The sequence below is a fragment of the Lepidochelys olivacea genome (genome assembly GCF_965140295.1).
Source record: "Lepidochelys olivacea isolate rLepOli2 genome assembly, chromosome: 16".
Classification (NCBI taxonomy): domain Eukaryota; kingdom Metazoa; phylum Chordata; order Testudines; family Cheloniidae; genus Lepidochelys; species Lepidochelys olivacea.
The window spans coordinates 23909201-24015434 of record NC_140426.1 but is presented as its reverse complement, the minus strand read 5'-3'; the positions used below and the strand labels follow the sequence as shown (position 1 = coordinate 24015434).

Genomic DNA, 106234 nt, shown 5'->3' with positions numbered 1-106234 from the left:
GAGCTTCCCTGGCCCATCATTTGAAAAGGTCACGAGGACAGAGGAGTGGCTAGGCTAGCCATGCTTTGTATACCTTGGGGAGTGAGCTGTGCCTCCTTAACTATTCTTCTTTGAAAAGATAGTAGAAAAAGTATTAGGACAAAATGGAGCATCAACTTTTGGCCAACTGTGTTGTTGACCAATTTGGAGCAGAATTTCAAGACGGCCATATTTTAAAACCAGCAGTTAGCGAGTTTGAACAACTCCATGTCCATGGTTCATCTCTTAAATGAAAAGACTAAAACTTGTCCATCTCCATCCTCCAATATTGTTGGTATTCAGAAACAGTTGTGCAAGAATTGTTCAGGATAAAAATAATGAGGTCAGATGAGGGTATAGTCAAAGGAAATATCATTACAAGATGTGTTCCTTTTTAATTTAATTGTTTAATGCAAATGATTCATGCATGCCATTTTTGTATGGTTTGCTTAATGAATTCAGCTCTTTTACCGTGCAAAGGTTTTGAGCTGAAAGGAAAAATATAATAAATGGAAGTTGATTTGGTATTATGAGCTGGAACTACAACATGACTTCTGCTACATTTGATTTGAATAATTTTAAAAAAACACTTTTGAATGTTTAAAATTTATTCAGATTATCACTAAAAATTCTTAATTTACACAACATCTTGGGGTAGAAGAGTGACTTACTTCCAGTGGAATATTTAAGATGCTTCATTTCCTTTCTGTTCTTAAAGTTTCTTTATAAATTCATATCCCATATTTTTCAGAATTGTTTTGGTTGTCTCTTGTATGCAGCTTGCTCGCTACCATAAAAGACAAAGCTCAACAAAGGGAGACACCTGTGTATGCTGTAGTTTATGATAAGCTACCAAGTACTGCATGACCTTACTTCACTGCCAATTTGCAGGAGTCTGCAGAATCTGAGGGGGAATTTTAGTAAGGCAGCCTTTCCTAACAGAATTCCCTCAATAAAACTAAGAATTGCAGATGAGCACAATTTGTTTTCCATAATTAGGACACTAGGTCTCTTGAAACCTGGCTTGTTTTATCATTCTGTTTGTAATTCGCTGGGGTAGTTGGGCCTGACCTTTGAGAGTTCCACTCTGGGCGTGGGAGAGTAGTGTAGTCTCCATGCCGATTTAACCCTGAGCTTCCAGACTGCTTGTGCAAAGAGGGATGTTAATTGTTGTGGAGATGCACCATGTGGATTCCTTGACACAAGGAGCTGGACTGAGACGATTAACTCATTTCAAATAGGCTGATGAGTGGTAGCTACCTTCGGTCACTATGTATATGGGTTGGATGTACAGCAGGAGCTAGAAATGAAAGGCTCTGGGTCTTTTCCTTGAAACCCTCTTCCCCCTCCCCCACCTTGCAGGATTAATGTTCTGTTTGTAGCAGTATCTGGTCAATAATATTACATTGCTCTAGTCAAGCATCAGTACCATTATGTAGCTGTAATGTTTTCTTGGAAAATGTAGAACAGGTGAATAGCAAGATTGAGTTAAGACCATAATACCATCTTCCAGGGATGTGCCCTGACATTTCTTTGGCAGATAGCAGACTGGTGCAGATTCAGCACAGAGTTCTGCTGCTGGCAATGTGAGTGAGAAGCCTTGTTTGTTATGGGCTGTGAGCTTTGCCAGGGCTCATAATCACATGCATGAAAAATTAACCATTAGTGTTGGAAAATTGCAAGCCGGTGTCATGGTTGCTTGCCACACTAGATGCTGGATTAAGCAGAAACTGCTGCACTCTTTCAGACCTTGGCGTAGGAGAAGTAAAATTGTAGGGCAATTTCTAGTCTGGGTGCTCTAGGAGAAGAGCTCATTTCGGGTGCAGCTACGCTAGCGTGTGCTTTAAGACAACAGTTAGAAATAGCATCCTCCCCAGGGCCTTCTGATTTTATGCCTTCAAAATGTCTGCAACTTGATTAACAGTATTGCTTCAGACTGATGAAACTGTGTCTCCTGCGACACTGGAAGAGGGGCTAGAAAGCATTCATTATAGACCAAGAAGGTGAGCATCTGGACATCATTCATTCCACTTATAACAGGCCGTGGTTACGAAGGAGGCACACTGTCTGAGCAAGTGCTGGAAATATTGTCATCTCCCTCAGCTGTGTAGATGTCCGTTAGCCAAGGCAGGAATTATCTGGAGTGGGATGAAATTAGCCTTCCTAAACGAGAGAGAGAGAGAGAGAGAGAGAGATCTGTGGGCTAGGTAGAGTAAGTCTGTAAAATGTTGGAAAACCATGATTTGCCAAGACCATCTCCTTTCATATATCTTCTTCTTCAGCCATCTGCAGTGTGGGTTGAGACATGGCCACTGGCCGAGCTGCAGCCGCGCAGGGGCATAGGTGCGAGAGAGTAACTCTTCCCTAACCTGAAGCACAGTATCACTGTTGCTCCTTCTCCATGAGTGGAATGTAACTTCCTTATTGTGGTGGTTACTGTTACCACTCCTCCTCCCTCCCCCAGTATAACATGTTCTGTAGGAGCTGGTAGAATAAGGTGAGGTGCATTTTTAGGACTCTCTACAGGTGAAAGGCACTGACTCTGTAGCTTGATTTAAAGCAGTGGTTCTCAACTCTGGTCCACCGCTTGTTCAGGGAAAGCCTCTGGTGCACCGGACTGGTTTGTTTACCTCCTGCATCCACCGGTTCAGCCCATCATGGCTCCCACTGGCTGCGGTTCGCCGCTCCAGGCCAGTGGGGGCTGCGGGAAGAGTGGCCAGCACATTCCTCAGCCTGCGCTGCTTCCCGCAGCTCCCATTGGCCTGGAGCAGTGAACCGCGGTCAGTGGGAGCTGGGATGGGCCGAACCTGCGGATGCGGCAGGTAAACAAACTGGCCCGGCCCGCCAGGGTCTTTCCCTGAACAAGCGGTGGACCAGAGTTGAGAACCACCGGTTTAAAGGATTATTTAATAATTATCAACATTTGCAGGCTTTTAACCTTCAGAGTGCTTGTGCAACATTAACTACATCCTCCCAGCATCCCTGGGAGGGGGGAGAAAGGGGAAAGGAAGCAAAGCACAGGAGGTAACTGATTTGCACAAGGCCACAGAGGGAATTGGGAATCCAAAATAATTAGTCACAGGTTTTTTTTATCCTTTTCAAAACACTGTAAGCTCCTACAGTCTAGAAGCTGTTAAGGTTTTTGAAATCTGAATGCAGTAGCAGATGAAGACTCCCTCTTGTGGCTGCTTTAAGCGCTGCTAGGACACCTGAATGAAGTTTTTCCCGGGTGTCAATCCCAATTCTAAATCAGTGTTACTAGCAGAGGAAAACCAGACTCAGCACTTGTCTTCATGACAGAGTTAATGCGAATTATTAACTCAAGTGTTGCCCCTACCACGAGTCCTGTCCACACACATCATTCATTCCACTTATAACTGGCTGTGATTAGGAAGGAGGCACACTGTCTGAGCAAGTGCTGGAAATACGGTCTCCCTCAGCTGTGTAGATGTCCTTTAGCCAAGGCAGGAATTATCTGGAGTGGGACGTGGAGTCTTTCATCTCAAGTTGGTTGGCTTATCAGGGATGTAGGCTAGAGCTTGAGTTAGCACAGTTTGGTGGCTGCTAACATGACCACGCTGCAGTGTGGTGCCCCTCAGTGCCTTTCCACAATACCCCTGTTTGCCCAGAAAAAACAGACAAGTTCCCCCAATTCCCTGGCAAAGAATTCATAGGTCAGCTTAGTGCAGTGCAAAGAACCATAGGCTGTGTCCCCAGAAGTCAGTCCCACACGAGTGAGCGTGGCTCCAGTAGGCTGCTCTCTCAAGCTGGGCTAACTGGAGTGTAGATGACTCAAGTTCAGTGCCCTTGGGCTCTCCCCACATGATTTATGGCTGCTCTGGCCTGCATTAGGGCTGCGGCAAAGAATCAGGTAGTTGCAACCAGCTCTGCTGCACCCAACTGGACCCTGTGGAGAGTCTGGCCTAAGAGGAAACCAGAGAGCATTTAATGAAATAAAAGTGAGTGAGAGAGAGCCTCTGTCCCTTCTCCTTTTCCACTGCTCCCCTCCCCTAAGTATCTTCTAAGTGTTGCTTGCAGCCCGACCTTTGAAAGAGCACAGTTGTTTGTGGCACATCCCCGAACGAAGGGATTCCAAAGCTGCGTGTTTGTGTGCTCTTGCCTCGTTAGCAAACTGAGATTTAAGTTAATTTTTCATTTATATAGCGGCAACAATCCTCAACTTCCACTTGCTGCGGCGGGGTTCAAGTTAATTCTCCCCACGGATGCCTTGAGAGGCGGGAAATGAGAACTGTGAGAAGAAAGACCATGCCTCGTGCTCTGCTAAGCCCAGCTGTGGCCCATTTCTGGCACTGTGAATGGCAATACAATACCAGAGAAAGGGAGCTTTATAAAAGAGCTAAGGTTCCAACTCTCATTGTTGCGAGAATTTTGCTCCAGTGTGGATCTATCGGGGATTTTAAAGCATTGCCACCCTTAATTTTTAAAAGCAGCATTTATGGCTGCTCTGATGGCCATGAGGCTGATTCATCTATTTATCAGCAATGTAGCTTTTTTGCCTCCATGCAAACAGGAGCTGCCATTTAACAGCCCTGTTGAGTGCTCCTTACTCACTCAGACAAAGTGCTGTCTGACCTCTGTTCTGCTCTCAGTAATTTCAGATTTATGGCTGTGCAGGGGACAGCAGGGTTTGGCCCAAGTTTTGCGTGTTTAAGGAGGATTGAATAGAGCCTTACATTGGTATCAAATCAGTTCTAAACACACACACACACTTTAGCCTCTTAAAGTGTGAGCACTCCAGCCAGTGCTCCCAGGGGACACAGCCAGGTGTGGCCCTACTTGGCTTTCGTTTTCAGGAAGCCACTGACAGGCAGGCTTGACCCTGGCAATGTGCACGCAGCAGGGGACGATGTCTGCCCCAAGGTGCAATCTCAGGGCTCGTGGCAAGCCTGCTCTCCAGGCTAAACAGAGGAAGGTGAGGGTCAGCGGCGGTGAGCTCTGCCCAAGTCTCAGGAAGCACATTTTGGCGAAGGAAAGGAATACAATGCAAGCAGGGAGGGAGGCTCAGCTCCGATCCAGGTCCCTCTAAGTAGCACTTGGCTCCCGACAGCCAAGGAGCCGATTGTGATTGTTTGCTGGGTTATTCATTGTCTCACGCATTCATGGGTTTGCTTTCTACCTTCACCCCAGCATGTTGCAGAGCAGCAAACAGAGAAGAGCGCAGGGGCAGTGTAGCGCAGTGGCCAGAGTTAGGAGACCTGACGTTGACTCGCTTTGTGGCCTTGGGAGAGTCATTGCCCTTCTGTGCCTCTGTTTTCTCCCCCCACCCCATACAGCACTTACAGCATCCTACTACAGACAGAGGTGAGCCTTGATAATATTGATCTGTTTTGGTCTTAGAAACGACTGCACCCTGGAGTGTGAGCCCTGGACGTGCACTTACCCACAATCCTAGAACGGTTACAGTCTAACCTGTCCCAAGCAGAAGCACTTCTTGTTCCCCACGCCTGGCCACCTTGAATGGTAGGAGCTGTGTCCAGAGACAGTGCGATTAGAGCAGGCCAACGTGAAATGACACATGATGATTGTGACCATGTGACGCAGCAGGGAGGGGGGAGTGTTGACTTGGGAATGTGCCCTGGGGATGGGAGACCTGAGAGCCTGTAACCTGAGCCAGGAGGGGGAGGAGGAGGTGACACCTCTGCCCAAGAATGTGAAGACAGGCTGCAGAAGGGAACCTGCTGGGGGGGTTTAGTTTCAGTTTGGTGCTGGGTGGAGGAACGCAGGGAACCCCAGGGCTGGGGTCTAAGCTCCCTGCTCCCCCAGAAGGACTTGACTGAGGGGTCCTGGTTGTGCCCACAAGCTCTATTTTGGACTGTGTTCCTGTTGTCCAAAAAACCTTCTGTTTTACTGGCTGGCTGAGAGTCTCAGTGAATCTCAGGAAGAGGGGTGCAGGGCCTGGACTCCCCCACACTCCGTGACAACTGGTGGCAGCGGTGGGATGTACTGCACCCAGTGAACGGTGCTTCCTGCAGTAAGTGACTGGGGAACAGTAAAATGAAGGGGGATTGACAGGGACCAGGCGTGCCGAAGATTCAGAGAGAGACGGTTTAAGGGGGCGGTTAACCCCTGGGAGTGTGTGACCAGAGAGGACTTTTGCAGTAACAGGGTCCCCCGGGGGATTGCAGCGAGTGGTCCCAGGGACGGAGGTTCTGCAGCTCGACCCTAGCAAAGAGGTGGTGACCTCAAGAAGGACTGGCACACTAGGGGTTTTTCCTGGAAACCGTAGAAAGCTGCCCGGCCTGCGAGTGGCCAGCAGGGAGATGTACGCTAAACGCCTGAAGAGCGACCTAGTGGAGCTGTGCAGGCAGAGGGGGCTGCGCATTGGGATTGCCCAGTTGGAGGAGAGGGATCGCTTGGATGACCAGATCCCTGTCCCTGAGGGAAGCCGCCCAGTGGATGCAGCGTGGGCCCTGGGGCCTGACCGGGCTAGGAGTGGTCAGACTGCTGCCGAGGACATCCCGAGACCCTTCCTACCCATGCCTGGGGAAGGGGTTGGGGGAAGCCCAGTGAATATCGAGGGCACCCTGACCCCAGCAGCCAGCAGGGGATCCTCCTGGCGGAGCTCCCCATCCCTGGAGCGGATGCAGCTGTAATGGGGGAGGGAGATGAAAATGAGGGAGCTGGAGGATCATGAAAAACAACGTAAGCATGAGCAGGAGGAGAAGGAGAGGGAACGTCAGGAGAAGGAGAAACAAAGATAGTATGAACTGGAGCTGACCAGGCTGAGGAGCAGTGGGGCCCCGGCTTGGTGAGTGAGGGGGGACCCAAGACTGCAAGGAGCTTTGATAAGTGCTTCCTGGCCCAGCAGGAGTGGGAGGACATAGATAGCTTCCTGACGGCCTTTGAGAATGCCTGTGAGATGCACAGGGTTGACCCTGCAGAGAGGCTCCAGTTTCTCACCCCCTTACTGGACCCCAAAGCCGTGGAGGTGTACAGCCGAATGACAGAGGCGGAGACAGGGGACTACAAACTGTTCAAACAGGCCCTGCTCCATGAGTTTGGGCTGACCCCCGAGATGTACCGGAGAAGGTTCCGGAATCAGCGTAAAACGCCTGAGGTCACATACCTACAACTGGTCAATCGGATGCAGGGGTATGCCCGCAAGTGGGTAGCTGGGGCCCAAGCTAAAGAGGACCTGCTTGACCTAATCGTACTGGAGCAACTGTATGAACAGTGCCCTTCCGACCTGAGGCTGTGGTTGGTGGACAAAAAGCTAGAGAACCCACAGCACACAGGGCAGCTGGCCACCAAGTTTGTGAACAGTCGGTCAGGGGGTAGCCGGGAGGAGTCCCAAAAGAACAGGCCCCCCCCGATGCAGAGAGAGAGTCACCATGGGACCTCCCAGCGGGGAAATAGGGAGAACCCCCTCCAAAGGGGAACGCCTGGCGTCGGGCCCCTCCGACCCACTAGAGGGGACCAACATGACCTGAGCTGCTATCACTGTGGCCAGAGAGGCCACGTACGGACCCAGTGCCCCAGGCTCAGGGGCAGACTGAGCAGACCCAACCTACCCAGGGTTAACTGAAAACGGCCCAGGCAAGGGGGGCTGCCAGTTTACCACCTGCTCAGGAGGGAAGAGTACCCCAGGCCAGCTCTGCCAGAGGGCTGGGTGCTCGGTTTACAGGGTGGGCGTGGGGTTGTCCCTCCGGAGAGAGTGCCTTGTTCCCCTGGAGGTGGATGGGAGGAAGGTCAATGGATACTGGGATACGGGCATGGAGGTGATGCTGGCCCGGCCCGAGGTGGTGGCCCCAGATCGGGTGGTGCCCAACACCTACCTGACCTGAACGGGGGTGGGCGGGACCCCATTTAAGGTGCCCGTGGCAAGGGTACACCTGAAATGGGGGGCCAAGGAGGGCCCCAAGGATGTGGGGGTACACCACCATTTGCCAACTGAGGTTTTGATGGGGGGAGACCTAGAGGACTGGCCAAGCAACCCCCAGACCGCCCTGGTTGTGACCTGTAGCCAGAGCCGGCGAGGGGCACTGCACCCTGACCTTGGGGAGGGTACCACACCGGAGGCGCAGGACCCTACCCAAGGCAGTGGCCTCAGACCAGACCAATGAGAGGGAACCAGTCCCCATCCCGTCCCCAGCCGCTGAGTTCCAGGCCGAGTTGAGGAAAGACCCCTCCTTGCAGAATCTCAGGGACCTGGCCGACCTCAGTGTGGGACCATGAGAAGAGGTTGCCAGGAGAGGTTCCTGTGGGAGAAGGGGTTCCTGTACCGAGAATGGGCTCCCACAAGGGAAGTAGAGTCCTGTGGGATCAGGAGGCAGCTGGTGGTCCCCCAGAAGTATCACCGCAAGCTACTGTACCTGGCCCATGACACCCCCCTCGCAGGGCACCAGGGAATCCGGCGCACCCGGCAGAGGTTGCTACAGAGCTTTTACTGGCCCGGGGTCTTTACCACTGTCCGGCAGTATTGCCGATCCTGTGACCCCTGTCAGAGGGTGGGGAAGGCCTGGGACAAGGGGAAAGTGCCTTTGAGACCTTTGCCCATCATAGAGGAGCCTTTCCAGAAGGTGGCCATGGACATCATGGGGCCTCTCAGCAAGACGACCCGGTTGGGGAAGAAATACATTCTGGTGGTGGTAGATTTTGCCACCCGCTACCCCGAGGCAGTGCCCTGAGCTTCCATGGAAGCAGACACCGTGGCAGATGCGCTCCTGACCATTTTCAGCCGAGTGGGGTTCCCCAAGGAAGTCTTGACAGACCAAGGGTCCAACTTCACGTCGGCCCTGCTCCGGTGCTTGTGGGAGAAATGTGGGGTCTGGCACAACTGGGCCTCCGCTTATCACCCCCAGTCCAACGGGCTGGTGGAGAGGTTCAACAGGACGCTAAAGATGATGCTGAAAACCTTTATGCACCAGCACCTGCAGGATTGGGACAAGTACTTACCTCACCTGCTGTTCGTGTACAGGGAGGTACCCCAGGAGTCTACCGGATTTTTGCCTTTCAAACTGTTATATGGAAGGAGGGTAAGGGGCCCCCTGGACCTGATGAGAGACAAGTGGGAAGGGAAGGCCACTCCCGATGGAGAGTCAGTGGTGGAGTATGTCCTGATCTTTCAAGAGAGACTTGCTGAACTCATGGGCCTGGCCAGGGAGAATCTGGCCAGAGCCCAGAGGAAGCAGAAGGTCTGGTATGAAGGCACGGGCCCTTGCCTATGCCACCGGAGATCCGGTGATGGTTCTCATCCCCGTGAGAAAGAACAAACTACAGGCCACCTGGGAGGGCCCTTTCAAGGTTGTCAAGCAGCTCAATGAGGTAAACTATGTGGTGGAGCTGTCGAACCGGGCGCACCACCGCCGGGTGTACCATGTGAATATGATGAAGCCATATTATGCCAGGGGGAATGTGGTGTTGGCCGTATGTGGACATTGGGAGGAGCAGGGAGATGACCCTTTAGCAGATCTGTTCCCTGGGACCAGAGCTGGTTCCCCCCTGGAAACAATTCCCCTCTCGGATCAGCTAACCCCTGCCCAGCAAGCTGAGGTCAGGGGGGTGCTGCATCCGTACTGACAGCTGTTTTCCAACCAGCCTGGATGCACTAATCTGACTGTCCACCGGGTGCAGACAGGGTCGCACCCGCCGATAAGACGCTCCCCTTTCTGAGTCACAGGGAAAACTGCTCAGGACCTGGAAAGAGAGGTCCGGGACATGCAGGCTTTGGGGGTGATCCAGCCATCTGCCAGCCCTTGGGCCTCGCCGGTGGTGCTGGTCCCCAAAAAGGACGGGTCGGTCCGGTTCTGTGTGGACTATCGGAAGCTCAGTGCCATCAGTGTATCTGATGCCTACCCCATGCCCAGGCCTGACGAGCTCCTAGACAAGCTGGGAGGAGCTCAGTACCTTACCACCATGGACCTTACAAAAGGCTACTGGCAAGTGCCGCTGAATGCAGATGCCTGGCTGAAATCGGCCTTTATCACCCCTCTGGGGCTCTATGAGTTCCTGATCCTGCCTTTTGGCCTCAAGGGAGCGCCGGCCACCTTCCAGTGCCTGGTGGACCAGCTACTGAGGGGGATGGAGAGTTTCGCCGTGGCGTATATTGATGACATCTGTGTCTTTAGCCAGACCTGGGAGGACCATGTGTCCCAGGTTAGACAAGTGCTGGACCGACTCCAGGGGGCTGGGCTGACTGTAAAAGCGGAGAAGTGCAAGGTGGGGATGGCTGAAGTATCTTACCTGGCCATCGGGTGGGGAGCGGCCACCTAAAGCCGGAACCAGCCAAGGTGGAAGTGATCAGAGACTGGCCCGCTCCCCACACCAAAAAGCAGGTCCAAGCCTTTATTGGGATGGCAGGATACTACCAAAGATTTGTGCCCCACTTTAGCGCCATCGCCACCCCCATCACTGAGCTGTGCAAGAAGGGGAAGCCAGACAAGGTGGTCTGGACTGAGCAGTGCCAGGAGGCTTTCCAGGTGCTGAAGGAGGCTCTGGTCAGTGGCCCAGTTCTGGCAAACCCAGACTTTGACAAGCCCTTTGTGGTGTTCACCGACGCCTCAGACACGGGACTGGGGGCGGTGTTAATGCAGGAGGATGAAAAGGGGAGAGACACCCCATCATGTACCTGAGCAAGAAGTTGCTACCCTGGGAGCAACACTACGCGGCCATCGAGAAGGAGTGCCTGGCCATGGTGTGGGCCCTCAAGAAACTAGAGCCCTATCTCTTCGGGCGACACTTCACCGTGTACACCAACCACTCTCCCCTGACCTGGATGCACCAGATGAAAGGAGCCAACGCCAAACTCCTGAGGTGGAGCCTGCTCCTGCAGGATTACGACATGGACGTGGTCCACATGAAGGGAAGTGCCAACCTGATAGCGGATGCGCTGTCCCGGAGAGGGGGCCCCGAACTTCCCCCGGTCACTGGTCAGCGTGACCCCGCTCAGTTCAGTCTCGAAGGGGGGAGAGATGAGACGATGTGACGCAGCAGGGAGGGGGGAGTGTTGACCTGGGACTGTGCCCTGGGGATGGGAGACCTGAGAGCCTGTAACCTGAGCCAGGAAGGGGAGGAGGAGGTGACACCTCTGCCCAGGCATGTGAAGACAGGCTGCAGAAGGGAACCTGCTGGGGGGGTTTAGTTTCAGTTTGGTGCTGGGTGGAGGAACGCAGGGAACCCCAGGGCTGGGGTCTAAGCTCCCTGCTCCCCCAGAAGGACTTGACTGAGGGGTCCTGGTTGTACCCACAAGCTCTATTTTGGCCTGTGTTCCTGTTGTCCAATAAACCTTCTGTTTTACTGACTGGCTGAGAGTCTCAGTGAATCCCAGGAAGAGGGGTGCAGGGCCTGGACTCCCCCACACTCCGTGACAATGATCCCCTCCGTCTATGACCAGGTCCCTTCAGCCATGGGCAACTTTCCTAGACCAACTTTCCCAGCTGCCTCCTGCCTCCTTACAACTCCCTCCACACAGCTCTGGTGAGCCCCAGGAAGGCAGCTAGAGACCTTACTGTCTGAGGGAATGCGCATGGGAATAGAGGATGATGCTCTGGCCAGGAAGGGTTGTGGTTTGGGTCTCCAGAGTGTGCCACACTGAACCCATAAACCTAAAATCACTGCTGTCTGTGTATAGCCGGCAAGGGCAAAATCCTGCTTTCGGAGCCACTTGATGGTTCTCAGCTCATACTGGAGACACTGTTTAGTATGAAGAAAAGGAGTACTTGTGGCACCTTAGAGACTAACCAATTTATTAGAGCATAAGCTTTCGTGAGCTACAGCTCACTTCATCAGATGCATATCGTGGAAACTGCAGCAGACTTTATATATACACAGAGAATATGAAACAATACCTCCTCCCACCCCACTGTCCTGCTGGTAATAGCTTATCTAAAGTGATCATCAGGTGGGTCATTTCCAGCACAAATCCAGGTTTTCTCACCCTCCACCCCCCCACACAAATTCACTCTCCTGCTGGTGATAGCCCATCCAAAGTGACAACTCTTTACACAATGTGCATGACAATCAAGTTGGGCTATTTCCTCCCTGGAACCCCGACCTGGGATATTCTATCTACTACCCAAGATCCATAAACCTGGAAATCCTGGGCGCCCCATCATCTCAGGCATTGGCACCCTGACAGCAGGATTGTCTGGCTATGTAGACTCCCTCCTCAGGCCCTACGCTACCAGCACTCCCAGCTACCTTCGAGACACCACTGACTTCCTGAGGAAACTTCAATCCATCGGTGATCTTCCTGATAACACCATCCTGGCCACTATGGATGTAGAAGCCCTCTACACCAACATTCCACACAAAGATGGACTACAAGCCGTCAAGAACACTATCCCCGATAATGTCACGGCTAACCTGGTGGCTGAACTTTGTGACTTTGTCCTTACCCATAACTACTTCACATTTGGGGACAATGTATACCTTCAGATCAGCGGCACTGCTATGGGTACCCCCATGGTCCCACAGTATGCCAACATTTTTATGGCTGATTTAGAACAACGCTTCCTCAGCTCTCGTCCCCTAAAGCCCCTACTCTACTTGCGCTATATTGATGACATCTTCATCATCTGGACCCATGGAAAAGAAGCCCTTGAGGAATTCCACCGTGATTTCAACAATTTCCATCCCACCACCAACCTCAGCCTGGTCCAGTCCACACAAGAGATCCACTTCCTGGACACTACAGTGATCATAAACAATGGTCACATAAACACCACCCTATACCGGAAACCTACTGACCGCTATTCCTACCTGCATGCCTCCAGCTTTCACCCTGACCACACCACACGATCCATCGTCTACAGCCAAGCTCTGCGATACAACCGCATTTGCTCCAACCCCTCAGACAGAGACAAACACCTACAAGATCTCTGTCAAGCTTTCTTACAACTACAATACCCACCTGCAGAAGTAAAGAAACAGATTGACAGAGCCAGAAGAGTTCCCAGAAGTTACCTACTACAGGACAGGCCTAACAAAGAAAATAACAGAACGCCACTAGCCGTCACCTTCAGCCCCCAACTAAAACCCCTCCAACGCATTATTAAGGATCTACAACCTATCCTAAAGGATGACCCAACACTCTCACAAATCTTGGGAGACAGGCCAGTCCTTGCCTACAGACAGCCCCGCAACCTGAAGCAAATACTCACCAACAACCACATACCACACAACAGAACCACTAACCCAGGAACTTATCCTTGCAACAAAGCCCGTTGCCAATTGTGCCCACATATCTATTCAGGGGACACCATCACAGGGCCTAATAACATCAGCCACACTATCAGAGGCTCGTTCACCTGCACATCCACCAATGTGATATATGCCATCATGTGCCAGCAATGCCCCTCTGCCATGTACATTGGTCAAACTGGACAGTCTCTACGTAAAAGAATAAATGGACACAAATCAGATGTCAAGAATTATAACATTCATAAACCAGTCGGAGAACACTTCAATCTCTCTGGTCACGCAATCACAGACATGAAGGTCGCTATCTTAAAACAAAAAAACTTCAAATCCAGACTCCAGCGAGAAACTGCTGAATTGGAATTCATTTGCAAATTGGATACTATTAATTTAGGCTTAAATAGAGACTTGGAGTGGCTAAGTCATTATGCAAGGTAGCCTGTTTCCTCTTGTTTTTTCCTACCCCCCCCCCCCAGATGTTCTGGTTTAACTTGGATTTAAACTTGAAGAGTGGTCAGTTTGGATGAGCTATTACCAGCAGGAGAGTGAGTTTGTGTGTGTATGGGGGTGGGGGGATGTGAGAAAACCTGGATTTGTGCAGGAAATAGCCCAACTTGATTGTCATGCACATTGTGTAAAGAGTTGTCACTTTGGATGGGCTATCACCAGCAGGAGAGTGAATTTGTGTGGGGGGATGGAGGGTGAGAAAACCTGGATTTGTGCTGGAAATGGCCCACCTGATGATCACTTTAGATAAGCTATTACCAGCAGGACAGTGGGGTGGGAGGAGGTATTGTTTCATATTCTCTGTGTATATATAAAGTCTGCTGCAGTTTCCACGATATGCATCTGATGAAGTGAGCTGTAGCTCACGAAAGCTTATGCTCTAATAAATTGGTTAGTCTCTAAGGTGCCACAAGTACTCCTTTTCTTTTTGCGAATACAGACTAACACGGCTGTTACTCTGAAACCTGTTTAGTATGAGGCGCAGGGCACCAGAGAGCTATGGAGTCAGTTACAGAAGTGAAAGTCCCCAAAGGCCAATATACAGCCTGTGCGAAGTGCTTGGCTTGCAGACTGCTCCACTCTTCTATTATCACTTGGATGGAGTCTTTGGTGCTGCTAGGAATGAGTGAAACCAGTTGTGGGATTTTTGTGATCAATCTATGACATAATCTGAGCTTGGAACAATGCAGCATTGGCTTCTAAATTCCATCTGAGAAGCTTTGGAAGATTTTATACTCCAGATAATTAATCAAAATAAAATTATGAGAAGGTGGTGCAGTCTACATGATTAACAGTTATTAAGTGGAAGTTCATGATTCCCACGTACTTTCTGCTATGAAAGAAACCAGACCAATTCTAGCAAAGCCAGCAGAGTTTTCATTTAGAAAGAGGGTTTGGTAAAGGGATACTGACAGACTAAAAATAATATTTTTAACAAAACAGTTATCTCTCCTGGTGGTGGTAATAATATATTATACAGTTAAAATGACAGGATTTAAAAATATTCACTTTTAATCTTTTATGCTGTGTGGTTACTTTTATGTACTTCTGAAAGCTTGGGCAGTAAAAGTAGAATTTCGCTTTTGTTTATAGTCAATTTCACTTAGTGGTGCAGGTGTTATTTAGTACAGTGCTGTAATGTTCGGGTTGCATCTGTTGCAGAAGGATTTAAGTATAAAAAAATCATGAAAGTGATTTTGTGGACACTATTTCTACAAATACTACATTTGAGTCTAAACTTCTTTGTTGCTTCTTTACCTGTTGTTTGCTTTATTTATGTAATGTCTTTATTTGCTATCCACTTTAGCATCTTTTTAGTATTTTCTCCTTTTATTGGTGGTGGTATTGTTGTTTTGTTTGTTTGTTGAAAGATTGATGTTGCATGGAAAATGAATCCATATTTTCTCACTCAGTGTTTGTATGAATGCCTACCATGTCAGGTCTCTTCTGCAACTGTGTACCAGTCTACCTATCCATCACTCTATTATTAGCTTATTTCCTCAGATTGATTTGCAAAAGTTATAAAATGACCAACAATAGAGAGTGTACATATCCTTTGTCATGCAAGCTAATCATTAATGCCTTACTGAATGGATACTGTAGTTGCAGGACTGGGAGGGTGGTTGTGAGATTAAGGTGTGAGTGTGAATCAGGAGACCTGGAGCTATCTGCAGTCATTGTCTGACTTTAAGTGGGTCGCTTAGGACATGCCTAACTTTTAAAAATTCTTCAACAGCTCTCCATTTTTGAGAGTGCAGTTTTGCATCTACAACAAAATTAAATCCCTGTGTGCAGGTGCAGTCATGGAATTTGCTGTCTACTTGGTAGTTTTGGAATCCACAATTTGCAGGTTAAAAATTGTACCTACCGAAACGGAGACTACTTTTCAAAATCAGCCACTTAATCTCTCGAGGCCTCAATTTCTTAATCTGTAAAACGGGGATAATGATGCCGAGGGGTGTGATGAGACTAAATCATTTGTTTCCAAAGCACATTGATTTCCTCGGGCAGGAGGCTTTGTGGACCTGATCCAGTGCACCTGGAGTCAACGTGCACTGGGTCACGCACTATAAAAGTGCCAAGTGTTATTGTTACAGAAGTGTCAAATACGATCAGTTATGTAGAATGTATGAGACTGTAACAGGTGGAGAGGGAAATTAATAGGCATAGGAAAGGGAGGAAAGAGAGGATTTGGGGCCAGATTTCAAATGAGCTGGCAAGCTGATGGAGGTCCGTCTGAGTCAGACTCTCTCTCTCTCTCTCTCTCTCTCTCTCTCTCTCATGAGAGTCAGAAGCAGCAGAGTGCCTTGCTATCTGCTCCAGAGCTCGGCCTTGGAGCATCATTCAGCCTTGGCAGGGCAACTTTCCACCAGGATCCATAGAGAGGAAATACCAAGACACCTTGTGTGCTGGTGAAGCCCTGGTGAACTACTAGCTAATGGGCTTTTTGAGCCCATCCCGTTTGCAAGCAGACTTTGATGGAGGAAGATGTGGGTGGCTGGGTCATTATGTGGCAGGCAAACTATTCTAGGAACAAAAATGAATCAAAGTGATTCCCTCTCTTCCCCTCCCTCCCCCCCACTTTGCCTGCAAGGAAACCTTTTTCCATTTACTGTAAGACGTGTTCCTTAATAGTGCTGAAGTGTTCTATGTATTTTAAATAAACAAGAGAGGATTTGAGTCCAGGAGGACATGAAAGAATGCAGCATTTGCTGGGGTACTGGCCCAGCACACATGTCAGCAATTTGGCTGCCTTGTATATTTTGGCTTTTAAAAAAGCATTTAAAAGTAAACGAATGAAGGAAAATCTGGCAGCTGGATTTCAAAGTAAATTGCTTTCAGCTGATATACCCCATTTTCAGCCTGCTTGGGTAATATCAAGCCATATACATCCAAGGAGGAGAGCAAACAACTGAAGACCAGAGAAGGGGCAGGAGGGGGAACAAAGGCTGGGAAGTTCTATGGATGTAATTCTTCCATTTCCTTCCTTTGCACCAAACACTCCCTGCCTGTCACAAAGCTGTTTGTGCTTGGAGGGGCAAGTTGTTGACGCTTCCAACATAAAATTATGTTCCGCCCTTTCTTTAGCCTCTGTTGTACATGATGCTCTCTGCCTTCTTTAGTATTAGCTCCTTTCTCAGCCATCACTACTGGAGAGGCAGGACCTGGGGGTAATTGTGGCTCTTGACCCAGTGTTGCAAAGTTCCAGCCATTCCTCTGATTTATCTTTACAGGGGCACATGTCCCTACAAACTGTCCTCCTGCCTCTCAGGGTGCCACTTTGGTGACAGGCTCCACCATTTAGCATCTTCTGTTTCCCAAGACAGCAGGGAGACTGACTTTTTGACTCTGAAACAGTAAGCAGCAGAGAGGGCTTGACATAGGACACTGCATAAGGACATTGGTATAGCATATTGCCTAAACTGCCTTTGTTGTTACTCTTCCGTTACCTACGAAGGGCCTGATCCTGTGTTTGAAGTCAGTGGCAGTTTGGCCTGATTAAGAACTACAGGAGTTGGCCCAAAGAGAAGGTCTCCAGGAGATTAGCTAACGGGGTAGTTTAGTTAATGTTCCCATGGCTGGTTTTGCTGGGGTAAAATTCTAGCTTTACCCGTTTAATCTGTGACTAAACTGGCTGCACAGCTGCCAAAAGTTAGTTAAAACTAAAAATTATCTAAGCAAACAAGGCCTTCGTTCTGCTCCTTTCCCCATCATGTGGCTTATTCATTCCAAGCCCGGCATTCAGTGTGTGTGTGGCGGGGCGGGGGCAGGTTTCCCCTCAACAGACTGCACCTTTGGGTGGGTGGGACTCAGCAACCTGTAACAGCCCTGGCTGGAGGAATTCTGGAAAGTGCCCCACACAGTGACTGGCTGTGTTCTTCGCCTGCTCATGAAAGGGGGCAGAAGCATGGAGGCAACAGGGAAGGAGTAACAGAATCGACGGCCTTGCCACACAGTCATGCAGTGGCAGCACCAAGGGAGTAACGCCAGGCCAGGATTAGACCCTCACAGCCCATGCTTAGGGGGTTGCAAACAGAGGCAGAGCCTGTTCTTGGCCAATGGCAGAATGTGGGGAGTGAGTGCAGAAGCCTCCCATGAGGCCAGCCCTTGTCAACCCTTTGTTAAATTTCCCCACAAGCCCCTTGGTGCTTTCTCCCACCATGGCTGCTGCTTGGTACAAGCTCCCCGTAAACTTCGGTAAAGCACCTCGTTGTTCTTCAGATCCCTTTTCAAAGCTCTCCTTGGCCTTGATGTCAACAAAACATCCATCCGTGGTTAGCCAGTGGGTGTGCTGTGACCTCTGTCTGTCATACTCATCAGTACTGTCATTGTTTCCTTACGCTCCCCTGTCTGTCTGGACCCACCTGGTGCCCTTGCCTTAAGCTTGGCTTGTAAGCTCTTTGTAACTGAGGTGCTGTTGAAAAACCGCACCCCCTTCTCTTTATACCATTCCATTCCAGGAAAGCCTCATCCAGCTACCGCCTGCCCTGCAGTCAGGGCCTGATCCATGGGCCATTGAAGTCAAGGGCAAGAATCCATTCTGTGAAGCAGGTTTTGATGTAGGAGTGGGCTGGGGTCTCAGCTCCCCTCGAGATTGCAGGATACAATAGGGCACTAACCCTGCGGCTGAAGGGAAGTAGAGATGGAAATGACAGAGATAACACATTAATTAAATCCGCTTCAAGCTGCGGCAAGGCCCTGCTCCCCAGGAAGGGCCTGGCTGTCTCTCCTGAAGGAGGAGACTCAGCAAATGATGACAGATAATAATGAGGTCCCAGCCGAGACAAAGAGAAGAGGTTGCTGAGGTCACAATTTGGCTCAGCTTTGGGCTCCTTTTGCTTTGACTCGTGTTTCCTTGAGTTTATAAAACGTTCTGATGCTTGGCTCAGTGGAGAGGGCAGAGGAAGCTGGTGGATCTTAAATCTTTAAGGTGGGGGGAGCAGCAGGAGTTGGGTGGCTGCTCGGAGCCTGTTTGCAGATATTGTGCAGAAGGTGCTCAGAGAAACCTCAGACTCACCACCCTCCTGTGCCCTGGAAAGGACCCCATGCCCTGCTTAATGCCCCAAACTGGCCTGCTGCCCTAATCAAAGTGATGGGCACCACCCACTTTGTCCAACAGCTGCAGGAGACAGCGTGGGATGGCGGTTCATGACCAGCTGCCTATCACAGATTTTCAGCAATGGGGCCAAATTCCAGTCATGTGTTTAAATGCCCCTGAACAGGTGTAGGCTGTGCTGCAGAAGTGGGATTAACATGCAGCCCTATTCTGGCTAACAGCAGCCCTGTGTACAGGCCCCCTTTCCCCCCACAGTGCATAGCCGACCTGCTGGAGCACAGAGAATCTGCGGGGTTTACAGTAATTAGGGTGCACATACAAATACATGCCTTATGACACCTAGACTCCCACCTTCTTCACCTCCCATCATGGAGAGCCTGCAGAATGTGCTGAGATTTGGGTGGAAAGACCATGCCTTGCACACTCCTTGGTTATGCAGAGAGATTCTGGTGAAAGCCAGTGCACATCTGGTAACCAGGATGGTGCAAACTGGAAGAGAATTGAGCATTGGCCTGCAGTAGAAATCCAGGCAAGTCACATGTTAATTTAGGGCCCTGGATGTGCTGTGTGCCTCCTCCCACTCTCCCAGCATGGCTCTGCTTAAAATGGGATAATGCTGCTGCTGATCCCTCTGAGCCGTGTGGGGCTTTCGTCTCTGCCAGCTGTGAGCAATGAAGGCGCTGCAATAAACAACAATAAAATTGATCATTTAATTTCATTTAAACGAAACAAAGCAAAAACATGAAAAAGCAAACCAACCACGTGCCCACCCGGCCCCCACTCTTCCCTGACAGGTTAAAAAACGGCTGGAGAGGTTAGGTCCCAGCCCGTTGGGCTGCAGCTAAATTTTTGTAAACTCTGGATCTCATCACTTTTTAATTGTTTTCCCTGGGTTATTTTTTAAAGCAAAGCAGTTGGAGCAGCGTCACCCCAGAACCGTTTCACACACATCACAGCATACAACTCCTGCTCCTTCCAGGCTGGGAACTGGAAACCTGCATGGTCAGCAGAGCTGTGGGAAACTCAGCACTTTCACTTGCGACCATCTCTGGGGAGCCCTTTGCTTTGCTTCAGTTCATCTGGGGTTGGTAGTCTCCTGCCCCAAGTTTCACTTGGAGTTTCAGGTTCGACGGAAGCACCAAGCACTAAGTAAAACTCATTTAAAACCACCAGCTTTTAGTCACTTGGGCACAAGACTGATGGGGGGGCCACTTAAGTACTTAGAGAGAGAGCGATACATAGTATCCACCCAGACTATAAATGAGCCCCCAGCCTCACACATACATGTTCCCAGGTTCTCCAGGAACCCCCAGACCAAGAAACCCAAGTTGAGGGTTCATAACAAAAACCAGAACCCTGGTTTTGTTATCCAAATTCTGCAGCCCTCCCCAAGGAGAGGGGAATGGGTAATCTTGTGGTTAGAGCAGGGGAGACTGGCAAGCAGGACTCCTGGGTCTATTCCCAGCTCTGGAAAAGACTGTCGTTTAATAGCTAGATCAGGGGACTAGAGGTCAGGTCTCCAGGGTTCTAACGCTGGCTATGCCACTGGCGGCTGTAAAATTCCAACCGTACAATAGTTTTCATGTCTATTGCTTCTTTGTCAGCGTAAGCCCATGAAGGCTCCTAGAGAGATTAATGCGCTGTCCCAGTGTTTTAGCCTGAAGTACCCAAACCTAGCTGAAGACATGACAAAGCCATATTAGATCAGTGCGCTTCTACTGCACGCATAGAGCCCTGCGTGAGGTGGATGTACACATTTTATTAAAGCTAATATTAAAAAATTAATATAATATGCAGGTTAAGAAAAGAGTGTGCACACATCTGGGTATAGTGCTTAGATTATCCAGAACTATAAAGTTTGTTTTTAAAGTCATAAGATACATATAGTGCATAATCAGCAATAACCCAATTTAGGGGACTAAATTTAAGAATACAGTTTAGATATTAGCATCCAAGTATTCGGGTACATCACTCATGAAAAGTTATACAGAGAGTTGGTTGTGGAAAGCAAATATAGCAACAAGTGAGATTGGCCTTCAGTAACTGAGAATTTAGGGTAGGTCGTCCATTTGGAAAATACAATCCATGAGGAAAGTATTTCAGTTACTTTCCCCTCTGCCCTTCTCATCAGCATTCCAGCTCATCCCGCCTGGTATTGCCAATGTCCCTTGATGTGTTCTGTGTAGATGTCCCTTGACCACCTGATAACGTCCAACACCCTGAGTTGCCGCAGCAGCTGAGCGTAGTACTGACCGATTCTGCATTCTCTCAATACTCGCTCGTTACTGGGGTCCCATGCACCCAGGGGTCCAATAATCAGTGCGTGTGTCTGATACAATACTGATCAGTCTGAAGGCTTAGCTTTGGGGGTGGGGCCTGGAAAGTTTTGCCCATGTTAGGCTCCTCACATGGATCTCTTGGTTAGAGATGAATCTAAGGTATTTTAACAGAGAAGAATTTGATTTAAACTGGTGAGTGACTCTAGATAATGCAGATAATGTAACTGGGAAGGGTCCTGGATTATGGCGCTTGTTTAGCAAAATGAAAACAATAAATTATGTTAAAAAAACCCAGCAAAGATAGTTGCCTTGGATGTCCCTGTAATTAACTGGAAGAATATGTAAATGTATATGTCAGTTGCCATAGTTACTTCCTGGATTACAGCTAGTGTTCCAGCATATTGGAAAAGGCAAAAAATTCCAGCAGGGTCAGGATTTGCATTTGTGACAATTGCTTTGCTCCCAGATGAAGCTGCCAGGCGGAGTTACAATCAGTAATCACAGAAATCCCCCCCCCCCTTTTTTTTTTTTGGTCAAGTGCCACTAAACTGCTTGCATGAAGCTGCAGACAGCAGCTCTGGCTTTCATGTCCCCCAAATTTGCAATCACATCCATAGGACTTTGCAGCAGGGAGAAGCTCCCCCCCCAATACACCTTCATTCATCTGAAGCGCCTTTTACCTGACAGCACTAATTCTTTATTGTCAGATTAATTAAGGGACACTAGGCCCAGTAGCAGCACAGGGCGACACAGAATAATAACACATAATAAGACCTTGCCCCAGACAGCACCTTCTGGCTGATGGGTCAGGGAAGAGCATCCGAATAGGTCAGCGTCATGCCAAGCTGTCAGAGCAACAGTTCCCAGCATAAATGCATCAACCCTCGTACGCAGCAGTTCTGAGGCACAAAGAGGTGATGTTACTCGTCCAAAGTCACAGAGGGAACCCGGGGCAGAACTGGGCTCAGGACCCAGAAATCCTGACTTGCTACAAGAGCACGTTCTGCTCCTGGGAAGAGTGAGCCAAGGCTCTGTCTTCCCTGTGCAAAGCAGGGCCTTTACATTGCACTGTAAAATCCTAGTGGAGGCAAGGCCCTGTAGCCTTTACCACACTGTAGCTAGTTGAGGTCAACCCCTGGTGGGGGGCATAGGGCTGATCTTATCTTCTCTGAGGTTAAAAACTCCCCGTCCCTTAGGGGGAAAAGTGTTCCTTGAACTCTGCAAAAATGTGAGCATCCCTGTTCATCTGCATCTGTTTGAACACCCCCTTCATCTCCCCCCAGCCTCACTTCTGTGAACGCTTACACACCGTCGGAACTCCAGTCAAGTCAAGGAGACTACTTGCATGCTTCAAGCTAAGCACACGTGGAAGTGTTTGCGGGGCTCAGACAACAGCCACAATGCAGCCGTTAGTACTGCTAGGAAGGGTCTGAGTCAGAGACGATGAGACAGGAGTTGTAGCTGAAGGGGTGAATTCCTTGGCTGGAGCCCTGGAGATGGAAAAGCCCGACTAAGATCATAAGCCCGTCTCCCTACCAGCGCAGGATACAGTGTCTGCACTAAAGGAAGGGTTCCCGTGTGCTGGAGAGGGGCGGGATTAGCGTTGATCAATCGGTGGTGAAGGCCTCGGTGTAACGGAAGAAGCGTCATTCTCAGCAGCGCTCTTGTTCAGACTGTGAGGCTCTGGAACCATCCCAACAGGCCCTGAGAACAATCAAACACTTTGACTGGACGTTATTTTAAAACGCATTCTGGCGGGATGAAGTCAGCGTGAGACCTGGGAGCCTGTGGGCCAGGCTCTGGCAAGGATCAGAGCAGAATAAACAGCCGTGAATAAACAGCGACGGTCAAACACGCTAGCAAAGCCAAGTGAATTGAGGGTTTGTGCTCACTGCTGCCAATGGGAGTTTGCAGAATGACTGCGGAGCTATTGGCAGGAGCTGCTTGCTGCCTGCGCTCAATATTCATTAGTTCCTGGGGTGCCTTAGTAATGTGCTCTGAGTAACAGATCTGGCTCATCACCACTATCTAGCCAATGTCTCCACCACTGAACCAAGCAAATGATGTGCCCTAGAGAGAGTTATTGGTAGAGCGTTAATGGCCCAACCGTTTGACCCACCAAAGGAAGAGACGTTCAAACCCAACAAGCAGCTTCAAACACCCTCAAATAACAAAACCCAGAGGCAGGGCTGGGGTGGCTGGGTTCTGACTATGGGCCTGGGGCATTTTTTAACCTCTTTCCAGATTGGTTCTAGTCATGGCAAAGACCCAATTTTTAGAGGGCTTAAGGCACCTGGCCCATTTGTCTGACTGGGTCCGGCTGCCTTCATCTGGGTCTACACTATGGCTCTGACTGACTTACCCACAACAGTTCTAAAGCCAGCCAGTTCATTGGAGCCGTGTAGACAGAGGGGCCATGTGAGTCTGGGCTGCAGATCAGCAGGCCCTTCACACAGCTACACAGCTGTCGAGTGAGCGTCAGCTTTGAAAGGGTAGAGTGGGTAGAAATCTGTACCCCCCCCAGGGGCAGAGACCAATGACATGGTTTAACAGTGACCTGCAGAGGGCAAAACAAATGAATCTGTGTCCCTTTCTTGATTCTTTTATAAAAGCTTGAATTCCAGCTCTTTCCTGCCCTGCATGACCAAGTGGACAACCAGAGAACGAACAGGCATAGGTGCTGGAACTAGGGGTGCGGGGGGTGCTGCAGCACCCCTTGCCTTGAAGTGGTTTCCATTATATACAGGATTTACAGTTTGGTTCAATGGCTCTCAGCACCCCTGCTATACAAATTGTTCCAGCACCCCTGCGAATAGGCCTAACCCCCAGGAGGGGAGGGTTTTGTATTCAGACTGATTAGCATGCTTGGTTGCTCAGTTATTTTTGTTAACACTTATTTAACTCACATACAGAGGAGAAAAGCTGTTTCCCCCCCGCGAGAACACCCACCCCATTTCTTCCATGAACGGCTGTGAAAGCTCCCAAGTCACATATCTGTAGTATTGCCAAGTGGTCAAAAATCATGAGTCAGGCCCTAAATCAAGAGCTTTTAAAAACAATAAGGGGTTTGGGGGGTTTTGAGTTTGGGGGTTTTTTTTGGACGGGGTGGGTATTATTTGCCTTTTGAGCCTTTCAGCGTCACATTATCAAGATTTTCTCCATCAGCGTGAGTGCTGGAAACTTATATTTTTGAAAAAATGAAAACAGATTCTCACATAATCACATGACTCCAGGAGCTGGGGCTTTAAGAAAAACACCACTGATCACAAGAGATGGCTGCCCCACTTCTAACTGCTCCAGAGGAGGGACACGCACTTGACACACCTGATCTTTGAAAGGTGAAAAATAGGCAGGAAAAAACCCTTACCCATCTTGTTTGGAGAGAGAACCCCTTCCTGGTATTCTAGATAAGACATACAGAAGCCCCCAAGCGGGGCAAGAACACACCTCCTTCTTCATGCACTTTCTCTTTAAATACAAAAGGAAATACTAGTCCTTGTGATGCAGTGGTGAGGCCCTTCCAGCCAAGAAGCAGCTCACAGTCAGGTGCCTCTGGGCTGTATTATGGAAACATGCTATTAAAGGAAAATGAAAGGCCAGAACTATCTCCAGCCCTGAAACTTTTCCCCTCCCCGTGCTGTTAATTCCACCCCTACCCTGGGAATGTTTCTCAGCAACAGTCTAGTTCTCACTTTACTCTGGGCCCCCCCTCTTTTAGAAGGAGCCTTTCCCAGCATGCTCATCTGCTAGGTGCCCCTGTAACTCAGGGTGAGACAAGGTCTTCTACTTGGAAGGTGGATGCTCAAAGTTATCATCTGGCTGCAACAGACTGTATCTCCTTCCCTTCTAGCTGGTGAGTGCTTTTGGCTCCTATTGTGGATAGTTTATTGCTGAGGAAGTGCGGGCCTTTGCGTGAGCTTTATAATTCACAGAGACTGATCAGAGGGATTGTTTTTAAGACCTTAACAGCAAAGGTGCCTGCTACATCTAAGCGCCCCTCATCCTCCTTGAACCAAATGGCTTCTCTCAGCTGTGTTTGTTTTTTTGGGAGCCTGTCTCAGGTTGGCAGGCAATTGTGCCCTCGCAGAGAGGGCCCCAGGGATGTGACTCTTGGTGCCCCAGAATTCACTCTCAACTCACTCTTTCCCTGCTTCTGAAAATCCCTCCAGGCTCTTCAGTCCAAGGCTGTTGCTTTCCTGGAGAATGCCCAATGTTGCCTCTACATTTATTACCTCCCCCATGTGCATTTCACGTTGTATTGAGCCTGCTGGCTTGCCTTTACTGTTCTGAATATTAAGAGGGTGGGTTTTTTATTATGCTTTGATTGTATTTGAATTGAAGATGGACCAGAGCCAGGAAGTTCTGGCTCCAGAGTCTCACTGTGTGTTTACTTCTGGACTAGCTCTGCTTCAGTCATGTGACTGTGATGTGCCCAATCCTGAGCGCCCTAGTGGGGTGCAAGGGCTTCCTAAGTAACACTCCAATTTGTTCGTTAACAAAGCTCGCACCTCTTAAAAAGGTATTAAGGGGGGTTGACTCTACAGCCTTCAACACGAAAAGCCTGGGCCTCTAAGCACGGGAGATACAGGAGTAACTCCATTAGTTCGTAGCAGTAATAAGCTCTTATCCTCTGTGGTGTAGAACACTTAGCTAGTGTGTGGTGGTGGTAACACAGAAACCATGGTTCGTAACAGCTCTTCTTCCTCCTCCCAAAATGGAGTCTTCTGCATATTGTAGGAAACAAAAGGCAAGAGAGCAACCAAACAGAGAGGAGATGACCACTACAGAGTAATTGAAACAGACTGTTGCACTATAGACAGGTTTTTAAAAAAAATTCTCTAAGCTAACACCATATTTTTGTAAGCATCCTAAAATAAAAATGTCATGATTTATATATAATTATGCTGCTTCAGTCTCAATATTATCTACACAATGCATTTTTGAAGCAATGCAAAGGAAGATATTAATAAATGAACCTATAAATATCACAGGGCATTTAGAATGAGAACCCAGTCTAAGTGCAATTATTATTGATGGATTGATTGATTGCAGTGTTGTTGTAGCCTTGTTGGTCCCAGGATATTAGAGAGAGAGAGAGAAGGTGGGTGAGGTACTATCTTTCGTTGGCCCAACTTCTGTTGGTGAAAGAGACAATGAAATACATTACTTCATCCACCTTGTCTCATTAATTTTTGTACAGTGTTCAGCAAAGAATAAGCCTGAAACTGGTGGTCTTTCTGTTAAATGCTATTGATAAACATATATTGCTAAAGAACTTTTCATTCTACAAATTGTTATTGTTTAACACTTTTTATTTTCAGTGCATCTTGTAAATTTATGTAAAGCTAGAGCAAGGATATGATTGACCCACCCCTAAAATGCAGCTACCTCTGGGGTGGAATGTGGCAGCTATTTAACAGTTGCACAGTAACGCAGCATGATGATTTGGGACACTAAGTGATAACAAAATCCTGAGTGCGACATATACGAAGCTGTGCAATAGTTTTCTAAGGAAAGTGTTGGAAACCCCATTACCTGGGACATGTAAAACTAGGCTGCACAAAGCACTAGTAAACATACCCCCGGGGAGCTACCCTGCATTGCTATGGAGCTAGACTAGAAGGCCATTTCCTTCTCTGTTTCCTGTGCCATGTTGGATAAAGAAGGTAAATGTGACGCTCAAACAGGTGGCTGGTGTCTCTCTTCTCAAGTGAGGTGAGAGCCCAGGGAAGATGCCAGATTGATAATGCTGGAGTCTGAGCCATCACCCCTTCCTGGGCTGGTCATGAATACTCAGGAAATGCCTGTACTCCTGAGGTGTGTCTTGCTCACAGGAGGCGCCGCTAAGCACCCTCAACTCCTGTTGAAGGCAGTAAGCGTAGTGTCATGTTTTGTTGTAGTAACATCATGCAGCCACTGGATGTCACTGTGCACTCTATTGGCGATTCAGACAGGTGTGGTCCTGGTAAACCAAGGCAGATCCAGGTGGCACTGTGTGTAGAAGCCTGTTTGTCTGGCGTATAGCTTATGTGTCTCCTGGTTAATAGGAACTGAGAGGCTGGTCCACACTACAAAGTTAGGGCGGCTCAACTACATCACTCAGGGCTATGAAAACTAAGCCCTCTAACTAAGCCAATGTAAGCTCCAGTGTAAACACCACTAGGATCAACAGATTTCAGAGTAGCAGCCGTGTTAGTCTGTATCCGCAAAAAGAAAAGGAGGACTTGTGGCACCTTAGAGACTAAACAATTTATCTGAGCATAAGCTTTCGTGAGCTACAGCTCACCTGGCAATCTACCCACGCCTCTCAGAGAGGTGGATTTACTGCGGGGAAGGAAGTACCCCTTCCGTTCTACACTTCAGCGCTGCAGCATTTCTCACATAACCTTACCCTGAGAGTCCATGATTCCCTGTATCATGACATTAAGGGCATTCATCACCTTCCAGCTGGTGCCCAGCATCTCCTAGGATTGGAAGCTTTGTATGGTCATCTCGCCAACATGGGCGAACCACCCAGAGAGTGCCATGTGGAGATGAGGGTGGGGCAACATCAGTCAGCTGGAGTCTGTAGCTGATTTGTCCTTTGCTTGGCCAAGCGTTGCGTTGCTATTACAAATGGCAGGCTCCCATGTCTGGGGTTGTGTGTGGCTATTTCCTTGTAACTTCAAGCGCCTCCCTCACATTAATCTTTTTATTTTCATTTTGACAAATGTATGTTTCCAGGAAGTTGCTAAGGTCAAAGCAGCATCTGTTGCTAGTTATTTTGGGTGATGCAGAGGGTCTTTGTGATGGTTTCCAAAGCAACAAGGAATGAAGTAGTTTGTAAACCAGAAATGAAGAACAGGGGGATGACTGTGGTTTCCTGAAAGGCAGCTGATGATGCTGATGAAAATCAGATCATTTTGCTTGTATTTATTTTAAAATTTGATCTATTTTTCTCGTACAACTATCAACCTGACTCCTGCATTTTATATACCTGGCAATAGCAACCTATGTCTATGTCAGCTCTGAGAGTAACAGAAAAGATGGATTAGCATGGTCTCCTCTTTGGATTCAGTGCGTGATGGTTGCGGTTTGCTTATGTCTGGTGATGACTGATCCTCACCTGTAATCAGATAATGTGAAGAATCTACGTTAAATGCAGTTCTTTGTATTGTAAGCCTAGTTTAATTCCAAAGGGCACAGGGCTGCATATTTGGGTTCATGTCAGAACTTTTTCTTTGTTCTATGGCTTCCCAGTATCTACTACTCCCACTGAGCCTCTGATGCAATCCCAGTTTTGGACTGCTAGTTTACAGTAAGACCCATGTTGTAACATTAGAGTATCCCCTAGGCTAAACCAGGCAGATGTTCCGCTGTAATGTGTTGTGTGCCAGGAATAAATATTTAAAAGGAAGAATTGCAGAAAAACTGGGATATTGAATAATTTAGCCCATTCTAGCATACCAAGGGCTCAGTTCTGTACCCGCTCTGCCTGTGGAACGCCGTAGGAATCGAAGGGAGATCAGACCATGGAGAGGCTGCAAAGCTGGGGCCTAACAGAGTGTTTCCTGTGCATGCCTGGGTAATATGCTCTTAATTCCTGATTATTGGAAAGGTTCGGTGTCTGAATTCTTACAATGTGAATTTCACAGTGCTTCTCTCCCCAGGGGAGTGTGGAACCGTTCCGGTTTGATTGCTTTGGTCTCGGAGATGATTATCTCAATTACCAAAATATCAGCTGTCAAATTAAGTGATTATTTCCTCCACCACTGCCACCCACCAGTAAGGGGAAGCCTGATGCATTGAGAGACGCTCTCCGTGGCCTCGCGGGAGGTCACCTAATACCTGTATTTAGCCAAGCACATTGGTACTGAGCTGGAAGCTCCTGCTTTTGAACCCACTGGACCATGTTCCTTTCCTCCTGATGATGTAGAGCAGCTCAGTGGCCAGAATTTTCAAAGTTCCACCCACATACGGCCAGATTTTAGGGAGACCTCAGCTCCCTTTTAGGTCCCCAAATAAGTGACCACACTGAGTGCTGACCACACTGAGTGCTGAGCCCTTTGGAAACTCTGTGTCCGCATGAAGAAAACAGGCCAGGGATAGTTTTCTTAAGACCCTAAGATGCTTAGGCTCTTTAGTCCCGTTGATTGACACATGGCCGTCTAAGTCACTTCGGTGCTTTAGCAAGCCTTACCCTGGAGCTTTATAAATGACACCAGGTCAAGGGAATTGCCAAGCCCTAAGCTTTCATCAGAGGCCAGATGGGACCATTCTGATCATCCAGACTGCGCTGTAGCACGCAGGCCAGAGAGCTTCTCCCAGATCATTCCCAGGGAAGATCTAGAAAAATAGCCATTGTTGATTTAAACATTGTCAGTGATAGAGAATTCACCAGCACCCATGGTGAAATATTCTGGTGGGTAATTGTCCGGTGTTACAAATTCAGGCCTTATTTTCTGTGGGAATTTGTCTAGTTTCAACTTCCAGCCATTGGATTGTGTCAGTCCTTTCTCTGCTAGACTGAGGAGCCCACTCTCATATATGTTTTTCCCCATGTCAGTACTTCTAGACAATCATCAAGTCACCCCTTAACTTTAAGCTAAATACACTAGGCTCAAAGAGTTCAGTCTATCACTATAAGGCAGGTTTTCTTCTCATTTGTGTGCCTCTTTTCCGAACTCTAATTCATCAACATCCTTTCTGAATCGAGGACCCCACACCTGGGCCCAGCATTCCAGTAGCATTCCAGTACCAGATACGGAGGTAAAATAACCTTTCTGCTACTTCTCGAGATTCCCTGCTGCATGCAGCCCAGGATCGCATTAGTTCCTTTGGCCCCAGCCTCACACTGGGCACTGGCAAAGGGACACGTTCTGTTAAAGGGACACAAGTGTTCTAAAGAACAGGCTTTACAAGCAGCCAAGTGGATAGATGTGTTTAATGGGTGGCTTTAAAATGTCCGTGAGAAACTACAGGTTTCAGAGTAACAGCCGTGTTAGTCAGAATGCATCCAATGAGGTGAGCTGTAGCTCACGAAAGCTTATGCTCAAATAAATTGGTTAGTCTCTAAGGTGCCACAAGTACTCCTTTTCTTTTTTTATGAGAAACTAGTTTAACTTAAGTGTTTCCTCTGAAACTTTGCAAAACCAGCTCAGTAGCATAGAGCTAATGAGGATCATAGAATCTCAGAGTTGGAAGGGATCTCTGGAGGTCATCTAGTCCAACCCCCTGCCCAGAGCAGGACCAATCCCAACTAAATCATCCCAGCCAGGGCTATGTCAAGCCTGACCTTAAAAACTTTTAAGGAAGGGGATTCCACCACCTCCCTAGGTAACGCATTCCAGTGTTTCACCACCCTCCTAGTGAAAAAGTTTTTCCTAATATCCAACCTAAATCTTCCCCCACTGCAACTTGAGACCATTACTCCTTGTCCTGTCATCTGCTATCACTGAGAATAGTCTAGATCCATCCTCTTTGGATCCACCTTTCAGGTAGTTAAAAGCAGCTATCAAATCCCCCCTCATTCTTCTCTTCCGTAGACTAAACAATCCCAGTTCCCTCAGCCTCTCCTCATAAGTCATGTGTTCCAGACCCCTAATCATTTTTGTTGCCCTTCGCTGGACTCTCTCCAATTTCTCCACATCCTTCTTGTAGTGTGGGGCCCAAAACTGGACACAGTACTCCAGATGAGGCCTCACCAATGTCTAATAGAGGGGAACGATCACGTCCCTCGATCTGCTGGCAATGCCCCTACTTATACACCCCAAAATGCCATTGGCCTTCTTGGCAACAAGGGCACACTGTTGACTCATATCCAGCTTCTTGTCCACTGTAACCCCTAGGTCCTTCTCTGCAGAACTGCTGCCGAGCCATTTGGTCCCTAGTCTGTAGCGGTGCATTGGATTCTTCCGTCCTAAGTGCAGGACTCTGCGCTTGTCCTTGTTGAACCTCATCAGATTTCTTTTGGCCCAGTCCTCTAATTTGTCTAGGTCTCTCTGTATCCTATCCCTACCCTCCAGCGTATCTACCTCTCCTCCCAGTTTAGTGTCATCTGCAAACTTGCTGAGAGTGCAATCCACACCATCCTCCAGATCATTAATGAAGATATTGAACAAAACTGGCCCCAGGACCGACCCTTGGGGCACTCCGCTTGATACCGGCTGCCAATTAGACATGGAGCCATTGATCACTACCCGTTGAACCCGACAATCTAGCCAACTTTCTACACACCTTGTAGTGCATCCATCCAGCCCATACTTCTTTAACTTGCTGACAAGAATACTGTGGGAGACCGTGTCAAAAGCTTTGCTAAAGTCGAGGAGTAACACGTCCACTGCTTTCCCTTCATCCACAGAACCAGTTATCTCATCATAGAAGGCAATTAGATTAGTCAGGCATGACTTTCCCTTGGTGAATCCATGCTGACTGTTCCTGATCACTTTCCTCTCGTCTAGTGCTTCAGAATTGATTCCTTGAAGACATGCTCCATGATTTTTCTGGGGACTGAGGTGAGGCTGACCAGCCTGTAGTTCCCAGGATCCTCCTTCTTCCCTTTTTTAAAGATTGGCACTACATTAGCCTTTTTCCAGTCTTCCGGGACTTCCCCCGATCGCCATGAGTTTTCAGAGATAATGGCCAATGGCTCTGCAATCACATCCACCAGTTCCTTTAGCACTCTTGGATGCAACGCATCTGGCCCCATGGACTTGTGCACGTCCAGTTTTTCTAAATAGTCCCGAACCACTTCTTCCTTCACAGAGGGCTGGTCACCTCCTCCCCATGCTGTGCTGCCCAGTGCAGCAGTTTGGGAGCTGACCTTGTTTGTGAAGACAGAGGCAAAAAAAGCATTAAGTACATTAGCTTTTTCCAAATCCTCTGTCACTAGGTTGCCTCCCTCATTCAGTAAGTGGCCCACACTTTCCTTGGCTTTCTTCTTGTTGCCAACATACCTGAAGAAACCCTTCTTGTTACTCTTAACATCTCTCACTAGCTGCAACTCCAGATGTGATTTAGCCTTCCTAATTTCACTCCACCATGCCCGAGCAATATTTATATACTCATCCCTGGTCATTTGTCCAATCTTCCACTTCTTGTAAGCCTCTTTTTTGTGTTTAAGATCAGCAAGGATTTCACTGTTAAGCCAAGCTGGTCGCCTGCCATGTTTACTATTCTTTCTACACATCGGGATGGTTTGTTCCTGTAACCACAATAAGGATTCTTTAAAATACAGCCAGCTCTCCTGGACTCCTTTCCCCCTCATGTTATTCTCCCAGGGGATCCTGCCCATCAGTTCCCGGAGGGAGTCAAAGTCTGCTTTTCTGAAGTCCAGGGTCCATATTCTGCTGCTTTCCTTTCTTCCCAAAGCACTTACAAACACCCGTTAATGAAAGCAGGTGAGTATTACTAATCCCTATTTTACAGATGGGAGGAACCTGAGGCAAAGCAACTTGTCCATCAAATACAAGTCTGTGGCACCGCCTGGGACAGAACCCAGAACACTTGATGACACTGCACTTGAATCATGCTGCCACACCCCTCCTCTGTACGGCCATTATCTCCCCCACTACTGACTCAGCCTCCTGAGCTGTCCGTCTGGGCGCAGTAACACTGCGCTGTGGTCTGGGATGAGACATGAAGAATGCTGTCGCTAATTGGAATTGCCTGGTGAATTTAAGAAAGCAGAACAGCATGGTCAGCAGCAGCCCTGGTCTTGCAAAGTGCCATGTGTTCTCAGTGACCCCAAAATCAGAGCTCTCCTTCTAATGGCTCTCATCTAGAAGTGATGGGCTCCATGCAGGAATCCCTGGGTGTAGTTCTCTGGCCTGTTCTATGCAGGGGCTCGGACTAGGTGGTAATAATCATCCCTCTGGGTCTAACATCGACATGCTCTGGTTTTTTGCTGTTGTGCAAGACGCAGGTCTAGCAGTATGGTGGCTCCTAGCACCACAGTGGGGCACTGGTTAAGGAGCTGACTTATGGAATTGCCAACTCCACCTCCTGCTATGTTAGGTGCCCCTTTGGGGTCCTTGGCCTGGCCTGGCCCTGCGAGTTCTGATGGACACAGCACGGCATAACTACAGGCCGACTCAAGTCTGGCCCCGAAGACCTAAGCACCCCCATCCCAAAAGCGCTCAGGGGCTCTCAAAGTGCTTGGCATCCGTCCTGCAGAGGTGTTGCCCCAGCACAGGGCCAGGGGTGGAAGGTGAAAGTGTTAATCAAATAAAGTCTGTATCTCACAAAGACAGCCTTATGGCGAAGGCTGCTTTTCTTTCAAAACAACCCAAGAAGGAGCTCGTGCCAAGGCAAAGGCTGCAGAGGAGCCCAGGAGATTTATCGCTTAGGAAATACTTTCTCCAGTGATGGCTGACGATTTCAGCAGGAACAATAGAGGATTCGCAGCATGAACAAAGCTGATTTCATTCTCCTTTTTATCAATGCATTTTCCTTGCGGTGCCTCCCTTCCTGGAAATGGGAGATACAACTTCCCCCGAGCGCACTGATGTGTAATCAGCAGGAATAGGAATATCCTGGCTGGGAATCGAGTTGTGAAAAGGATGTCACGGCGGGTGATTTATGAGCTTGGACAGTGCAAGTCATGGCAGTGGCCGACCGCAGGGCTGGCCTACTGTCAGATGCCAGGGCTCATGCAATATCCATGTATTCTTTCTCATTCTTGCTGAGTCTCCAGGGGGCCTCAAAGGGAAGCCAATGGATCAGACACACACGTTCCATTTTATTTTATTTCTTATTACTGCGTCCTTCCAAACGCCTTTAGCAGACGCACAATCACAATAGACCTGGCCATGAAGCCTCATTGCTTTGTAGGTAAGAGGTCAACTCTCTGCTTGCAAAGGGTCAACGTAAAGGAAGGTGCACGTGCTTTGGGAGCAGCCGAGCAGCCCCACCCCTGCTGCATGGCCAGCGTATGATCCAGCTGCAAACCAATGGGAGGAAGTGAACAGAAAAGATTCTGCTCTCTCTGCTGCTGCAGTAACCCTACTGACTTCAGTGGTATTACTCCAGATTTACACCCGTGTGACAGAACTGGATTAGGCCCCAAAGCTTCCCAGTTATGCCAAGGGAGCATCTACTGCAAGGCTCAGGGTGGCAGGTACGTGAGCGGCTGAGCTTACCATTAGCACTGATGCTTGCACGGAAAGCTAGCAAGGGCGACGTGTGCATGAAAAGGAAATGCAAGAAAACCTGGCCAAAGTGAATTCACTTATAAATGGGAACCAATATTTGTGAAACGCTCCTGGGTAGTTATTTTTCCGCAGTGCTTTCCTGGTTCCAGTCCTAAACCTTTATTTCCAGTGGCTTCTAATCACTCCACCAACGGAGCTTCGCGGTGCTCATGGCTAGTGCTACTGCTCAGCACACCAAGGAATCCTTTCCAGTTTTGCCGTTTCAGAGGTTGTTTTGTTTTTTTTAATCCATTGACCTCTCCCCTGTTGCCTTTCCATGGTCCTGTAACTCAGACGTAGCTTGGAGTGAAAGCAGCCTGGTGTCCAGTTCCCTCCAAAATGGAGTGATGTGGCTCCGCTACATTGTTACAAAAGAAGCCAAAATGGGTTGATCAGTAACGGCCATTCTTCTCCGCTCCCCCGTGAGATTGGAGAATACAGAGGATTGCAAATTGCTCTCTGCTTGGACCTGGACCTGTTCCTGTCCCATCAGGTGGCTAATGTCAGAAGCTGCCTCTGTGTAGAAGGGCCCTGTGAAGAAAGAGCCTGTTGTGCTGCATATACATAAAGGGGCAGAGTTAAGGTTGCTGCAGGTCCCCTGTTGTACTGCATCAAATGCTGCTGGTAGGGCTTTGCAGCATCTCTGCTTAAACCTGAGATGACCTCAAACTGGTTGCTAAAACTAGGGTCATAAACCCTCCTGTCTGCTAATGACTCCCCTGCTCCTCCCCTGCCGTCATTTCACACTGCACCATGTTTTAAACGTGCATTTTTGGAAAGCCAGTGTGTGACTGAATACCGTTAGTACTGGAGTGTTTCACTGCTAGGCTGCGTTCTTCTCTTCCTCCGCATTATGCAATCCTTACCCAATACTTAGAATAGGAAATAATTCTTCCGAGTGATCAGATTTTAATTATGGAACGCAGAGGATGATTATTGTATTCCAAATTGGTGCCAAGTACTTAGTTATGTATATGCTGAATTTAGTCTATACTATTCTACCCAGTGGGTGGCCTGAGACAATCAGGAAGTAATTAGTTTTTGCTGGAGGTGGTTTGCCTGCCTAGTTCCCTGTGCGGTCTCAGCAGTGTCTTGCTGCGTTCTGTGAATACTATGGCTTAGGGTTCAGTACCGGTTTTTGTGTGATGAGCGAATAAGCTGCCTGCATGATAGTCTGTAATTAGACCTGTCGGTATTCACTTAGAAATGGAGACTACGCTAAGCATGTCCGCTGACGGCGCTGCCTTTTGTGGCTGTTCTCAGCAATGCCTGGGCCATGCAAGCCCTAGATTGTTGTAAGTGTCGGTCATGTCTGCAGAGCTTGAATGGGGAGCACCAGGGTGTGTTGCCAGGAGTTCATATTCATCAGTCCAGCCGATGGCGAGGTTTGGCCCCCGATTGCATGGGATTTGTCCGTTTCCCATACGGTCAATAGCGCGCGTGCTTAGCTGATGGATTGAAGTAGATAAAACACCCTCAATGTTTAAACAAAAACTTCACCTAACTGGGTGGATTAACAGCCCTGGAGCCAGAAATGCTCTACCTCCTGGAGTGCAGGACTTGTCTGTGCTACACCCCTCAGTGTGTTCCAGCCAGGCCTGGCCAGATAGAACGAACGACTGGCTACCAGTTATACGGCCCCATGGCTACCGTATCTGAGTGCGTCACCATATTCACTGTATTTATCTTCCCAAAGCCCCGCAAGGCAGGGCTGTTAGCCCCATTGTACAGAGGGGAACTGAGGCACATAGATGCCTAGTGACTTGCCCACGCTCACACAGGAAGTCAGTGGCATTGTAAGGAATCGAACCCAGGTCTCCCGATTCCTAGGTTAATGCCCTAACCACTGGGCCATCCTGCCTTCTCGCTAGTCCATTCAACCCTTCGTCTCTGTGTTGTGCTGCTGATTGTGCTTCTGCTATTGGCACCTGCCTGCTAGGAGCTGGCCTGAGTGCCCCCAAGCCCGCTTCCCGTAGCCTAGCCAACAGCCGTCTCATGGGAAGGATGCCCGGGCAGCAGGTGTTCTAGGCTGGAGGAGGCTGTGCCTCCCCAAACAGCCAGGCGTGGCCCTGCTTCCCACTCTGCGGCTCCCCTTGTGCCGTGGCCCCAGCTTGGACTGGGGCCCCGGCGCTTGCCCTCCCAGGGCTGGGGGCACTAACCTGGGGCAGGCGCCGGTGGCCACAGTGTGGGAGGCTCTGGACTCCAGCATGGGGGGTAGAATGGGCGGGGCCTCAGGCAGAAGGGGCAGGGCTGAGGGCTAGCCTTCCCCAGCCAGCAGTTCACGTGCCAGCCATGGGAGGATGTTTGGCCAGTACTGGTCCAGGGCTGGATTTGAATTGGTACCGTAGAGATGAAGGACCTAATGCCCAGGGCCGTCTAGCCCCCAGAAGCTAACACTTTTTCCTAAATTAAATGATTCCTCCTTTCTAAAACGTCATGCACTCAGACTTTATCTTATTGGCAAGCCCAAAGCAAGGGGGTGGAAACCTCCGGGATCGCTGATGTGAGATTTTAGAGAGATGATATTTAAAGTACCCTACAGCCCTGGGTGCTAGCCCAATTCCCTTTGGGCACCCGGAGACCCTCGAGGAGGGGAAGCAAAGCAGGGCAGCCTGGGAGCTGGCCCTGCTGACCAAGGGGTTGGAGAGGCAGAGAAATGCTTCACCAAGTTGCTTTCCCCTTCTGCCCCATGCATGGAGTGGGGTAAGGGGGTGGCAGGCGAGTGGGTAGGGTTGGAGGAATGCAAGGGGATGTGAGGGGGTAGAGAGGGCAGTGCGGAAATGACAGGAGGGAGAAGCCTGAGGGGAATGTGGAAAGGGAGAGCGCTGGTATTAACCATGACAGAGAAAGTGGGCTGCGGGGGGAGAGACACAATTCTAGCCTCAGAGCGGGGGAGGACATTATGAGCCCCTCTCAGAGGGGACAAGAGTCTTCTCTTCCAGACACAAATGTCCCAAAGAGGTGCTGTGCATGTGGGTAGCAAAGAGGGCTCCTAAGGGTGGGGGGGCTGCTGAATGAAGGCTTCACAAGGATGCTTAGTCTGGGCAGCTCTGCATTGCATTGCTCTGTCTCTGCATTGGGACCAAATGTTGTGACCGTCACACTGCAGGAAGGATCTACCTAGATTCTGAGCACCTCTGATGAGTTTCCAGGATAAACTCGGTATGGTGCACTATAGCCAGTGTCCTACTACAGTCACCATCTGACACTGGCATGGGAATCCCGTCCGAGAGAGCCTACCAGGCTTAGCAAGCAGAAATCCATACTTAGGCCACAGAATGCCGTGGACCACCTAGACAGAAGGATCACTTCCACCACTGACACGCAGCCACCTCTGGGGTGAAATGTGACCGCTGTTTTAATAAAGAGCAGCAATGCTACGTGATGATTTAGGACAGGAAGTGAAGGAGAAAAACCTCTGATCGAAATGCCAGGAGGAAGGAAGATCCGCAGGATGACATGATCCAAGGGAAAATTGTTCTCGGGGTTCCGGACCCCATTTGCAAAAGCTATCAGAGGATCTTTAATGGTCACATGTGGTCAGTACCTTGGTTTTGTGTCTAGTCATGAAAGGGCTCGTTACTGGCCAGATTTGGGGGGCTCTCACTTAGGGGGAAAATGCCACTCAGTCCTTCAGAACCAGTTTGCCAGACACAGGAAAACAAAGGGATTCTTTAAAAACAGTCAGAATCTCTCTCTTGTGTGAAGTGGGCTAAAGTTACCCAGCAACTTTTACCTCTATTACACAAAGGAAACTTTCCTCCCTTTTTGTCAGAGATGCTCACTCCACTGAAATGATTGGCATACTGGAGAGCTGAGAAACTAAATTGTTTATACACTAATGAATAGAAGCTTGATTGCAAGATCCTGTTTGGAAAATTATAGAGCTGAATTGAAGCTGCACAATTACATCCAAAATGCTGCATATTCATTTCATCTGCTTTGCATAGAGATTAACAAGCGAGCCCTGAAGCAGACTGAAATTAAAGCTAACACCAGATTTAGTCACAGGTTACAAACTAAATGGCATTGTTTGATGGGTCTGAATCTTTACCACCTGTCTGCCTGATGATTGCTAGCAGCTTACCAGACAGCAAAGAGAGGGGGAAAGTTTCTTCCTCTGAAGGAAGCGTAATAAAAATGTTAAATAGTAATAGTGTCTCTTCCTCCCCTCCCTCCCCCCAAAGAGTTCATTTCTGCAACGTATCCCCTACAGCCAAGTGTCTTCTGGAACTTATATTCTGTAGGTCTTCTCCATAAGGACAATAGAAAACAATGCACTTTTTCCATAGGATGCTTGAATAACAGAGAACCGTGTCTCTACTATGGAGCTATACAGCATGTTATGGAAATCCTATCGAAAAAGTATCGAGATAGGGTGACCAGATGTCCTGACTTTATAGGGACAGTCCCGATATTTGGGGCTTTGTATTATGTAGCCACCTATTCCCCCCAACCCCATCCCAACTTTTCACGCTTGCTATGTGGTCACCCTATATCGAGATAACCAATTAACATAAATACACTTTCCGCGTGACCACCATAGAACCTCATCGGTTTAATCCCTATTAAATTCCATAGGGTTTTCCTTTAGGTGCAGTGTGATTAAAGAATAACTCAAGAATTCCCAGAATATGAATGAGCGAGATGTTGACCGGACTAGACCAACAGCCCGTCTAGTCCAGCCTCTCGCCTGCCACTCTGTTGGGTCAGACAAATAGTCCATCTCATCCGAGAGCTTCCATCCTGATACACTGTAATTATAATAATAGTCGGATGTTGTTAATCACTGAAAAGGCCCCCCGAAGGCTCTGCATGAGAACGGAGTCGTGTTGGCATGACTTAGTCTGTAAAGTATGGACCATGGAATAGATTTTAAAGCATTTGCAAATGTTTCTCTGTGACTGTACTGGTGGGGAAAGCGCTGACCTGCTATTCCAGGGGTCTGGGGTCCCTGGTCTCTGCGTAGGTGGTAGGAGGGCCAGTTTCACCCACTGCACTGCCAGTGTGCCCGGCCCACCACTGGAGAGGACAAGCTCTAGAGTTCAGTTTCCCAGCCTCATGTAGCCGGGTAGCTGCATTAGAGGAGGATATTATTAGAACAGATATCACAGAAACTTGGTGGAGTGAGGATAATCTATGAGACACAGTAATACCAGGTACAAAATACATAGGAATGACAGGGGTGGGGGGGCTGCTATATGTGAAAAAAAGCATCGTGTCAAATACAGTAAAATCTTAAATGAATTAAACTGCCCCCTAGATAGATAGATAGAAATGTCTCTCTGGATAGAAATTCCATGGTTGAACAATGAGTGTAGCAGTAGGAATATACTACCAACGACCTGACCAGAATGGTGATTGTGAAATGTGTAGGGAGAGTAGAGAGGCTACAAAGGCAGAAAACACTACAAAAATAGGGAATTTCAGCTATCTTCATGTTGACTGTGCGTATATCACCTCAGGCTGTGATGCAGAGAGAAAATTTCTAGACACCATAAATGACTGCTTCTTGGAGCAGCTTGTCCTGGAATCCACATAGGGAAAAACAGTAAGAGAACCAAAAAAAAAAAAAAAAAAAAAAAAAGGCCACCATAGCAGAATAAGAGAGGCAGTTAGAGGCAAAAAGGCATCCTTTGGAAATTCCAAGTCAAATCCTGGTGAAGAAAGGAGCATAAACTCTGGTAAGTCAAGTCTAAGAGGCAGGCCAAGAAAGAATTTGAAGAGGACCTAGCTAAAGACACAAAAACAAACAGCAAAAAAAAAAAAAAAAAGTCCATAAGAAACAGTCAGTGGGAGCACTCAAGGAAGACAAAGTCGTTGCAGAGAAGCTAAATGTATTCTTTGCATTAGTCTTCACTGCAGAGGATGTGGGGGAGATCCCCATACCTGAGCCAATCTGAGGAACTGCCCTAGATTGAGGTGTCAATAGAAGAGATTTTGGTGCAAATTGATAAATTAAACCCTAGTTAGCAGGACCAGATGATATTTACCCAAGAGTTGTGAAGGAATTCAGATATGAAACTGCAGAACTATTAACTGTGGTAAATGTACCCTACAGCTTACATCAGCCTCTGGACCAGGTGACTGGAGGATAGCTAATGTAATGCCAATTTTTAAAAAAGACTTCAGAGGTGATCTGGCAATTAGAGGCTGGTAAGTCTAACTTCAGTACCAGGCAAATTAGTTGAAACTACAGTAAAGGACAATGATCAGACACATAGATAATAAACATGATGTGCTGGGGAAGAGTCAACACTGCTTTTGTAAAGGGAAATCATGCCTCACCAATCTATTAGAATTCTTTGAGGGAGCCAACAAGCCTGTGGACAAGGGTGATTCAGTGGATTTAGTGTACTTGGACTTTCAGAAAGCCTTTGATAAGGTCCCTCACCAAAGGCTCTTAAGCAAAGTAACCTGTCATGGGATAAGAGGGAAGGTCCTCTCACGGATCAGTAACTAGTTAAGACAGGAAACAAAGGGTAGGAATAAATGGTGAGTTTTAACAGTGGAGAAAGGTAAATAGTGTGGGTCTCCCAGAGGTCTGTACTGGAACCAGTGTTGTTCAACATACTCCTACATGATCTGGAAAAGTTGAACAGCGAGGTGGCAAAGTTTGCAGAATATACTAAGTCCAAAGATGACTGTGAAGAGTTACAAAGGGTGACTGGGCAACAAAATGGCAGATGAAATTCAATGGTGTTGATAAATGCGAAGTAATGCATACTGGAAACGTAATCCTAACTGTACATATAAAATGACGGGGTCTAAATTAGCTGTTATCAGTCAAGAAAGATCTTGGAGTCATTGTGGAGAGTTCCCTGGAAATATCCACTCCACTCCTTTTTTTTTTTTTTTTTTGGCCACTGAACACTAACAGAATATAGGGAACCATAAGAAAAGGGATAGATGAGAAAATAGAAAATATCATAATGCCACTATGTAAATCCATGGTATGCCCACACCTTGAGTACTGCAGTTCTGGCCTCTCCATCTCAACCCCCATCTCTTCCCCGCACCCCCCCAAAAAAAAAACAATAACAACATTAGAATTGGAAAAGGTGCAGAAAAGGGCAATGAAAATGATCAGGGGTAGGGAACAGCTTCCTTATGAGGACAAGTTTAAAAGCCGGGGACTGTTTGGTGTGGGGGAGATGAGAGGTCTATAAAGCTCTGGACGGTGTGGGGAAAGTGAACAGAGAAGTGTTATTTACCCCTGCACATGTCACAAAAACTAGGGGTCACCTAATGAAATTAACAGACAGCAGGTCTAAAACAAACAAAAGGCAGTACTTCCCACAACGCACAGTCCACCTGTGGAACTCGCTGCCAGGGACTGTTGTGAAGACCAAAAGTATAACAGGGTTCAAAAGAGAACTAGATAAGTTCCTGGAGGACAGGTCCATCAATGGCTATTAGCCTAGATGGTCAGAGATGCAACCCCATGCTCCGAGGGTCCTTAAAACTCCACCTGCCAGAACCTAGGAGTGGATGACAGGGATGGATCGCTTGAAATTGCCCTGTTCTGTTCATTCCCTCTGAAACCGGCCATTGTCAGAGACAGGATGCTTGGTGAGATGGACCATTGGTCTGACCTTATGGCAGTTCTTATGAACTGGGCAGGGACCATTTTCCATTGGCCACTGAGCAGCCAAATGGTGCAAAGTGCTTTAACTAATGCCTGACCTAGGCTGATGCTATAACTGGGAAAACAGGTGACCAATTAAAGGCAGGGCAGTTGCATTTTTTTATGCTTTAGGGCTGCGATTCTCAAACTTTAGGAAACCAAAGACCCCCATCTTGATTTAAAAATTTTTGTGGACCCCCCCCCCCAAGCACCCTGCTCAGCCCCAAACCATGCCTCCACTCCACCTCTCAGGTGGGGATTCTGCGGACAGACCCTCCCCTGCGGTGAGTAAACCCCCATGCCCAAAGCCACCGTACTCGTTTCTGGGACCATTGGTCCAGGTAGGCTTGTTTGATGTGGTGCCAGTTGTGGACTAACTCCCACCCCCAGCCCCGGCTCCTCAGTGCTCCAGCCCCCTAACGTGCATCCCCCCATTCTGCCAAGGATCTCATGAGCCAGAGCAGCCCAAACTTTCCCAGCTGCAATTTGAATGAGTGAGCACCAGGGGGCAAAGCCACGACCTAAAATCGACAGGCTGGTTGCAAGAGCTGTAACTGTACCAGTGGGCTGCGTGGGGGTGACAGGTGGTAGCAGAGATGCCTTGAGGTTTGGGCATCATCTGGACCTGTCGGACCCCAGGCCAGTGTGCGATTAGGGGCACGTTGAACTCCTGCAATCTGGGACTAGCGCAGCAGCTGGTAGAGATGGTGGGGACAGAGATGCTGTCCAGACACCCATCAGACAAAGGGGGCACCCTCCCACACACACCCTGCGCTGACTGGCCAGAGCGTCTGGGTTGTCCATGGAGGTGCAGGGCTTGTAGGGACCATGTGTGGTTAAAGAAACTCTTGGACATAATCCATCACTTAGCTAGCACGATGACACCCTGGAGAGCAGTTGTGATGTGTGCACCCAGCCCCCTGCCGGGTCCCTCGAGCATCCCGGCCGAGCGTGCTTGGCCTCTATGGGCAGCACTGGGATGCTGTGGGCCTCTTTGCTGTGCTGCCAGCTCTGTGGCCTCCATCTGTCTCCCTGGCTGGCTGCCCCCCCCGGCCCAGGGGGCTGATGGCCGTCCCTGCTGCTGGCTCTGTCCCGCCCTGTAACCTGTCGTCTTTTGTGTCTGGTTTCTAGCCTGGGGCGGGGCTTTGGAACTGGCTGTGGGGAATGTGGCTCCCCTTGGAAGCACCAGCTGGGGCAGGAGAGATTGAGGCACCCAGAGCCCACGGTGATGGGCACAGTGTGAAGATCTAGAAGGAGGCGGCCTGCACTTGCCAAACCTACAAGGCAGGGCCCTGCTCCGTGGAACTCAGGGTCCGGCTGGGAGAGTGGCTGCTGCTATTCAGGCTGAGCAAACTCCCAACCCCCTGTTGCTCCTGCCCTGTCCCTTTGGGCAGCAGGCAAAGCGCCGGTGCTGGGCGGCAGGCCTGGGCAACTCGTCCAGACAGTGATATCCAAGGAGGGGTGAGGTGGTGATGCTGTCCTGGGCCAGCCCGGCGCTGGGTGCAGTACGAGAACGTCCTTTTTAACACAGGGTCGTTGCTATTCTCTGTTCTCCAGCCTGCCCTCCTTGCTTGCCCAGAGGCAGCTCTTCCAGCAGCGCTGGTACAGCCCAGCCAGCTCCCCCCTGCACCGCCGCGGGCCAGCCCTAGTCTGAGACCTCCGGGAAGGGGGCACGGCCTCGTCCCTTCACTGAGCGGGCCACTTGGTCAAGGGTTCCAGCAGGCCTCCCTGTGCTGTGTGCAGCCCGACTGTTCTCCGGACAGGCTCATGCTCCAGGGCCCAGGCCTTGCAGGCAGCATCTCTGATGGGGAGACGTGCTGGAGAACCAGCTCGTACTCCGTACTGCAGTGGCCTAGAGAGCAGTAACCTCAAGGGCTCCCCAAAGCAGCAGCCCTCGCGGGGTTAGGGTTGCGGGGGCCGGAAGAGCCTAAGTGCATTCGTTCCTAGGCCTGGTCTGCCCTGGTTGGTTGGTGGCCCCCACTGTTTATTGCTAGGCTGGTGCCTTAGCGCTGGGGAGGAGGCCCCGTGGGACATGCAGCACGTCTCTGCAGGGAGCTGGCCCCGATGCACACCCCGGCAGGCACGCACCCCGGTGGCTCTGCTTGTGTGACTACAACCCATGGCCACACAGAGCCTGTCAGCGTCTCTAGGGAGAGGGAGTGGAGGAAAATGAAGTTTGGCTGACCCCTAGTGGTGGTGTGTAGGAAAACCCACTCTCTGTCTAAGAGACAGACTGGGTGGGATTGCGGTGGAGTTGGGACCATTTAAGGCAGTTAGCAAACTGCCTCCCCCCGCTGCAGGGACTCGCTCTGAATCATGCTGGTGTTTGGAAGTGGGGGCATAAGAATGTGGGGAACAGACAGTGGCATGAAGTCCCTCCCCCTCAGGCTAATCGCAGGAGGAAATTACCCCAGCAAGGTAGCCCGGGAACGCTTGTCCTGATTATGCGCCATTGCTAAGGAGGGAAAGTACCAGGGCGACAAGCTTTTTGTGCCCAGATCTCACGGGATGTTCTGCATTAGGGAGCAGATCAGCAGGCAGCCTGGGAGAACCGGTGCTGGCTGTTCCAGTTGCAAAAACCGTTTGTCAATGACTGCGTATGAGAAAGGAGCCAAAGTGAATCTGACAAAGTTCCACGTCATTTTTATTGCCAATAAACCGAAAACGGCTCTTGGAAGGGTTGGAGCCAGGGGCCGCCGGCCCTTTATGGAAGGAGGCTGGAGTCACATTCAGCAGGGGAGGCAGGTTGTCAACAGCACATAAGCCTTCGGTGCACTTATGCCCCTTAGGACTTCAGAACCTCCTACTCTGGCTCACCACAAACTATGGACATGTCAAAATGAGGCCTGCAATTGGCATGTGATTCCCTCGCCTGGGACTACCAATGGGCCACAGCAGTTCTCCAGGCGTTGTCTAATGCACCAGACCCAGGCGTTGCCCATTGAGTGGACTTCGCATGAATTCAGAGCCGAGGTGGAGTCTGCTGAAATAGACCAGGTATTTCACTCCAGCTGACGCTGGCCTGGGATCAGTCCATGCTCCAGGACAGAGCTGTGCTCACTCGGAGGGACTGGCAGACTGCTGTAGACCCCTCTCTGCTGGGGGGAGAGCAAGGGTGTAGTGCTGAGAGTGGGACAGTTGTGGAACTGGCTGGCTCGTCGTTTTTGGCCTTGCACTTCCCTGGGCGTAGGCAGGTCACCTCGCTGCACATCCTGCCCCGTATTGACCTCTTAGCCTGCGCCGTGGGCTGTGCGCTCATGCTCGGGTACCCAGCCATCTCTGCTGGGCCTGCAGCCCTCACCAAAGGTAGGTCGCCGAGGTAACAATAACAAAAATGTAGGCCTGTCACTCGAGAGAGCCTGTACGACCCCTGCTCGAAGCAGGGCACGGGCCTAGCCAGGAGCAGCAGCTTTGTGGCAAGCTCAAGCCATGAGCAGGAACCAGGGTGGAGTTGGGGGAGATTGATAGGGTAGAAAATGGGCTGGCTTTAACCTGCAGGATTTGTTTCCAAAATCATCCGCCTACACCCCTCCCCCCCCCCGGGGCTCTTTGTGGGTGCCTTGGTGTCAGAGAGAGGGAGAGCAGCTTGCTCCCCAGCCGTTCAGCCCACTGCACGCTGCCACCAGCCCCGTCTAAGCTACCCCCGTCCCTGCTGAGCCATGCTCTGAGGACCCATGATGTAGCTTGCAGCCTCCGGCCACCCTGAGCCGGGGAGGGCCCGGGGTCTTTTGTGTGCGTGCTTTTGCCGAGTGTGATACCAATTGTCACCACAAGGTGACGCACCAGGCCTGCCCTTTGCCGGCATAGCACCATGAGGCTGTAAGGCGCTAGGGGCCATGGACCACGCTCCCTGCAGCGTCTGCACTGGACGTGGCCCAAGCGCGACTCCGGCCTACCCCATTCAAGGCCAGGTTTATGCTGCAGCCTTCGGCTGCCACAGCTCTGCTGGGCTGGGGCGAGGGGCGGGACGAGAGGTGACCCAACCCCACGGCTGCTCCGGCCGCGCCGTTCCTACGGTAGACCCCACAAGCTGGCACAGCTGACTTTGTACCGGGCTGACGTGTGTCACCTGGGGCGTGGCGTGGGAGGCGGGGGTTGGTACACGGCGATAAAGTGCCGCTCTGCTGGGGTAGACACGACCCCAGTGACGCTGCCGGTTTACATGGGGACGGGGGGCTCCGTCCTTGCTTCTCGGGGCCGGAGTCCCAGCGGGCAGATCCCCTGTGCCCAGCACGGAGCCCCCAGCGTGGAACAAGGGGCTTTCGGGGCCCTGGTATTTAAAATAAACAAACACACCAGGCACACGCACCAGTGGAAAACTAATCTGTAATTACAGCACCGGCTCCCGTCCGCTTGTCCGGCAACAGGGCGCTGCATGGAAATCCCACGGCGCCGGGAGAGCAGAACACAGCATTTATCGTCTTCCAAGTCCAGTAACAAACCGCCTACCTCTCTGTTGTCCCACCACAAGGTCCGTGTGTTTCCTAGCGGACTGAAATACATCCCAGCTGGAGCTGGCCTGGTCCTTGGTGACAGGCAGCAGAGTCCACGCATCACCAAAGCTGTGCGGGCCGATCCATCCCCTGGATCTAACTCAACAGCCGCCCCTCTTAGTCCTCCCCTCTGCTGATCTCCCGCAAGCCACCCTCCAGCCCAAGGTTCAACACATTCGCCATCCACCCCGCACGTCCTCAGCCAGGGCAGCATCACCCTGGGCACAGACAGCCCAAGGCTGGCACCATGCGAGTCTCCCTCCAGCCTAAAGGAGGGCCCCTGTGGTGCCTAGCCCTTGGGAGCGCGAAGTGGTAGCGAAGCCTTGCTCTGACTCCTCTGCCCAGAGCTGCATTTTGCCCCACGCTGCACGGCCCGTCCACCTGCAGCCTGCCCCCTTCCCTTACTCCAACCTACAGAAGCTTTCACCATGCAGTCGGGGGTGGGGGTATATCTGCTTAACCCCACCTTGTCTAAACTGCACCTAACACGGCCCTGGGCCTAGGTTACCCCTTTGCAGCAAAGCTCCCCCAGAGTTCACAGCATGAACATTATGGGCAGCCCCCAACCCCCGCCCCCCACATTTCATTACTCCTCAAAACTGATCCATAACCTGGCAAACCGCCCAAACCTCAGACCAATCCCTCCCCCCATGGTCAGAATGTGCAACAAAGCAGCTGTTTGCACATCAGAGCACAGCTCCTACATGCCTGTGGCTGGGGGGTGGAACGACCCACTACTGACCTGCCTGGGCGAGCGGCCCCCCCTTCCGAGCTACCCTGGCATGGGCACTCAGAGGAGAGCACTGAGTTCCTCCCATGCAGCAGTCAGCGGGAACACGGCCGAGCTCGATGAGTAGGAGTCGCTTCCACAGTGTGCAGCAGGGACGCTGGAAGCCAATGCTGCAGGGTGAGGTGCTCAGAGCAGACTCCCCAGGGCGCAGGAAGAAGCCCCTCGCTGTCCCCAGTAGGATGCACAGCCCCCGTCACATGCATACAAGCTGGGCTGCAAGGCTGGGAGGGTCTGGTGGCCATACTACACATGAAACCAGGTGGCTCCTGCCCCTCCATTCCCAGGAGGGCCTCGGGGTGGGGGAAGTGGCTAGCAATGGATTTTTAGCATCAGCAGCCCTCCCAATCAAACCCTTAGATGGCTTGGGTCTGGAAGCCAGTGCAGTGGCCTCTATAAGGGATGGTCCCAATCCCTACTAGGGGGGATACAGTGAACTCTCAGGCCTTGGTAACAGTGGCTGGATTAGTCTGTACCCAGCTATTTATGCCCCTACCAAACAGCAGCTGTTCTTCGTGTCCCGTTAGCCAATGGGGATCAGTATGAGAAGGGAACAGACCCCTGGAACCAGCGTAACAGGTCCACATCCTGGACCTGTCTGTCCCCGTCAGATGCAGATTGCTTTGGGGAGACCGGTGGACTTGGATTGTCAATCAACCCAGGGTCATAGTGCTGCACGGACCGCTTCCAAGGGTATTCTCCAGCCTAGTCTCCCACTTCGCAGCTGGGGCTGCCTTGGGCATTTCAAAGAGCCTGCCAGCACCCCATCCTGCTCCCAGCCCTATCGCTGCAGAGTTTCCTGTTCAAGCAGCTAATACATATTAAAGCTGATTCAATTCCCAAGTGGTCAGGAGTGGAGCATCGGAGGATTTGCACTTGTGCCCCTCTCCTCTGGGCCCCTGTTCTGTTTGGGGCTCGCTAGGCAGTATCTAATACCCCCCAGCCGAGAGACTCCTATCGCACAGTTTGGGGGAACGCTGCTTGTCACAAGTCAGACACCAGTGCTGGTGAAGCGGGGGAGGCTAGATCTGGGCCCCAGCTGGGCTTAGCAGCAAGGGAGCAAACACAGACTGGCCTCCTCTGGCCAGGGTAAACAAGCGTCACCTGCCCTGGCCCCACAGCCAGTTCAGTGGGGCAGCAGCCCTGGCGCATCCCAGCCGGAGAGCAGTGGGAATGGCAGGTTGGGGCGTGGCGCTCCATGGGCAGAGGATGGCGCTGTCCGGCAGACACAGCAGCCGACCATGACTGGGGCAGGGAGAGTCATGGCAGCAAAGGAGCAGCGCCCTTCTAGAGCAGCGGGGCAGCGTTTCAGAGGGGTACCCTGCTGTGTGTGCGTCACTGGACTGTGCCCGTGGCAGGCCGGCTGGACGAGGAGAGGCCCTCGGCCACCAGAGGGCTTGGAGGATGGTTGTAGCATTGCTCTCCAAGCCAATGTCTGCAGCCCACGGCCTGTGACCACTTGGGGGGCTCCAGGGGTTTGGACTAACCCGGCCTCATCCTGTAGCACCCAGCAGCCTTTTGGAGAGGGTGCTACAAAGCCAGCCTAGCTGCTACGTGTTGCAGAAAAGCCAGGGGAAGCAACCTGCTTCCTGGGCTAAGTACTAAGAACTCTAGTTACCCTGAGGTCTGTGCCAATCTAAATTCTAACATCGGGTAGTGATGGCACCTGCCAGTTAACTGGGAGGCTAAGCAGGGACCCTGCTGAGCCCCATGACCTCATCCACCTCATTCTCCAGCAGCTCATCCTCCGAGAAGCTGATGTGTAAGCATGTTTTGGTGCCTGCGGAGGAGAACAGCAAGGTGCTGTCCATGGGGCAGGCCATGTCTGCCGGGTCTCTCACTGGGTTCTTGCTAGCCATGTCTCCAGGTGCAGGGGCCTCTTCTGAAAGATGGCAGGTGCCAGACATGGGGGAAGCATGGCTGTTCTTGCCAGTCCTGTCCTTGCCCCATGCTGGCCGGGCCCCCTGGTTGGGGAAGAGCTCTGTGCCGGGGGCAGGAGTCCTGACGTCCGACTCGAACTCCGAGCTGGCGAGCGAGCAGGTGGTGACGTTGGTGAGACTGGATGCATTGGGGCTGGGCAGCGTCGTGGGAGCAGCGTTCTCAGGCTTGGGTTCCACCTCCAGGCTCGGGGAGGTCTTGCTCGACCTCTTCCGCAGGATGGCTGGGGGCGGGTTGAGCTTAGGGATGGGCTGCTGCAACCTTGAGAGCACAGAGCAAAGAGATGTTCGTGTCTAAGCACGTCTCTGCTGAGGCTCTGGGCTCAGCTGCAAGAGATCTCAGAGGCCAGCTGCCTTCTCGCAACCCTACGGTAGCTACATCGGGGGACAGGGGGGACCTGCAGCACCTCCTGCCCAGCCCCCTGGTCGCTCCTGGGGCCATGGGGGCAGTGTGAGGGGGAAGCAGGCTCGGGACTGAGCCCCACCCCCGCTGTCCCCAGCTCTGTGCAGAGACAGGGAAGCTCCAGCTGTGCCCGCAGGGGCCGGTGTGAAGGAGCCAGGAATGCTCACCCTGTCCTCTTCCTGTTCCTTTTTGGGTTAAGTTGTGCTCCACAGCCCCCAGCGCTCGTGGGTGGTCACAGCTGCCTGGCCCCTGGGCAAGACTCGCCTGCCTTTCTCCATTGCAGGCTACCGGGGAGTGTGGCCTGGCCCAGCCCCCGGGCTTGCCAAGGCCACTGGCCCAGACTCCGCGAGCAGCCAGCAAGTGGGGGAGGGTCCCTGCTCCTCCCACTGCCTCGGACTAAGTGTGGGTGGCTGTTAACCAGCTGGGGGGAACTGGGAGACCGACCTACCTCTCGTCCTCTGCTCTGCTGCTCGGGTCGCCTGCCTTCTGCCTGCCGCCACCATTGAGCAGAGCCTGGTCGCTGACCTCGGAGCCCTCCACCTGCCGGTGGAGACCATCCTGCCCCTCCAGCACCACCAGGTGCTCGTCCCCGTCCGTGGCAGTAGGGCCCCTGCTGCCTTTCTCCAGGCTCAGGAGGTTGAGGTAGGAGGCACTAGTGGCCAGCGAGCCAGGGGCCAGCGGGCTGCCCAGGACACTGGCTGGGGTGGAGGTGGAGGGCAGGTTGAGTTCCAGGCTGTAATGGTTCTTCAGGTTCAGAGACAGGGACTGAGCCAGGGACAGGTTCTGCAAGGATCTGTCAACTGCCAAGGCAAAGAGAAGCAGCCTGGGTAAAGTGTTACCAGCCCCTAGCCGTGACGCTTCCCCGAGGCCCAGCCGCTCCCCTCAGGGCCCGGTCAGGCCCAGCAAAGGTGGGGCGGGGAGAGAGGGGGCTTGGCGGCCTTGGCCCCTATCACTGAAGGCATGGGCCTCTGCTGGCACAGGGAGATGAGAGCAGCCCCGGTCCAAAGCCAGCACAGGCTCCAGCCCCAGCTAGCCAGGCCCGCTCCCCTCCTCCTGCATGGGGAGAGGGAGAGAGGATGGCTGCCTGGGGCCAGAGTTGGCTTTGCACGTGTCCCCCACCACGCTCTCTGCCATTAGCCCTTCTGGGGATGGTCAGAGGCTCTGTGAGCTGCGTTGGGTCTCAGTTTGCAGCAGCCACCTGTCTGCAGCATAAAATAACAAACCCACAACCAACTGCCAGCCGCAGGGACTGCATGGCCCTGGCTGGAGGATGTGCAGGCTGAGCTGCCCTGCCCTCGGGGTCGGGATGGTGTACACGGGCAGGGCAGATGGGAGCTCGCTCTGCTCTGTGGACAGAGGCCAGCAGTCTCCGGAACTGCCAACCCAGTGCCGCTCACAAGCACTGAAGGCCCGTGGTCGTCTCAGGCCTGAGGAGCTGCCGTGTGAAGCAGTGGAATTGGCCTTGGAACGACCGTGGGGCTAGGCCCAGGGTGGAGAGGCTGAAGTCTGGCATTTGGTTCCCATCCTGACGTCTGACCAGACTCCCTCCATTCCCCATCTATGAAACGGGGTCAGAACTTCTCCTCTCCAGCGGGCTCCTCGGGGATTGGCGTACCCATATTGTAGTGCACAGGGGCACCTTTCATCTCCCATGTTAACACCCCCCTGCCTGCACCAAAGGCTGGCTGGAACTCGGAGCGGCCTCCCTGCCTTGCTCAGCACCAGATGCTCATGAGGGGTGGAGGTGGGGATTCTCCATAGCAGCCTGCCACCCTACCAAGAACAGGTGTATTCCATAAACCGGGCAAAGGCAGGGGCTGGCCTGGCAGAGAAGGAGGGGGGTTACCGGAGGCTGCCTGCAGCAGGGTCCAGTCCCCGCCAAGAGCTGCAGCCCCATACACAGGGGCTGGAAATGGGAGCAGACGTTTCCCCACCAACAAGCAGCAAATTCTCATCCAGGCCAAAGTGTCACCAGTGCCATCACTGCTCAGGCTACTGGGCAGAACTGGGCCCTGGCAGGGAGCCGGCAAAGAGCCCTCTGCCCTGATTCGGTGCTATGCCGCGCTGCAGCCCATGCTGGGGCAGGGCAAAACCACCGTGGCGGGGAGGGTGCTGGATTAGAGCAATTCATGGCTGGAGCCAGCTCGGTCCCAGCAGCGTTTGCTTCCTGGGCTGACTCAGGGAAACGCTGGGGCTCTGGGCTGGATGAGCTTGTGGGCTGGGGAGGGCTCTGTGGCCAGAGTCCCCATGCCCTGGAGTGCCCCTAATGAGAGCACTGTCCTCTCCTTCGCTCTCAGCATCTGCCTGTAGGAGTCGAGTTGGGATGTTCTCAGCAGCTCCCCCTGGCTGTGGGCTGGAGAGATGTCCCGGCCTCTCAGCCCCACCACTGTCGGGAGGCTCTATAAGCACCCCCCCCACGCCCTCCTACCTGGCTGTCTGTGCTGCACCTTGATCTCCAGCTCCTTCAGCTGCTTCACCAGCAGGGAGACGTGCTGCAGCAGGTCGCGGTTGGTCAGCAGCAGCTGGCGCACCCGGGCCTGAGCCTCGATGCGGGCGGCTGTTTCGGCAGCCAGCTGGTCTTTCAGCAGCTGCACCTGCAGGGTCAGGAGACGCCGATACGTCACCTTCTCCTGGGGAATGGCCAGGCCGCAGCTACGCTACCCGCAGCTCCAGGGGTGCACAGCAACAACCCAGACCTGCACCCTGGCTCCCTTCTGTATGAATCTCTCTCCCAACCCCAGTCCGAGTCTGCAGAGTGGGAAAGTTTCTGTAATTTGGCTAGGATCTTTTTTTTTTGACAAACTTGAGTCTGTTCTTTCTCCTCAGGTCTCCCCCTCTCTTTCTGACAGCCCAGGGTCTGGTCCCAGCTGGGTGAGCTCTGCCTTCAGAACAGATACTCCCACTGTGCACTTCATGCAGCATAGGTCACTGCCACCTTAAAAACCAGGGCCCTGTGTGACCCCTAAATATCCCAGGGCAGATTCTTTGGAAGCGGGGGCGTGCTCTTGTCCAAAACGGCCCCCTCACTCCGGCTGTGCAGTGAACTAGGGCCCACCCCACGGGCGGCTGCATGTCAGTGGGGCAGCATGCACGGAGGTTGCAAAGCCCTTTGTGCTATAGGAACGTAGCACATCGCAGGAGTTGCTTCCACAGGAACTGGCTGCTCCCCTGCAGGGAAGCCCTCCTTTATCTCCCTTCCCCCTACAAAAGGAAGGAAATCCACAATGAAATATGTCTGAGGGCCTGGGAATTCCAGAGGCTCCGGGACAGTTCGGCCACACAGAGGCAGCTTCTGCAGGCTGTAGTCAGCCCCCCTGCAATACCTTGTCCCCTCCATGTACATACCCACCCCCCGAAGCTAACAGTGAGATGCATATTTGCACACCCAGGGTAGACGAGGCTGCTCTGGCCCTGTCTTTCTCTGTCAGCAGCCGAAACCAGGCAAACTCATTGACCCCCGCCTGGCGGCTGTGGTGTCAGGCCGAGTGGCTGAGACGGTTGTGATGCGACGGCTGCTGTGGGGCTGACCATCTGCCCGCCATACGTAGGGGAACGTGCTGTGGAATAACGATGCAAAGGTAAGAGCTGGGACTCTTCCTTCTGAGCTAAAGCTATCCCCTCCCCCGATGGGCCATGCCAGAGCCCCTCCAATGGAGCCTAGTCCCCACCTTGTTGGTTTAGGTGAGTAGGTTCTGGAAGGTGGTCCCTGCCCATCAAGTACTGGCTGGATTAAGAAAATAACGATAGGTTTAAAAAAAGAGCAGCCCCCTGGTACAGCAGCTAGTTGGGGATTATGACTAAGGCTAAGATTTTGTCATGGTTATTTTTGGTAAAAGTCACGGACAGGTCACGGGCAACAAACAAAAATTCATGGAGCCCGTGACTTTTACTAAAACTGACCGTACAAGCTGCGGCAGAGGTGCACAGCTCCAGCTGCAGCCCCCACTACAAGCCGCAGGGCAGGGGCTCATGGCCCCGGTGGCGGCCCCCACCGCGGGGCTGTGTGAAGAACGTAGCCCTGGCTCCAGCTGAAGCTGAAGAAGTCACGGAGGTCCAGTAAAGTGGGGGCAAAAGACATATCTGGCTTCAACACTAAGCTTGATACGTTTATGGATGGGATGATATGATGGGATAGCCTAATTTTGGCAATTAATTGATCTTCGACTATTAGCGGTAGATATGCCCTACGGCCAGTGATGGGACGTTAGATGGGGGGGATCTGAGTTACTACAAAGAATTCTTTCCTGGGTGGCTGGCTGGCGAGTCTTGCCCACATGCTCAGGGTTTAGCTATCACCATATTTGGGGTCGGGAAGGAATTTTCCTCCAGGGCAGATTGGCAGAGGCCCTGGGGGTTTTTCGCCTTCCTCTGCAGCGTGGGGCACGGGTCACTTGCTGGAGGATTCTCTGCACCTTGAAGTCTTTAAACCACGATTTGAGGACTTCAATAGCTCAGACATAGGTGAGAGGTTTGTTACAGGAGTGGGTGGGTGAGATTCTGTGGCGTGCGTTATGCAGGAGGTCAGACTAGACGATCATAATGGTCCCTTCTGACCTTAAAGTCTACGATTCTATGAAGTCATGTAGTCCGTGACTGCCATGGCCTCCGTGACTAAATCGTAGCCTTAATTATGACTTCTGGGTTCTAGACCCACCTCTGACATGGACCATTTTTTTTTTTTTTTTTTTGCTGGAGGGGGAGAAGGAGAGACTGTGCCTCAGTTCAGACGCTAAGGGCCACGTTCCACCCCGGATTGCTCTGCAAGACTCCCAGGGGCCCCAGCCAGGGAACAGAGCAAGGAGCAGTGTAGGGCTTGAGTTATCCAAGGGCTAATTCAGCTGGGCTAGTAGGAAAAGGAACCTCGAACAAGGCAGAGGAAATGGTTGCCAGTCAAAGGTCAGTAAGTGGAGCGAGAGAGTGTGTGTGTGATCCCACCCCGAAACAGGGCTGCGGAGCCCCTTACCTGTGCCACAGCCACCTGGGTCTGCTGCTGCTGCTGCAGTAGCTGATGCTGGAGGAGCTGCAGGCAGTGCTGAGATGCCAGGGGGGCTGCCGAGGCAGAGGAGCAGGGGCTGCTTGCACTCAGCAGTTGCTGGGACACAGAGGGGTAGATGGAGCAGTTTTCGGCATCCTGGGCACAAAGAAACGGGCTTAGTGACACGAGTGTAGCAGTTCCCAGATCAGCTGTTGCTGAGACTTAGGCCTTGTTTACCATGGAGGGTGGGCTCTGGCTAGAGTTGTTGGTCCTGCTCCCTAGCGTAGGCAGGCAAAGCTACTCTTTGCACCGGTGCAGCGTACCCCAGCAGCACTGCACTGATGTACTATGCAGCTTAAAACGGTTCTGCTTATCCATAGTTGGGGTTTGCACCAGTGCCTGGCTACTGACACTTGAAAACCCTAGTGTGGACGAGGCCTTCAGTATGTTGAACAATGTGCTGAAGCAAGAACAGGATCCTGCTGTTTGGCGCTGTACATGTGTATCCACCCGCTCTCCCGGCTCCAAAGGGAGTACGTTTTCCAGTGACACCACTTGCAATGAGTAATATCCCTGTGTGCATGTGTGTTTATGTGGCGCTCAGAATAGGAATGCAGGGTTTACGTCCCCTGGTACCTTCCCCTACTGGGAAGCAGTGGCAGAAAGTGGCTTGAATCTCCCAGCAAACACCCAATGGGAGCTAGTCTCCAAAATGCTCCAGCTGCCCAGAATCACCGACAGATACTAGGAATTTTGCTGTTTGGCAGCCAGAAACGTTTGCCTCCATTAAAGTGAATGATAGCAGATGGACTTGAGCCAGATCCGTTAGTGTATTAAGACACTGTAGGCAGACAACATTAATAATTAAGCAAAGCAGGCTTCCTCCCCCTCCAGTAAACCTCAGAGACCCAAGCCCCACCCCTGTCAGATCACTGGAAATTAAAATGACACTGGAGAGTAAATGTGACTGATTTCAGAGCTGCCTTTCTGGCTCATAGGTGAATGGAGGTGGATGAGGTCCACAGAACCCACAGGAGTTTTACACTCACACTCTCTCTCTCTAACTTAAACCCTAGCCCCCTGGGTTAATGCTCTCCTGCCTCACCGTCCTAAATCAGCCCTTGTTTATACACTGCGGAGTGGCTCACTCTTCAAAGCAATCAATTAAAGCTTGGTTCTCTGGACACAGCACTCTAGGGTCACTCTTTTTAACCCTAGACCACTAACAAAATACCATCAGGTTTAGCCCATTGGGTGCCCTCCGAAAGGAAACCCAGATTTAGAGGGGAGAAGTTCATTGGTGATTGAGAACCAGAGCTGTCAACTTGCAGCCGGGTAAGAGAGGGCGTCCCCTCATTGCTCAGCGGCACCTTTCATCCCCATGGCTCCCAAGGCTTTAGCAAAGAAGCCAGCCCTGCACAGGCTGTGAGGGTCCCCCGCAATGACACACTGCGACTACGCAGTGGCCACGGGTGTCGAGCACGCAGCAATGCGTGAGGCAGGAGGTGATTGTCGCAGCCCAGGAAAGGTGGAGGAAGAATGTAAAGAGACAGAATGTAGCTCTCAGAGGGAATACCTCATTTAGCAAGGCCTGAGGTTAACACCATTACTCCTGTGAAAAACTCCAGGGTGTCTTCAGTGGGCAGCAGTACCCCCAGACAGCGATGCCTCAAACAGCACATGCTCTCCACGGAGGGGAACGAGCCACGTGCTGCTAACCACCAACACACCACGTGTGGCAGTGAGCTGGTGCTCCTGGGAGGGACCCTGCTACAATCACTAGGGAAGTTGATGCGATGGCATTACAGACTGGCGAAGCTTCTCCACTTTTAGGAAGAGGAGGCCCACGCCAATGCATGGCTCTGGCCCAGGAGCTTCCAGGCAGGGTGGGAGTGACAGCGTTGGGCTACACGATGTGTTTGCGCATTCTCTACTGGGAGGCGGTTCAGATCGGGCTCTCTAATGTACCCTTCAGGGAGCCGGGGGGGCGGTGCCATTCCTCTCTTGGCTACGAAGGATTTCCACAGCGCCTCTCTAGTGGGACACCTGCAAGTCAAGGGTGTAAAACAAAATCGCATTCCACCTGGGAAGAAAAAGTGACCTCCCTGTAGAGAGAAGCCAGTCTTGTCAGCCTGCGGCAGCTCCCACTAACCCACTCTGTCCTGGGGAAGTGCATGGAGCCATGGCCAACCAGTCCCACTCGCCCTAAAAATTTGCATTTAAAATTCATTTCCTTCCCTTGGCTGGCGCAATGCAAGCAGCTGCAGGTGCTCCAGTGCCCAGCTGGACTAGGGCCAGTTCTGGATATCAGTCATTCAGACAGATCACCTTTGGAAGCCAAACCCTTGGAAATACCTGCAGTCCAAGCCAATGACACACATCCCATTTTCATCTGTTTCACTAGTCACTTTCAGCCAGACTCAGCAAGTGATGTGAGCATTTCAGTCAGCCAGGAAATGCTCACCGAAACAAATCTTCGGCTCAGTTTTTCATTATACATTATGTCAGTTTAATAGCAACATAGTCACTGTGTGAGTTCAACACTGCGACACAGCTGTCTCCAGCACCTCTCTGGACACCACTATTTAGCAACTGGGCTAGGAAAGGGACACAGGAATTCCCATAGCAGATCAGATGTGGTCCATCCAGCCTGGTATCCTTTTTCCAACAGTGACCAGTACTTGATTCTTCAGAGCAAAGTGCAAGAAAACCAGACTGGACAACTGCAGAATAATCTGCTTACAGGGGAAGCTTTTTCCTAAATTATATCAGTTAGTTGGACATCTTATTGCCTAAAGAATGAGGATTTATAGTCCTTAGTTTTTGTCCTGTTTAACATTAACAGTGTGGGGTGTTCTCTTTAGCCACACAAAAATCTAACCCCTTTTAAAAACCGGCTGAGCTCTTGGCCTTAGTGATATCTTGTGGCAGCAAGTTCCACAGGTTAATGATGCAAACCCACCCTGGAAGGCCAGCTGTTTGCAGTTGCTGCATTCCCTGTTTGTTGCTCCTCTTCACTTCCCAGTGACCAGCTGCAGTGAGCCAATGGGGAATTACATTCTGTATAGCAAGTCCTACAGGAACAGTCCTCTATCAGGATGCTTTAGAGACATTAATGGAGCCTCAGATCTGCCGGACAGTGCATGCCCTGCAGGCAAGATATGCAGCGTGTAGGATGGAGCTGGGGAAGCCTGGACAGGTGGCTACCTGACCTGCCTCTCTACTGCAGCTTTCAAAGGAAGGGGCTGTCCTGCTGGCTTTCTGCCCAGGGACATGCTGAAACGAAGGCAGTTTAGCGTCCCGTGACTGCTGTTGCTGTGAACTGCCCTCCTGAGCGAGGCTGTGGAATGAACCCCCAGAAGAAAATGCGTCATATCAGCGAATGGGCGTCACTATCAAATTCCCCCCAGCTCCGCCCGTTATTACCTGACAGCTCTGTCCGGATTTCAGGATGCCCAGCTCCCCCATGGGGGAGGGCAGCTCTTCAGCGCCCCTCTCAGACAGACCGATGCCATCGGAGTCCACGTCAGCCTCATCGACATCCACGATCTTGGCTCCCCCCTGCTGGTGAACTTCAAGGGTGAGAGTAAAACAAATGAAGGAACCAAAATGCGAGCAGATCAGAGCAAGGAGACTGAGTGGCAGGGCCGGGCTGGCAGGAGAAGGGAGAGCAGCTAAAGACTAGTTTGGCTTTCCTTAGCCATCTCCACGTGTTGGAGCAAAGTTAACGGACAGGAAAAGTGCCTTGGGGGGTCAGTGCAGCACGGGGCTGGGCCAAGTCCTCAGCCCCTCAGGGCTGTGTCCACATGGGGGATACTTCCCTCCTCTGGATGTTTTTAAGGCACTCTGCTTCGTTGCACTGAAGGGGCTGGAGCAGCAGAGTCTGTAAAATGCACGGTCTCTGGGCCGTGAGCCCAGCTGTGGACATAACCCATGGTCAGGGTTAGCACCAAGACAGCGATGCATCACCAGAGACTGTCCCCCACCCGAGAGCACCCAGTGCGCCAGCTGCCTCGGGAGGGGGCTCTGCAGGTGTCCCCGGGGAGCTGTCACCTTCTAGAGGCTGCTCTTCCACAGACTTGTCACTGGCGCCGTCCGCCTGTCCATCCGCGTTCTGCAGTGCGTGCTGCAGGCTCAGCTTGTGACACACCTCGAAGGCCTGGCCCACTGTCCGCACCACCCGCATGGCCTGGCTCTGGGGAGCAGATGGTTAGAGCCCTTTGGAGCAGGAGCTTTGCCACAGGTTATATCACGGAGCAGAAACCAGCCATTCCCAGGAGACTCCTGCTATTCCCTGCTTCCCACCACGGCTCTGCTGATGGGGAGCCATCCCTCCACATCCCAAAACAGAGCCTGGGCCCGCCTGGAGAGCCAAACTCCCCCCTGCCCAAAGGGGAGCCTTCTAGGCACACTTAGCAGCATGCAGGCCCCAGGAACCTCCATAAGGCTGCTCTGGGGCAGCGGTATTTAGGAGGCATCAGATAATAGGGACTAGAGCAGCACTAATCACTTCCCGTTTTGAAATGCAGCTGCCTCTGACTGGAGCTCCCAATTCTCTGCACAGATAATTCTACATCCCTTTGTGCCATTGTCTCCCCAGACAATGGAGTTTTACTCCTGGCTCCCTGACAGACTTTATTCCTTGGTTTGCTAGGTCTGGAGTGTCCTCTGGACAGTTATCTGTGTGAAGGGGCTGGGGCAGTGTCCTTCCTAGAGCTGCACTGTACGATTGTCTGCTAGAGAGAGTTTGGGGGAGTGCAGGCAAGCCTGAGTTGGATAAACTTTAACTTCTGCAGCCACTGCATTGGGAAGCGTTAGTCGGGATGGAGATACGTTTAAGCCAAAGTTAATGAGCCTACCGATGTTGTTCAGCATCCCTAGTAGTCTGCTATAAATGGGATAATTAACCCTACAATATGTCCTTAGTTCTCCGGGTAAAATCCAGGATGAATTCTCAGCAAGACTCACTTGCCCCTTCGCTCTGCCAAGTACCCATCAGGGATTGGGGATGGGGGGGGGGTTTCCTCCCGGGATAACCCAGATCGTTACAAAGGATACACGCCTCTGAAAAGCTAGTCACTGCAAATGACCCACCGCACCTTCTTTTTGGATTTGAAAACGTTGCATCTGAAGGAGTTGTTGGCGCCATCCCTTGCAATGTAACTGAAAATCTTTAGGTCCTGCGAGTCGTGCGACACGTAGAAGATTCTAGTTAGAAAAGACACAGAGTGAATCAGAGACACTAAGCGTGGCAAAAATCTAGATTCCAGTATAGCAAACGGGACACGGGAATCAAACCATCCAAAGTCAGGATCAGGCACAGAGCGGCTAGTCAAAAGGATCCCGGGGCAAAGGAAAAATAGGAACAGCCCCACGGGTCTGGAAGAGAGATTCCTCTTTCCTTCCACAATTAGCAAGGCCAGCGAGCAGCTAGTAAGATGGCACTTTGCATGTCTGAGAGAAATCACCTGTTTCTAAAGCGGGTACAAACTCTAAAAAGCTACAGCATTAGAGACCAAGCATCTCCCTAGCTCCTGACAGTGAATCTAGTCTCCAGCTGCCGCACCGGGTGTTCTAACATCTAAAGTCACATTGTGCCTAGCACTCAGTCAGCCCAGTGACATCTGGGCTAGGAAGTTACAGGGGGTGTTTCGGGCCCTTCCTGTCACATCAAAGGGAACAGGAACAGTCTGCATTTTGCTCTGCTATGGTAGCAGAAATAGCCCTTCCTCTTTTAACCTTCAGCCATTAGCCTCCACGTGTTCACCTGTTCTGCCTCAGCTGAGGGAGCTCTGCCACACACTGGACAAGGAGCCAGCGCCCTTTCAACCGGAGAGCAAAGATCCAGGCTAGCCAGTGTCAAGAACGACCACAGATGACCACCTGCCTGGCAGGGGCAGTTTCAGGGCAGGGGTTCCTAAGTCCAGGAACCCACCGCAGTTTGGGAAACACACTCTGCAACGAGCCACGTCAAAAGCCATTAGCTAGTTTGTCCTAGCCTACAAGGCAGAAAGTGGTAGCATAGGCCCATTATCATTAATGACAGGCAGATGGTACAATACAGAAGCCAGCTTCCTTCAGATGCTTCTGCAAAGGATGCTGAATTCAATCTCCACCCCATTCCCAGCTCAAGGGATTTTCAGTCCCCCCTTTACCTCCCCTACCCCTGTTAACCCTGGCTCCTTCCCATCCTCCACCTGACAAAATCCATTTCCAAAGACCACGTTACAGTTTTTTCCACTCAAATTTTTGTCCATTTTATTCCCCACAGTTATTTCATTGGGTAAAAATGCACTGAGTAATTTCAGCTGTGAATGAGGAGGAAATGAGGGAGACGGGCGCATGTTTCTCCTTCCCCCTCCAGTTCTCTGTCTTTGAATTCTGCCTTGAATCTGCAATCAGGACAATTATCAAGAACATGGACTCGGCCCTGTAATAAGCAAGTTGTCTTCTTTCAAGATTATTTTAGTAACAATCAAGCTCCTTTCTAGAGAGTCTACTGAAATTACCCTCTCCCTTTGGCACACAGACCCGTCTCCTTTAAGAATGCCAGAAGGGAGAGGGACAAGAATAAGACAAATATCAATGGTGCCTCTTGGAAACTCTTCCCCACCATTCCCTGGATGTAAAATGTAGGTATCTGAGCGCCTAGTGCTGTGGGCTTTGCTCTAACGATGCAATTACTGGCTTAACAGATTTAACAGCCTGAACCAATTTAGGGCCTTTAGAAAGTTAGTTTTATAGATTACCTAGCATCATTATGGCTGCCGGGGAGGAAGGAATTCCAGGAAGGAATTCCATATGTCCTAAGGCAGCCAGAATCGAGAGACAGCTCACACACCAGAATTCAGAGATGTTCACTATCGAGTCTAGTCTGCCCACCTGACATATGGCTGGGGTGGGGATGGCAAGTGATTGGTTTTAGTCCTTTCAAGAGATTAATCTGAGATTCAGTTACCAGTGTCAGAGGCAATCAAAGGACACCCCTTTCCCCGTGTGTTCCAATCCCCTGTCGTTGAATAGCTGCCCAGGTGTTGTATTGTAGCTCTGCCTGGGGATTGAGAACTGGACCACGTTTGGCTCCTGGGGAAGAAATGCTGCTCTCCTGCCAAGCACAATGGCCCAAATCTCTATGACAATTTCCACTGTATGCCCGCCAGGCAGTGAGTGTGTACAGTACCTTCGGGCTCTCCCCGAGCCTGATGACAAGCTGTGGATTCACCCGTCATCTCTTCTTGTCCCATTGTACAGAAAGGGTCTGCTCTTAGCTGGGGGGGTTCATCCCACCCAGCATTAACTCTTTATCCTCTGGGATGGAAACCCTCCAGCAGGAGCTCCGTTTGTTCAGCCCCAGTACAAGTGTTAACCCCTCAGAGCCAGGCGCAGCCTAGGCTGCGGTCACAAAGAACTAATGGACAAAGGGGCTGCTCCAGTCCCCCGGTCTCTCCCTTCAGTCTTCCCTGCCTCTTGCTGATGCATCCATAGCCAAAAGGCAGCCTGCACCCACACACCCGTTCTCCATAGACCAAAGAATCCCACTGGCTTTAAAACCATGTGACTGTATCTGGCCGTGGTCACATGCCCAGACCAGACGGACCATTGTGGTGCAGTGGTTAGAACAGCCACCTAGCAGACAGGAGCGCTGGTTTCTAATCCCAGCTCTGCCGCTGATTTGATGTGGGGAGAGGGGTAAATCACTGAAGTCCCCGCCCTCCATCTGTAAAGCGTGGAAAACACCTGCCTCCTGGGGGAGCTTTCTGCCTGCAAACGCTTGGAGATCTTGGGACAGACTGTAGGGAAGGGCACTGTTATTGTACCAGCCTTCGTATGGGTCAGTTTCCTCACCCTATCCTGTCCATGCTAGACAGGACGATTAACAAAGGCTGTCTTTGGGAGCACACGGCAGAGAGCACCGAGGCTAGGTTAGAAGGGGAAACAGGGTGGATTTTTCCTTAATTCAGTCTGCATCACAACTAATTGTTCTTAGCACCTAAGAACAATGGTCTTCAGTCACCCTCCTCTTCTAACACAAATAACACGTATCTATTTTAAACTAACATTTTCCTAAAGGGCGGAGGCATTCTCCAAAAACATAGGGAATCAGAATTCCTTTCTTAAGTAATGTAGCCACCTCGTTAATTTAACACAGGCCTTTGGGAAGCACAACTGTGGCTAGGCAATAATTTGGCACATAAAAGCCATGCTGAATGCATCCTATTACATTTGATTGGTTGCCTCTAAAGCTAGCTGGCGCAACCCTCCGCAGCCTACCTGTAGACAGGATCGTGCATCACTAACATCTTACTCTCGTCCCAAGTCCATTCTTTTCTCTGTAAGCAGGGAAGAGAAAAAAGGAATGACAGACCTTAGGAGCTGAAGCCACACTGCTCTGCCTGATGAACTGTTTATAATGCGAACCCAAGGAGAACAGTGGGTTTTACCTCAACCAGAATCTAGGCCAGGATTTGAATATTTTAGTGACAGTCATTTGGCTGAAGAAAAGCTGGTGGCTCAGATGTAAGTGCACACTTTGGACCATTTAGCCCTCCTGCAGGCTTGAAAAATGGTCGTAAGCTAGAATTCGGTTATCACACAGACAGAGGAAGGGCAGGTTTGGCACTGGACTGACTAGAATTTAGGAGATTTAGGTGCAATTCCCAGCTTTACCTCAAAGTTCATGTGTGATCATGGGCAAATCATTTCATCTCGATTCCTCAGTTCCCCATCTGTGAAATGGGGATAATGGTAATTCCTGCCCTACCAGCGTGTGGAGGATTAGCTCATTAAGGTATTAATGTCTGCAAGGTGCTTAGTGGAGCTGGTCAAAAACCCGCTAATTATTTTTTATGGGAAATTTTGTTTAAATAATTTTTGTTGAAACTTCCTTTGAGAATTGTTTGTTTTGGTAAAAGAAAAAAACAAAACAAAACCCACACCCCTCTCCACCACCCAACAGTTTCAACTGTCAAAAGCATTTTTCAGTCAATTGTTTCTGATGGAAAATTTAGAAAACGGGGTTTTTTTGGTGAAAATTCTTTCAAGAAAGGTCATTTTTCATCAAAATTCTGCTCCCCCAGAACCATTGTGAGCAGCTCTAGCACTTGGACACAGCCCTGGCCTCACAGAAAAGCCTGTTTGCAAAATTAATCTGGTTTGGCCTCACAGAATCCTTCACTCTTGTCAGAATTTCCCACTAAGCAGCTAAAGTGCCGACTCCAGGCAGTGCAAACCCCTCCCTCCGCCCCCCCACTCACTTACCCGACTATCTTCACACCACATACAAAAAGCTCCTTTGTAGGAAACAAACACACGGATGGCAGCCAAATGAGGCCACAACTTCACAAGAGTCAAAGAGGGACTGGACATTTATATGGACAGCAGAGCACCCTCAGTTTCCATAATTGCACAAATTTTGGCAGGGATACTAAATCTTGTGCTTCGGCATTTAAACCGATCTCTAACGACTAGAGATTAGGATGAGACCTAATGTGGGAGATGGATTATCCCACATCTGGCGACTGTGAGGTTCTTACAGCTTTCTCTGAAGCAGCTGATCCTGGCCACTGGCTGACAGGACACTGGGCTTGCTGGACTTTGGGTTCTGATCCAGCCATGGCTAATCCCTTAGACACATTCGGTGTGAAGTCTCACCTTCTGCTTCTTGCGCAGAATCACCTTCACTCCGTCCACAGAAACGATGATGCTCACTTTCTTCTTCTTGATGTTCTTTGCTTTGAATTCATACTAAGGGAAAAGAACCCCGAGTTAGAAGAGATTTCAGGTCAATAGTTAACACCTGGGATGGACTTAGACAAAACAGGCAATTTTAGCCTAAATTTTATTTTAAAAAAATCTAGTTCTAGCTGAAGGAGGAGCCATTTTGTGCCGCTGAGGGAAGCGTGTTCAAAAGGCACACTGGCAAAGGCTTCTTTGTGTGTGTGTGTGTGTGTGTGTGTTTTTAATTAAAAATGACCCTTGTTGAGGAGACAAACTGACCTTGACTTTGGTGGGCTATTTTCAAAGCCCAAAGTTTCCTCAGCTCTTAATGGGACCTGAGCACTGAAAATCTGGCCACGAATGCCATGTTCTTGAGGCCTGTGGCTGGAACATGAACGTTGGCATCTACCTGAGCAGACTCTGGAACTGACTGGTAGACTCTCACTTGCGTGTGATTGCCAAGCCCGGGGGAGGGTACCAGTGGAGTGTGGGGGAGGGAAGCGCTTGGTGGATGGGTTTTGCTGGTGCTAATGACTAGTTAAATGGCAAGTGACATAAATGGGCTTTCAAGGAGGGAGAAGGGAGGAGGGAGAAGACACAGCAGGGAGAAGACACAGCACACATAGTCTGGATAAAGTCGGGGGAGGCACTGTCGTCAGAGAAGGGGGCAGCAACCAGAACCTGCTGGCATATGGAAATTCCATTGGTAGCAGATAAAGTGCTGGCAAATCCAGCCTCTGTATCAAAGGGTTAACTCAGAGGGATTTGCCTGCAGGATAAGCTAGGAACTGATGACTTCTGGCAGGTCCATTGTCCTTGGGTTTGGGCACTGCAGTGCACAGCGCAGGACCATTCAGAGGGAGGACCATAGGGGCAGCAAAAATGCAGTCATCTTGGCTATTAACATAATCGTATCCACTTCGATGGGCTCAGTATCCCTGAAACACTTCAGGCTCCTATCTGCATGCTCCTGCTGAATGCCACTTATTTTAAAAATTACGGAGTTTGTTTTTTAAATATTGCCCTTGACAAAAGCTAAGGAGCAAGCCAAGAGACAGCTAGACCGAACATCCACGAGTTTTGTGTGCAGACACTTACATCACGGACCCAGTCCTTACGCCCCCATTCTGGGCTTGGTTCTGAGCTGCTAAATATTTTTACACAGGATTTAGCTGGCCCCATATGAACAATGGACTCCATGCATGGGCCAGACCCTCAACTGCTGTAAACCAACACAGCTCCATTGAAATCGGTGTAGCTTCAGTGATTTAAGCTGGCTGACAATCTGGCCACATGCATCTATTTAAAAAAATACTCTGGATTAACTTGGTGTAAGAATTACTGTTGGTTGACAACAGTGAGAATAAATCCTTGTTTTAATAGTCTAATAACATAAACTCAGCTGTAATTGAGCTGGTGAAATCAGCAAGGGAGCCATTGCAAGGATTGCCTGACAGCCATAGCCATGTAAACAGCAGCAGTGAGGCTGTGAACACTAATGTTACATACACTTCAAAATTGCGCAAGATCCTGCAAGAGTCACGGAGGCCCTGATGCAGGCGCATCCGTCTTGATTCTGGGTAGTATCCAGATGCTGGCAATGCATTCAAAGGCAGCTCTGCTACCCCCACGGGCTCTCCCGTCTCCAAAGGGGATGTCCCTCCCCTCCTTACAGGTCCTACTCCATTTTCATTTTAAAAGGGGGGAGATTTTAAACTGTTGGTTTTTTTTTTAAAAAGGCAAAGGACTCATGCCTCGCTAATTTGCAACTCAAAATAGCAAGAGACACGACCCAGGCCTGAGGGCTAGGATTTGTTTTTTCCCTGTATGGGGTACGGTGAGATTGCCGCAGTGGGTCAGTCTGGACATTGTTGTTTCTGAAATTGCAAGATCAGGGTTGGGTTGTTTCTCATTTTTCTTAAAATTCAGACTAGGGTGAGCCCAGAAGGGCCTTTGTGGCACTGCAGGTAGAACCAGGCCGTGGGCGGGGACACGTCATGGTCACCTCCTGGGCCAGCCTGCTACCCCAAGCACCTGGCTGGGCAGAAGTAGCTTCTGCAGTTGGGAGGGGGCAGTTCTTGCATACCCAATCAGTTGCTCTGTCGCCACCAGTGGAAAGGGGGCGGAGGGCTCAGGTAGTTCTGGGCACTCTGGGGCACCACATGTTGCTTGGACTCAGCCCCAGTGCGGAGAGTGGTGGAGCCCCTTCCCACAGCCAGAACTAAGTGCGAACAGACTCCCAGAGGGATTCTGCAGCATATTTCATGGAATTCTAAAATAACAGGCACTGGTTCCTCCTATTACTTTGGTAGAAGGATTCCTGGGCTGCCATTCCAGGTCCTCATCGTTTCCTGGTCCAGAGGGTCAGTTTTGAACACACGTATTCTAGGCACAAAGGGACTGCCATACTGCAGGGGCCAAGCCCAGACACAGTAGGCAGCCATGAGATAACCTGCCCCCAGAGAATGTTACCTCCTAACTGTGGGTCTGGGTCTCACTATGATCTACAACAGTGCTTCTCAACCAGGGGTACGTGTACCCTGGGGGTACGCAGAGGTCTTCCAGGAGGTACATCAACTCATCTAGAGATTTGCCTAGTTTTATAACAGGCTACATAAAAAGCACTAGTGAAGACAGGACAAGCTAAAATTTCATACAATGACTTGTTTATACCGCTCTATACACTGAAATGTAAGTACAATATTTAAATTCCAATAGATCTATTCCATAATTACATGGTAAAAATGAGAAAGTCGGCAGTTTGTCAGTAACAGTGTGCTATGACACTTTTGTATTTGTATGTCTGGCTGCGTAAGCACATTGTTTTTATGCGAGGTGTAACTTGGGGTACGTGAGACAAACCAGACCCCTGAAAGGGGGACAGTCATCTGGAAAGGCTGAGAGCCACTGATCTACAAGAGCAGACGGAGTGGAGAAGCCAGGCAGTTCCCTTACTGAGGTGCCATGAGTGGTGAGAGAACCCCTGGTGAAAACCACATTTTCAGTGCTGGAACCTCCCGAAACGGAGCCACACCTGCCCAGGCAAGGCCCACGAGAAGACTATGTCTCACGGCAGGAGGGTGCAGTGGTTAGAGCCATAGCTGGGAATGGGGATACCCAGGTTCAATGGCCTGCTCTGCCACAGATCCCCTCTATCACACTGAGGCTGTCACTTGCCAGGCGAAGTCCCTTAACAAGTGTGAGGTGCTCAGATGGGGCCAGCTAAACACCCTCACTGGAGTGTGGACACCTTGCATCGACACGTACATGTGGTACCTAGGTTCATATATAGCTCAGAGCAGTGAAGTCTCTGAGCACCTACTGCAGAAAAGGAGCCTCCGAAACCCATTACACGCCACATCAGGCTCACAGCCAGAAACATTAGGTGGCCTTCCTGTCTATCAGGCTTCTGCTGCTGCTGCTCATAAAATTCCAGCACTTCACACTGTTTATGGCAGGCAAGCCCTGGATAAGATGTACCCTTCTGATCTCTCCATGCATTATTACTCTGAGACAAGCTGTTTAAAAATCTAGCTGCAGCGCGGTAGCATGCGAAGCAGGAGCTAAAGTACAAGACGGGCGTTTGTGTTTAAATGGAGGTATGAACGTTAATGGTCGCAGAGGTGAGGGATGAAAGCCCTGGCGTGAGTCGTAATTCTGGCAGAAAGTGCAAACTCCATCCACAGTCACTCAGTCGCTCTCTGCACGGCCAGCTAGTGCAACCCTCCTCCCCCTCCTGCAACTCAAGCCTGACCCGCAGCTCTACTCTGCTGGTCCAGCACTGGGCTGCCCCACACTGCTCTGCAATGCTGAGATCCTGTCCGCTGCTAAATGCCTGGCTCCATTTATTTTAGGAATATAGCTGCAAAGCAGGGGAGGGAGGACAAGCCAATCATGAAGCAAACTGTTCAGACTTCACTCACCGGACCCGGATTTGGCTCTCTGGCTGTGGATCTACCATGTGTTGGCATGTGTGTTAGCTAGTACCGGTTTCCTCACACTGGCTGTGGCCATTCCTGTTCCCACCTGGCTACAGCCTTCCTGCTGGATCACCTCTAATGGGCTAGTGCACCATGGATCTCTCGCACAGGGGAGGCGACAGGTCTCCAGTGACAGGCAAGATGCAGCAGAGCAGGGAAGCAGCATTAGCCTGGCTTCGAAATAATTAAAACTCATTGGGCCTTGAAGTGCATCTCCAAGGAGTGAAATCCTTCAAAGCCCAAGAGGCATGAGGATGGCACTGCCATTTTGGGCCACTTCGCATTGGGAGTGAGCTATGCCAGCTGGGCAAGAGAGATCAGCACTGCAAAGGGCATGTCTAGGAGAGGTCATTACTATCCCATTAAAAAGCTGCACACCAACTCTTGTCAATGCTTCTCTTTCAATCTCTGAACACAAGAGGCAGATGGGATCCAATTGCAGAGTCATTTATTCACTTCCTTTCTAGTAAGAATCAATGGTGTTATATTGTAATTAAGCATTTATATTTTTTATCTGGAGGAAAAAGCAAATGCAAAAAAATTCCCAAACTGGACTCAAACTAGTATGTTTTATAACCTAGCGAAGATGAAACGCTCGGTGTGTAAACAAACGGAGAAGAAGGTAGACGGTTCATTGGTTATCCTTACATTGGCTTCTAAGAAAGGGGTCAATGTTCCTTGCATTTTTTTTATTTTATTGAATCAATTTCTGTGTCCTCCCCTACCCCCCAAATTTGCCAGTGGTACCGAGGACCAAATTCTATTCAGCAACATGGGTTTTCTTTGCTGACTTCCAGGTTTCAATAGTTAGTCTTTTTGATGATCATGCAGGGTGGGGTAGAAATACCTTTGGATATTAATGATTCTGAAGATGCCCCTAGGTTTGGGAGATTCCAGGGGGAGACTGCACAGACAAGGGTCTGTCTGATCTAAAGAACCTACATATGATGCTTCAAAGAAGAGGCAATGCCTCTTTCTGGCCTGCTTTCTTGTCATTTAGCAGCTAAATTTTATTCTATTTAGAGACAGTCAAACCTGCCTGACCTGGAATACACTCTGTAACTGCTTTAAATCCCTTTGTGCAATGCCTTGCTTTGCATAAGGACCTGCACACTCTTGGTGTGTAATGTTAACTTACCAAGAGCTAAAAGCTGTATGAGTAAAAAATGTTAAAGGAGCCGCATAATGCATATTTCATCTGCTAATTCCACTCAAGTAGATATAAATTACATATGCAGATACTGGCTTCTATCTGCTGATGAAAGAGATGGGTTAATGCACATTTGAAATCACATGCAGTATCCAGGGCTAGGAATAACTTGCATGTATGGAGAATTATTCGAGAAAGCAATTCTTAAAGTGCCTTAATTACTCCAGGTATTGGGGCCTTTATTATGTAAATGAAAAACCATGATAAAATGGAAAGGTTTGTGGGTCTTTGGAATTGACTTGGTCTCTGCGAGATGTAGCCTCTCCGTTAGTAAAGAGCAGCCAGAAGAGAACCCCCAGAGCCAGGAATGGCCAGGATCACTGACATAACACCTGAGGTTTTGTCATCCTCTCACAGCTGTCCCATTAAGAGAAAAATGTTTCTGAAGCAGAGATGCTTGGGCTCTTTGGAGCAGGAATACAAATGCCTCTCCACAGAGACCAGATTATAGCACTTGTTCTGAGCCAGAAACACTAGCATTTTCTGAACGATCGCTCAAAGGCACTGCAGTCATGAATGTCTATCTGATTCGCTGTCAGTTACAAGGACTTCAGCTAGCTATTGGACTACAGTGGTGGTTCCTCTGCACTTCAATTTGAGAGAACTGCAGCTCTCCTGTCCGATCAATTTCATTGCAAAAAATCTAAAGGTACAAACTCCATATTGTCATTTACAGTGTGGTACCCCAAAAGGCCCAATCAGGAATGCTGTGCTGGGCCCTGCACCAAAGGTCAGGCAAGGGCCTTCCCCCAAAGAGTTTACAATCTAATCTCATACAGTCACTGCCACTGGGTTGTAGCATCCTTTGAAAGGAGTACAGAACACTTCAGGAAGGGAGTCTAGAAGAACCCTCTGTCCAGATAACACTGCAGAGGAGTCTACGGAGGCAGGCTGCAATTACCCAAACGGGAATTCAGGCCAGACAGTGAATGGGGAAAAAAATGCCACAGGATTTTTAATATGACCAGCACCTTCATTTTAGGTGTCAGGCGAAAGACAGTATTTCCAGCATCAGTGTCTCACTGATTCTAAAGAGGGAAATGGTTTGGATATAGGATTACGGCTGAGCAAAGTCCCACCCCCACCTCCCACCCTGTTGAATAACCAGGATTTTCCTGTGGGATTTTCTATCCAAACAGTAGCAGGACTAATCTTATTTAGCTCCTAGAGATCCAGATCACAGCTGAGGCTGGTGTAGCTGCAGATTTAGCTTTCAAAGAACTGGGGTACAGGGAACTAGAATGTACATTTAAAGTTAATACTGTGGCATGTGCCCACTATTGCTCAACCGTAAATGGCTGTTTCTGGACCCTTATGTTCTAGAAAAATAAATAGCTCCACCTCCTTCCCCAAAACACACCTTACTAGAGACTGCAGGTGAAGTAACAGACCCAGGAAGTAGATGGAACTCTGACCAATTCTGCTCCACTGACAGAACGGCTAGTCACAGTATCCCACTTGCGTGGCTTGCGGGACATCTATTGCATCCTTCTGCTCCTAAACTGGATGCAGCAAGTAGCTTATCTATGCAACCTAATGAGGTACCTTTCCCTTCCACAGCAATTGCAGGCTGGAGCTTCTGAAGCTGGGGGAGTGTCTCTGTAAGCGTTAATAATGCAGGGAGAGTGAGTATTTTCAATGTATGGAACATTACTTGTTTCAAACTAAATTTGCCTCCCTCACACATGGAGGCCATGTTCGCGCTCTCTGTGTTCATCTCAGTATTGCTATTAGAAGCGCTGACCCTTGAAACTGATGTGATTAGAAAACTAAACTCTACTTTTTTATTTTTAAATATCCCATGAGTTTCCCTCTCAGCATCTTAGCTAGCACAGACTTAGAGCATTACCAGCGCACCAGACCTGCCAAGGAGTGGCAGGGGAGTGAAGGGCTTTGTTTTTTCCCCCTTTCACAGCATTCGACTGTCCCAGCCCCATGCATGGCGAGCAGTCAAACATTCGCAGGAAGTTGGCATGTTTGAATGTAGCTGAGCACAGTCTGGGCCTGTGCTCCCAGTAACTGGGCAACATGTAAACAATACCTATACAGATCGCTGCTGATTAGACTGTCCTACCTCCCGTCCAGTGGAAAAATGAGGATTTATGATCCTCGGAAACATAAAAGTGGCCACTGGAAAGCAGAAAACGAGCAGGGAATACACTGGACGAGGGGGATGTTGGCAAAATATCCTGTATACGCTTTTTTTCAAATTTAAGTTTGCCCATTCTTCATCTGACTTATCCCAGAGCCTGGGGTTCATTCCCCACATAAAGCTCTCTGTCAGACCTACCCCTGCTCTGCCTAGATAACTGCCCCTGGGGCTTACTGTCACAGTGCAGGGCTAGCTACACTCTGTCCCCTCGCAGGCCTCTCAGAAGGCGCTAGCCGGGTGTCAGGCCTTGTGCCTTTACTGCTCCTGTGGTGAAATTTCACAGTCCTCCCACTCTCACACTGGGCACCAGGTATCCACTCTGCTTACCCTGCAGGGCTGACTGGGTTCGGACACCTGGGGTTCTTCGCGTCAGCCATCTATGACTAATGACAAATACCATGATCAGACAGCCTTCTCAAAGCAAAGGGTCCAACAGTCTACATGCATGCCTGTCTTCCCTGAAGGCCTACCTTCCCTGAAGGCCTGTTTTCAGCGCGTGGAGATCCAGGCGGTCTGTGTGGACTCATGCCCCCCCGGAGAGCTGTTCAGAGGCTTCACGGTACCCTTCCTCCTCCCGGTGGATCCTGTGATGGTGACCTGTGATGGTGACCTAATCAAACCTAGCTTCCCCAGAGGACCCCAATGGGGCGCTGGATCTCAGTCTCATTTCCCATGAGTACTCAACCTCTCTTCAGAGGGACCCTATAAATCCTGCCACAGTTCCTTTGTTCTTCCATGTTCCAGGCCTTTTCCTGTCCTGGTCAGAACTACTTCTGTAGGCTGGCTGGAGAGGAGGTAAAACCATGACAGCTAATAGTTCTGGCATTGTTCCTTAACAACTGCTTAGTGTTTGTTGAGGGGTGATTATCGTGAGCCATTCTTTTCCTTCCTGCCTGTTTTCCCAGCCAGCCCTCTGTTGAGTTAACCCCATTTACCATAAACATCCCAATAAATAGACAACATACAGTATTAACAAATTATTACAGAGCACCTCCAAATCCATAGGCCCCATATGGGAAGAACAAACAGGAGCATCTTGCCCCCCTTAAGGAAGGACTGTAATCCCTCAGCACTTCTTGCTAGTTCAATGGAAGCAGGCGGTCCTACAAACAGCCTTTTGCTCTGTGCAGTCAGCTCATGGAAATAAGTTGTGTGGGCAGACGAGCAGCAGGCAGGTGGGTTTCTGGGACAGGCGTGGGATCCCCATGTGCCGTATCTTCATCCCCTTTGCCGGGGATTCCACTTCCAACCAAAATTCACAGCTAGGCTTGGACCCACTAAAAAGCCTCATGTTTATGCCCAGAACAAGCCCAGCGTGGGCGGCTTCACCCGCCACAGCCCTGGTCTGCCGGGACTGCTTTGGGGCCTTGGCTTCTCCAGCTTTCCCACTGCTGCTAGTATCAGGAGGGGCATTTCGACCTGTGTCACCTAGAGCTGGTCCAGAGCCAGAACCCTACCGATGCTAACACGAGGGGAGGGGCTGTGGCGGTAGAGTAATGGTGTGGGAGCCTGAGCGCAGACACTGTCTCAGGAGTGAGAGGGAATCTGGATTCCAAGCCCAGAAATTCTCTGGCCCATGTCACCCACGGGTCTCAGAGCTCTTTAAATAGGCGGCTGCGCAATGCTTCTGTGAGGTAGGCAGCGGTTACCCCTTTGAAAGGTGAGGAAATAGAAGCATAGACAGATCTAGAGCTGGTAAGTGGAAGTAACAACAAGATAGTCAAACAGCTGTGAAGGGAACCCAGGAAACCTGAGCTCCAGTCCCTTGCTCGAGCCAGCCGCCAACCCTCCATCCTTAGCCTCACTGCCAAGCCCATCCCCAAGGAGCCAAGCAGAGTCTCTGCAGATGTCCATCCACGAGGAACTGGACTGCCAGCACCAGCTCTTGTCACATGGGCTACGAACGGATACGCATGGGCATCTGAGCAGGTGAGAGAGAAGCAAAAGCCTGTGCAGTCCATTCCCCACTCACAAGCCAGCCAGTCCTGCATAGCCTGTGAATATTATGGCCAAAGGGACATCCTATTGCATGGAAACTTATGTGAGGAAGAGACTGGGCTGCAGCATGTACAATCACCTTGGAGCATTGGAGAGTCCAATTAATGATTATTGGACTGGAGTGTTTTGGTTCAAGCCAATACCCGCTGAACCCAAAGCTGCGAGTGACTGCGGACTGGGTTTGCCCAATTCACTGTGCGGGGCCCAGTGTTGCAAACTCCTGGGATTAAGGCGGTAGAACATTTTGCCTTTCCCAAAGCCTCCAGCTTGGCATTCCCAGCAACATTTTGTTTCTAATTGATCTGACCCTCGGGTTTTCTTGGCCCTGAGCCCAGTGACCCTTAAATGAGCAGGTCATTTTGGTCAGGCAGAGGCAGTTCATGTGCTCAGCTTGTAAATGCAGCTCTGAGACTTGCTTCTTGAAAGTTGCCTGTAAAAGGAAGCAACAGCTCAGTACAGCTCCTCTTAATTCAGCCTTTTGCCATACTTCAGATCCCTGCCCAGTGCCAGGGATTTTCCATCTCCCTTAGGGGCATTGTGCAGGGGGCAGAAAAGCTTCTGCCAGCAGCTATAGTAGGTACATTGGGCACATTCAGGGTGAAATCCACCCCGGCCACTTCCTGTTAATTCATATTTTGGCCTTAGAGACAAACCAGCCTCCTGATGGGGTGCGTGTGCAGGTGTGTGAAGCCAGAATACAGCTCCCAGAGTTTTGCAAAATTCTCCTACACAGCAGTACAGACCGACCCCCTCTCTCGCAATACAAGTCTGGAAGCCACAACCAACACAGTTCGTGGACAGCAGAAGGCCAAGTTGTGGATCAGGGCCTTCCAGAATACACACCCTCCTTTCACCAGCTTTGCTGCTGAAACTGCACTGAAGAAGGGCACTGCCAGCTGGTTTCAGCCCAAATATCTAAAGGAACCTCCAAAATCCATTCCAGAAAACATCAGCCCATGTTACTGCCAAAGCCTTCCCTTAGCTAGTGCCTAAGTGCTGCTTTAGGTCTGAAAACAGATCCTGTAGAAACACTGCACTGCAAACACCTTCTCTATAGGAAAGGGGCCTGCTCTGCACAGCTCAGCAGAATCCCTCCAAGATCCTGAGCAGCTCCTGCTTTCAGAAACACCCAACCTCAGAATCCAAAAGCAACCAGAAAGTGACTGATCCAAATACTTCCTGCTGAAACAGAGGTTTTCTGTCATTTGCAAACGCGGACCCTCGCAGCACCTCTCTGAGACACGGACACATTACCCCATTTTACGGTTTTGGAAACCACAATACAGTGGTTCCCACTTAGCAAGTCATGGCAGAGCTGGGACTAGGAGTTGGGAGTTCCTGGCTCCTGCTCACGTGTTTACGATCACACTGCTCTCTTGTACAGCGGGTGCAAACTTGCTATTCCCCAGAAGAGTCCCATCCTCTAATGTCTGTCATTTAATTACATTAATGATTCCCTGTGATGTCCAATGCCCAGCACCCTGGGGTAATCAGGGCTGCATGGCATGGCATCTCAATTCATGTGTGCTCTGCCTGAGAGCTCATGCAAAGCCTCAGACAGATCTGAAGAGAGAGGCTCAGCTGCTCCTTACAGGGAGGAAGGAAAAGCCAGTGGGTTTGAGATTAAATTAAAAGCAGGAGAAATGTAAGTAAGCATCCTCCTAGGTCCGCTCCCCTGGGGTGGAGTTCAGGCTGTTAGTAAAGGTTTACTCTGTGCTCCTGGGAGAGGGGGGTTGGGGATTGTCAATCATTTACATTTCATGGCAAGGGAAAACCGATAGGGGTTTTTTTAAAAGGGGGCTGAAGAAACTGGAGATAGCCAGGCCAAATGAACTGTGACAGCCTGTACTTGAGTTCAGTCTTTAAGCATCTGAAAGGCAACAATTATTTCTCCTCTAAAGAACTTTCTTCCCCTCCCTTGACAGTCTCCTGGAAAAGGCAAACACTGTATGTGAACAGTTTGGGAAAACAGGAGGAGGTCCTACCCTGGACTGAGGGGGTTAATCGCGAGGAGCACTGTGATGAGCTCTCTGGTTGCAGCAAGGTGGGGGTGTCATTCTGACCTTGGGGGGGTCAGAGAAGAGAACTGTTTCCAGGCACACCAGATCTTCCCTTCTTCTCTGTAACGAGGCTGAGGGGAGCCTGCCTGTCTGGGCTATGAAGAGCATTCAGATGGGCACACACTGCAAACCCTTTCTTTTGATCTGGTGCTCTCTGGCTTCAGTAGATCTGGTATCAAGAAAACTCCTGCCCTCTGGGTGTTTCACGCAGACGGCCTCTCCTGCCGCCAACCCCATCCACCTGGAAGGGGGGACAGCGAAGGCAAAAAGGTGTGCCTGGAGCCCAAACCCTTGGCGTTGGTCCAAAGGACGTGGGCAGTGGGTGCTCTCCCAGTGCAGGGAGCTGCCAAGGGCACACAAGGGGGCAGAGGTGACAGCTCCGATTGGAGGTTTTCATTCCTAACCACGTGTGCTGTTTGGGAACAAAACCCCTCCACCCACTTTAGAAAGGGATGGGATAAAAGCAGCCTTTTCCTGGCTGCCTTGTTGCCAAAGAGATTCAGCAGCTTCTCCCCCAGTGACCCGAGTGGCCGCACAGCCCAGTGCAAGGTGACATCATCTGCCCTTTGGGGCCTCTCCAACAAAAGCTCCATTATGTGACTGTCATCTCCAGGAGCCCCCCATCGTGCCCAGGTTTAACAGGGAGCTTTCCCACACACAGCTGCTCTGTTGCTGGGGTGGGCCAGGCCCAATTCACCAGGGCAGCCCAGCACCATTCACTCACTGAAAGGGAACAAGGGCACCTTTCCTGGCTGCCGTGCTATCCTGGCCCTGCCTTTCCTCTCGCTGGGGACAGCCGGGCCAAAGGCAGGGATGAAAGCCAATGAGCCCGTCACCTCTAGACAGGGCCGCCCAGAGGATTCAGGGGGCCTGGGGCAAAGCAATTTCGGGGGCCCCTTCCCTGTCTCAGACCTCAGACTTCAGGCATTCTCGTGGAGGCTCCTGTGGGGCTTGGGGCCTGGGGCAAATTGCCCCACTTGCCCCCCCATGGCGGCTCTGCCTCTAGAGCCCCAGTTCAATCCAGTCCAGGGCCCGAAAGTTACCCTCCAGTAGCTGGTGAATCAATCTGGCCTATCCCAGAACCACCCCTTTCCTGGCTTCCCAGCTGAGATGGCTACACGGTGACAGGCCCATGGAGACTCATCTACCCTCTGCCCACAGAAGAGCATCCGGACCCAGTCAGGAGGGAGGCCCGTGGCAGGGAAAACTTTTTCACTAAGAGGGTGGTGAAACACTGGAATGCGTTACCTAGGGAGGTGGTAGAATCTCCTTCCTTAGAGGTTTTTACGGTCAGGCTTGACAAAGCCCTGGCTGGGATGATTTAACTGGGAATTGGTCCTGCTTCAAGCAGGGGATTGGACTAGATGACCTTCAGGGGTCCCTTCCAACCCTGATATTCTATGATTCTATGCCAGCCCGTCCCAGCATTTCTCTGTGAATGGGGACTCAGCGGAGCCCAGCTCAGTGCAGGGAGAACAGCTCATCTCTGTGCCACTTTCTGGACACGTGGCATTTCATGCTCTCGCTGCCCTTTTGGCCTGTGGTGTCTCCTTTGGCACCACGCGTTGCACAAATGGCAAGATGTCAGGTTTGATGCTCTTGCAACTTTAACCCTAAATATTCAAACAATAAAAGCCTAAATGACAAGAATACGCCCGATTCCCCTCCCACAGGATCATAGAATCATAGAATATCAGGGTTGGAAGGGACCCCAGAAGGTCATCTAGTCCAACCCCCTGCTCAAAGCAGGACCAATTCCCAGTTAAATCATCCCAGCCAGGGCTTTGTCAAGCCTGACCTTAAAAACCTCTAAGGAAGGAGATTCTACCACCTCCCTAGGTAACGCATTCCAGTGTTTCACCACCCTCTTAGTGAAAAAGTTTTTCCTAATATCCAATCTAAACCTCCCCCACTGCAACTTGAGACCATTACTCCTCGTTCTGTCATCTGCTACCATTGAGAACAGTCTAGAGCCATCCTCTTTGGAACCCCCTTTCAGGTAGTTGAAAGCAGCTATCAAATCCCTCCTCATTCTTCTCTTCTGCAGGCTAAACAATCCCAGCTCCCTCAGCCTCTCCTCATAACTCATGTGTTCCAGTCCCCTAATCATTTTTGTTGCCCTTCGCTGGACTCTCTCCAATTTATCCACATCCTTCTTGAAGTGTGGGGCCCAAAACTGGACACAGTACTCCAGATGAGGCCTCACCAATGTCGAATAGATGGGACAGTTCCATGGCAAAGCTCAGGCTACAGGGCCATGTTCCGCATTGGCGCACGTGGGAGGAGGATGGGCTTGTGGTTAGGGTATTGTGTTAGGACTCGGGGGCTCTAGCCTCCCTGGGTGTCCTTGGGCAAGGCCCCTGATCTCTCAGGGGCTCAGTTCCCCATCTGAAGAGTGAGGATAACTGTCGGTCTCGTCTATTTAGAGTGTTAGCTCTTTGGGCCCAGACCGTCCCGCACTCTGTGTACAGTGCCACTGGCCCAAGTTCCTGTTTCTCCTTCCAAAGCTCTCTCTGTCCAGTCAGTTCCTCTCCCCTCTCACATTGTGCCCTACAAGCCCAGTCACAGGGCGACATGCTAGGCAAGATGTGTGAGCCTCTTGGAGGCTCCTGGCTGAATTCCTCACTGGCCAGTACAATGGCTATGCTTGGCAGCTGCTCCCTCTGGCAGCAGAGAGGATCTGTGGCTTGCACAGGGGAAAAGGAGGTCGGAGGAAAGGACACAGTGGTGATTAATGGGACTGTGTCATCCCTATGCCTGAGGGAGACAGAGTTTATTGCTTGTACATGGTAGAACTTGTTTGGAAAGACAGAATATAAATTAAGAGCCGTTTTTAATTCTTCTGTGGCTCTTCATGGGAACTCTCATGTCACTGATCCTGCAGAGAGGCATGTAATTATTTAGACTTTAAGCAGTCGGTATTAATGTGGGTGTGGGTAGGGCCCCACCATGTCTGCTCCTATCTGGATGCTTTCAGGGATGGCAAGAGCAGCAGCATATGAGCAGAGTGTGGCTGAGCCGAGCCTCATTACGCTTGGGGCTATTTAATGAACACGCTGACACAGATAGAGTGAGAATTCCTGATGCGATGGTTCTGAGGGAAGGTGGGTGTTGGGATTTCAGGACACTAAATAATGCAGCACTTCCCTGTACATTTATGTAATGGTGCTATTTTAGGCCATATATTCAAAATGAGAACTCACAACTTTTATTCCTCTGGCAAACCAGAGCAGCCAGAGAGGAAGCTCTGACCTTGTGCTCTCCAGGAAGGACTGAGTGTGACAGGCAGGAGGTGCTCAGAGTCACCGGGCTGCATGGCAGACTCCATACGACCCAGATGCCAGGAGGCAAATGTGTCTGTTGCTGCAAACGGTGTGAGATGGAGAGTGACACTAAAGAATGTGCAAGCCAGAGGGGCTGTGGCCTTTCGGATCAGCTCAGGAGCTTAGCTGCTGTGGGACTACCCCCACATTTCACAGGGGGACACATCGCATCATCTAAGAGTTCTTTTCCAGATCTAACTTCTAGGATGCTTGGAAGTCCCCATGTAACAGGGTGGTTAGGGGGCCTGGGGCCGGCCAGCCCTGTGGTTATGCAGAGCCCCTTTCAGAACAGGCCTGTTAGAGGTGCTCATCAGATCCAGCTGGGAAGGGTTCAAGTGATTGCCTAATGAGCCCCTGATTCCTATTCAAGGCTGAAAGAGCGCAGCTGATGTGGAGAGATACAGGGAGCAGGTGGCATCTCTCAGACAAGTGGCTGCTACAGTGGGAACTGAAGACCCTGGGCAGGGGGAATGACTGGGCTTGTGTGTGGAATGGCTTTATTGTGAAAAAATAAAGCTGAAGTCCTACCTAAGGTAAAAGGCCCTGACCTTGGCTGTGGTGTCCCTCCTTCATTGGCTGAGGGCACAGGCTGCCAGCACCCGCCTCCACACCACTGCGACCTTCTTGCAGCATGTGAATTCGGAGAAGATCTGTGCTGAGTATTTCCAATCCCAGATCCACTAGGAGCAAAGCTATTTACCCAAATGAAAAGCAGAGCCTGGCTTGTTTGCAAGGCTCATCTCATGCTGGAGATGTTGCTCCTACCACCCTAAGAACAAACCCACTTCTTTTTTAAGCTCTTCAGGACAAGGACATGGCATGGCTTTTTATTTGCTCTGAAGTGCCTTGTGCAGACATGGACATCTCACAGTTTTCATCTGTAGTTGGGGTGAATTTTTGCATTAGCAGTAGGCAGATCTATGGCTTCTCTCTGCTTTGCTATACTTGTGGGAAGAGAATCCCTGTCTCTGAAGATGATGTGACCCTTGATGCTTTCACCAGAGAGTGGAATATGAAAGAAGTTTTGGGGCAATACTGCATAAGGAGCCTAGGCCCTTCTTTCACAGGTGCCTGTCCCTGAGCTGTTTAACTTTGGTTTTAAGTTCTACTATGATCTCATCCTAGGAGTAATTTATCGCAGACATTGCCCTCCCCAGCCACCCCCACCAGAAATCCCACTGCAATGACCAGTAGAGCGCAGAGGCGGCAAGACATGAAAGATGACAGCATGGAGCCTTGCCAGGTGTTAGGCCTGGTGTTCCCATGTGGACTCAGGAACCCGCAGCGTGCACGATAGAACAATTTCCAGAAAAAAATACTCTAGGCCCAGGGACTCCAGCAGCATGTCTGTCACTGCTCTGCCAGCACGCTGTGCGTAGGGAACAAGAATCCTTAGCCAACAGCACCCAGACAGGAGAGACCCTCTGCAAGAGAGAGAAGCACCTCTTCTCGGCATACATGACACACTGCCAAAGGGCTGGAAGGGCAAAATGTATACAAATCCTAACAGAGAGCAATGCTACAAGGCCTTTATTCGGCTCTCATGCTGGTGTAAGCAAAATCAGATTCAGGCCGGTGTTTACAAACTGCTAAAGCCTGCACGTCTGCACTCCTGACTCCCCCATCCCCATTTTGCAGACTTCAGATGTTCTGAGAAGTATCTGCACTCTGAGATACACTCATCCCATGTTTTCTAGGCTTTTGTTCAGCCCTCCTACTCCAATATTAAGTTCCGTTCAGCTACCGCCTCCCCACGTCCCTTCCCCCCAGAGCAGTATTTGTTAGGTGCACCTACAAGGGGAAGAAGTGTTCTATGCCTTCTCCCCACCCCCAGTGGACTGTCCCCTCTGACGTCACAGCAAAGCGTCTTTGTGCTGCTAGCACCAGAAGTGGAGGAATAAAGTACCGCAGCCATCTGAAGTGCTGGTTGGGCGGGACGGATAACCAGCCTGCGTTACATTCTGGAAAGAGCTGTGTTTGGCTAGAGTGATTTAACACAATTAATCTGACATTAATTAGCTCCCGGGAGGAGAAGATATAAGCCCCATGGGGCTTCCCACTCCTAGAACAGCGGAACTCAAACATATCTTCCTCGTACGGAAGGGGAGGTGGCAAGGCAAGGAAGTTGGCACAAGGGAGTGAGGTACGACATGGCCCAGCTAACTCGAGCAGTTTCCCTCTACAGACCAGTCTGGGCTCAGTCTCCATAGGGGGTGACATGGCAAGAAGGTCAGTGCCCCCCTCTCCCACTCCCAAGCTCTTTTCTCTAAGGAAATAGTTGATTTCAATAAATGAAGTCTGAAGGCAGAAGCCCTAGAGGAGGGAGGAGACAGGGGAGCCCCAGTGGCTCGGCTAGCTGCCAGACGCATTGAGCTGAGCACCCAGGAGCTGAGCAGTGTAGCAACGTTTAGGCACAAAAATAGACAGAAAAAGCAACAGTCAGAAACAAGAAAACAAGGTTGATCAAGTTCCCTAAGCAGCAGAGCTTCAGCCTGCAAACTGCCAAGCATCCACACCCAACGCTCCAACCGTGAGCAAAACATTACTCAGACTGCGATGCAGAATGCAGTGAAGATTAACTAGGCCACCGAGGGAGGTCTGAAGCCAGGCGAAGGCATATGTCTCTCTGCCTCTAAGCAGAGGGTTGGTGGCGATAACTCAGAGGAGAGCAGGTTACCACTGAAGAGCCCGACTCCATCTACAGTCATAACCCAACATTCAACTGACAGATACAATCAGGAAGAGTCACCAGAGGTGCTGAGGCACTCAACACACGACAATGTTCACACTGTGTTTCATGCCCCGTTGGCTGTATGCTACTAGGCTTCATTCTCTGCTTTCATGGAAGAGTGCCCTTTGCTAACTCCAACCTTGGGTACAGCTGAACTGTTCAGTTCCTCAGCCAGCAACCTTCGCAAACAAACCCAACACCCACCTGGTCTCAGTCAGATCAGGGCTGGTGCACCTTGACACAGAACCATTTTGTTTATTCCCAGGCAAGAGAACCATCTTCAGCTGCTTTAACACTGTCAATCTATATCCATTACATAAGAGTATTTCCACATGAGAGAACATTTACCACAACCTTAGAAGGCCTAGAAAGTCAAACTTAGCCATGGCCCCAGGCATTGCAAAGGATGGAAATGCCCATGGCTGTGCACATCTTTCGATACTGATGATCCAACAGATTGGGTCAGGCCACTGGCTCCCAGCACTCCCAGATGGAGTTCGGCAGCTTTGCCAGAGTCCCTGTAATGCCCGCATTACAATGCCCTTCCTTTACCAAATACCTGGCTCCCCTTGCCCCTGGATTGTTGCTAGGTCCCACCTCCTCAGCCCAATAAGCACAGAGGGCCAGATTGGTAAAAGCATCAAGCAACTCCCCTTGACATTAGTGGGAGGTAAGCACCTAGTGGGATTTTCAAAACTGCCTGTCTGAATCTTTAGGCGCCTGAATACCTTGAAAAATCTGGTCCAGAGTTCCTACTATCATTTCTTACAGGGAGACAAAGCTGAAGATGCTAATTGCCTGTGATGGCAGCACATCCAGTTACCCATGAATACTTAACTTTACAGGGTGCTTCCCTGCCACAACACTGCAACACCTCACAACCTGGGCTGCAGGGACTAGCCCGAGACTGCTGCTGCCCAGGGGAGGCAGCAACATGAAGCGAAGAGCATGCCCAATGCCCATTAGCTGGGGTGAGGTGTTCCCAACCTCAGAGCAGAAGTCCCAAGCTACCCGAAACCCTCTCCTCCATTACAGAGCTTCTTCCAGCAAGCAGGCAGAAGGTACAATTTAGCCCTACAAATCTCACTGCTCTCTCACCCCATGACAAAACAGAAAGACACATTTATTTTTAGAAGAGAAAAAAATTAAGGTTTCTCCTGAAGCCAAGAGCTACAATACAACAAAGCCATAACTGGCTTGGCTGGCAGCTTTGGAAGCCCAGCAACAGAGTTCAGCTCGGTCCCCTGGGTGCATTTTATACCCAGCCCTGCAGACAGGGCAATGATACAGAGATCCCCTAGGATTATGGCACAGTTTGCAATGTGGGTCGGCCCGTGTTCTCTATCAATCCCAAAGCGCAGCTGGTAGTTAGTCACCAACGATGATGGAATGAGAAAAGCAGGGAGGGGAAGTGACTCAGGTGTTCAGAAAACAGCCAAGCAGTTGCCAATTAGTCCAAAAAGCCCATCTGGCCTAAGGAAAGGCTATTTAGAGTGTCTAATAATTATAGCAGAAGAGGAAGAAAACTAATTTAAAGCCTTTTAAGACTCGCTGCTCCCCTGCCAAAGCATTCCCCTCCTCCAGGGATCCATTAAGAATTTTTATTGTGTAGATTTATCACAGAGTTATTTGGTCAAAACATGAAGTAACTTGTTAGATGATTATGTTAAGCAGCATGGATTCCATTTGCCTTCAGGCCTCATTTAGTACCGAGCGAAAGCCGACTGAAGAATGTAAGTGTGGAACAAAGCCTTTGTTGGTGAGTCACATATTTTGTTAACCACCAGACGGCTTTGTGGCCCCAGAGAACCTCCCAGAACTAACAGGGCCCTGTAAAATATAAGGGACTCAGGTGCCATGCTGCCAAGTGAGGTATAGGAGCCTAAACAGAAACCAGCACAACCTCTGGGACAGGGACTGGCTTTGCACAGCACTTAGCACAATGGGGTCGTGGGCCATGACTGGAGCTCCAAGGTACCACGGACATACAAATAACAACAGTAACTAATCTATAAAGGTCCCCAGCCCACAGCATCAGGACTAGCACTTCCCATGTCTGGGGGGCAGAGCCAATGTGATTTTAACAGGCAGCAAGGGAGGGGGTGTCTAGGCAGTAGTTTGCACTAAGACTAGTAGCTGACTTAGAGAAGCAAGAATTTCATGATGAGTGCAAAAAAAAAAAAAAGAAGAAGAAAAAAATTCCCCCTTCATTTCTGTAAGCATCACCATAGAGGCAGGTTTAAGTTTGTGTGTTTTCATGGACCATTGTATTTTGTTGCCGTCTCTGGATCACGTCAAGTTGCTGTGGTGATAACATGCCTTGGGCAATAATTCTTACAGAAGAAACCAGCTAGTAGCTCAGATCTGGTCTACAAGCAAGGGCCACACCGCTTTACAGAAATACAGCTGAGGCATTCTCTAAACAACCAGTCAGATCCTGGTTACCTTGGACAGTCTCCCAGTGCAACTGTCACTTGCATTAAGGTACCTTCTCATTAATGAGTTCATCGAATGTGCTTGCTCCCTCTCTGGTTGCCATCTCAATTACACTTTTTCAGACACCCAGACAGAAAAAGATCTAAGGCAGGGCTTACTGTTCTACACAGTAATGTAATTTGAAGGCCATTATATTTCATCTCTACAAGTCTCTACTACCCAGTAATATAAGTTGTTGAAAAAGCCACTTTATTTCAAACCAGCTAAAAGTCCTTGTAGAGATCTTATCCAGGAATATTTTACTGAATGAATCCAAGTGCTAGTACATGGTGTAATAAAAGGATTGTACTGTTAAAACCCCTTTGCTTTAGAATAAAAAAGGCACCTGCCTTGTAGCGCTGCCAGTTAAAGAGCTCGCTCTTACTCAGTTTGGTATTAACAGTTCAATTTAACTTTTATCTGTTTAACTGCTCCATTTATTAGCCTCTAAACTAATCCCAGTCTAGCATGACTCCCATGCAAAACTATGTTAACATGTCTATTTTCATCCCCCACATTTGAGAAGCCAACCAGTTTTCAGCAATCCAAGGAAGGCATTAAAAGGTCACTTATTTAGAGATTACACATTTCATTTACTGATGCCTCCATCCATCTGTTATCAGTCATACTTAGCATCCTCTTTGAACATGATCTAAAAATTAAGGCATCCAAAAATCACTAGTCACTTTTGAAAAGTTCGGCCACAGAATGTGGCTACAGCAAAGGGTCCAAGTTCCTTTCTGTTACAGTGGCAAACGATCAGAAGTAAACTTGTGTACCTAAGAGCAGAACTAGGCTCAATGATTTCAAACTTACAAGCCTAAGTGTTTAAAGAGAATGTCAGCTACTATTCTCCACCAAAAGGTTGTGGGTTTTTGTTTTTTTTTTAGGATAGAAATGTGTAAGCATTCCTAAGGGACAAAGGAAAACAGTCAGTGAGGTGACTAGTGGACATAAAAGCAGCAGGGGCAGCTATTCACTTGTACCCCAGTGTCATACCATAATTAAATGTCCCCAAAGGGTAGACAGAAGGTACTATTTTATCTTGGATTCCTGTATACAAAAGCAGTCTATTTCCTTCCCCTCCCCCATCATGATTTAATGAGCTGGGAATAGTTTGTTCTCTACTGCAGCTCTAGAAGGCTGGGTGCAGACTCTGCAGATGCAAGTTTAATTAAAAGCCTCTTCCCTTTGCCTTATGACAATATGATGGTATCTTAACTACTTCTCAAAAGCAGCAGCTACATAAGCTGCTCTAGGTTTAGTCTGAGATATGGCCCAGGCAGTTGTTCCAAATGGTTTCAGAGAGACCTTCCAGGTTTCTAAAACCTTTTCTGCAATCAGCTTAGAAATGAAAATATCACCATAAAACTAGTTAGGAAGCTTTTATCTGAAATACACTCCAGTCAATGCATGTGCATAATGGGCTACCAGCTAAACAACAAGGAAGTCTTCAGCAGGAGTGTAACAGGACATGCTCCCCTTTAAGAGCAGCTACCACTGTTCCTGGTGCTTGGCCTTTATGGGAATTATGGGAGATGTAGTCCCAAGAAGGACCCTGGGTATAGTAGGCTGCTTCAAGGCATGCTGGGTAAGAGTGGGTAATTGTATATAAAGTTGCCTGTGGCCCAGTCAAAAAAGACCTGCAGGGAGCTGGAGTTGCTGAGAGAGCATAGGAGAGGGGTGTTCTCTCTAGACAGTGGGAGGAGTAGCTAGGAGGGGATGTAAAGGAGGATAAGCTGTACAAGTCCCAAAGGGGCAGGATATAACAGTGGAGTGAATGAAGAGGCCTGGGGACCACAGTAATGGTGAGGGTCCGAAGCCTGGTGTTAGCACCTGTCTTTGTTTAGAGGCCCCAGGCTGGACCAATGGAGGGAGGAAGTCCCGCCATCAGCTCAATCTGCCTCCCCTAGAGAGGCTAGGAGAGACCCCGATGGGAAAAGGACTATCAAGCTGTTAGTTGTGGAAGGGTGAAGAAGCTATTGACCTGAGCCCTCCATCAAGGGGGAAAGCTAAGCATGCAAAGGATTGAAGGATTATTGCACACTCCTGCCTCAGGGGACGGCAGAATGGATTTTGGTTGTTTGGTACTCTTGCTTGATCTGGAAGGGGAGGAATCTCTAGTCTGGCTGGAGAGCCATGTTATTCCATCACAAAGGAACACACTAGACAACACTGTGACAAGCGGGAGATCATCTACAGATTGAGACTGAGGCAGCAAGCTCCTTGCAGAAAGGTAAGTGCCTGCGACAGCCAGGTTTCTCTCGAATATAGCATATGGAAGCCCCATGGGAGCTGGGGCTATTACTTCTGTTCCTTGCACGAAGACGAACAAAATATGTCTGTGGCACTTGCTGTGTGGCCCCAACAGATATTCAGAAAAGTACCTGCCTCTAGAGAGCAGGACACTGGAAAAATTAGTAGCGTTCAATGCGGGTATTCAATGAAATCTAGCAACTAATGCACCTGGCAAGGGAGGGCCGCAGAATAAAAAAGGAAGAGCTGTTGCTGTGGCTCTCGTGAAATGAGACACAGGCCCATGGAAACAACAAGGCAGTATGTAGGTTATTAAGTGTGGGTGTCGGCTCGTACATCTCCAGGCACAAATGCTACAATCTCTCATGCAGACTTGTCCTTGTGAAGGCGTAGGAGAACTTGATTTTAATTTTTTTTTTTTTTTTTTTTACAATTTTGATGGATAAATGCCTGTTTATTCTTCAGCAATTTTTGAAAGTAACAATTTTAAATTTTCACAGTTGCAGGCTGTGAGTTATACAGAGAATTCTTTCCCAGGTGTGTGTCTGGTGGGTTCTGCCCACATGCTCAGGGGCTAACTGACTGCCATACTTGGGGCCAGGAAGGAATTTTCTTCCAGGTCAGGTGGACAGAGACCTTGGGGGTTTTTCACCTTCCTCTGCAGCGTGGGGCATGAGTCGCTTGCTGGTTTGAACTAGAGTAATTGATGGATTCTTTGTAACTTGAAGCCTTTAAATCCGGATTCAAGGACTTCAGTAACTCGGCCAGAGGTTATGGGCCTACTACAGGATAGGGTGGGTGAGTTCTGTGGCCTGCCATGTGCAGGAGGTCAGACTAGATGATCACAACGGTCCCTTCTGGTCTTAACATCTAGGAGTCTGTGAGAAATTCTGGGGGAGTCAGACAATTATTTAACTAAAGTAGAGGCTGAGACTCAGAGTTAAAGCTTTATAAACTGTTAAAACACAAATTGTCAATATCACATGTCAAAATATACAAAGTAAATACCCTTCAATCAACAAATCGAACCCGTTCTTACTGTTCCTTCTCTACTCCTCCTGTAACCAGCCTAAACCACTGGATTTTTGCCTCTAAATTCTCAGGCAGCATTTCTTACTTTGCCTAGACATGCAGAATGTGCCTGTAAATTTCAGTTATTATTGGTGGAAATTATTTCACTGGACACACACACAGACAAAAGTGACGTTTATCAACATTTACCAATAAAAATCTAATCTTTCCAAGCCTATCTATATGGTAACTAGAATATGGTACCATCCCCCTGGGCATGGAGAGCTAGCTGGGATTCCCTTCAGGGCCTGTTAATAACCTTAATGGACTCCAGGGTTTCATGCAGGATACCCCCATCCACACAGGCTTTGAAAATGCAAAGGCCATTCTGCCAGGATCCCAGCAACTCTACTGCCAGCAATCATGGTGCCATGTGGGAGACTCAGGAGCTGGAGCTGCAACGACTAAAGGAAAACTAAATCTGGACTGAGGGATCTAAGCTAAATATAGCTGCAATTAACATTTAATAGCCTAAAAATCCCAGACACTGTATTGACCAGGTCCCTTAAAAGTGTAACAGATTAGCCTAATCATTTGTGACAGAAACCTTGAAACTGCATTAAATCTTGTCACTCTGCATCTGATAGGACTTTGCATGTCCCTGTGAGGTGTTACTGATTCTTTACACCATTTGAGGCTGCAGAGATCTTCAGCATGCTAGCCTGAGTGACCCACAGGGCCAGCAGATGTGTACCAGGGTCAGACCTACTGGACAGGGAACTGGGTGACTGTTCTACTGGCTGCAGTAGAGAAGCACACGCTGCAGAGAAACACCCTGCATCAAGTCAGCCTGCTCTATGCTGTTGGCTCCCTGATTCCAGGATGTCACTTCTGCTACCCCTGCCTGTTAGTGTGGGTGACTAACTGTCCTTTTCTAGTGCTGCAGCTTTGCTTCATCTAGTGGGATATTGATTTTGATAGTGCTCATCTATATGTCCACGAGACAGAGCAGATGGCAAACAACACACCAGGCCGCGGTGCGCTGTCCACAGGGGCTGGGGACAAAAGGCATCAGGGAAGGCGTGTCAGTGCAGCTGGAGAAGAGATTAGATGGGAGATGAGGATAAAGCCTCCTTTAAGAAGTGAAGGGAGACAGGAGGAGAAAAGGAGTCCAATTGATGTCAGAATCCCCCATCCAAATGACATATGTTGTTAAGCTAACTAACAGCATCGTGCCAGTTACCCATGTCATCCTGTCCCCCTAATGTTTGTTCCCATCCCTCATTACAGAGTCTTCTTGACTTAGGATCTGGAATCGGAGACTTTTGTTTTCAGAGGTGACCATTGATATCTTAAAAGGCCTGACCTTTAAAGGGTGGGTGCTCAGCACTTTGGGTTCCTAGGAGTGTCTCAAGCTGGACACCCCAAAATGGAAATACCCCAAAACTGCTGGTCCCTTCTGAAGAATCAGGCCAGTGCCTGAAGTGCCAGGCACATTTCTTTCTACTTCTTTTGTACGACACCACACAGTAAGAAAAACGCAAGTTAACGTTAGATCTGTTCTAGTCTTTCAGTCTGAATATTTTTTTTATTAGGGGTCTGGCTTAAAAGTAGAACCTAGATGGTGCTCAAAATGAAACAGCCTTTCCAGATTTTGGGGGATGGCGGCAGGGAGAAGACTCTGCAGTACTCTGACGCGGCAACATTGTCTCTGTCCTGCACTCCCTTGGGGGAAGGGAGACTCTCTTATTTATCTAAGAGCTCTTGGTTACCAAAAGACACCTCCCGCCCCCCCGCACATCTGCAGCTACTAGCCTATGATGGATACAGAGCTAGGGACCAAAAAGTCAGCATAACCCTTCTAAACGCTGAGCAGCAGCCTCAACAGGAGTCTTGGGTTCTGAGCATGGTGTGAGGGCTTGGTTCTAAGACCTGTGCGATGCTGCTCTCATTCAGGGAAACTTGTGGCTTCCTGTTCTAATCTGGGAAACCACACTGGTTTCCCCTGACCTCACTGCACAAGGTGCAGGTCTCAGGCAGCGGTTTCCACACATAGGCAGCTGTGGGCTTTTTGGTTAGTTTATAGTGGAGCAGTGTAGAAACACTGAACACGCAGGTCAGTGAGGTGGTGGTCAGTGTCTGGTCTCTCCTGAAGCACTTGCCTCACCTCCCATTACAGACCCGCTTTCTCTGCCTGCCAGGGCCGGTCCAAGGTTGTTTCGCGTCCTAGGCGAAACTTCCACCTTGCGCGCGCCCCCCCCCCCGCCCCTCCCGGGAGCCCTGCAGCAGCACCCCGCCCCCCCCCTGCCCTGAGGCACCCCCCCACCCCGCGGTAGCTCCCCTCGGCCCCCTCCCTCCCTCCTCTCGGCGCCCCCCCCTCACGGCAGCTCCCCTCAGCCTGGGGAGCCGAGTGTGACAACTCCCCGCCGTATGGCAGCTCCCCGCTCCAGCTCACCTCTGCTCCACCGCCTCCCTGGAGCGTGCTTTTGGCCACCCCCAACCACTTGGCACCCTAGGCGACCGCCTCGTTCGCCTACTGGTTGCACTGGCCCTGCTGCCTGCACATCTTGCTCTGTAAATGTGAATGCAGCTCGAGGACCACAGCAGCTAAGGTGCCCATTGCCCCAGTACTGTCACGTTCAAGGAGGTGCCACGGAGAGTCTGACACCAATAATTAACAATGGACTCCTCCTCAGGGAAGAAGCTAGCAGGGCCCTATCTCCTCTGTCTGTACAGCACCCAGCGTGATGGGACCCCGGGTCTTGGTTGGGCCTTCATGCACTGCCAATACAAACAAACAAGTCTGGGTTATCCTCCCCGCAGAAGACAAGCAGTGGTTCTCAGCATAGCCTGCAAAGTAGGTACTGATGGCCGCTGAGAGAGATGGATGCCACATGATGCTAATGCTCCTTTCCAGCCCTACAGTGTATTAGCTAAGACTGCATAACTCCTGTCCCGCGTCAGCAATGGCCGGAGCTGCCAAAAGGATATTTCCAGCTTGTGAATGAGAAGGGGGGTGTCAACAAGATTGTTAGGGGGCCATGCTGTCAATCGGAGAACTGTTGAAGTAACGCACACTAATGCGGTGTGTCTGTCCCCTTCTGCCTCTGAGCCATTACCTGAGGATTTTGGCTTCTTTTCACAGAACTTGCTAGGTCCTCTAATCCAGTCCCCTGCAGTGAAGCAAGTTGAAGTATTATCTAGACTGGTGTATCTCAACCTTTTCTGACACCAGGAACCAGCTTGCTGCCTTCCTAAACGGTGTCGGGGAGATCGCAGGGACCTGCACCAGCCCAAGAAGCAGGCACTGAGAAAAGCTGATCAAGACCATCCCCGACAGGTGTTTGTCTAACCTGTCCTTAAACACCCCCAATGACAGATTCCATAACCTCCCTAGGTAATTTGTTCCAGAGTTTAACTACCCTGACAGAAAGTTTTCCTAATGTCCAACCTAAATCTCCCTGGCTGCAATTTAAGCCCATTGCTTCTTGTCCTGTCCGTGGCAGTTAAGGGGAACAATTTGTCACCCTCTTCTTCTTGGGAGGTAAAAAGGAAATGGCCTACAGCAGCTTCTGACAGCACAACATTCCTATCCAGCAACAGCGCCTGTCATGCAGCTACATAGCCTTGTACAGGTGCAAAAGCTCTGCATGCTCAACACAAAAGAAGTTTTACACACTTCAAGTCTGAACTCCGACCACCACAGAACCAGCAGTGTACTTAGAATAAGGAAGCTGCACAGGCTGCAAAGACCAATCAAGAAATCCCACTGTCTTGGGTTTTTTGTCAGGTTTGGTTTAAGCTACAGGGCTGCGAGCTGTAAACAATGCAAAGCTGGCAGGGAAACCCAACTTGGCTCCAAGCATAACAACTCAGGAAGGAGTCTCTTGGAGCCATAAAATGAGTTTTTTTTTTTTGGCAGCATCTGTGCAACAGAAAAACAAACACTCTCCTCCCCAGTAGGTGTTCTATTTGCTAAGCTAAAATTAAACTAAGAAGCTTTGAGACTATCCATGACAATTGTACTGGAGTTTTACTGAAATTCTGAGACAGAGTATTACTAAACCCCCACCCACCACACCCGTCTGAGCTGTTCCTGTCCAGCTCAGAGTCCTGCCCCTCAGCGGCAGGTTAACTTGGCATTAAAATGCAAGAATTATTCAAGACACTTGCTAAAAACATGGAAACAGAGCTAGTATTAGTAAACTGGCAGTAATAAACCAGGTTTGGATTCCTTGTGTTGTTGTTCCAAGCAAAAAAACAAAACACAAATCCTTAGAAGATACACTGTGTAGATTCCTGAGGTTTTTAAGTGTGTGCCTGTTTCTTTGGGGTTTCAGTTGTTAAAGACTTAACAGCCTACCCTGAGAAGCCTAGAGTTATCAGAAGGAAACAGGAGGAGGAATATGCCAGTTTGGAGATTTAACTTTTTGTTTGGACATTAATAATGCACGATGGAAGCGGTGTCAGTGAATTGCTGCCTTTACAAATAAGAGGCTTTATGTTAAACCTCCAATACCGGTGTTATGGCTTCTTTCTAGATGTCGAGACAACTTGCTCAGAACTACAATAGCCACAGGGGTCTAGGTATCAAGTTTGAAACCTCTAGACTACCTGGCAAATAAATTCGAAGTAGATAACTGGAGATCCACACAGCTAAATGTGAGTTGCTGGAGATCTGCTCTATAAGGATGTTGCAGATCCTACAACGCTTCTCATAAGAGGAGTCTGCACTTGTGTTCTTAGGCCACTCCTCATCTCAAAAAGCTGGCTGCATTTCAGTAATTCTGTATCAGTCTAAAGTGCTTTGGCATCTCAAAAAAATGTAAGATGACTTCATATTACTATACATATTCGGTAGTGTTCAGAGACTCCAGGATCTACTGTAGGCAGGAGAAAAGGAGCGGGGATTATGCCGGGGGGGTGGGCAAACTACAGCCTGCCAGCCACATCCAGCCTGCTGGGCACACCCAGCCCTCAAGCTCCTGCTGGGGAGCAGGGCCTGGGGCTTGCCCCGCTCCCACACTCCAGTGGAGGAGCAAGGTTCAGGGGCCGCTCCCCGCAGCTGCCAGAAGCAGCGGCATGTCCCCATTTCGGCTCCTATGTTTAGGGGCGGCCAAGGGGCTCCGCGCACTTCCCCTGCCCTAAGCACCGCCCACGCAGCTCCCATTGGCCGGGAACTGCGGCCAATGGGAGCTGCAGGGGTGGCACCTGCAGACAGGGCAGCACGCACAGCTGCCTGGCCATGCCTCCGTGTAGGAGCTGGAGAGGGCATATGCCGCTGCTTCCAGGAGCTGCTTGAGGTAAGTACCGTCCGGAGCCTACACCCCACCAAACCCCTTGGTCCCAGCCTGGAACACCCTCCTGCACCCCAAACCCTCATCCCCAGCCCCACCCCAGAGCCTTCACCCCCCACAACCCTCTGCCCCATCCTGGAGCCCCCTCCTGCATCCTGAACTCCTCATTTCTGGCCCACCCCAGAGCCTGCACCCCCAGCCAGAGCCCTCATCCCCTCCTGCACCCCAATTTTGTGAACATTCATGGCCTGCCATACAATTTCCAAACCCAGATGTGGCTCTCGGGCCAAAAAGTTTGCCCACGCCTGGGTTATGCTCTTTGTACTTCTGGGCTCTGGTGTGCTGCCAGCGGCTAAGTCTATGCCCCACCCCCAGGCCACAGAGAGCGAGCCAGTGACACATCAGCTGTAGATTATGATGCTCTTTGAATCTTAAATCCCACTGCCTTGAGAAGGGACCAATAGCTGTTCCTATGCCATAGCCACCTAGCCATGTGGAGTGCCGACAGACTGCAGAGGGAGAGACAGCTCCGCATTGGCAGGAGATGCCTATTTGCCCATTCATACCATCCACACACACACACCACACAGGGTGGGAAGACTCATATTTGCACATTGTAGGCCCCATGATCTTTGAGCTAACATTCCTACAGTTCAAATACCGCTTCCCCACAGCTACCTTCCTACAAATAGCAGGCCCAGTTCTGCCCTCAGACCTGCCCTCTACTCTCAATGACTTCAGGGAGAGCTTCACCTGTGCACAAGGGCAGACCCTTGCCCATTAATTTCTCCCTAGAAGGCATAAGGGAGCAGATACACCTGCCCCCAAGAGATTTGCTGCATCACTTTGATTCTGGCTCATGAGAATCTGCATGACTCCAAGGAAAATTCAAAGAAAATGTTTGCAATCACACCCTGGCATTCTGGAACTCCAGGAATGTCATGTCACCTGCAGTTCTCCTGCAGATCAATCAACTCCAACGCTCTCCGAATACATTACTGCCTCTGCATGTGGCAAGGGCTTGACAGCCAGAGAGAGAACCTTGCAGGCTCTTAGGTGATGTCTACGCTATGGGTCTTACAGCAGCACAGCTGTACCGCTCCAGCTGTGCCACGGTAAGGTCTCCTGTGTAGCTGCTCTGTGCCGGCAGGAGAGAGCTGTCCTGCCCGCATAATTAAACTACGTCCACACCGGTGCTTTTGTTGGTGACGCTTATGTCAGGGTTTGGCTTTTTCCCACACCCCCGGCCAGCGAAAGTTTTGCTGACAAAAGTGCTAGTGTAGACAAAGCCTTAGACCTGGAGTGCCTCAGGCAATGGAACAAAAGTTAGGCAGCTATTGTGTGACACTAGTTCCCCAGATCACAGGTTCTCTGCGGCATCACCACTAGAAGCATTCCCTCCTGGACTGAATGGCCATAGCTGCACTAAGAACTCGATTCTGACCAAGCAGTGGTTGGAACTAGATATGCCTGTCAGTGTGTCATACTTCTGGTCCTACTTATTATTCAGGTACTAAACAAATTCCATCACCTCCTTTGTCAGTGTAGGAGTGGGCAGGGGATTAGCTTGAACCCAGAGAATCCTATAATAACATGGCAACTGTATGTAGTTAATAATCCAGGGGGAGGATTAGGAAATTTTAAATGTATGACTAGTGCTGCATAATGAAAAGCTAAGCAGAGAATGGCCATTCCCCCTGCTCTACCTACTGGATTTGCATGCAGTTCCTCTAACTGAGGAAACATGATCTGCAACAAGGTTTTTAAATTTGTCTTGCAAATGGAACTTAGTTCCATGAGTACGAACAAAAGGCATGCCACTAACTCAGTGATAGGATCGGTTATGGATAGAATTTTTACCACTTAAAGTTGTATAAAAAGCCTATGCCTCAAAAGAACAGCTTGTGCTTTTAACAGACCAATGTTAGATTCATGAATGAGAATCTCAGATAGCAACTTCCCAGGATTTATGGCTAACTGACTTATTGTGCACAACTGTCTGCTGAGCTGGAAGAGCACATCAATGGATTAGTGTCCCTGGGTCTCTCTCGTATATTTCATTTGCAGCTTTAGCCGCAAGTCTGCAGCAGCCATATGCAGAATGTGGCCTGGCATAATGAGGCCTGAAGGAGAGGAGACTTTCTGAGCAGGGAGATGCATGAATTGCTGTTTCCCTCATTCTATGTCTCTGTGCAACTCTCGGGGGGCGCCACTGAGTTTAGCATGTCATAAGTAGCCTGTGTTGTTGCCCCCGCCCCCACCCCCCACCCCCATAGAGAGCTAGCATTTCGCCCCTGGCTGGAGATCCAGGATTGGCCATAGACATGGAGTAGAGATTCAGTTTCAAACCCCATATACAATTTTTTCCAGAAATGAGTGACTGGACTAACCAGCTCTGCCAGAGCCTGGAAAAATAAAAAGAGGGGTGGGGCTGACTGACTCAGGGGATTGGGACACTGAGCTTCTCATACAGATGACTGGTGCCAATCCAGGGTGGCAGCAGCCTACATGAGTTTGTGGCCTCTCTTCAGAGCCACTAGGCAAGCGCCCACATGCCAGCTGGCTCGCTCTGTTGCCAATCTTGGTGGAAATGCCCTCACTCCTAGAGGCAGCCCCTTCAGGTCACTGGGGAGGCAAACTGGGTGGCATGAGAAGGCTTGCACTGTATACCCCGTCTTATGGCTAGACAACGCCAGTCTCTGGTCTTGTCACTCCAGAGCCTCTCACAAGCACTAGTTTTGTATGTACCCAATTTTTCCTTAATAGTCTTTAATATCCCAGATGCCCTGTCTGCATAGATTGCAACCTGCCAAGGGCAGGGTAGACATCTTAGAGTTTCCCAATATTACTCCCAGCAGGGGAGCCATGCATGCTGGTGCCAGCACTGACAGGATGCCGGCTTTCCAGGAGACCACCGTTTAAAGAGTAATAGGTACAAATGGCCTGTGGCTGTACCATGGTTTCTTCCACAGGGACAGCTACACTGACAGGAGAGAGAAAGAATTCGGGTGTAGACCAGGCCTCTGTACGCAAGTTAGCACTAAAAAGCCACTACCTTTCTTCAGAGTTCCTATTATTATGCTGTCTGTACTCAAGTATCCTTCTCAAAAACCCTGTTCCTTATCCTCTAGTAAGAGGTCCAAGCTAGTTAACTTTTCAGCAGAGCAGCATCCTCTGCTCCACACAGCTTGGACGTGTCTGAATAAGGTCCTGCTGTACAGTGCACACACAAGTGAAAAGGGGAAGCCCTGCCTTCAAACAATGGGCTGAGGTTACAGCTGCTTTAACAGAATAGCTGCTTTAAAATACATTGCGATAAAGCTGCAACTCAGTCACCAGATTAATCAGTTGCATCCACGAGAGCAGAAGGGCATTGTTACGTGCTTCCCGACACCCAAGCGTGTTGCTGCACTGCCAGAATTCCCTGATCGATATCAAGCCATTCATCATGCCGATAGCAGGTGCTCAATCAGTGGCTGTCCGCAGTTGCTGGGAACAGGAATTAAACACCTTTATTTTATTTTTTTAAAATAGCCACTGAAGGATCAGAAATGAAGCTCTTTTGCAGTGCTATTTTAAATCTGACAGGCCAAATATAAGATGCAGCCCAAGATATACTGCTATTCACTGCAGCATCTGAGCTGCCCCACTGGCCCCCATCCGTTGCCTCTTTGCTATTAAGCTCTACTTTTAAGATAAATAATCTGGCAATTTAGATTGCCACTGCACTGTGTCCTTTATGAGCAGGAGCTATGTTAATAGTCTCTGGGCAGGCAGGAGGCAGGGAATCTCATTTCTGCACTTGGCTGGAGATGAATAAATCAACTCTCCAGCTGGTTACAGGCAAAGCGTTTTTTTTTTTTTTTTTTTTAAAAAGCCATTTTAAATGACATTAGATTTTTAAACTCCAAAAGAAAACCAGGATAATCCCCTTTGAAGGCTTCAAATGCACAATTCCAAACCTACTTCAGTTGAAGTTTGCAACATTTCTGAACAGTCTCTGAATTAATTAAAAAACACCCTAGTATTTCAGATGGGTAAGAATATAACAAACACGGAGACTGTCAGAGCAGCCATCAGTGCTACCTCTTGGATGGAGGCTTTGAGAAAATAAACCTGCACTTGAGAAACTTCAAAACTGGTTTGAGACAGAAATTCTAATAACTTTGTTGGTTAATTCTAGTGCCCATTCACAAGCCCTTCTGATGAATAAGAAGGTAGAGGAGAAAAGTGGAATCTCGCCAAGTCTTTGTTAAAATAAGAATTTGCAAAAGGGAAATGTGAAGTGTGTGAGGTTCAGAGAGGAAAACAGAAACCTTACATAACTCAGTGGAGGTGGAGCTGGTTTTCTCTCCCTGCTTTGGAGAGGAGAGTTTGGGAGGACAGGGTGCTGGATCTAGTCCTGGTATGTCTCAAGAGCGTGGCTCCAAAGCTAGACAAGAAAAGCAGTCAAGCTGCTCAAATTCCAGCTGTTAAAAGCAGAGGGGTCTGGGGAAGAGCAGCACAGAGCAACTACACCTGCATACTTCCATTCACGGTAACCTGCCATGAGCAGTGGTACTAGGGCTCCCAGTCAGACTCACCCGAATCCTTCTCATGGCTGCCACGATCTCCACACGGCTGTTGGGTCTCGGCACATCCAGACTACCGATGTACTGGAAGACAGAACAGTGGTGGGATGGTCTTAAAACAAATTGCAGTGAAGGAGTCACGACGTCTTCAAAATGAACAGCATCTTTGACTGATAATTAGCCCATAAGTGGCTGGGTAGTTAGACACCTCTAACTCCTGTCAGCACCTACAAGGAGGATCCCTCGCAGGTATCAATGGATCCTTAATGTCAGGTTTAAGCCCTTGAGCTCTTCCAGTTCTGGAAATGCCCTTAGATCCATTAGACATTAAATTCACATTACCCCACTAAAAGCTAGCCCCTTCCTGGAAGCTCAGTCCAGTTTGCTGGACTCCACTAGAGACCGTAATACTCTGCACTGGAGAAAGGAGATTACTGCTGGCAACCACAACCAGGGGGACAGCTGCTAGCCAAATCATTACATATATTGCATCTCAGACAAGCTGATTGCTACATTTTGGTTCCTATCTTCTTCCTTCCCCTCACCAAGAAAAGCTTCTTGAAAACCTCAGAATGCCAGGCACCCCCAAGGACTGAGGCTAGTGCATGGCTCTGTGGCCACTGGCTTTGATGAGGAGCAATGTGTCTGCATCCCTGGTCAAAACCCTTTGTTGTTTTCTCTGCGCCTCTCTGGACATCAGTTGCCTTTTTGCTTGCTTGGCCTAGCAGAATTCTCTAGCTGATCCTGGAAAACGTGCCAGAATTGGTATTCTGTGCTGGCCCAGCCTGTCAATAAGTAGGAGCTAATGGGAGCTGCAGCCCTACATTTCCACCGGAAACAGCAAGTTGCCCAGCATCCTGTAACAGGACATGCAAAACTTAGGTTTGCAGCGTTAGCACCTCTGCCTGCTGAATAAGGGCTGCTCAAGCTCAAGGCAGATGGCAAGTTCCAGGTCCAGCCTGGAAACCTGCCCACAACCAATTAACAAATACAGCCTTCTGTATCCTGGCTACCTCTAGTCCTGCCCGTGGGTTTGGATGGCATCAGGACCGTATACATTGGTCATACGCTTGCTCTGGACAAAAATGTAGCTTGACCGCCTACCTGATACAGCAGGAGCCAACCCTCCCACAGACATTTGCCCTGTGGTGGCAGCACGGCTACCGTATGCTCAGCCCCAGCCTGCCCACGCTTGTGTGCCAAGCCAGCCAAGGGACACAGTGATCTGAACAGTGACAGGAAGAAACTGTTCTGCTGGGAGGACTCTGCTGCAGGACGGGGGCACTCGGGATGGCACATGGGGCGGGATGAACATGCCCACACCGCCACCAACCAAAGCAAGCCAGTACAAAGCTTGAGATCCAGGCTGCCCTTCTGCCCCAAGCCATGGGGGAACCCCCAAACCTCCCACAGGCAGAGCAGTTCTTTCGTGTGATGCAAAGAGTAGTGAACTCTCCACAGGGCCTCTGGCTCATCTGCAGCATAACTGACTGGAAGGGGGAGCGAAGAGAGAATAGCCCGAGTCAGCCAGTAAACAGAAGCAGAACCGAGTGGGTGATCAGCATCCTGTCAGTACCGGGGAGTGCGGGTTGCTGTCCTCAGGCCATATGCTGTGGAAGTCAGACAGCTGGAGCGAGGGAGTCCGATTCCAAAACCCAGTCCAATATGTCGGCATTAGCATTGTCTCATAGGTGCAGCATGCAGCCCTCTCCCCTCATACACAGCCATGGCAGGTAGCCTGCCTTCCTCCCCCAGGTTAATCAGGGGTGCTGGAGCTGACAAAGCTCAGCCTCCATGCATAAGAGGGTTTGGCTTGTGAGTCTAGAGGAAGTTTTGTGGTCAGCAAGTCAGGGAAGCCCCATGGAAGCTTGGCAGGCAGCTCCTGCTCTTCCTAAAGACCAGCCCATGGCTCTGACTAGACATGTTGACATCTTTATGGGTTTTTGAAAGCACTGATGCAAGAGCTGAAGCTGGCAAGACCCAACAGCTTGTAGAGTTTTATTTTGCAAGCTTGTATTCAATGAAGAGCTCTCCACACAGACTGGCCGTCTTAGCTCAGTATTTACTGCTCTTTCAGCTGCCTAGAAATAAGCACTGCAAGCATCTTGAAAGTTCATCTCATTTCCCTGCACCATCTGTAAATGTCTCCACAGCTTCTACAGACATGCCATTTTGTAACTACTTACAGCAACCCCTCGGTGAGTCACAAGAGAGATCCAGGCCCCAGAGCATGAGTACTTGGGGTACATTGGGAAGGAAAGGACTAGCTTTTCCTCCCCCTTTCTATAGTGTCAAAGGTACATTAACATCACAAAATGGGATCTGTTTGGTTTTCCCCATTCACAAAGGGCCATGATCTATAGTGAGTCACATGAAAAAATTCTATTTAATGCAGTAGGCTGGCATTTTGCAATCTTGTTATCAGTAGGCAAGGGGGAGAGAGCCAGTGGCTAAGAACACTTCTATTGGCTTTCCTCTCAGACCTTGTATTGGGGTCCCAATCCTGCAAGCTGATCCATGTGGAATCTCCATCCTTAGAGGTTTTTAAGGCCCATCTTGACAAAGCCCTGGCTGGGATGAGTTAGTTGGGGTGGTGCTGCTTTGAGCAAGGGGTTGGACCAGATGATCTCCTGAGGTCTCTTCCAAGCCTAATCTTCTATGATTCTGTGTTTGCCTATGGAGAGCCCCATTGAGTTCACCGGGGGCTCCACCCAAGCGTAAGGCTGCTCACCTGCAGCATAACGTTCTTGTGTGTGCATTGGGAGTTCATCCCTAAAGATCTGAAATATAAACTCATTCATATAATGCAATGTGGCTTGGTACTTACAACCTGGAAAGAATTAGAGATGAGAAACACTACCAATAAACAAAAGTCTTGCACGAAGCAAGCTAGATAATTAATACACTGGTCATTTTAAGAGGCACAGCCAGACTGATGTACCTGCAGTGAGACACTACTAACTGGAAGAGACAGACCCTATAGTAGCACTAAGTAAGCATGTTACTATGGTAATGCAAACTTCATCTGTGAGGGTGGAAGAGAAGCCAGCCCATTACAACTTGAAGAGGAGAGTTGGGCAAGTAGCTGAATACTTTATAGAGCTATCCACTCTCTCTATAGCATGGTAGTCCTAAAGCTGGCTGACTGCAGGTGGCTATCCTACCCATTAGTAAGTGTAAATTCATTTCATAGTAACTTTTAAAAGTTCCTGAATGTAACAGCTTTTCGCCTGGTCAAGGTGGTATCCAGTAGATCAGCTGTTATGTTTTAAGCATTCAAAATACTGTATCTCCCTGTTCAGCAAAGCTAGATTTTTATACACACAGTTGAGAATTTACAGATCTCTCTCCCACATCCTCTTTAAATCTACAGCTCCTTCAGCAGGAAAACTGAGCTGCACAAGATCAGCGTTCTTAAAGCTTTGTTTGAATGCGTTCCCTTTCCTTACAGCTCAGGGGAGGGGAGAAATGAATTCCATTTCTAATCTGTCAGGCCACCTGCAAACAAGCTAGAAATATTCCTGCAAAATGCAATTCATTTTGTCAGCTAAATTATAAACTCATTCCCCCTGCACTGACTACAGAAAGCCAGTTACAATGAAGTCATTTACTGAAAGGCAGATGTAGTCATGCCTGGACATTTTTCATGATCAATATGAAGTCCCGGACAGTGATACCAGCAGTTCTTCAGATCCAGCCTCAAGATTACTTCTATTTACATTAACACTTGGCCTTCTATAGCTTTTCCTGCAGCACAGTGGGTCAAAAGGGCTAATACGCTAACATGGAATTTAGCACAATGGCCATTGCTATGTTGGTTTCCAGGGAAGTATTTTTTCTAACTATTAAGCTCCTTGTGGCAGGGTCAGTTTACCCCTGTGTGTCTGAACAATTCCCCAGTCCAAGTGGAGCCTCTGAGTACAAATGCTCATGATACAAATACTATAAGAATCCTAGTATTAGAGATCAAGGCCAGAAGGGACCATTAAATAATCTAGTCTGACCTCCTGTACAGCACAGGCCACCATCATCACCCAGCACCCTCTGGCATCTGCCATAGACAGAAAAGTATTAAGGACGTGATGCAAAGTCCAGTGCAGTCAACAGGAGCCTTTCCAGATCAGTTCCCAAGCAAACTACACAGGAAAGTTTCCAAGCTAGGCTTCCAAAAACAGCTACCCCAAAAAAATGTAGTGCAAACCAGTTTAATCTGAGCATAACCGCTCAGCCTCTGTGACCTTTTGCTATTTTCCCCTCCACACTTCCTCTGCTCAAAAGCACTATAAGTTTTGTTGGCATGTTTTGAAGTTCCTTTGCTTTTTTTTTTTTTTTTTTTTTTTTAAAAGCCCACTTGCGGAGAGAAACATATTCTGAATGGGGCTGAAACTAGCGTGGGAACAGCAGGTTCAGAACACTAAAGAAAGATAGAGAGTCAGAAAGCCTTTTAGGCCTTGTTCATGGTTTATTACCCGTGACACCAACACTAACACACGTGACTTTAGTAGCCTGGTAAGGGCATTAGAACTCCAGTTATGGCCCTTTAGTACCAGCACCCACCTGCAGCTCCAAATTAAAGCCAGGTGGCCAAAAATGCTGAAGTGTCTATTGATCGTGGGCCTGACAGTAAGAGTGCAAGGCCACCCGAAAGTCCAGGGTTGGAAGGCAGCCATGTCCCAGCACCTCTAGGACAGCAAGGTCCTGAAGCTAGGCACCCAACATCCAAGGCACCTAAGTCAGTGAACACTTCTGAAAGCTTTGGCCTCAATGTTTTAACAGACAAGGGGGCTGAAAACCACAGTGCACGGACATCTCCTCAGCCTTGGGCCTCCTGCAACTCACTCCCTGGCTGTCCAGTTCGTACCTGGCTCCACTCTGCACTTCCATGTTACGTGTTTTACCACATGTCTCCTTGGGCTACAGGGCAGTAGATGCCTCACACCTGCTCTTGGGTACCAGCAGCCATGTCAGTGACAGCTTCTCTTCCTCTTCCCAACCAAGCCCTGTCTGATCAAGTCCATTCTTTTCAGCACACCATGTGTTAAGTGACTTCAATGGGAGCCTGCCCATTATCTGATTACAATAAGACAGTAAATATCATCATCATCATCATCATCATGTTCCTATTACCCCTCCTGGCGTTTAGGGCAGTGATGACGCTCTTCCACTCCTGTCTGTTTCTGGCAAGTCTTTCAATGATTCCCCACTGTGCCCCAGGTTTTACAGCTCAGCTTCCACAGCTCTTCTCCACGTTGTTTTCGGGCAGCCTCATTTTCACTTACCTTCAGGTGTCCATCTTATTGTTACTCTGGTGATGGAATCAGTTTCTATCTGAAGCACATGGCTGATCATCTCCAACGCCTCCTGGTAATGATGGTGCTCAGATCCTCTTGGCTGCACTGTCAATAGATCTTGGTTTGAGATTGTTCTGGGCCAAAAGATACGGAGGATTTTTCTGAGGCAGGCTGTATGGAATGAAGACAGTTTGGACACGTCAGACTTTCTCATTCCCCAGCATTCTGCACTATAAAGTAGTGTTGAAAGGACGCAGCTCTGATAAATCTTGAGTTTGGTTTTGGTGTTGTGTTTTGATGATTTCCAGACTGTATTTAAGCTCCTGAAGGTGTTCCTGGCTTTACTGATTTTGTTCTGGATGTCCTGACTGATGGTGCTGCCCAAGTATGTGAATGGTTCTACATTGGTGAGAAAATAACCCTCTATCTGCACTGGGGATGGTGAGGCAATATTAAAGATCATGATCTCTGTCTTATTGTGGTTGATGTTCAGTCCAATTTGCTGGCTGAATGCGTTGAGTAGAGTTGTTTTTTCTTGTATATGGTGTTGGGTATGTGATAGGAGAGCGACATCATCTGCGAAGTCCAGGTCTTCAAGGGATGAGACGAGTGTCCATTTAATGCCTCTTGGCATGTCTTCTGTTGTACGCCGCATTACCCAGTCGATAGCAATGTTGAAGAGGATTGCAGACATGACACACCCCGGATGTACTCCTGTTTTGATTTCAACACTGAGCTCACTGTGATCAACACTGCATGTAAAGTTGAAGTAGAAGCTTTTGATGACATTGATTATAGGGAAAGGAATTCCATATGCCTGCAGAATGCTCCATAGGCTGGTCCTGTGAAAGCTATCAAAAGCCTTCTCAACGTCTATTAAATTTATGTAGAGTTGCCGTTGCCATTCTAAGCACTGTTCTATTATGTTTCGTAGAATGAAGATGTAGTCTGTGCAGCCACACTTGCTCTTTTCTGAGAACACCATCAACGGCCTCTGATATACACTGGACTATGATCTTACACAATACTTTGCTTGGCACAGATAAAAGTGCAGAAAGCCTTCGTTCTGCAGTTAAAGAACAGGTTTCAAACACTTGCAGACCTTGATGAAGAGAAGGGGAATGCAAATGGGGAGATCAACAAGAAGTGGGACAAAGTAACAGCAATTTATAAACAGAGCAGTGAAGCCTGTCTAGGCTACAGGCAGAAGAGAAGGAAGGAGTGGATTACACCCAGCACATGGAATGCCATAGAAACCAGACGAGCCCTGAAGAAAAAAGTTTTAGACGCAAAATCCCAGAAGGTAAAGGACAAATGCCACAAGCAGCATAGCAAGGCACATGGGGAGGTCAAACGCCTTGGGAGAGCGGACAAACAGCATTATATTGACAATCTGGCAACAAAGCAGAGGATGCAACTACTCATGGTGAACAAGGAACAGTCTACAAAATGACAAAAAATATCATAATGCCACTGCATAAATCCATGCTACACCCACACCTTAAATACTGCGTGCAGTTCTGGTTGTCCGTCTCAAAGAAGATACATTGGAATTGGAAAAGGTACAGAGAAGGCCAGCAAAAATTATGACCAGTCTGGAACAGCTTCCGTATGAGGAGAGATTAAAAAGACTGGGACCGTTCAGCTTGGGGAAAAGATGACTGAGGAGAGATACGAAAGAGGTTTGTAAAAATCACAAATGGTGGGGAGAAAGTGAACAGGGAAGTGTTATTTACTCCTTCTCATAACACAATAATCAGTGGTTACCCAATGAAATTAACAGGCAGCAGGTTTAAAACAAACAAAAGGAAGTATTTCATAGAATATCAGAGTTGGAAGGGACCTCAGGAGGTCATCTAGTCCAACCCCCTGCTCAAAGCAGGACCAGTCCCCAGTGTTTGCCCCAGATCCCTAAATGGCCCCCTCAAGGATTGAACTCACAACCCTGGGTTTAGCAGGCCAATGCTCAAACCACTGAGCTATCCTTCCCCCACACACAACACCCAGTCAACACATTTCCTCACACAACACCCAGTCAACCTGTGGAACTTGTTGCCAGGGGATGTTGTGAAGGCCAAAACTAGAACTGGGTTCAAAAAGGAATTAAATATGTTCATGGAGGATAAATCCATCAAGGGCTAGTAGCCAAGATGGTCAGGGATCCAACCCCATGCTCCGGGTGTCCTAAGCCTCTGACTGCCAGAAGCTGAGACTGGAGGACAGGGGATGGCTCCCTTGATAATTGCCCTGTTCTGCTCATTCCCTTTGAAACATCTGACATTGGTCCTTGGGAGGCAGGAGACTGGCCGAGGTGGACCATTGGTCTGACTTAGGTTGACTGCTCTTAGGGAACCCAAACTCTACGCCGCTATGGGCTGGGGGAAATTGACCAGCAGAACTATGCTCCGCTAACGCCGCAGGAGCTGATTGCCGGGACAAGTGCCTTTATTCCCCTGAGAGCTGATAGGGGAATAAAGGCACCTGTCCCGGCAGAGAGGGAGGCCCCCCCAGACTGCCAGCGCAGCGACCGCGGCAGGATGGTACCGCCCCAGGCCAGGGCTGCTGGGCAGTGACCCTGTGCAGACCAGCCTAGGAAGGGCCGGTGCCTGGGACCCGAACCCTGCCCTGGCCCCAGAACTCCCTCCCCCGCCGGCGCCTCTCGGAGCACAAAGTTCCCCACGCTCCGGCCGGACTGCTGCGCAAAGCCGCCCCGGCGGGACCCGACCCCGGGAGCAGCCAGGGCGGGCGGCCCGCCCCTGGCACGATTCTGCCGCAGGCACGGAAGCCCTGCTCGGCCGGGGCTGCGCGGCTTTGTCACCGGGCCGCGCGGTCCTCCGCCCGCGGGCAGCCGGCCCCGGTGCGCGGGCAGCCGCCGCCAGGCGCCGGGGCCCCCCTGTGCCCCGAGGGGATTAGCTGGCGCTGGACGTGCCCCCGTGACACGCGCCCCGGACACCGGCCGCAGCGTCCCCGTCCCCGGGCGGGGCAGGGGGCCCGGCTGCCCTGCACTGTGCGGGGCCCTGGGGGGGGTGTCCCGTCCCCCGCCCCCCCCCAGCCGGGGGAGCCCCCTCCGCTCCCCAGCAGGCGCCGGCCTGAGCGGCTCACCTTGGCCTGGAAGTGGATGCCGTGCTGGAAGGCGTCCTCGTTGTGCAGGGGGACCCGCGAGTCGCAGCCATCGTCCACCAGGTTGTACCTGTTCTTCACCGGCATCTTCCCGCGCGCATCGCCCGCTGCCGCCCCCTCGGCTCGGCTCGGCTCGGCTCGGCGCGGCGCGGCTCGGCCCGGCTCGGCAGGGTGGCGGAGGCCCCGAGCCAGCGCCGCGCACCCCGGTGCCAGGCGGCCGCGTTTTGAACGAGATTCCCCCGGCTGCCCGCGGCGCCTCGCGCCCATTGGCCCCAAGTTCCCTCACGTGACGGGCGGGGGCGGTGCTGCTGGGGGGGGCGGGGGGGGGAGGGGGAGCTGGCTCCTGCCTCTGGTCCCCCCTCCCCTCCCCTCCCCTCCCTCGGGGCCTGCCGTGACCGCGGGCCGGGGCGGGGGCACAGGGCCCTGCCCAGCAGCCCGGCCCCACACCCCTGGCCTGGCCATTTCCCCAGCCGGCCCCCTTGTGCTTCACTGAGCCCGCCCCAGAGGGCACATGCAGAGACCTGGCAATAGCATCTGCTTCCCCCTCGCGGGTCCCCGCCACGCACGGGCTCGTCGGGACCTGGCCCGCCCGGCATCCCGCATCCTCCCCCGCCACAAGCGGGCAGGATGGAG

General features: G+C 50.1%; 1 protein-coding gene across 2 annotated transcripts; it reads right to left on the bottom strand.

Moving 5' to 3' along the window:
- Positions 1-46122: 46122 nt before the first annotated feature.
- Positions 46123-105819, bottom strand: LOC311531998 (carboxyl-terminal PDZ ligand of neuronal nitric oxide synthase protein-like). 2 transcript variants are annotated; one of them, XM_084649954.1, is made up of 11 exons: positions 105584-105818; positions 97203-97274; positions 64061-64153; positions 62681-62739; positions 59509-59617; positions 58463-58604; positions 57836-57981; positions 54398-54565; positions 51863-52028; positions 49883-50234; positions 46123-49293 (listed from the first exon to the last, which is right to left on the bottom strand). In XM_084649954.1, the coding sequence occupies exons 1-11, from the start codon at positions 105686-105688 to the stop codon at positions 48780-48782; spliced, it is 1926 nt and encodes a 641-aa protein (XP_084506080.1). In that variant the 5' UTR covers positions 105689-105818; the 3' UTR covers positions 46123-48779. The 2 variants fall into 2 exon arrangements, with proteins under 2 accessions (XP_084506080.1, XP_084506081.1); XM_084649955.1 differs by lacking the exon at positions 97203-97274 and having other exon boundaries at positions 105584-105819.
- Positions 105820-106234: the final 415 nt, after the last annotated feature.

Bases quoted from the DNA above. Each gene is read 5' to 3' on its own strand.
- LOC311531998 (XM_084649954.1), bottom strand. From the start codon at position 105,688: ATGCCGGTGAAGAACAGGTACAACCTGGTGGACGATGGCTGCGACTCG. The intron at 58,605-59,508 runs GTGCGGTGGGTC...TCTGCTCCCCAG, and splicing joins TTTTCAAATCCAAAAAGAAG to AGCCAGGCCATGCGGGTGGT. The intron at 50,235-51,862 runs GTAGGAGGGCGT...TTGCCTTGGCAG, and splicing joins GGTGCAGCACAGACAGCCAG to TTGACAGATCCTTGCAGAAC.